The 144,179-nt window shown below is 38.2% G+C and overlaps 1 protein-coding gene across 4 annotated transcripts; it reads left to right on the forward strand.

Moving 5' to 3' along the window:
• Window positions 1-3,751: 3,751 nt before the first annotated feature.
• Window positions 3,752-106,464, forward strand: LOC131028637 (chloride channel protein CLC-e). 4 transcript variants are annotated; one of them, XM_057958957.2, is made up of 8 exons: window positions 4,486-4,622; window positions 41,706-41,823; window positions 41,915-42,096; window positions 52,528-52,728; window positions 52,878-53,344; window positions 100,612-101,220; window positions 102,077-102,300; window positions 106,026-106,463. In XM_057958957.2, exons 2-8 carry the CDS (start codon window positions 41,759-41,761, stop codon window positions 106,087-106,089), a joined length of 1,812 nt encoding a protein of 603 aa, XP_057814940.2. In that variant the 5' UTR covers window positions 4,486-4,622; window positions 41,706-41,758; the 3' UTR covers window positions 106,090-106,463. The 4 variants fall into 4 exon arrangements, 3 of the variants coding, with proteins under 3 accessions (XP_057814939.2, XP_057814938.2, XP_057814940.2); XR_009102633.2 differs by lacking the exon at window positions 106,026-106,463 and adding an exon at window positions 101,827-101,946 and having other exon boundaries at window positions 3,752-4,622; window positions 41,706-42,096; window positions 102,077-102,213; XM_057958956.2 differs by having other exon boundaries at window positions 3,753-4,622; window positions 41,706-42,096; window positions 52,968-53,344; window positions 106,026-106,464.
• Window positions 106,465-144,179: the final 37,715 nt, after the last annotated feature.

The following is a 144,179-nucleotide window of genomic DNA, read 5'->3' on the forward strand; positions in this document are numbered from 1 at the left end:
GGACGCATTGCTGTTAATACATGGTGGATGATGCTTTTGGAGGCTAGGTTTTTCCCTCATGAGGTTTTCCCAGGGTATATCTTGTGTCACATTTTGTGAGTATGTTGTCTATTCTTTGCATGTGGATCTTATGTGTTGATTTGGTTAAAATCTGGATTTGGGTTATGTGGAAATTGTCATAAAGTTGGCTGCGAATTTCCTTTCACCCTGATCCACTAGGCAGTCCCTGCTGCCGTCCAAACTACCTCATCACTCTCACCGACACCTGTCTCTCTACATGGTACGAGGTCCTCCTAATGAGGAATCGGGTCATGAATACATAGGGTAGTGCCTTCGCATCATCATCTCAGGGCTCACACTCCAGGTACGGTCTCCATATAACTGCATCCAAATCATCTAATGCACACCGCCACCACTCTAACTTCCCCAGGTGGGGCTGATTCATCATACTGCTATACATAAACATATACGACTGATCCACTGCGTGGAACCTAAGACTCACTAGTCGAGTCACTAGTAGGTGCTTCCATGCCCAAATATGTAGCAACGTCACTCCCACTGCTAAGGAACCCCTCCCACTGTAAACTACCTCATGCAACTCCTGATAAAGGTGCACCAGCACGCATGACTCCCAAGCAAATTGAGTCCCCTCGGTAATCATCATCTCGATCACCTGCCCCCAACCAACGGCCAGCCCATGTGATCGCCTATCAGGACACAGTAGTCCTCCCACAATACCGGCCACGACTGCTGGTAACGGCTCATATAAAGCAGCTATCTCCTCCCAAGCAATGGAGCCATCATCAATAAACACATCCTCATCGAAGAACCTCTGAACCGCTAGCGTCCCCCATGATCTGTCATATGTGACCAGCTCCCCCTGAATCAGAATATGTAGGATGCACCACACATCCTCTAGGGTCACTGTCATCTCCCCCTGTGCCAGATGAAAGGTGCACGTCTCACTGTGCCATTGCTCTGCTAATGCCGTAATCAATCCGTGATTCATCCGAATCACGAGCATGTGCATCACATCATATAATCCAGTCGCGACAATATAATCGATCTCCACTTCTGTCAACCGATCCCGCAACCCCTGTATCGCCAGATGTCTCTCGCGTAACTGCAACACGTGTAGATCCTCCTGCACATGGGCATCCATCAATCATTATTAATTGTTTTGTTTCAAACTTTCTTAAAGTTTAAACCTAGATTATCAACAGATACTTTAATCAAGTATCTTCGGGTCTCAACAGGTAAGCAATCATGACACCCTAGACTTCAACAAGCATTTATCTTAAAAATGACCTAAGTCTCATTAGGCTGCTATGGTTCAAAACAACTCCCACTTCGCCTCCCTATCCATCCATCTTTGGCATCAGGAGATTATCACACAAACTGGGGCATCTCTTATCTTGCAAACAAATGCGCTATTTTGTACACAAAAGCGCTACTTACCTACAATAGCGTTGAACTCCTAACAAAAACGCTCAATCAACTATCCAATAGCGCTTAAACTACAAAAGCGCTAGAACAACATCACAATAGTGCTGATCAATGGCAAAAGTGCTCAATTAAACACTCAATAATGCTCATCCATCAACAGCGCCTAAACTAGCCTACAATAGCGCTACAACTTGCAAAAGCGCTCAAATAACACCTCAATAGCGCCATTGCGGCACAATAGCGCTAGTTAATTGGATAATAGCGCCAAAACGTAGTTTTCAGCGCTATTGTTCCGACTCAACTTGGACTTAGCAAAAAGCGTATAAAAAATGCATAGAATTTCAAATTTCAAATTTGCGTACCGCTGGTCTGTAGTCATCTAGTCGTTGGAACCGACGAACTCGCTCGAGACGGTGCTTTGCTACTGGTACTGACATCTTGACTACTGCTCGCTCTTCTAAAAAGTCACTGTCAGAGCTATAGTTTCACATTGGTCGCGGTAACAAATGATCCTGTTTTCACCCCTTTCTTCCCATTTAAATCCTTCGCAATCATCGTAATTTTCCCTCACTCACCGTCGTGGTCCCCGTGCACTTCCTGAGCCCCCCATTTCTCCATTTTTCCCCCGATTTCTTTTATTTTTCACTAGCGTTGCTAACTTCTTCTCTTCTACTACCCTGCCAATTTTCATTCTTTTTTGAGAGATCGCCCTATTTTAAAATTTTTTTTGACCCATCTCTCGAGGGGGCATACCGCCCATTAAATTTACATTTTATGGGGCATTTCTTCACCTGTTTTTCTTTCTTTGAAACGACGCGATAAACCACACCGTCTCAAAGAGGGGCAAATATAGTCACACAAATCTGTCCAACTTAATTAAATAAATATTTAATTAATTCATCTTCAAACATTCTCCTATTAATTAAATAAATTATTTAATTTATTTTAATTAATTAATTAAACCAAATTCAAATCAATTAAATGAATAAAATCTATTTATTTAATTAAATCCTCATTTTTCCTCTTTTAAATAAATCAAATAAAACATTTATTTAAATCATTAAACCCCCCCCCACTTGCATTCTCCTAAAAATGCAACTTGCACACATTTATAAAAATAAATTAATTTTATTTTAATAAAAATCTTATTTTCCCTTACCCACCAAATCTAATTTCCTTCTAGATTCTTCTAACCCCTTCCTAATTAGCCTAATCCATTCCCTAATTATTGTCACATTTCTAAGCAACATGGAGTCACTTCTCAAAGACTTCAAAGTCTTTGAAAAGTATTTAATGCTTTGCGTGTTCAACAATTTAACCTCCAAAGTTTTCCAAAACCACTAATGGCTCTTACATGACCATTAATGACTCTTACATAACCATTTATGGTTAATTCAACTTGTCTCCTCAAGCATTTATTGTTTTGACCATGTTTATCTCTTTTGACTTTGCACAAAAGTTTATCTATTGGATAAAAGCTTTATTCTTTGAATAAAGAGTTTATTCATTCAACTAACCTTGACCTTAACTCATAAGGTCATGTCAAGCATTTAATGCTTATTCCCTCTCCTCTCAACCTATCTCACATTGACACATGTCATCCTGGGATTGGGTTGAAAGCCCTCACATGGATTTGAAATCATTCAATCCTGACCCTTGTTGAGATTGCTCAATCTCAACCATCCATTGCTCCATTTTTCCTATAAATAGAGCTCATTTCTTCATAATCCAGATCCTGAAAACTTGTATACATTTAGGCTATAGGCATTTTAAGAGAGCATTTTAACATAATCAATTCATATATTGTCATTTTGGTTAAAATAAATCATTTTAGCATCAATAGCATTTAGTATTAGCTTTTTAATTTACATTTAGAGCAAAATACTTCAATCTCAATCCTCCATAAGCATCCATAGTGCAAAAAGCTGCTGAGAGCTACACTATTTTAGAACTTGGAGAGGAAAAGAACAAAGGAGAAGAAATCAAGAGCATGTTAGGAGACATTTGGATCATCATATTTATCTTCTTAGTTAGATATTTGTCATGCTTTTGATATCTCTTTTGATATACCTGTTTAGATTAGTTTTTGATTGATTAACATTAACAGTTTCTTGTGTGTGGTGCGTTATTTATCATTGACTAATCTTTTCCTTTTTGCAAAGCATCATATATACATTCCATTAAATTTGTTTAATTTTTTTAATTTAAATATTGAAAGATACCTATTAAACTGAAGTTATTACTCAGTCATCAATGCTGCCGAATTCAATTGGCTCAAACCAGATCATACAAATGTTGGAACTCTTTCAGTAAACCAAATCATATAAACATGCGACTAACTCTTCATAAACTAAACAATTTCACTAATAAACCAATCCAGAATCCTTATGGCCTCAAGGAATGGTTATGACTCTCCCTACCTGCAACGTGGATTTTAGCACCTCTTCGGTATTTCGAAAGGCCTAAAGAACACTACGTATCACCCTTTTAATTTTCGTTTCTCCAGCCGACATAGCTAATATGATGTCTATCTCAGGATAAACTGCTCTCTTTTACAAGCTTGAATTTGCGTTTGATATTGTCGAAGGTTAACGGAGAAAAAGAATGTTTGAATGACCTTAAATTCCTGGATTGCCTTGAATTACTAAGTTCCTAGAGGCGAGCATTCATCCCATAATGTAAATCACCACATATGGAATATGGCTCCCGTCTCAGCCTCACATCACATCTTTCCAATACATTTTCTATACGTTTCCCACCATTTTTCTGGTATTTCTGCACTTACACATTCCGTTAAATTCAAATTGAGAAGACCCAAAAAATATCCATTGCATAATTGCCATCTACACTTAAATTATTCTGATGATTACAGTTACATTTCTCACTTTGCTCACAGAAAAAAATTGGAGGTATACCCATTTCATTTCTTTCCTTCGAAGGGGAATTTTAGGCTAAATTGTAGTTTAAAACCAGCTGACTCAGTGGCAGAAAATGTGGAAATTCAGAACGGCAATGATCAACATTCGGAAGAAGGGAATCCCAAAAAGGAGTCTCAGTCCATTGAAAATATTGCATTGGCAATTGAAGAGTTTTTGCCTCCAGAAGGTTTTATAGTGGCTGTTGCATGCATTGTGGGTCTCCTGACAGGCATTGCTGTTGTCCTCTTCAATCTTGCGGTATGTTTTAATTCCTAATCAATACATTTTTAGTGAATATTGGGCATTATTTGAGTTGCAACCTCTTCATAATATTTACACAAGCAATTAAGCACAACCACATTTCAGATTTCGATAGCAGTAAAGATGGATTTACTTCCATGAAAAAAATGACATTAGTTAATGGGGGAAATGCAAAATATAATGAACAAAAGAACTTTACTGTGTACAAGAATGACAACGCATAGTAGGCACCAATGTTTCTATTTCTTGTTTATATAAGTGGATGAAAAAATCCTTCCATTCTGGGAATGTGAAAAGTGCGGCCAATATAGACAAAGTATACGATAGGAAGAAATGTAACGGTTGCTAATATAATTGCTGCTTAAAATGGTTGGATGTGCAGCTATGTATTTCAATTATTTTTGCTATTTTGCCAAAATTCGACACCATTATTGTCTTTTGAGGATACAAGCATGGGGTTCCACCATGAAAGTCCTGGTTTCATAGTTCATGGTCATGAACGGACCAATTCTCAGTGCCAGTAAAATCTTAACATTTTATGTGCTGAGTATCTGCTGGTTGCAATTTGAATCACTTTTCAACTCCTTAAGGCATTGTCAAGTCCAACTCTTGTGATTTTAATCGTGTATGAACGATTAGCAGTGTGCGTGATAGACGGAAAATTCCACTACACAGAGCCTGTCATTCGGATAAATTGTGCATAAAATTCTGAGCGGATGCCTTTAAACTTTCAGGTCCCCTTCTCTAGCGTCAAACTTTATCCAGAAAATATGATCGGTACGGTTTTGTGGGGGGAGGATTGCAAGATGTCCTATTTTTTGTTTTTAAATGTCTTATGTGGCCACGGGCCCATTAGTGTTGGACCTGTCTCTCTCCATGGGACCATGTCATTGCCTTGTATGGGGAATTTGCAAACCAGAGTTGAAAATGTTGTTAAATACCTCGATACATATTAATAAAAACCCTTTTAACAGATAACTCTTGCCTCCCCTACGATTAATAACATAAGTGATCGAGCAACCAACTCCAAGTTTGGCTCTTCCAGTGGTCCCGGCCTTTATTCACCATGTCCTTTCAAATTGCCACAGAGTCTCTGCCTCTAAAAGAATAACAGTTGTCTTATGTCTTTGGCATAATAGTCAAAGATAAGCAAGTTGTTAGGTCTCTAAGCATATGCAGTTAAAAAGAAGCATGGGATCATCATTCAGCCATGTTCTGCATAATTGCTAAGCCATAGGCTAAAACCTGCATTATTTTTCTGTTGCTGTACTGAAAGAACTGGTGTCAGCTTTACATCAATAAAAATGGTTGTCTTTCTTCAAATCAGTACCCCTTAAATGGCCTCCATCATACATAAGAGCTCAAAATGACATTTATTACATGCCATCCTGTCTTAGTAATCAAGGACATTGCTTCATTCAACAAATTGTATGCAACCAGGACTTCGTGATTATTTAGAGGAAAGATCTTGTAGATCAGGTGTTTTATATCCTCTTAAAAGAATTCATAGTTGAGTGATATCAGAAGCCTAACTCCAGCAAAGACCATGCAAAATAGAACTGTGTCTGGCATTGTAATAAGTTGTCAGAGATGATGGACAGAATATATAACCATATATGTTGTTCCTATTGTACCAACTTGGACAGTTGACTCCTGATTTACAACATTATGAGCAATTTTATCTCATTTCTTTGCAGTGTCCTGCACACTGTTCAGAGACTGACTTCATTGGTAGACCTAGTGGTTGGCATAGGGTGATAGCTGCATCTGTCTGTGCCCAATCCAGGTCTCATGATCATGCTTGTATCGCCCTCCTTTGAATCTCTTCCTGGACTGTTGGCCTTCAATGTGAAGAGATGTAAAGTACTCTGATGCCAAAGAGGATAACTCTTCTGGCCTGCCTTAGCTAGATTAATGACTATAGAACATATTCATTCTGAGTACTGGTGATACATGTGTTGATGTGTTTTTTATGACACCATGCGACACAGAATAAAATACTAAGTATTCTATCCTCTCTTGAACAGAGACCTCTTGGATGCTAAACTGTGTGATCAAACGAGACGTAAAGGCTTCCTGCAAAAACATGGAAGTAAAAGTCTTCCTCCAAAAACGTGGAAGTAAAATCTTCCTCAAAAAACAAGGAACTTTTAATTGCCTAATAAATTCTTCCTCCAAAAACGTGGAACTTTTAAATGTCTTAACTGATCTTCCTCTAAAATGTATGTCCCCAAAATTGGACATTATATCGCTAGCATTCCTCAATTTTGTGAAGTCTCTAAAAAGAGACAAAATTGTAAAATATATCGAAAGATAAAAGAAGCAAGGGAGGCTATGTAAGGAAATAGAGTAGTAATAAAGGAATAGAAAGAATATGATATGTGGAATAATCCATGATGGGTATTCCAAGCATGAAGGGACATTACAGAAGACATTAAGATGTTGCCCACGTATACAAACATATGCTTGCTGATAATAATCCAAAGAGGAGACTAACTTTAGGAGGACTTCAGACCCAGCAGATACATAAAGGTCTGACTCTACTTCACCACAAACATTAAGGTGCAGATCTGAAGCAATCAGACATGCATATGAGGCACAGGATCTGAAGCAATCAAACACACATATGCCAGTGAAGAAAGTATAAGAAATGGTGTAGAAGTGTTAGATGACAAAACAGTCCATATCCAGTTTGATGCATAAGGGATACCAACTCTCAAAAGAAATCCAGTGATAAGTCACAGAAGCCATCCTCTTACCACCGCGTTAAGGAAGAATACTGATCAAGAAACATTAAGCAAACTAATAACTAATTTAATCTAAATGAAGAGGTACGTGTAGTCTCAAGCGCAGGAAGTTGCGATGAAGAAACACCTCTCATCCATTATCAAGCATCGATACTTAAGTGGATCGATACCATATCTGCATCATCAGATTTGGAAAATGACTAGTCGCTGAGATATTATACAGAAGAGGCAGTAACTGAAAAGAACAAGGTGGTGCAATCTTTTTATATGGAATCGACCAGTTTGGATGATAGAAGTGACTCATAATGAAATGATAGAAGTTTCGTATTATTAGAAGTGACTTCCTTAATGAGCTGCGATTTATTTAGAAGAAAACAGCGATGCATCAAAGTATCAGCCTCTTGATAGAAGCGGTGGTTATGAAGAAATTAAAATAAAGACTGGCAAGTCTCCTTTATACAGAACAGCGACTTTATAATAGCAAGGTAGCGCTATTGTTTATTTAAAAACAAGCATCGACTATTATTAAGGAAAGACAAAGCGGCTAGATTGAAAGTCAACCATTAATGTGCAGCGATTAAAAGAAGTTATTTAATTATGGAGAGGTTAAGATAAAAAAATAACCATCCATAAACAATATGCGATTTACAATCTAGGTTGGATAATAAGCAATCAAACAAAGAGCGATTTATTAATGATAACAAGCAGCCGACTTCACAAATTATGAAGGATAGTAATTATAATTCAGAGATACAAATGATAATGATAAAAGAGATATCGATGTGAAAAATTAATAAACAGAAGTATTTCACACGTCAGTATTTATAACGCAGCAATCTACAGTGATTCTGCATTGCAGAGACTTAACTACTCAATAATCTAATAGAATGGACAGCCACTTCAATTAATTTGTTAATGGACAAACAATTCATTATTGAAGAGATGCCATTAAAATTCTTCAAGAGATTCATTAATCAAGGAGTGCGACTAGTCTTAAGACAAAAGGTGTGACTTGATAATGAAATGATGTGGGTTCCAATAAAATCAACTCACTTGGAAAAATCAGTGATTATGTATAAAACGACAATATTAATTAAGTTCTGATAGTGGAGATTGTTTTAGACACCTCCAAAGAATCACCCTCCTTCATGATAAGGTATGAGAAAGATATAAAGAGTTGATGGTGTGTGGGGGTGTGAAATACCAAGTCATATCTGCAGGCAGATTTGCAAAATAAGAATAAATGCTAGATGAATTAGATGAATGAGAAGTCATGAATAAGTGAAGTATGCAGATTTGAAAAGAGGATTAAGAAGGGAAGATTGGGAAACTTATCAAGATAAGTTCTTTCTTCCAAAATCTATTCTTAGCATTATGAGTTAAATATTATAGTAAAATGTCTTCAGAATTAATGAAATTATATTTATAAATGTATTACAATTCTCACTTTAAGTTACAAATGTTGTTTCAGGTCTAAATCAAGGGGAATCCCAATTGGGGACATTACAAAAAACAAGTAGAAATTAAGTGGAAATCAAAGGCTAGAAAATGTGAAAGATTTTAGTTCATCTCCTTCAACAATAATTTAAATGCCAAATCACATAGAGAAAGGAGAATGCCAACTTGATAAGGAGGATGGTGAATTTTATTTGCACGATAAAAATGTTTTTTTTTAAAGCAAAGTAGGCCTTATCGTTTGCAAATGTAGGGCACAATTCCTTGTTGCTCTTGCAAATGCGCTCAGCACACATATCGGTGAAAAGGTTCTCATTTCATATATATCTGATTTATTGTTTGTTTGTTCTGCAGATTTGACACAGGGAAGAAGGTGAAATCAAACCTAGAAAGATGAAATCTTGCAGAGAGATGTGTGAATGAGACTTAAAATGGTCATTTCCAGATTGCGGATAAAGTTTTAGGAGGGTTTCTAAGGCCTGCTACAACAAATAGTTGCAAGAAGGTGAGTTTGTGAAGAAGAAGAGCAGAATTATATCAGACTTGAGAAAGATAAAGAAGACCTGAAGCAGATCAGACTTGTAGCGAATTTTAATCAGACCTTTGAACCAATTTAGAAGCAGACTTACAGTAAAATTAGAATCAGAACAAGATCTGATACAACGAATAATTTCAAGGAAGCAAAGTGATGGGTGCAATTCCTCCTATCCCTTCCAATTCCACCCCTCAAGATCATGCTATCCCTCCTTCAAGTCATGTAATCTCAACATTGCAAATTGCCAAAGTCAAATGAAAAGGGTGGAATTCCTTGTATCCTTTGCAAACCCACTCATGAATATGACAAAGTGCAAGGGATAGGTTTGGTAAGGAAGGGCACAACTGCACATGAAGCTTGCAATTCTGCCCGAGAGCTAAAATTGATAAGTCAAGAGAAGAGGGCACAATTACACATCCTACTTGCAATTCTGCCCCGTTGTGACCAAATCACACATCGTCCCATCACAAATGGGGACCCCTCTTTGCTTTTGTAGTTTTGGAATAAAGTGCTGAGCGTCATCCTGTGGATGGGTCAGCAAGAAGTTATTTTGTGATTGCAATGGTTGAGTTAGAGCAATTCACCTTCGAAATTCAAAATTTGGCTAAGGCAGAGAGATCAGGCCGTCTTAGGCTAGAACAGTTTCATCCTTAAGCCACCCTTCCTAGGTTAGAACAGTTTCATCCTTTGACTTAAGCAACCTGTTCTAGGCTGCAACCATCTTGTCCTTTGACCAAAGCAACCTTTTCTAGGCTAGAACCATTTCGTCCTTTGACTTAACCAACTTGTTCTAGGCTAGAATGCCTTTTCTTTTGACTAAGTGGCTCGAAGATTGGAACAATCTCTCCTGGCAAGGCAAAGTTCGTCTTAGGGTGAAGAGAAATAATGTTGCCTTGGAGAAAGTGATTCATTTAATGGATGCAATGAACAAAGATGATGACAACCTTAGTACGTTCAAGGCATAGCATTTGATTTGGATGGCGCCATCTCAAGACTAAAACTGCCACGATGCAATTTGTAAGAGCACATTCAATGTGAGTTTCAAAACTCAAAGATGATCTCAAATAATGAATGCGATGTGTTAAATGAAAGTTGACATATGAAAGGAGAGCATTTAAAACTGGCAACCGTGACTTAATTCGATCAATATAAATCATTTAATTTGATATAGCCAAGCCGTTCATAATTAAAGATTCAAGTTTTGAAGTTCTAGACACGGCTATAAATGATGATTTTCTCGCATTCAATATATACTATTTGCATTTACAAATGGTTGCAAGGCAATTGCATTTAACGCTTAGAAGTGCAAAATTCAAAGTCTTTTGGTGATAACAACAGTGACGCATTTAATACACGATGTTTTGCCTTTGTGAATTGATTACAAGGACATTTAATATAAAGGAGCGATTCACATCGAGTTCATTTCCCCAAGGTGCCACAATTTGAAAACAGGCAAGCTTTCATTTAAAATTTTGAAATAGACATTGAATAAATGCAACCTAGGTGCCTCTCTGTAAATACCCAGCATTAAATGAAGTTGGTCGAGCCGCCTGTGATGGAGTATCAATTTTTCTTAAAAGATGACCAAACCAGTGTGTTGGTCATTTCATTTGATCAACACACAAAATCGATATCCTCCTTATGAAGGCCAGCGATCTCATTTCAAATCAGCAAATTCATCTTCACATGCAGCAACTTGCTTTAGAGGCAGTGAATTTGTAGACTGAGGACATCATCGTATCCATTGGCAGTGATTCCTTAAGTTGGAGAGTGATTATATTATACACCAGCAAATTTTGCATTGACAACGAATTCATTTGTTATTGCCCACGATTTTGATCAAGAGCAAGCATCGATTTGATTTAGGCAGGTTGAAAACATTGAAGGCAATCATCTTATGGCAAATCGATTTGGAGACAATGGCATTGTGTCTACTTCACATCAGTGAATTCAGTCCCAGCGATTTCCATTTTTGGTCAAGCTAGTCCACCATAACAACGATCTCCAATTTGAAAGATAAGGGGCAATTGTGTTGATCGATATTCACAGTGACTAAGGTCTTTCATATACAAATATGACCCACCCATGAATTCTGGAGCTGGCGACTTGATTTGGATCAGTCATTCATTCACCAGTCACAGCAAATTCAGCTCTAACAGCAGCACTTTGACCTTGATCAGAATATAGTCATGTTTGCCATTGCTGGTCACAGCAAATTACTTCACCAGTAAGGCGATTTTAATGTGAGAATACAGCGAATTTGAAAGCAAAATTATTGTTTTTACATCAGCATAGGCCTTGAGAAAGGACAATTTTGTCTAAATAGTGATTACCAGCCAGTCTTGAATTGGTTTGCAGGTCTGAGATAGATTCATTTTGTCATATCAGACCTCATTTTAGTGCTGGTATACCCTGTCATTCATCAATTTTCATCTTAGAAGAGTTTATTTGGTATATTTTGATCATCTTTTGAGCATTGACAAGGATTCGTTATTAGTAAAGGTGATCATTTCCATGTTAAGGGTTTGGTATCCTCCTTAGGGTTACGAGTCCTCATCTAGGCAATTAAGTTTTGTTTGCAGATAGAATATCATTCTACAAAACTAACTTAGACAACTCTCACAAGTGAAAGATGGCTAGAGAACGACAGGCCCTCATCAAAGAAGAAACACAAGTCAAATCAAGCACCTCACCCTTCCACTAGTACCTCATCTGTACATCAAGTAGAAATGAATCAAGTAGTTGGAAAAAGTATTGATCATGGAATGAATGATGAGGGAAAACAATAGGTGGTCCAAGACAAGGTAGCCTCACCTAGGCCAACCAATGACAAAGTAGGCAATGACACATATGTGAACAATGAAGATGAAGAACAAGAAGTCACATCTACTCCACGAGAAGAACAACAAGTAAATGAGATGCAGGTTGGAGAGGAGAGATTGGCTATACCTGCATGGTTAAGAGAGAGGTTATCAAAGAACGTGGTTATAGAAGAAGAACAAGATCATTTTGATCTAGGTAGCTACTTGGATAGAAATCAAGAACATGAAAGAAGACAACAAATAGGATGTCAAAGATGACAAGGGATGAAGAAGGATCCATGATAGTATAGATTGCCATTCCTCATTTGTGGTGAGAGGACCTAGATTGATTGTCTCTAAATCATATTCTTCAGCTGCAATCTCATCTTTGGGTTTTGATTTAGGTAGCTACTTGGATAGAAATCAAGAACATGAAAGAAGACAACAACTAGGATGTCAAAGATGACAAGGGATGAAGAAGGATCCAGGATAGTATAGATTGCCATTCCAAGGGTAGATAAACCCAAAGATGAGATTGCAGCTGAAGAATATGATTTAGAGACAATCAATCTAGGTCCTCTCACCACAAATGAGGAATTGGAAGATATGAATGACACAGTGAAGACAAATTATGACATGCTCAAGCTGGAAGTAGAAAAGAATAACAAGTTAGAGAAGGAGAATAGTATATTGAGAGTTTACCTCCAGCAACTCAAATTTCCACTAACGCAACATGATTTGTCAACCTCGCTATCGTCGTTACCTCCTCTAGATACAGTTGATGATTTTGAAAAGATAAAGGCATCAGCACACCTGATGGATGCTTGGATCACTAAAACATATAGACGAGCAAATGCATTCATAAGGGAGTTAGTAAAGATATTTGATAGTATTATGATGATTCTTGAGAGGACTCAGACACTCAAGGTAGCATATGACACCTTTGTCTACACTAGGGACTTCACCATACCTACTTTGCAAGTAATGAAGGCTACTTTGAGGCAGACATTGATGCATGAAGGAATAAAGGATGGACAGTCACATGATTTTCAGCAGTGGAGTAACTTACTTCGCATGAGGAGGCTCATATTCGAAGACATCAGCGACGGATGCGCCCAGGTGGATCAAGCAATCAATTCAATACATGATAAGATCTTAGAAGTGGCTGAGATTATTCTTGAGGAAGGAAAGAATGAAGGATTGACATTGTTGTTGAAGAATTGATGGAGAAAGTGAAGATTATCTTCTTTGAACCAAATGGAACACCTTCCAAGAAACAACTAGATGCTATCCATTCATTCACCGTACTGGCCAGTAAGACAATAGAGTTTGGACCAGATTGGGAGACAACTTTCACTTCGAGCTTGGATGAAATCAGCTACCTTGAAGAACAATTGAAGAAACTGCTTGCAGTGGCAATAATCAAGATAGAATCAATGACATCCAATTCGTTGAATTTGCAAAAAGAGAAAACGATAAGGGCAACAAGATTTTAGAAGAAAGTTTGTTATGATCCTATGTGACATAAATTTTCCTATTGGAGGATTTTCCTCGTATTTTGTGCCAAATGGATGTCATATTCCCATTGGCTGTCATTTAATGTTTTGCAAAAAGTTAGGTATTTTGTTGTAACAAACCCTAATTAGGGTTTAGGTGGCAAAATCTGAGCCCTTGATGATGATTTAATCTTGGCCATCCATTGTAATTGAGAGCTTTATATAAGCTCAGCTCATTTCATTTGTATCTCTTAGAATGAGAGAATGGAGTTGTGAGTAGAAGTTGAAAATCAGAAATAGACGATTAATCAGAAGACTTTGAAGAATTGTTGCTTGATGTTTCATAAATTAATAAAATCATTGAGGTGTTGGTGACTTGTTGTGTTTTGAAGCATTTGCTTGTTTCTTCATTCCTTTTGTGAGAGCTTATAATTGAAAAAAAATAAAAAATTAGAATAGAATTTACTTTGAGTGTTTTAGATGAGTGAAAGATGCATGTGCATGATTGATAGTGAAGCTCCATTATCCATACCTCTAGCAGTTTGTTGATTGCATACTCGCCTTGTGTGGTCAATTGGAATCATTCAACCTAAGCTTAACTTCAATTACTATTCATCATTGATATGCTTCATTTTGAAGGTGTCTATGTTTGAATTAGTGATTTGAAAATCACCAAGCTATCCTTAGAAGGTTGCACTAGTGTTGTGGAGATGTTCATAAGATGTCAAAGCAAAGCTTAGTTGAGCTCACTTGATATTGTTCATTATCTTGCATTCCTAGTTTAGAATAGCATTCCCAAACCCTATCCTCTTTTCACTATTTTTTTTATCAACAATCAGTAGAAGTGGAAAGAGGGATATTGCAACATCATTTGAAGAACATCATACCATTGAGATTGAGTCAAGATACTACATAAGTCCCCTCGTAGGTACTGTTGACGTGTTTTTTATGACAGCTTCGAACACAGAATAAAGTTGCCTAACGGTCACTTCACTCTCTCTTGATCAAAGTATGATTGCATGCTAAGATTGCAAGAAGTTCAAACAATCGACTCCAAGGTTCCTTTATGCTACGGACGTGACTCAGTTGGCTGATGTGATTGCTGGTAATCCAAGGGGCTTTACGTGTGCATAATTCTTTCACTTCTTTGTTGTGGCTAGAACTCCATCATTGGATATAGCGAATATGTGATGCTTCTTCTTCGAACAGGATAAAATGAACTGAAAGTAAAAGGGAAAGGGTTTAGAAGGATCTAAATCTACTCCTAAGAGCAGTGATAACAATGAATAGTGCTCTGGTGGACAAATTCCAAATAAACCAAGCTCTGCTTCACCAAGATCAACTACGACTTTGCAAGAACCGGTGCAATCTTCTGGGGATGCTAGAGGATTTTCAAATCGAGAAAGTACATTTGAATACCCAAAACGGCGCAATCGAAACAACCATCTACAATCGAACTTAGCACAAATTTAAGGGGTTCGGGCTAACTTTACACTGCAACTTACAATCAGCAAGATGCAAAAAGTATGAACCATGGAAATTCATCAAACACCATTACATTTTCCATTGAAATCAAAGCACTATACTACTTCTACTCTAAGTGAGGAAGATGAAACCATGCAAGTTTTGAAAAAATAACTTAAGTGGACACCATCAGAGAACAATGTTTCACTATTATTTTCTCAAAAACTTATCACAACAATTTCATACAAAGCTCCCCCCTCTAGAAATGAGGGGGGTCACCCCTTTAAATAGGCCTCAGGCCATGATTACATGCAAACCCTAATTAGGGTTTTCCCTAAAAGATTCTCCACTCAAGATGCAACAAGGTGGGAATCTCCAATTAATAACCCATCATGTCCATATACAATTAATTACATCCAGAAGTGCCCACTGTATCTTCATGCAAAAATCGCCCATGATGCCATAAATGCACCATCATCTTCTGAATGTGATGGCTGCATGCAGAAGGAATCTGTCATAATGCCATAAATGTGACGATTGCATGCAGAGAGATGCTTCATTAATTCAACGTCTGTTGACTCGGTTGCCACTTGGCGAGAAAACCTTGGAGAGAGAAAACTTCAGGAGAGAAGAATTTGATCCATGAAGATTTTTTTTTGAAGTTTATCGAACTCTCCTTGCTTTGGAGGAGATTTTCAACAATTCTCCACCATCTCCTATTTTTTAGGAATTTCCACAATTTTAGGGTTTTGGTCCAGGAGAGAGAATTCTCTCACGTATCTATATCTTCAAAAATTTATAAATTTGGAGGTCATTTGACCCTTGAAAATGGATTTTTCAAATTTTTCCGTGGGGGAAATTTCTTGTTCAGTTCACCCTTGATTCCTTCCTTGCCTTAGAAATTTTATCTTCAATTCATCCTTGGGTGTGATTTATTGTTGTGGAGGAATTCTCCTTTGGAAAGGAATTTGTTCCTTACCCCTTCTTGGAATTCTGTCCTGAAGGAAGGAATTTCCGACACTTAGCCAATTTTTTCACTTTTTCTGGAATTTCTTCTTCTTGGGTGCAATTCTTCCCCGATGAAGGAATTCATCTCTTTGTGCACTGTCCATGAGAAGATCATTTTAGTGCACTCCTGTGTTCCTAGGCGACATTTTACACTTGGTGGGGAATTCTTTCAATTCCATGGATTCCTTGCATCCCTCTATCTGGCGCTCCTTCTCTCACTTGGGCGCTAAAATGCTTTGATCAAGGACTCTTGCAATTTGTTTGTTTCTCCATGCACTCTTCATTCTGGTGCCCTCCACAAGGCTGGGGCGGAAATTCCTCCTGAGGAAGGAATTCATTGTTTTGTGAATTGTCCATGTCTTCTTTTCAACATCCCTTTTTTTTAGGGATCCTCCTAAAATTTAGGAGCCAGGTTCATTGGATGGAGAATTCTGCCATGATTCCGAATCTATAACAATTTCCTCATTCCGACGAGATTCGGTGTCTAAAAATAGCAAATTCAAAAATTTGCCCAAGGGGAATTTTATTTTTTATTCCTCCTTGACCCCTTGGATTCCATGCCTTAGGCAAAATTTCAACTTTTAGCTTGGGCGGAATTTTCGCCATGCCAAGGATTCATGGATTTTCCCTCTCTCCTTGGGAATCTCATTTCAGTGCCTGACTCCAGACTTGGGCACATTTTCTCTCTGTCCATGGACTCGCGGATTTTTCCACCTCTCCTTGGCTATCTCATTTTGGCGCTGTTGACGTGTATTTTGTACACAATCATACACAGAATAAAATACCCAAGGGTACCTTATCCTCTCTTGAATAAAATCTCTAACTGCTGAAGATATCGCAAGAAGGATCAGTTAGGGTGACTTCAATGTTCTTTTAGGTAGGGTCTCTACGTGTGGACAAGCACCAGTGGTCGTTGTGATTGCTGTTTCATCAAGGGGTCTTATGCCAAATCCGAACTGCAGGAACAAGGTTTCCTAATACTAACAAGCTCTCAAAAAGATCAAAAGAGTAGGGCTTGCAAGAGATAAAGTCTAATCTAATCCTAAGAATGACTCAATGTGGACGAGACTTGGCAAGATTCTACCAACTTCAATATTGCCATAAAGTAACAACTCAATTGAAATTGATGCGATCTTCTAAGGTAACAAATGATTTTTCAATTCATCAAGGATCATAAACACTACCACGAAGGCACATGTCCAAGATACAACAATGATTGAAAGTTTAAGTGATTCAAGTTGATCCAGTTGACCACGCAAGGCGTCCTCCAATTAGCAAGAAGCTAGTGGTTTGGAAAGCGAATCCTACCAAAGATCAAGTCCAACACTTTGTCCTTCGAATTAACACACTACTTTGATTGAGAATGATTCAAGAAAATGAACAACCATGAAAATAACCACGAGAATTGCAATAAAACACCATAACTTCAATATTTTATTGATCTCAAAGCCATCATGAACAACAATTGTTTGAAATTCCTTCTTCAAAGCTCAATCTTGCTACAAAAAAAAAACTACTTGCTTCTAATCACTCTAATTTCTTCTTAATCTCTATTTTTTTCTGGTTCTAGTTACAAAATGAAAAAGAAATGAGGGTATATATAGCATCCTCAATTACAATGAACGGTCCAGATCAAAATAAGATCAATGGCCAAGATTATGACACCTAAACCCTAATTAGGGTTTATTACAAATAGCCCCCTTTTTACTGAACAATATTAAATGCATAGCCAAATATTAAATTTGGCACAAAAATCTAGGAGACATAGACCAATGACAATTAAGGTGCCACATCATCTATAACAACCTCTCATCTAGAATCTTATTTCCTTTCCAATGCTCTTTTTTAGCATATGCAATGAATCTAGACACGATTCCTTCGATCTCAGCAATTGGAATCTCGGGAAGATTCTTCATTCGTTCTTCTAAGTGGATGACCTGATCGAAAGCCCTGAGAAGAGCAGCGTCCCATTCAGGTTCAAGTTCTTTGGTCTTCTCAATCAGGAGCATGGTAGCAAACATCTGGTCCCGTTGCTCATCTGTAATAATATTCTCATCTTTGCAAAAGATGACCTTGACTCTATCCTCCAATTCTTGCAAATCCACATCTGTCTCAACTTCGATCCTCCTGCCAAGAATAGTACGTAGAACCTCAAACACTCTGTCCTGGATCGGGTGGATAACCTCCTCAACATGATTGCATCTAGTACTGATGTCCTCGAAGAGAACTTCCTTCATCTGGAGTAAAGTCGACCACTGAAGTAAACCATGAGGTCCTCCATCCATTATCTTTTCTTGCACTAGGACCTTCCTTGATGTTTGTCTGATTGCTTGCAGGACAGGAATGATAACATCTTTAGTATGAGCAAAGGCAGCTACCGTTATCATCAAGTTGTAGATGACCTCAAGAACCTGAATAGCTCGGTGAATGGTCTACATCATCCTCGTTGCAAATTCCATGGCAACTGTATGGGATTTGTCAATCCATGAGCTCATAAGCTGAACCAAACTCCTGACTCTCTCTGCCTCGCCAACTGATTCGAGGGGAAGTGCCTGCGCAGGAGATACTGCTGGATCCTGACGCCTCAAAGGCTGATTGAGATGGCTAAAGTAGCCTCTCCAAGCACTGACCTCTCGCTCAAGCTTCCTATTCTTTTCCATTTCTTCTCTAAGCTTGTCCTTAAGTGCCTCAAATGAATCAGTGGCATCATCCAACGTCTGCTCGGCTGTGAGTGGACCAAGCTCAAATGTCTCTACATCAAATTCTTCTGCGAGGATCTCACCTTCATACTTGTCCACTGCTGGTGTAGCTATCTGTAATTTCCTGGATCTTGTCTCATCTCTGATCATCTTGGACATCTTAGTGGCTTTCCTCTTTTCTGTCACTCCCTGAGAATTTCCAACAAGGCTCTCTAAATCAATCACATTATCTTCATCCTCGATCACAATCACCCTTGTTAGTCTCTCTTTTAACCAATCTGGAATGGCAGATCTTGTTTTCTCTAACCTGTATCTCATTAGGCAATGTTTCTTCTTTTCTGAGAGGAGATGTCACTTCGTTATCTTCCCTATCTTCATGCAACTCATTATCTTGGAGAGATCCACCTGGTGACCTTCGAGGTGCCTGCCCTTCTTTATCGTTCTGTACCATCGATTCCATGGATTCCTCCATCTCAAGTGTCCTCTTCTCCTATCGAGAAGATGTGCCGGATGAACGATCTCGGTTGGCCTCTTGCTTCTTCTTGGAGGATTCCCTTTTCTCAGGTCTCTCTTTCCTCTTCAAGCCTCTAGGATGGAGATTGCCTTCACTTGCGCTTCGAAGGTTGCCTTCACTTGTATTTCTGGGATTAGGATTACCTTCGCTTACACTTGCCCCACCTTCAACTGGTCTCTCCTCCAAGGTGAAAGTCATAGATATGCCTTGCTCTCTCAACTTCTGATGCTGTACATCAACCCATCTGCGAGTACAAGACAAGACTGGAGCCATCAAAGCATCTAGATCCACAACCTCGGGTTCATTCCAATCCAGCCTCACTGATTTGCTTTCTCGATCATAAGATGATTGGAGATGTCTACCACTGTCCTGAGCTTGGTCGGCCACTCTGTAAATCTTGCATTTCCTGATGAAATCCAAAGGCAATCTAGAATGCATCTTTCTTTTTACTTCAAGGTCATCCAAGAGATTCATCACAAAGTCCTCTATCTGAAACTCATGCTTATATTTTCTGCCGACTGTCTCCTCTATATGCCCATATGGATCAAAGCTCTCTCTCAAGGCAAAGAATGAAAATGAATATAAAGCTAACTCTTTCTCTGCATCATCCATGGCTAGAGCATTAGGACATACCTCAACTGAATTCCCTAATATGATAGGCACAGGAACTCCATTTCCATGTCTGTGCCTGAATGCTTTCACATAAGCGACCAACTGTCTTGTTACCTCAAGTAACACTATTCTGTCTGTCGGATACCTCGGCAACATGTAGGAAGGTGAAGGACATCCATGAACTCTAATATAATTAAATTTCAGGAATTGGATGAACCAAGCACCGTACCTCTTTACTAGCTCTTGTGCATCCTGTGATAGCCTATTGTGAATCCCGCCTTGCAAAGTCCTGGTGATGTTCATCGTGAATGTATCATTGACCAACTTGTAGTTACTTCCTGGCGGATGATGTAAGTGAACATAGGAATCACAAACTCTGACTTCCCCGGGCCCTCTTCCAATCACTCCCTTGTGAGGTAGTCCTGCATACTCAAAGCTTCTGATCAAGGCATATATGATGTATGAACTCATGTGGAAAGACTTGGTAGCCTTCAATCTCCTTAACTGTACATCCAAGCAATGGCTAATCATTCTAGCCCAATGGATTGTTCCTTTTCCCTGAACTATCACTTGGATGAAGTAAAACATCCACTTCTCAAAATAGAAGGCTTGAGGAGCCCCTGTAACTCGGTTGAGTAATGTTATCAAATCTTTGTACTCCTCCTGGAAGTCAATCCTATGTGGTGTGTTCGGAATCTTGCTCAGGCGAGGACGACTCTTGAGTAACCAGTTCTTATTGATGATGCTTAGGCAAGTGTTTGGATCATCTTCGTACATGGACCTGGCTCCTTCTATGCTTTTATAAATCATATCTTTATGCTTTGGCAAGTGAAGAGCTTCACTGATAGCTTCCTCTGAAAGATAAGCAAAAGTGTCTCCTTCCTTGGACACGATCGTTCTGGACTGAGGATCATAATGGCGAGCACACTCGATCATCAACTCATGGCACTGGACTACTGGAGGGAAGCCGGCCACCTTAATGATGCCACTTCAATTATCCTCCTGGTGACAGGTGACTGCTTGCCAATGTAAGGGACCTCTCGAAACTTCTTCGTACTGAAGTTCCCCAAGTTGGTATCTCCAATGTTGCTCCACTTCGACACGATCTTGGTCTCCAATTCTTCGTTCTTCTGATCTTCCTTCATGAGAGCTGGACGACTGGTGGATGCTCCCGCCTTCGGGGTCGCCATCGTAACACCTACACAACGTTTCATAATAAGTAATAGATTTTGCAATATATAACCATACATTAGAGATTAAATCTAGGAAACTTCATGATAAGTCATTGAGTTATCATTTCCTAAAAACGATTAAGCTAATGGAATTTCAAATTTTCAAAATTCAAAATTTAAACTATGACGATCAAAATTCAAAACTCAAGACAAGGGAAGACTTCGCCATACCTCACTTGAGAGCTAACTCTAAAAAAGCAAAATAAGGAAATTCGCCTAGGCAAAAATCGAGATTTGAAGATTTCAACGTGATCTTCCTCAAGCGAACACCTTCCTTAGTAACTTCGCCAATCTTAGGGGGTCTTCAACGTGATGATGGCAAATTCGCTTCACTTCAAACCAAATGCGCACTCTCCTTGGATGGAATTTCGCACTTCTCCTTGTCTTCCAAATCGCATATGAAAGGATGATAAAATGATGATTTAAAAAATGAGATATCACATCTCCTTTATATAGGCGCTCACCCTCTAATTGCACATAGGCCGACTTGGAAATAAGTCAAATAATAACAAAATTTTAAATAAAAAGAGGAGGCCGACTTTGCAAAACATTTAAAATAAACCCAAGCGCTCTTTCTTTATTTAAATTAATAATTAATTAATTAAATACCTTGTAATTAATTATTTCGATTTTTAAAAGGCAAAATTAATTAATTAAATGCCTTGTGCGCACCCATTAAATGCAAATTTTAATTAAAAAATACCAAGGTTTAGCGAAATTTAGCATTTAATGCGATTTAAAAATTATTGGCGCCAAAAACATGGGAGAATAGTGGATATTAACCTTATCGCTCTGGTCCCTGGGAGAGGGACAGGAGCGATCTAGCATTTTGCTCTTGAATTTCTCCCTTTTTACATTCAAAACCACTGCCTCCACGTTGAAATTGGCATCTTAATTGGGGACCTTGAGCTTGATCGATTCAATGTTTTGATGAATGCCTCTTAAGATCATTATCGCCCTGGTCCCTTGGTGAGGGACAGGAGCGATCTTGTATTTACTCCTTGGTCTTCACCTCCTTAATCACTAATTTGCATTACAAGGCAAGTAACAATTTTATCCTTTCATTCCACGCGTACCTTACTTGTCTTTTACAAGGCAAATTTGATATTTGAGTGTATATCGCCCTGGTCCCTTGGTGAGGGACAGGAGCGAACTTTATTTTAGCTCCAAATCGTCAACTTTTAACATTAACTCCTTGTTCATCACCTTTCTAAGGACATTTCGGACCTTGCATGACTTCGCCTTGCTATCGTTTTTTGAAGGAAATGACTAGTTTAATGAATATCACCCTGGTCCTTGACTGAAGGACAGGAGCGATTTTGCATCTTTGCTCAAGTTGGTCACTTTTTGACGTTTGGTCCTTTGCATATCATCTTCTCAAAGACATTTTCGACCCTGTGTGACCTTGTGCGACCTTGCCTTGACGTGGTTTTTGAAAGAAATGGCCAATTTAGTGAATATCGCCCTGGTCCTTGACTGAAGGACAGGAGCGAACTTTGGTCTATAGTGCAAATCCTCCATCGTATTGATATCAATTTGTCTTCAAGGCGTAAAATGATGTCCTTTATTCCCTCTTGAACACTTGAAACGAACGTGGCCTTCAAAATTTAAGCATACTTAGAGATTTCGCTCTGGTCCCTGGGAGAGGGACAGGAGCGAACTTAGGCATTTCATCATATTTGGCGATCTTTGCAACTTTGTTTCTCTTGAAGCACCTTCAAAACATCATTGCCTCCTCGTACCTTGGTCTGGAGTGATTTTAAACTTGTAAGGAAGGCAACTTAACTAATATTTCGCCCTGGTCCCTGACTGAGGGACAGGAGCGATTTTGCATTTGTAAGCTCAATCCCACTTTGCCAATGTTTAAAAATATCTTCAACGGACTCGTCATGCTCCCTTTCATTCATCTTTAGGATGGAATTCATTTCAATTTGGTGAGAAATCCTCCTTAGTAAGAAATCGCTCTGGTCCCTGGCTGGGGGACAGGAGCGCCTAGGACAACATAGGCCTCACTTGGCGTTTTACAATCTTCAAATTATCTTCAATGGGTTCGTTAGGCTTCCTTTGCTTGCCTCCAAGTTAAAACTTACTTGATCTTTGCCCAAATCTTGCCTTATAAGGAAATTCGCTCTGGTCCCTGAGAGAGGGACGGGAGCTACCACTAAAATTCGCCCTGGTCCCTGGGAGAGGGACAGGAGCGATTTTGCTTCTATGGTCCATTTTCCTCATGATGACATTTTCAAGTTATATTCAACTGATAAGATGTATCTCTTCTGTTCTCCCCAAATCGCGAAATCGTTCAAATCTTGCGAGGACAAGGCAATGTTGGATTTTAAGCTTCGGTCCTTTAGTGAGGGACAAGAGCGATTTTTGCTCCTGGCACATTTCCACGTTTGCAAATTTCCTCAAATTATATTCACTGGAAAGAACATGCCTCCCCTTATCTCTTCCACTCCAAAATTCATCTTGATCCTGCAAGGACAGTAAAATTTTGAGAAACAAGCTCCGGTCCTTCAGTGAGGGACAGGAGCGATTTTTGTCCTTGAGGGCAAAAGTTCAACTTTTGTTGCAAATGACTAAGTCCTGGATTTCCATCATGTTTATTCCATCTTTCATTATGCCCTTAATGCTTTAGTTTGATCAAAAGGAGGTCAAAATGGCCCAGGCAAGACATTTCGCCTTGGTCCCCGACTGAGGGACAGGAGCGATTTGACCTCACACTCCAAAAATTTGCCATTTTCAAATCTCAAAATCTTCAAAGGTTTCAATTCGCATTCAAACGCATCTCCTGGCGACCCTGCACAAGACAAATGAAACAAATTAATAACCAGGATGCATAAAATATCACTTTCGCCCTGGTCCCTGACTGAAGGACAGGAGCGATTTTGCTTCCACAGGCCAAAATATCAAGATTTTAGAGTTTTAATCACTTGACAAGGCAACAATAAGACTTTTCCAATGTCCGGAATCAATTATCAAAATTTTCAAAATTTGGTCAAAATCATTCAATCAGACAAGATTCCATAATTCCATCATCAACACTTAGGCAAAATTTGGACTTATATTCAAAATCTGACTGAACCTAGACCAACCTACTCAACCTCTGACGAATTCACCTTATTTCAAAATTGCACCTTACGAGAGGAAGCTTAACAATCTTCAAAATTGGACTGGATTCTGGCTTAAAATCATCAAAACGGAAACCCTAAGGCTTGACCCTAATCCAGACGACTGACTCACTAACCCAAAACCCTAAAAGCAGAGAGAGAAACAGGCAAAACCGAGCAAAAAGAGGGGGTCCCCATTTTAATGGGGTGATGTGTGAAATGGTCACAACAGGCGCCCCAGTCCAGACTTGGGCGCATTTTCACTCTGTCCATGGACTTGCGGATTTTTCCACCTCTCCTTGGCTATCTCATTTTGGCGCCTGTTGTGACGTTTTCACACATCGCCCCATTGCAAATGGGGACCCATGTTGTTTTTTGCTTTTTAGGGTTTGTTTTCTAGGTTTTTTAGGGTTTTGTTAGCTAGCCTTTGCATTTTGAACGTCGCCCAGGGGATCACATGGATAAGCAAGTCCGGCTTGAGTGAGGTCCTGATCCTGAAATTTGGCTAAGTCTGGAATGTCCTGATCCTAAATTTGACTAAGTCTGGAAACTGAAAAAACCTCCAAAAACTAGATTTTGCAATATAACTCCTGGAGGTCTGAAACCACTCTCAAACATCCTGAAAGTATATATGGAATATAACTTAAAGTATAAGAAAGGAAATGTCACTTATACTTAAATGTTATATTCCATAAAAATTATCCTGATAGAGAGTTCAAAAAGTCAAATTTCGCTCGTGTCCTTCTCCAAGGGTCCAGAGCGAAAAGCGCTCCTGTCCCTCTCCAAGGGACCAAGGCGAATCGCTCGTGTCCCTCACCAAGGGACCAGAGCGAAAATGCTTAGTTGAGCCATTCCTGACCTTGTTTGGACGAATCGAGACATCAAAGGCATGGTGAAGGACGAAATGAGCATGATAGAGCATCCAGACTTGATCAAAAACAACGAAATGATGAAGTTTTTGCCTAGAGGGTCAAATTCGCTCTTGTCCCTCACTGAAGGACCAGAGCGAAATTCTTCATAAGGTACAATTTGGGCAAAGATCAAGTCAAGTTTATGTTTGAAGGCAAGGAAGGAGGTGAAATGAACTCATTGAAGATAAATTGAAGATTACCAAATGCCATCAAAGGACCAAAATGCTTAAGTTCGCTCCTGTCCCTCAGGAAGGGACCAGAGCGATTTTTGTTATAGATGATTTTCTCGCCAAGTTACGACCGATCTCAAGGCATGAATGAATGAAATGAAGTATGGCGAGACCATTGAAGATAAATTTTGGAGGTGATAAAGTAAAATGAAGCCCACAAGAGCAGGATCGCTCCTGTCCCTCTCCAAGGGACCAGGGCGATATAATGGTTATATTGTTGTTCCTCCAAATTCAAGGCACTCCAAGACGAAGAACAAGGTGGTGAAGACATTTTAAGACATCTCCATCAAGCGCAAAGCATCAAAAATTGCCAAAGGTGAAGGATTTGCACCAAGACATCTAATTCGCTCCTGTCCCTCAGGAAGGGACCAGAGCGATATTTCCATAATGGCTTAGATTTCGAAAATTTGTCAAGTGTCAAGCGACCAAGGGGATCAAGGGGACTTCATTTTACGCGTTGATAGCAATTACAAGTTGAAGAAGGCAAAGACAAGCTCAAAACGTTGAAGTTCGCTTCTGTCCCTCAGGAAGGGACCAGAGCGATATACACCATATTTGCCAATTCATGCATAAATCACGTTAAGTCAAGGTTTTGCAAAGTGGTAAAAGGTCTAAGGTGTCTTTTGAAGACGATATACAAGAGTTTTGAACGTCAAAATGCTATCAATTGAGCTAAGGAACTTATATCGCTCCTGTCCTTTGGACAAGGACCAAAGCGATTTCTATTAAAACACTCATGCTCCTTCAAAATCAAGACAATGCCAGGGTGGGCAAGATCGAGGATGCCATTTGAAAGATAATGAACGAGGAACAAAGGTTGAAAGGTGGCAAATTCTAGCTAGAACACATGGATCGCTCCTGTCCCTCTCCAAGGGACCAGGGCGATATCACATCTTAAAGACATTCCTTCGCACAAACAAGTCAATCAAACTTGAAGGACCCAGCTAAAATGCCGATTTGAACGTAAGGATCAAGATTTTGAACGTCAAAAATGCAAGGATCAAGACCAAATTGATGGATCGCTCCTGTCCCTCAGTCAGGGACCAGGGCGATGAGGTATGTATTATTTCATTTTCAAAAATTTGGCGCTCAAACACATTTCTTTAAATTTATTTTAAATGCTAAAATCGATGGATTGCAAATTTAATTAAGAATGGCATTTAAAATTTGCGCTTGATATCTATTAATTATTTTTGCCTTTATAAAAATCGAAATTTATTAATTTAAATAATAAAGGCATTTAATAATTAATTATTAATTAATAAAAAATCAAATGGGGCGCTTGATTTAAAATTTGTTTCATTTTACAAGGGTCGGCCTTTTAAGTTTATTTTAAATTTGTCTTATTTACCAAAGTCGGCCTAAGATCAATATGAAGGTAAGCGCCTATAAAGGGAAGGTGGTTTATTCATTTCAAATCATCATTTAACATCCTTCATTAGCATGTGATTTGGAGAATACAAAGGAGGTGCAAAATTGTCATTCAAGAGGAGGGCGCAGACATCATCAAAGGAGTGCGAGCTTAGTCTCAAGTTGGGCGAACTTGCCAAAGACCACGTCAAAGATATCGTCAAGGGTGATGAATTGATAAAGGGATCGTTCATTTAAAGGAGATCACGTTGAAGCCATCTAATTTTGATTTTGCCTAGGCAAATTCCTTGTTTTGCATTTTAGAGTTAAGCTCTCAAGTAAGGTATGGCAAGATCTCTTGTTTTAATTTCGAATTTTGATCGTCATTGCCTTAAGCTTGAATTTTGAATTTTGAATCCTTAGCTCAATCTTTTTTAGGAAATGATTAATAAAGGACTTATCATTAAGTTTCCTAAAATTTGCTCTCTATTTTATGTTATGTATTGCTAAATCATGGTACTAATTTTGAAATGTTGTGTAGGCATCAAATGGAGATCTCATCAAGGAAAATCAAGCCGGATCAAGGACGGTCTTCGCCAGGACGGTCTTCGCCAGGACATGGGCGACCTCTTTCAATCCAGCGTTCCAAGTACATCATCATCTTGCACATCAAGGACAAAAGGAGTTAAAACAAGAGTTAATTAAAGATAGCCTCTCAACGACATCAAATTGAATATCTAGCAACCTACGAGTGTCAGATGAGGTGGCATCCCAGTCATCACTCCTCCAGTCAGTGTGGTCCACCTCAGCATGTCCAGATTCAATGTACCTAACTCATGGAAGGTGGCACAAACTCCGATGTACCTACCCCGGCTATCCATTGGTCGATTTTTCTAGAAGGGACATGTGTCCAAGCAATACAATTTTGTCATTGGTCAAGCATTAAATGTTATGTAATGGTTGTAACAAACCCTAATTAGGGTTTTCATTGTAAAATCTTGGCCATTGATCTTGAATTGATCTAAGCCATCAAATTGTATTGTGGGCACTATATAAGCCCAGGCATTTCATTTGTAAAGGCTAATTAGCAATAAGTTAGAGATAGCATGTAAATAGTTGGAAGAGTTAGAATATAGTTGATAGAATAGTAATTAGAGTAGAATAGGAGGACAAGGCAAGAAATTGTTGCCATTGATTGTAAACAAACTCCATTTTCATTGAAGTAATGGTGAAATATGTCGTTTTCTTGCAATTTGCATGGTTTCTTGTTGAGTCTTCAATCTTAGATGGTAGATGATTAGATGAATGGAGGAAATGTGATTGATTGATGGTGGAATTCGTATATCCATACTACTAGCAGTTTGTTGATTGCAGACTTGCCTTGTGTAGTCAACTGGAATCGTTCAGCTTAAGCTCAATTTCAATTTGTTGCCTCTTCATTGATATGCATCAACTTGGATGGTATCTATGCCTGCGGTGATGATTTGAACATCATAAAGCTTCCCTTAGAAGATCGCACTAGTCTTGTGTAGATGTTCCATTGATGTCAAAACAAGATCTAGTTAGAGTTTCATCAAAAATCAAGTCATTGCTCCTACATTCTTAGTATTAGGATTAGATCCTCTCTTCGCCCTTATCCTTTTTTCATTTTTTCAAATCCAAGTTAGTAAGAGCCTGTGTCCAGCAAAGCAGATCGGAAGTTCAATCATCACATGTAAGTCCCCTTGTGATCCCAGCAAATCACATCATACCACTGGAGCTTGTCCACACGTAGAGACCCTACTAAAAGAACCTTGGAGTCTACCTAACTGATCCTTTACGCGAATCTTCAGCAGTTAGAGACTATTTTCTCAAGAGAGGATAAGATGCCTATTGGTATTTTATTCTGTGTATGATTGTGTATAAAATACACGTCAACAACGCCCCAGTCCAGACTTGGGCGCATTTTCACTCTGTCCATGGACTCGCGGATTTTTCCACCTCTCCTTGGCTTCTCCATTTCAGCGCTTGTCTCCAGACTTGGGCGCAATTCTCCTCTGGCCATGGATTCATGGATTTTTTCTTCTCTCCATGGCAATCCCATTTTGGCGCCCAACTGCATACTTGGGCGGAATTTTCACTATGCCAAGGATTCATGGATTTTGTCATTTGTTGGGCACAATTTTGCTTATGCCATGGATTCATGGAATTTTTTCACAAGTTTCAGGCTCTTCGTCAGGATATATATATGAAATATAACATTTAAGTATAAGTGGCATCTTCAATATGTCTTTTTCCTTTCTTATACTTTAAGTTATATTTCATTTATACTGTCAAGATGTTTGAGAGTGGTTTCAAGTCCATAGGAATCATAATGCAAATTCTGGATTTTGGAAGATCTTCCAAATTTCCAGACTTAGTCAAATTTCAGGCCATTTTTGGATCAGGTTGACATTGGTGGATTGATGTGAATTTCTGCACTTGGATGATTTTGCATGCTTTCCTCTTCTGGAATAGGAGTTCCAAACTTAACCATTTTTGACCCAACTTGTGTGCCTTTTGACTTTTCTGGATTTAGAAATGGTCTTCAGGAACGTTTAGTCTTCAACGTCTTCAGAGATATTCAGCTTTCAGTGTTTTCCTGTGAAGATCCTGCCAAAAATAGATTTTCCCAAATAGTAAGTGTTTCAAAATGTCAAGGTTTGGGCAAAATAGGTCAGAAAAGCACTTACTAAAAATAGTAAGTCTGATTTTTGGCAAAATTAGACCAATCCGGGACTCAGTAAAATCCCTAAAAAATAGGAACTTTCTAAAAATAGAAAGTTGCTCGGTTTTGGCTCAAATTTTACTGGGAGATTCCTTGAAAGGTCCCGATTCCAGTCGTATGTTCAGTTTCTTAAAAACCCTAACAAAAACCCCTGAAATCTAGGACAAAAGGCATAAACCCCAAAAAAGACAAAACAGGTCCTAGACTTCACCAAACTTGCTCAAACGAAAAGCAGATTTAATCAATATGACCCCCAAACACTTGCAAAGCGGAGAAACTGACGAGACTGCTGCAAAAAGACCCCAAAAACAAAGCCAAAAGATCGGAAGGGCCTAAAAAGTAGGGGGTCTCCAAAAGACCAGATGTGTGAAAACGTCACAAAAGGTACGACAAATCACATCATACTATTGAAGCTATCCGACACGTTAAGACCTAACATCGAGAACCTTGGAGTCATCTCAAATGATCCTTTTACAAAACTTCAGCATTTGAGAAGTTTTTATTCAAGAGAGGATAGAGTGCCTTTGGTATTTTATTTTGCATTGCATAGTGCATGAAAACACCATCAACACGCCCCTTTTTAGGAAGGTGGTTAAGTTCAAAAGTTCAAACAAGCGTGCAAGTTAAACATCAAGGCTTTAAAGGCAAGGACGAGGTTGGTGTCCACATGCAATGATGGCAAATGGGAAGGAAATTTATCATCAATGAAGGAAATGTTCTAACAATCTTGAATAATTTTCTTTGGAAATCCAAGAATCATAGTCAGTGCTAAATGGAGGGTAATCTCGATGAACAACATTCAACTTGAAAGGATTTAGGATCAAGGATGGAAATGCATTACAAAGAAGAAAAAAAGAAATTCCTAAATTAGAAGATGAAATGCAAACTTGATCAAGCAGATAGTTTCAGAAGAGTTAAGCAAAATTAGAAGGTTTGCTTGATCATCCAAAGATGATTTAATTGGGGATATGCCCCCATTGTCATCACATATGTCAAGGAGCACTTGGATAATGTTGAGCATCAAGAGATATGCTTCAATCACCTACACTTTGTGATGATCTACATGTCTGGACGAGGTGGCATCCTACTCATCATCAACTACTCAAGTTGTACCACATAAGGACATCTAGATGCATTGAACCTGATCCATCAAACAATGGAGCAACTGACACATGGCAGGGTTTCGAAGTTTGTTCCATGTACCTAACCTCAACACCTATTGGTGCACACTCAAAAGAGGACATGTGTCCTAAATGATGTAATTATTCCATTGGTCAAGAGGATGTTTGTTGTAACAAGCCCTAATTAGGGTTTCATAGTTTAATCTTGGCCTTTGATTTGAGAATCAATCCCGGCCCTTGAATTTTAATTGGATATCTATCAAAGGCCTAGCCTTTTCATTTGTAAAGGTTAATAGATAATAGTGGATCAATAGTTAGTAGCATAAGCAATTAGCAATTAAGGTAGAGTAGGAGGAAAAGAGATTGTTGCCAAGACTTTGTTGCAAGAAACATACTATTTTCATTGAAGATATGGTGAATTTCATCTATTGGTTCAGCATTTTGCATGGTCTCTACTTCTCATTTGTTTTAATGTTGATTAGATGAATGGAAGACTTATTGTTGATGAATGGTGAACCTATGTTCATACCACTTGGAGTTTGTTGATTGCAAATTGCAGCACGTAGTCAAACTGAACTTGATTAAAAGCTTAACTTCAATCATTGTATGCTCATTGTTCATAATGTTGGTGTGCATGGGTGATATGAAAATCATTCGCTTATCCTTAGAAGATTGCACCATCTTTGTGTAGTTGTTCCTGCATGGTGAAGTAAAGCTTGGTCTGGTTGCACCTAATAAACAATCATTTCTTACATTCTTAGGATTGGTATAAGATCTCTAAACCCTTGTCTCGTTTATCTTTTTTTCCCAATTCAATTAGATCTTAAGTTCTTGCAAAGTTCAAGTAAAAATGTAAGTCCCCTTGTGATTCCAGCAAAATCACATCAACACACTTAGTCTATCCACATATAAAGTCACGACCTAACTATCAGAACCTTGGATTCGTCTCGTTTGATCACACAGTTTAGCATCCGAGAGGTCTTTGTTCAAGAGAGGATAGAATACTTAGTATTTTATTCTATGTTGCATGGTTTCATAAAAAACAAATTAACAACATGGTTGTTGATAACTCTACAGATACCTTTTAGTGCCAATGAAGACTAGGACATCTTTTGCTTTAGTTTGTGTCTGGTTGCTTGCCTTCTCCAAGATCCCGTTTCATCTCACAAGGATTGCACTCTTATGCGCATATAGCTATTGCTTTGCATTCTTGTAATTATTAAGGGATTTTGCATTCTTCTTGGTAAGATTTCTGTTTAAATTTTATTAATTTTGTTTTCTTCTATAGTGAAAAGTGCCTTAGGTGCTCCCATATTCTGCCACCATTGTTGGCTGTACCTCTAAGGACCATTGACCTATTTTTTTCATTATGGACATAAAAATTATTTTTTTATTTCTTTGGTTCTCTTCAAAGTATATCTAAGAGCAGTTATTTTCATTCTTCTCTTGTTGTCTACAATGCGTAATGTACTTGTGCCAATTACATCTTTTTATAAACTATGACATTGTTTCACATCAAGCTATGTGAGTTGTTTTATTATTTTCATTGTGAATGTACTTATCACTTCTAGAATATACATCAAGTTTATTGAGATGAAAGTTGAAAAGATTAATTGTTTTCTATTTTAATTCCTTTGACAATCAATACCATGAGCCATGATATTTAACTTTCAAGTTTAAATACATAGAGACATATAATAGATTAAATGGTGTCATGTAATGTCCCCTTCTCATTAGTTCGCAGACATTCGAGGAGTTTGGCCTATTACTTGACCCTCGTAGGCCAAGAGATTGATGAGAGGGTCGCTTGGGCAGTTGCTTGTGGCTTCACATTTTATTTTTATATGATTTTTGGTGAGATAACATATTCTCACGTATGATGTCACGTGTGAAGTCAATTGCACTTTATATTATAATGATATTTTCATATTATCTAAAGTGCAATTAAATATTTTTTAAATAAAAGGAATCTTCTAGAAGGGGATCGATCCATTGGAGAAAAAGAATAAAAAGAGGGAGCTGGTCCATTGTTACTTGTTAGACATGGAAACTTTGACATCTTCTTGTGTTAACGAGCTTTGTGGAGCCTAGGGTTTCTGCAGGTGGTCTATTTGATCTTTGGGAACGAAAACTCCCATAGATTAGCATAACTGAGGTGGTGAGAGACCCACTGAAGGGTTGCAGATTGGCAAGGATATCTCAGTCCTTTCATTGGAGCTTAACTTCTAGCCAAGGGCCAATTCTGCTAGAGTTCGATTTGGAGATCAGTTGGAGACATTTTGACATTAGAAGTCTTCATCAATTTGGCTATATAAGTGTTGATGTGTTTTTTGTACACGATCAAACACAGAATAAAATACCTAAAGGTACCTTATCCTCTCTTGAATAAAGCTCCCGAATGCTGAAGATATCGCAGAAGGGTCAATCGGAGAAACTTCAAGGTTCTGTCATGTAGGATCTCTATTCGTGGATAAGCTCTTCGTGGTATGATGTGATTTTGCTGGAATCACAATGGGACTTACGTTTGACTGCCTGAACGTCTGATTTGCTTTGGATATTGCTGGAACGTGGAATTTCATTGGTCCTAGATTTTGAAAAAAAAGGAAAAAGGAGAAGGGTTGAAACGGGATCTATTTCTAATACTAAGAATGTAAGAGCAATGAATGACCTTTGATGAAATTCTAACTAAGTCTTGCTTTGACATCCCAGGACCGTCTCCACAAGGTTAGTGCGAACTTCTGAGGAAAGCTTTATGATGTTCAGATCACCGCTACAAGCATGGACACCATCCGGCTGATGCATATCAATGAAGAAGTGACAATTGAAGTTAAGCTTAAGCTGAATGATTCCAGTTGACTACACAAGGCAAGTCTGCAACAACAAACTGCTAGTAGTATGGATATACAAATTTCACCATCGAACATACACATTTCTTCCACTCGTCTAATAACATGAAATCAAATTTGAGAAGTATAAAGACCATGCAAATTGTTGAATAGACCCATAGAATTCACCATTTCTTCAATGAAGTTTACAAGTCTTTTGCAACAATATCTTGGCAACAATCTTTGCCTTCTCTTTCTACTCTACTCTAACTACTCTCTGGCTATTCACTATTAACTAACTATTAACTATTAACCCACTATTAACTATTGACTAACTATTAGCCTTTACAAATGAGGAGCCAGGGCTTATATAGTGCCCACAATACAATTCAATGGCTAAGATCAATTTGAGATGAATGGCCGAGATTTTACAATAAAAACCCTAATTAGGGTTTGTTACAACAAATTCAATTCTAACCAATGAAATAATTGCATTATTTGGACACATGTCTTCTTTGGAATATTCGACCAATGGATAACCGGGGTAGGTACATCGAAGTTTGTGCCATCCCCAATGAGTCAGGTACATTGAATCTGGACATGCTGAGGTGGACCAATCCGACTGGAGGAGTGATGACTGGGATGCCACCTTGTCTAACACTTGTAACTTGGTAGATGCTCAATTTGATGACGCTGAGAAGATAATTCTAATTAACTCTTCTTGAAACTATCTGCTTCTCCAACGGACCCTTGCTTTAACCTCCTTTGTCTTTGGTGTGCAGGATGGATGTGTTGGGAAAAATGGTGTCTCAACCTTGCATTTATGCGAGGTTACTATTTATAGTAAGTTTTCATTTGAGCACGAAATGGTGCGAAACTCTCCCTAAAGCTTCTGGTTGGTTAGATAAGCATTCCGGTAAAGTTGCGTCGCAAGGTCACGGCTAGTTTTGAAGATATTAATGTTTTCGTCTTGGAGGGGTGCAATAAAATATTTAAACTTAATTTTGGGGACTTTAGAGGCTCCGAAACGCCCTGAAAAGTGGCCGTAACCGGCGAAGCGGGTTACGAGGTGATAGAGCACTTCGCGAGCTTTCCGGCGCTTCAAACGGTTCGTCAATCGGACACCCGGTTCTCAAGTTATGGCCTCCGGAAGTTTGTACTCCTGAAATAGGAAAAATAATTTGTATCGGATACATAAATGAGCTGTAAAAGGGAGCGACACATGTTGATGTGTGCTTTAACATGTCATAGGGCATCTAGAAGGGAGATAAGGTCGGCTACACCTTATTGGGTGGTTTTAGCCCATGGTTTTGTAATACCGTTTGACGGTTTTTTGTATTGTATCTCCTATTTATGAGGTGTGAGAGATAGAGGTTGTGTGTAAGAGTCTTATGGCTATTGAGTTGCCTCTGAATCTCTGATTAGTGGTACTCCTGCGAAGAGCTTGCTCTGCAAGTATGTTGTAATCTATTTTTGATTGCTGAATAAAATATTGAGCTGCTTTTGGAGGGTGGGGTTTTTCTCCCGAAAGGGTTTTCCCCACGTAAATCACTGTGTTGTGGTATGAATGCTATTATATCTATTTCTATTTTTCTGTAACTGTTGTAACGATCTGAAAAAGTTTTGCATTACCCTCCTCTCAAGGTTAGTGTAGGAAGTTGTTTCCGCTACTTTACTTCCTTACAGGATGGTGTACCTTTCCTTCAAATGCTCGACTGGAAGAGGTCGTCCTTGATGATGTTGGGCAGGAAGTGGTCGTCCTCGATGATGCTGGGCAGGAAGTGGTCGTCCTCGATGATGCTGGACTGGAAGTGGTCGTCCTTGTCCTGGCCTGGTCTTGAGGAGGTCGTCCTTGATCTGGCCTGGTCTTCTTTCATCTGCAAGACAAACCATAGGATGATTAAGGACACATAATATATTTATTCTAACATAGCATTTTATGCCTTAAATCATCAACAAGAAGACATCAAAATGAAGTTTGTTCAAGATTCTTTTCAGGGACAGGCCCTATAAGAATTTCGCCCTAGACCCTCTGGAAGGGTCAGGAGCGAAATTTGCTATTTTGCCTAATTTAGACTTCTCTTCAACATTATCTCACAATTAGCTCTTCGCCTGGCCCAGACAAGGTAAAAATAGGAGTTTCAAAAGATTTCGCCCTGGACCCTCTGGAAGGGTCGGGAGCGAATTTTCTTGGTTAGGCCTCAATTACCCCATTTTTTCACTCCAAAATCCTCCGGAAGGTGAGCATATGCTTGTTTTGGCTTAACAAAGCCTAGGAATTCAACCTTTTAGCTTCTCTTATGGGCAAATTAGGTGATAAGGGGAATTTCGCTTTGGACCCTTTGGAAGGGTCAGGAGCGAAATTCCTTCTTTAGGCTTTATTTTACACTTCCTTTACCTCAATTCACCCCACAAGGCAAGAATATCTCACTCCAGCCTCAACCATGCCATAGGTATCAACGTTTTAGCTTCGCTCAAGGGGAAAATGGTTGATTTGGAGAATTTCGCCCTGAACCCTTTGGAAGGGTTAGGAGCGAATTTCTCTCTTTGCTTGTTTTCCTTCACTTCGACTCATCTTGCAAGGCTTAAATAACCTCCCTCCAGTCTTTTCATGCCTTAGGAATCAAAATCTTGTCCTGACACAGAGGAAATAGTGATTTTGATGAATTTCGCTCTAGACCCTTTGGAAGGGTCAGGAGCGAATTTCTTCCTCTAACCCAAAATCATCATTTTTGGAGACAAAAATCCATTCAAGGGCGATCTCAAGGGCTTCTATCATCTTTGTCTAGGCCCGGCTTGGCACAAATGTGAAAGGAATAGGTGGATTTTAGGATTTCGCTCTGGACCCTTTGGAAGGGTTAGGAGCAAAATTCTTGATTTGGCTCAATTCCTTCAATTTCAATGATTCCTAGCAACTTGAAGTTACTCCTAAGGACCTCTTCCATCCCAATTCACTTTAGTTTGCAATTGTCTTGACACAAAATTGGAAAAAAGGTGGTTTTGGTGAAATTTCCCCCCGGACCCTTTGGAAGGGTCAGGAGCGAATTTCACATTCTAGGCTTGGTATTTCATCTTTTATTACTTTCCATCATTCCTCAAGGCAAGAATATGTCTATCCTTCCTCCAACATGCCTTGGACACTAAGAACTTGGCCTAACAAGGAAGACAATGAGGTCCATGAAGATTTTCGCTCTGGACCCTTTGGAAGGGTCAGGAGCGAAAATCATGATTTGAGCTTGATTTTTTCATTTCTCCAACTCCAAACCACCTCAAGAGGCAAAGATATGCTATCCCACTTCCATCCATGCCACAAAAAACCAAGGACTTGACCTCCTCCAATGGAAAAATAGGTGTTTTTAGGAATTTTGCTCTGGACCCTTTGGAAGGGTTAGGAGCGAAATTCACTATTTGGCTCAAAATCCTTCACTTTTCAATGCTTTCAAACATTTCCAATGGCAAAAGATGTCCATCCTTCCTTTCAAGATGCCTTGCAAATCAAAATTTGGTCAAACTAGGGAGGAAATGAGTCTTAGGAGGGTTTTCGCTCTGGACCCTTTGGAAGGGTTAGGAGCGAAAATCTTAGTTTAGGTTTGATCACTCACTTTTCAAACTTCAAACCACCTCAAGAAGTGAACTTAGATCATTTTCCACCTAAGGAACAAGGATTGATGCCCAAATCAAGTAGCAAATGAGGTTTATAGTGAATTTCGCTCTAGACCCTTTGGAAGGGTTAGGAGCAAAATTCCTTCTTTAGGCTAAAATCTTGATCTTCCAAAGCATCCCACTCCCTCTCAGGGCAAGAACATGCTAATTCCTTCTCCATCATGCCAAAGCTCAGCCAAAATAAGGAAGAAAATAAGAGCTACAAAGATTTTCACTCTGGACCCTTTGGAAGGGTCAGGAGCGAAAATCATGTTTTTGGGTTTGATCCTTGACTTTTCCAACTCTCATCCTCTTTGGGAGGCAAACATAGATCCCTCTCCTTTCATTTCCATCTTGGTCCTGACTCTGGCTAGAGGAGAAATGAGTGTTTTCAAGAATTTCGCTCTAGACCCTTTGGAAGGGTCAGGAGCGAAATTCATCTTATTGGCTAAAATCCTTCATCTCCTCCACCTCAAGTCACTCTCTAAGGCTTAGAACAAGTCAAAATACTTCCATACATGCCTTAGGACTCAAAACTTGGCCTTGATAAGTGAGAAATTGAGGTTTAAGGGGATTTTCGCTCTGGACCCTTTGGAAGGGTCAGGAGCGAAATTCCTAATCTTGGCCAAGATCCTTCACATTTTCACATCCCATCACCTCAAAACTAGAACATTGGTCTAAACAAGGGAGAAAATGAGGTGTTTTCAAGAATTTTGCTTTGGACCCTTTGGAAGGGTTAGGAGCGAAATTCCTACTTTAGGCTAATTTCCATCATTTTGTCACCTCAAATCTCCTCTCAAATACAAATGTGCATCAAAACCTTCCCATCACGCCCCAGAAGTCAACAAACTTGGTCAATTCAAAGAGCAAAGTGGAGAAAAATGAATTTCGCTCTGGACCCTTTGGAAGGGTCAAGAGCGAAAATCATCCTTGGGCTCAAATCCTGACTTCATTTTCACATTTCCTCATTCAAACAAGCGTTTTTACCTTCATTCAAGCCTGGGAATGCGTTAGTTCTAGGTTTTGGTCAAAGTAGAATGTCTTATGGAGAATTTCGCTCTGGACCCTTTGGAAGGGTCAGGAGCGAAATTTGACATTTTGGTCTCTGCGTCAGGATCATTTTATGGAATATAACATTTAAGTATGTCACTTATACTTTAAGTTATATTTCATATATACTGTCAAGATGTTTGAGAGTGGTTTCGGACCTCTAGGAGTTATATTGCAAATTTAGTTTTTGGAGGATTCTTCAGTTTTCTAGACTTCATCCAGACTTAGCCATTCCAGGATCAGGAAGACATTCCAGACTTAGCCAAATTTCAGGGCTTTTGAAGATCAGGATGACATTCCAGACTTCATCACTCACCAATTCGACCTAACTCAGACCTTCAAGGATGATACTCACTCACCAAGCAAGACACAATTAGCAACAAGAGCAAAACCAGGTCCTAAGGAAGACTCTCAAAGAAATCCTAATTTTGGGGCCCCAAAGACTCACCTTGGCTCAAGCAGAGCCTGCCATCCTAGTGATCCCCCTGGCGACACTCGAAAAGCAAAGGCTAATAGACAAAACTCTAAAATCTAGAAAGCAAAACCCCACAAAGCGAAAAGTAGGGGTCCCCATTTATAATGGGGCGATGTGTGAATATGTCACAACAATAAGGAGCTGATTGCATCTTCCATTTTCTGAGTTTTTATCTCAGTCATTCTCAGTCTTCCAATCAGCTATAGGGATACCACGATTTCACTCATGGAGGTCTATTAATGCCACATTTTTTCTACCTATCTGGAGCGCTCCATCAGTGAGAGCATGTCAATGGTTTTTGGTGTTGGAGAGAGCACTTGGAAGCTGCAAATAATTTGATATTACCTATTCACATCAGGAACAGGGGCGGCTGGGTTAAGGCTTCAATTTGAGCTGAAGAGGGGCTCTTTTCAGTGAATATTGATTGCTTCTTCAACTACAACGTTGGCCACCACAATAATCAGGTTCTTATTACGATTTGTATTTACTTACATTACCCACCTAGTCTCTTAATATTGCTGCTGTAGGTGGTCATAAACGGATATACATACATACATACAAAGGGGTTCAGATTTGGTATCATATATTTGATGTAATATGCCTTTATTTCCAGCTTATGAGATGCATGTCAATTGTTTGTCAAAATGCATCCAGGTGTAGATGTTGATTTGCACTTGCATTAGCTATATATTTTCTTAGTCAATCTCCTTTCAAAGTTTTTTGCAACTATATGCTCCACATTCATTAAGCAATCAAACTGAAAGCCCCCTTTGGTGACAAACAAACACAAACAAAGCAATCAGATTGTAACAGCAGCAGGTTTTGGGGTTGAAGGATAACTGTTTGACAATATTCCTTGAGTCAAACTTAAACACTTTCAGTCATATATCAGCAATGGATATTATATGTGAACAATCAAGACTCTTGACTCAATAGTTTACACCACATATCAAAATGCTGATCTGCATGCAGAAAACAAAAATCAGAAATCCAAAATATCAAATTATGTTATTCAATGGATGAAGTTCCACTCGTGCATCAAATATGTTGTCAATTTCCATGTCCTCAGCTATGAGGCTTTCCAAATAGTGATCACTCTCAAGCTCAAGTTCCTTTGTAGGCAATTGAATTGGGTACCGGTAAATCATTGAGGCCATCTGGATCAACCACTTCATCTCCAAGGGTGTAGCTGCTCCATCAAGTGGAATTTGGTCCCATTTTTTGAAGGATCCTCCTTGTACCCAAGGTGTACATGAGAGAGAAGGCAAATTAAGCTGTGAATGTAGACTAGATTCTCTTCTTTTTTCAACTCTAATTAGTTCCTCTTCAGTGAATAAATGAAACCATAAGTCTCCAATTCCTCTCACAAGATGAAGAGTTGGCTACTTGTAGGAGCAATTTTATTGCTATTCAAGTGTTCCACTTCCATGGTTCCACCACCACTGTATAGGATATTTCTTCACATGCTAGTCATCCATAGGAGAAAAATCACCTTACCTACGTGAAAACTTATTCGATTGTCTTAATAATTGAAGCATTTTTAACCCAGCCATAAATATTTCTATTTGCAGCCCAAAATTCCTTTATTACCTCTATTCTCATATGGAAACCTCTTCTTGGTAAATTTTATATCATATCACTTAGGATTAAAGGCATAAGCAACACAATGAAGGGGTGTGTTAAGGGTACCCTCTTTAGGTATAGAAACTACACATTGGGAGGGTGGGGAGGCTACATGGTCTCTTTTCTTCTTTCTCATGGGGCGGACTTTTTCTCACACATGGGGTTTATCCTTCTCATACTTCAAAGAGCGTCTTTTGAATATTGGTGAAGTTGTCTTTGAGTGATCATTTCAGTCCTTTTCACTATTCATTTTCTTTCTTTCAGGGATGAGTTTTTTCTTCTTTTCTTTTTTTGTGAGAGATTCTTTTGTACATGGGTACTTCACTAGACCTTGTTGGAATCCATCTTTGCATGTTAGTGTGAATGGAGTTTACCACCTATCTGGTTTCTTTTTTGAGTTCTTTTCACACTTGGTAGTTAAGTTTACTTAAGGCATTTACTTTTTGTGTATCAAGTCATAAGATTAAAACAAATTTCATAAGTGTGAATGGAGTTTACCACCTATCTGGTTTCCTTTTTGAGTTCTGTTCACACTTGTTAGTTTTACTTAAGGCTTTTTACTTTTTGTGTCTCAAGTCATAAGATTAAAACACATTTAATAAGTGTGAATGGATTTTACCACCTATCTAGTTTCCTTTTTGAGTTCTTTTCACACTTGTTAGTCAAGTTTACTGAAGGCATTTACTTTTTGTGTCTCAAGTCATAAGATTAAAACACATTTCATAACTGCATGTTGGCTTATGTCTCACCCTTGCCTATATATACAAGGTTTTCTCATTGTCAAGTGATGAAATCTATCTTGTATGCATTGTAGCTTTTTTGGAAAATATAGCATGATAGTTGCTTCTCGTGTATGGAAGGTAATTGGTGTTATAGGTGATTATTGGCTCATGAACCCTTTTGGTTTCTCTTAAAAAAACATATTAATCAACATGCCTATTCATGTATTCGCTATGAAACAAACTAGCATCATCATCATTTATAGTTACAAAAGATGCTAGAAAACATGTAGATTGTATCTTTATCATAAGCCAAAGTAGTGTTCCCGTATGCAATATACATTGATAGGGAATAATTGCAGGGGAAATACCATAAATTTCTCAATTCTTTTTTCTAATTTCATTTCATTCTTGGGATATGATGAATTTCATATCAGAAAGCAATTGCAAATTGACTTTTAAAAGTGAGCATTCTTGGTGAATTGGCTCTGATATAGTCCTGCTGAAAACACATGACTTTTTCTTTCATGAACTCAGCTATCAGTGTGAACTGAGAAGGAAGTTTTATCAAATTTCTGAGCTCCTTTTGCATTTGAATCTGCAGACTGAAGAGGTTTCATTATTGATTGTAAATAATGCAGCACTGTCTTCTTAAGCTAATATTTGTCAAATTGACAGAGGTCAAATTCTGAAGTCATTTTATGTTTCATTTTTTCAGGTCCATGAAATACGTGACTTATTTTGGGATGGAATTCCTTCTTCAGGTGCCTCATGGTTGCGAGATCAAACCCTCGAACAAAAGTGGAAAATTATTCTATTTACACCAGCTTGTGGAGGTGTAGTAGTTGCTATTTTGAATACACTAAGAAATAGCCTTGAAACTTCTTCGGCAGCGATTCACATGTCTGATATTAAGGCATCTTTCAGGTCATTTCTAAAGACTGCAGCTGCTACTGTCACCCTTGGTACAGGCAACTCACTAGGTCCAGAGGGACCAAGTGTTGAAATAGGTGCATCAATAGCAAATGGGGTGGGAAAGGTATTGCGAGGTAGTCAGGGAACCAAGTTATCTCTGGTGGCTGCAGGATCTGCTGCTGGAATTTCCTCAGGTACATATGACAGTTTCTTACTAACCTTTATTGAAATGCCATTTGTCCATGCAAAGGAAAGGATTTTGGCAAGGAATCGGGACTTATGAAGATCACTCCTACATTTCTCAATCACTTAACTTCTTTGATATTCCTATAAGGAAAATAAGCGTGCTACAAATTCTCAAGCTGATCATTTAACAGCTTCAAATTCAATTGCCATGGGAAAATTAGAAGTTGCACATGGGTAGATGGTGGATAATTTATAGCAAGTGCATGTCTTGCAATTACATAAATTTGAGAAATAGGGTATTACTGTGTGTGTTAATTAAATGATAATGAATTAGTGTTTTATGTTGCAGGAAGTGGCGACTTAACTTGGCTAGCGTTATTCCTCAAGAATAATAGCTAGTGACAAGAAACATGCTACACTCTTATTGGACAAGTTCAATAGCTGGTCAGACCTAGGAGTTTGCTAACCTTGTGATAGTTAATGAAAACTGTCCCTGGTTATTTGTATTGGCCTTGCCATCAACCTCTCCTTGGCCATGCAATTGAAAACAACTTTCATTTATTCAGCTGGCTTATACCCTTCAATTCTCTCTTTGATATCTCTTGATAGCAACTAGATTGGATGACTGATATTTGAAGGAAATTTCATGCGGATAAAGAGGAGTTTAGTATTTATGTGGTGGCCTGTCCTCTGAACTAGCTACTCGTGTTTATCCAACACTTTTTTAACACAAAGATGATTACGTAATAGATATATGGTTAATTGAGCCATTATCAATTAAGTTCACTCCAATTTTATAGATCATTTAAGCTTTAAGTTGTTCATACAATTCACAAAGTATAATAACAATTAAACATATAGTACAGTTTAAATGCAATTACAATTCCATGAACATGAATCATAAATGAGTACAAACTCCATATCACCAAATTTTATTACAATAATTGAAACAACCGTTGTCATTAGATTGTCAAAGATATACATTTTCTATATACAAGTTGAGTATCTTTCCAATGTAATATCCCTTGGCTAATCTGACCCTGTTTTTGCTTATTTGAACACCAAGGAATATTGTCAAACATTTGGCATACAATGTTTGAAGCCGCTGTAGTGAATTCTTTCTTTGTCTTCTTTGGGTTTGTAGGCTGCAAATGAAGTTATGGAAAGCTTCTAACAATGCAAAGTTGTTATAGAAATGATATACTAGCTGTTTTAGACCTTTCCACACATATGTAATGACTGAAATTAACTAGTACAGCTAGTTGACATTAAGACAAACACTTGTCATGCATCCCAAAGTACACCTACAGCTATTAGGCATTTAAGCAAACAATTGGCATGAAAGCTAAATGGCTGATCAATGTTGAATGTGGAATATGCAAATTATATCTCCATTAAACATATGCAACCTCCAAATATTTCATGATATAATCATAATAGAAAATGATGCAATGAAGTAATAATACAATGACCATAGATAGAAAACCTGGTATTTCAATGGCTGCCTTGATATATTGGTTTGATTCTCCTCATATGCAAATCCCTTGTCACATATATATAGCTGTTCAACCTCTCTAAATCCCCTTCTATAGAACTCCAACTACTGTAACGCACTGTTCATGTGCACTGTTCATGGCACTATAGCGCACTATTCACGGCACTGTTCATGCGCACTGTTCATGGCACTGTAGCGCACTGTTCACGGCACTGTTCATGCGCACTGTTCACGCGCACTGTAGCAGCAAGAACAAACTTGCAATCTGCTCTTAAAACCTTGAATAATTTGTTGATAATCTCTCCCAACAAGAATGATATAACTCCATGTGCCAAAGAAGGATGATTCACAACCAACTATAAATGTTCTTCAACAATAAACTTCAAACCCTTGTAGAAAACTTCACCAATTTGCACAAATGAAAGAACTGAAGTATTCTTTCCCACAACTGCAATAATTCAGGTGTTATTTCACACCTTCAAAATTGCTATCAATAGGAAGTTTTCGTTTCCTATGATTAAAGAAGAAAATTGCGAAAGCCCTAGGCTCCACAATAAAAATCAATCAAAATACTATTCATCAACTGGATGCCGAGAATGAACTCTTGCCTTTCCTTAAGAGAGCTCAAACACCTTCCTGCCCAATGTGGGATAAAAGATTTATTCCCACATTAAATTATTCACTTAATGCACTTTATTATATTAAAGTGACTTTATTATTATAAAGCTACTTTAGAACTTTATAATAATATTAAAATATTAAATAAATCACTTAAGTCACTTAAACTTTAATATCTCTTGATGTACTTGTCTGATTGCTAAGCCGTCTGAGCCAGGAGTCGACTCTCCCTATTCTCCATGTGATTGGATGCCTGTCTAAAAATAGAAACCCTGAATAGTGACTTACTATAAATAGTAAGTATGTGGAACTGAGTCTAGAAATAGCTGCAAAGGCCCAATCAAGGTTGACACTGCCAATAAACTCTGCTCAGGTGTCTTTCTATTAATAGGAACCCTGACTCTCCCAAAATAGTAACTTACTATAAATAGTAAGTGTGCCAATCTGAGTCAAAAAACCTGTGCAAAGGCCAAAACCTAAATCCAGTTGAAGAGTAATGTCTCAAATCACCAAGTAACTGCCACACAAGGCCCTCTATCAATAATTATTAGCCTACAAGGGTCAAATGATAGGCTAATTCTTACAAACTCTGATGCTCGCAAAATGGGGACATTACAGTCCGCCCTCCCTGAAATTGCTTGTCCCCAAGCAATCTCCACTGCAAAGAAACTCCAATCCTCGGGAGGCCCAAAAGAAGAATTGTGAAATGTCCCACACATCCTTAATCGACTCCTGTAGCACCAACATAAACATAGTTGCGCACAATATCCCTGGATCCCAAACCCGGAATGGAAGTCTGCCAAGCCTAATATCCTCTGACTTCCTCTGCGCTACTCTGATCTCAACTTCACCATGCCAGAAGTGGTGAAGCAAACCAATGGGACCCATCCAATACACTGTGCCAAACCTGTCGCCTCCTGGATCCCAAAACAACTGAACCCCACATCCATTCGCCATATAGAGATAAAAATATCTGGAAGCGTCTATAACACAATATCTCTCTACAGCTCTCGGTAAACTCCCATGGATGTGATAACCAACCAAACCATCATGCCCACTGACACCATAGTCATCCTGTAACCATGTACCCATAAGAAAACTTTGTGACATAGAAGTAGCAAACCCTGTTGGATACATATCAGCATGATGTATAACTGACAGCTGTCCCTGCAAGTAATCCCCCATAAACTGCTGAGTCGAGCGCTCGCAACTGCTAATCCCATCTTCTGAAGATGATGAATACCCATCCCACAAAGGATGGCATCTCGGAGCCAATCCACACGGATGCATCATCAAGTCCTCTGTGTGTGGATCAAAAGAAAAATGATGAGCACTCCTCACTGTGTAGTCGCGGTAAAATGCTCCAACCTTTGTCAATGGCTCATCACTAACAACACTTGAATCGAGCAGCTGATCCCTTTGATTCTGAAAAACAACAAGCTGGCATCCAAAATCAGCTGCATGGGATGAAGTGACAGATTTGCTTCCAGGAGATGGAAACAAATCAACATGGGAGCCATACTCCCAACTAGATGACACTCTGCAAATGCTCTGTGAGGACGGAGTAGCATTGTGTACTACCACACAACTCTCAAGAGAATCCACCATTGTGACACAAGAGCTACCAGTAAACTGTCCTGCATCAACTGTCACAGTACTGACCTCAGGAGAACTTGATGCAACTAGTGGTTCTCTACTGCTCTCAACCAAGGTACTCATCCCAGCTGAAACTTTCGTACCTATATCTGTGATAGATGTAACCACATCGTCACTACAACTAGTGGATATAAAATCGTCATCAACTGCCTCTGTATATAACTGTACTATATTTGAAGTTGGTGGAAACTGTGCCAAACTCAACTCCTCGGTAAGCTTCTCAATCTGTAACTGTGACTCTTGAAGAGCCAACTCGGCACTCTGCAATGAGTCCATAGTCACCTCAAGCTCATGAGTGAGCTCATCGACCTGCTCCTCCTTTCCCTTCAATGCATCATAACAAATGCAATCCCACTCGAGAAGAAAATCCCTATCCGCAAGTAGTTTTAGGTAATTTTGTTTCATCATTCCAATTGCTTCTCGAAGTGCATGTATCTCTGCAAGGGAAAAACCACTATCACCATGCTCATTTGTCAAAGGAGTACTCCAACCATAGGTAGCCAACATCTGACGAGCAACATTAAAATGCTCAATGGTTGTGGCAATCATATTGTCATTCACTTTTAGTTGCCCAACCAAATGATGAGGATTCTGTAGCTTATGACCCCCATACAAGTTTTCCGGTTCACAATATGCACTATGATATGAGGCTGATTCGTCATCACTCACTACATGATAAGCAGCATCATGTGTGCTTTCATCCATGCACACCTCAACATCTAAGGTACTGCTGCTTTGTACCTCAAAGGATGGCTCAACTGATAAGGTAGAAGTTGCTGGTATGACAGTATCTTCACACACCTCCACTCTCAAAGTAACTGCATGCCCATCCAAAGCACGATCTTGGGATTCCATATCAACATATGAATCTTCTACCTTGTTTTCAAAGGTCTGATCTGGAAAATCAGACTCACCACGACATGAATTCTCCACATACAATGCATCATTAGTACCCAATTTCTGAGTACTTTCATGTGACAATTCAATAGGATCATTTTGAACATGTGAAAACACTGCTGTCTCATGCTCATGCAAAGTTTCATCATCGCTGTCATGAAAATCAGAAGTAGCCTCTATATTAGAAACTTCTTGAGTCACCTCTTGCAAGGATGATGTAGATAAATCATTACCCAAAGCTGTGCTAGTGTCTTCTTGAATCAAATCAGCATGTCTATCAAATTCATCATATAAATTTCTACATACTTCATAGGAATTTGAAGATACCAAATCATTTTGATGAAGAGTTGTATCATCCTTATGTGTAGATTCTCTATCCATTTCATGTGTAAACAATTCATGAGCTATAGTGTGATATTTCTTCCTTGCAAACTCTGTCTTATGGCAAAGACTCGGGTGCAAATCCATGTAACTCATGAAAGGAAGTTCCTTCTTATTTTTTTGAGGAAGAGTGCTATACTCCTTAAACATGCTAATCACTTCTTCTTCTTTGTTTTGTGGTGTTCGACCTTTGCTGGTAGGAAGTGAATTGAATCTTTTCGGCAACCCAAACTTTGAAAGCGTTTGCTCTAAACGCAACAACTCTCGGCTGAGCTTGTATTGTGATTGTTCAAGTTCTTTCAGTGCCTGTTTATCGCTGAACAATGTTGTCATGTAGCCCATTTTCACTACCCAACTGAAAATCAAATCAAAACTGATTTGTACATGGATGATTTTCCCACCAATTGAATGCAACCATCACCCAATAGGTTGGCAGGAAACCGCTCTGATACCACTGTAATATCCCTTGGCTAATCTGACCCTGTTTTTGCTTATTTGAACACCAAGGAATATTGTCAAACATTTGGCATACAATGTTTGAAGCCGCTGTAGTGAATTCTTTCTTTGTCTTCTTTGGGTTTGTAGGCTGCAAATGAAGTTATGGAAAGCTTCTAACAATGCAAAGTTGTTATAGAAATGATATACTAGCTGTTTTAGACCTTTCCACACATATGTAATGACTGAAATTAACTAGTACAGCTAGTTGACATTAAGACAAACACTTGTCATGCATCCCAAAGTACACCTACAGCTATTAGGCATTTAAGCAAACAATTGGCATGAAAGCTAAATGGCTGATCAATGTTGAATGTGGAATATGCAAATTATATCTCCATTAAACATATGCAACCTCCAAATATTTCATGATATAATCATAATAGAAAATGATGCAATGAAGTAATAATACAATGACCATAGATAGAAAACCTGGTATTTCAATGGCTGCCTTGATATATTGGTTTGATTCTCCTCATATGCAAATCCCTTGTCACATATATATAGCTGTTCAACCTCTCTAAATCCCCTTCTATAGAACTCCAACTACTGTAGCGCACTGTTCATGTGCACTGTTCATGGCACTGTAGCGCACTATTCACGGCACTGTTCATGCGCACTGTTCATGGCACTGTAGCACACTGTTCACGGCACTGTTCACGCGCACTGTTCATGCGCACTGTAGCAGCAAGAACAAACTTGCAATCTGCTCTTAAAACCTTGAATAATTTGTTGATAATCTCTCCCAACAAGAATGATATAACTCCATGTGCCAAAGAAGGATGATTCACAACCAACTATAAATGTTCTTCAACAATAAACTTCAAACCCTTGTAGAAAACTTCACCAATTTGCACAAATGAAAGAACTGAAGTATTCTTTCCCACAACTGCAATAATTCAGGTGTTATTTCACACCTTCAAAATTGCTATCAATAGGAAGTTTTCGTTTCCTATGATCAAAGAAGAAAATTGCGAAAGCCCTAGGCTCCACAATAAAAATCAATCAAAATACTATTCATCAACTGGATGCCGAGAATGAACTCTTGCCTTTCCTTAAGAGAGCTCAAACACCTTCCTGCCCAATGTGGGATAAAAGATTTATTCCCACATTAAATTATTCACTTAATGCACTTTATTATATTAAAGTGACTTTATTATTATAAAGCTACTTTAGAACTTTATAATAATATTAAAATATTAAATAAATCACTTAAGTCACTTAAACTTTAATATCTCTTGATGTACTTGTCTGATTGCTAAGCCGTCTGAGCCAGGAGTCGACTCTCCCTATTCTCCATGTGATTGGATGCCTGTCTAAAAATAGAAACCCTGAATAGTGACTTACTATAAATAGTAAGTATGTGGAACTGAGTCTAGAAATAGCTGCAAAGGCCCAATCAAGGTTGACACTGCCAATAAGCTCTGCTCAGGTGTCTTTCTATTAATAGGAACCCTGACTCTCCCAAAATAGTAACTTACTATAAATAGTAAGTGTGCCAATCTGAGTCAAAAAACCTGTGCAAAGGCCAAAACCTGAATCCAGTTGAAGAGTAATGTCTCAAATCACCAAGTAACTGCCACACGAGGCCCTCTATCAATAATTATTAGCCTACAAGGGTCAAATGATAGGCTAATTCTTACAAACTCTGATGCTCGCAAAATGGGGACATTACATCCAATTTGTTAGTGTTTATGGTACAGTCACAAACGACATTACTTGCTAGATTTGAAATCACCATGCACAATGTACAAACAAGTATTCATGTATACATTAGAGAGTCAAGAGTACTTCTTGATGATAAATGCATATCTATTGTTATGTTGATACATGAACACTTCCTTTACATTGAACAATCCTTTCATAAGTTTCAGTAGTATCAACATGACATGCATCTGTCAACTTAGAGTCTAGAAAGCACATATTCCAGACACGTTTATCTCAATTTTACATAGTACATAAGAGTTAGCCAATTTTCAACATGCCAGAGACTCATCCGATGTACTCCAAACAATAAAATAACATCATTAACTAAGTGCATCCTTTTTTGACTTAGTACAAAATTTTGATATAATTACTATATGATTATAAGCACATTTTAAACTACTACCTCTAGGAATTTGTACACCAACATGGATTGTATGACCTGAAAGGGTGTTTATTGCATAGTACCTACCACTTTATCTCTTTTGGCATATTGCAAATCATGCTACAAGTCACGTGTCACTCTTCACAGGCAAGTTGCTAGTAGTCATCAAAAACCACTTGGATTGCAAGTAGTCACGACTCACAACTAACACACCCTAGCCAGAAACCAAAGGACAGAGTACAAGGAGTGGTTAAACCTAGGTTTATAACAAGGATGATGATTCTAACTCTAGACAAGTTAGACCTATATACATAATTGATCATGTTAAAATTGCGTAGTCTCCACCAAGTGGTTACTGACAACTCAGTTTAATCCAAAAAGGAAATAACTTACTCTAAAATTGACAATCTTACAACAACACAAATCAAGTTGACAAGAACTATACGAACATCAAATGAAAAAACCTAATCAAGCAAAGCAGGCATCTACCATTCATTAAATGAGAACACACTAAACACAAAGTGGTGTGTGCATTTATCATCCCTGCAACAAATCAATTTGTTCTGCTCTGTTCACTGAACACCTCATCTTATATGATAACCTCTTTCCATCCTTGGACACACACAATCATATTGAACAATTAATCAATGACACAAACATTCCACAAAGCCATTACATAATCAAATTTACTACATTAGTTGTAATCATCATGATCAAACTAAATCAGTTCATCATCTCCTCAATGCTAACTAATTCAAAAATAATTAACCATCAAAATAATTTTCTGAATTGCCCGCATTATACTTTAGGTTGAACACAGGTTGTCAATTTTTCAAGCTGTAAGAAATCTTCGTGAGTCCTTTTTGTTTGGTTATGCTGATAATTCATTTTTCCACAGTTAGTTTTAGATTGATTTTGATTCCATTTGTTATAAGATCAGATGTTTGCTTTGTTCTAATCTTGAATAGTATCTTTTTTTGGTGTTTATTCCTCTGCTTGAAGGCATCCTATGCCCATATTTGGACTTTCATGAAGTGATTTCTACTTGCTTGCAGACTGGCCACATCAATTTGTTTATGTTGCTGGGCCTTACAGCTGTAGATTTCCCCATATCCAATATAGATATGGGTTATAAACATCTAGGATGCAGCCTAGGGTATGCATTTCTATCTAGATACAGCCTCAGTATAGTTGGGGAATGTAGTAGATAGGCACTAACATAATTTGCAAATGATTACCACCACGAAATAATATTCTAAAGCACACATCCACATCTTGATAAATGTAGTCAAGAGTAGGCGGATACTCCTCTGTTCCTCCCTGGGGCATAACGGATACATATTCGATAGGGCCCAGATACTTGTCAGATATTGTACCCATGCATGCCCAAAAAACCTTGATTTTCCAACCATGTTGGATACTATGTGATTTGATTGTTTTTTTTTAATTTAATATAAATCTGTTAGTTTTAGGATCAGAAATGAAATAAGCAGAAATACACAACACGATAGACAATTAACACAGCAGTTTACCCTGCGAAAACCCTCCTTCTCGAGGGAGAAAAACCCAGCCAATAATATATCACATATATTATATTGAATAAGGCAGAAAATTTGCTTTACAACTTGGCCAATCACAAGGCCGATTGATGCAAAGATGATATCACCTCTCTAGATGCAAATCTGTAAATGATATTATTTCTCCTTGATTATAATAAATCTGAACAAGATGACAATGTGCTGAAGATAATTGTTCTCCTCCTTGAATGGTTAGATCTGCTGCTATCAAATGAAGATCTGCTGCTAATGTACGAACTTGCTGCTGAAGAATTCGAATTGGATACCAAATGAAGGAGATTGGCATGAGTATATATACATAACTTGGTGTCTCTTAATGAATAGTCCGCCTCATCAAGGAGACAACTTTACAAAAGGAAATGAGGCGACTTTCCCATGAGTCGGCCTTAATATAAATAAATATAATTATTATTGATCTTGATTGATTCAAAAACTCACACACAATCTAATCAGGAAACAATCAAGATCAATATCTCATGGATTGTGGAAACTTGTTGTCTGTTATAATTATTATTATTTTAAATTAGGCGTTACTCCTCTTGAGTCGACCTTGATAAATTATTATATCTTTAAATAGCAACGCCTCCGTGAGTCAGCTTTATATCTTTCATTTGATATTTATTATTAATTTCAATTTAAAGGAGAAAGAAATCTCCCGCAGCTGTTACATCAACAAAATCTTCCTAAATTTAATTTAAGAAAAACTCCAGTCATGCATTTTTAAAAAAAAATTGGTATAAACAAAACTACACCAAATGAGAAAGACAAATGAAATGTTTTTCTATTTCAGCGAGTGATTTTTTTTTGGTTATCTTCCAATGCAACTCTACCATTTTTGCATATTGTAAATTGTTAAATCAACTTATGATTGTTTATGTAGCAATTATGTGTCTATATTGCTTTCGAAGTAATGTAAATCTCATTTAATAACTTAGAAAATTGTATTAAATATGTGTATGTGTGTTTTATGAATGTCATATCCAAGTTCCAACCATATGCATATTGGGGGTCTTAAAAAATGGCCATATTTGTATCTGATACCATGTCCATATTTGTATCTGTATCAATGTCCATGCAACTTTGATGTAGTCACATGTGTTGTATTCCTATTATTAAGATTGAACATTAGAAGCAATACCTATTGGAAACTGCATATGATGCAGTGACTAGTCTGTGTACAAATAAAAATATGGTGGATTTTGAAATGTTCATTTTTTCTGTTTATCTGTAGGTTTTAATGCACCTGTGGCTGGATGCTTTTTTGCTGTGGAGTCAGTTTTATGGCCATCATCAGCAGATTTGTCTATTTCACTCACAAATACAACCTCAATGGTAATACTTAGTGCTGTGATTGCATCTGTAATTTCACAAGCCGGCCTTGGTTCAGATCCAGCTTTTACAATTCCCACATTTGAGTTCCGTTCTCCAGCAGGTAACTCTCATATTAGATGCCAACAATCTTTGAAAAAATGGCCCTGATAAGAAATTTTTCCTCATTTTGAAAGGAAGGGTTGAATTCTAAGGTCATGGGAAAATATCAATTGTATAGTTTTCCTTCTTATCCACTAAACATGTGTGCAGAGCTTCCATTGTATGTACTACTGGGGATGCTATCAGGATTGGTTTCAGTAGCATTAACTAAGAGCACAACATATGCCATGATGGCTGCAGATGCGCTGTTGAAAATGACAGGAGTTCCAGCTGCATTTTTGCCACCTTTAGGAGGCATTTCTGTGGGTTTGATAGCACTAGCATATCCTGAAGTTCTTTACTGGGGATTTGAAAATGTTGACATCCTGCTGGAATCACAACCATTCATAAAGCGCCCTCCTGTTGATCTATTGCTCCAGTTGGTTGGGGCAAAAATACTAGCAACATCTCTAAGCCGTGCATCAGGACTTGTGGGAGGGTACTATGCCCCTTCCCTTTTTATTGGTGCAGCTATAGGCTCTGCGTATGGGAAACTTGCCAGCTATGCTGTGAGCCATGCAGACCCAATGCTTCACCTGGATGCATTAGAAGTAGCATCGCCTCAAGCATATGCATTGGTATGTCATTGTGGGATGTATTTTGTTTTTATAACATTTTGTGATGACTTGTAGAGGTCTAATGAAAAACTCCATGAAAATTGAAGAGCATGATGCATACTTTTTCAAGTCAAGAGAGTTTGGGGCAAATATGTGTTTATCTTTTATGTAGTGAAGTAAAATGCTTTAATCAAGAATATATGTTTCGGCAGCCTCTGTTATTTTCATTAATTTCATCACAATTAGATTAGTTAGTTTAGATCTTTGAAAATAAAGTAGTAAACCCGCTTTTTGGAGGAATTTTTGGAAAATAATCTAAGATCGAAGATATCTTGTGGCTTGCTTTTCAGAGTTATTAGTTACTTTGTAAAGGGTTTGAGATGAATATTAATAAGCACCTATGTTCCACAGCAATTCTTGGATTGGGACAGCAGGGGACAGAACATAAGTAGATATATATGTCTGAATGTATGTGTATGTATATATATGCACATGTGTGTGTGTGCGTGTTGATGGGGTAGGGCGCCACAAATTCAAATATGTACAAGCTTAACTTGACATGGCATCCATGTGGCAGTCAATGGACAGGGGTTGCTAGGTGATGTCCCTTTGCCATCCTCATGTCTTGGGGATTCCATAGGAGATGGGGACATAGGGTCTAGGATGAATCCGTACTTAACCCTGATAAGGACTATTTGCCTTATCAACATACTGTTAAGTCTGAAGACATGCATGAAAGTTCTTGCAATAGGAAAACCACCAATACTAGTTGCCTATAATATCGTGACCACAACTCAGTTTGCTTCATAGAAGAAAATATTTCTATATTGAAGGAGAACCCAAATTTTCTGTATTGAAATTAGACATCACAAAAATTCAATATGGACTATAATTTGCCAAGATGAGACAATTTTTTAGTTTATGGATAAACTAGGATAGAAAGAATCCTCAGCCAGTGAGACACGATTGAGGGTCCATTCCCTTGTGACCAGGCCTTAAATATGGGCATTTTCATTGCATTGATACCTATACAAAAGACAATATTATTACTAAGCCAAAAATCTAAATAATCCACTTGAATATGTACAAGGCCATCCTTTAATTTTAGCTTGAATAGGATAGAGTTGGAATTGGGAGCAACAAACAGTTTAACTTCCAAAATAGTAAGTTTCCCCAAGTTATTCTTTGTGAACTCAACTAGGAAGTAATCCATTAAAATATTGACCAAGTCCAGGATCAGTCTCAGAAGGACTGCTTAAGTTCATCTAGAGATCCACTGAGGCCTATATTCATGGAATTATGCAAATTTTAAATATTTATTGATATAATAATAAAATAATAGCTTAAGAAATAAAAAATAAACTTACGTCTAATGTGCATGAATCCTAGAAAAAACTTGTACCCCAACATTCTCATTTTTTCAGCCATACAAGTAAAGCCCTCACAATTTTTGGACTGGATTAGCGATGCACTGCATTCTCTCTATCATTATTTGACTCCAATAATCAACTTATAATACACTGATTTGGAAATTTTATATAAAAGAACATATCTATACACTATATGCCTTGGGATATTTATTTGAAAAACAAAATGACATTTTTATCCCTGCTTTTGCTCAAATGATAATGAAAACTTCAAAATGTGAGAACATACAGAAATAATTAAACCTTTAGTTCAATCTTTCGTTCCTTTTAGAAAAGATTACAAGGCAATCTCCACAACTGATACAACTCACAGCTGCATGGAAATCAATAACATGAACTATGTTGTTACATATGTTTTTCCAGTCCTTAGGAAAACTTGGTCTTTCATTTCAAAAAATCTATATATCAAACTTCTATCTTACCCTTATCTTTATATTAATTCAGCTAAAAATCTAATCTTCCAGAAAAAGCATCCTTATCACTTATAAGAATGAGATGAAAGATAAGTCTAAATCAGTAGTGCATATCTACACTTTATTAAACTTATTTAGCTAAATAAAGGACACTCACTTTAGTCCTTCAAAGTGAAATTCAAAATAAACTAACTCGAACCACTTGAACCTTTCCACATGTTCACATTGAACTTTTGTGGGAGTTCCTATCCAGCTAAAAATTCAACAATAATAATTAAATAATTAATTAACCATATTAAATAAATGATTACATCTAATTTTATATGAACTATTATTTAATTATGCAAAGTTTTATTGATTGATTACTAATAAAACTAATTAATGTATGCAAAACTTTTGATTGACTAACTCAAATGAAACTATTAACTAATCGTTAACTAAAGATAATTAGAGAGATTAGATTTCCACAATCCATGGTAATTCGTATCTTTTGCTTCTGGATTCAACTGTAACAAGCTACAGCTACTGAGCTTAAAAAAATTGCAGTTGAACCATAATAACAAAATGAAAAGACAAACAAGAAGCCTAGATATATAACATTTTTTTTTAAAGAAAACAGGTGCAATAAACTATTTAACCTTTCTACAAGATAGCAGTAATAATAATATGAATCAAGTAGGAGTAAAGAGAATATATCATAAAAGATCTGTTCTATCTTTATAAACATAACATAAAAGTACAATTGGATTTTAGACTTTACAGCACTTGGTAGTCCATCCATTTATCCTTAATCTTATGAACTGTTTGACAAGAGGGAAAGTATCATTAGGGCGATTTACCACCCAACCATAGACCCGGCGATTATTGAAAGCAGCCCTGCCCTTTGCAAGGGTGTTAGCAAGTTAATTGGTCTAATGCTATCTGAGACTAGTGTTTTGACCCTACACAACTTTAGTCAGTCACACACCATAGGAACCTTCTAACTAGCATGACCTTTGACTAGGTGGTGTATCTAGACCATGTGAACTAATGGACACTCGCTTAGCACAGCGTCACCTTGGCCAAAGTTTTTCATTTGCAAACACTTGTAATCGTGTAGTCTATGTTCACCACCCTACTCAATTAGAACCAACATAAGTGTTTAGTCTTACTGACCAATAAGGATGTCACTTATGCTAATTGCATACTGACATGACCTAGAGACTCACTGGCACTAAATTTAATTAGCATTCTAGGTGCATACTTGTAGTAACAAGATTTATGGTGTTCTGCCTCTAAATTAAGGTCACAATAATTAACTTGATTTTCTGTTGTTTATGCATTACTGGCTCCATACTTGTGGTCATGAGCAGCATACTACTTGCCTCATGATTATGAGTATGAGTCTCCAATCAATGACACACTGCCAGTATCTTTGCTTTGAGATATTGTACCATGTCTTACAGAATGTGAGGAAGAGTCGAATACATGTTTACATCTGTTATGATGCTCTGTATTTATTCTCTCTTTGGTATTTCAGATTCCCTTCTTGAATTTTTGTTATATTTAATCAATATTTCTTTCCTAATGAACTGAATCAGGTAGATATATGTTTGGTTCTAACAATTTTTACATTTTTAGGTGAGTCTTTGTTTAAGTTTTGTTGGTTGAAAATTTTGTACACCTCAACAACTGTACAAAATTGTGGATTTCAGCCACAACATGTGAGTAAACACTCTCCTAATTCTAAGGGAAGGCTCCCCCTATCTAAACTAATTAAATATGGATGGGACAACAGTTTTCCTTCTTCTTTCAAGAAAAACTATATTCTTCTCTCTTCACAGAAAAGAATAGCAACTAGAAACAAATATCAGCAATAACTTGTACAGTAAAAATGAGAGAGAGGAAATGAAGTTTCCTGAAAGCCCAAAGACTTCCATCACTTCCTTCAGGATGGGAAAACAATATCAAGTACAAAGTCTTGAATATCTGCAATCCTATCTACCCTTTTATGATGATTACTTCCAGAAACAAATGCAGTGTATAGCAGCACAAAGTCTACAAATATAATGCACTTTAAAACTACTCTATATGGGAATTATCGCAAACACAAAGTCTTGAAACAATTCTCAACCCAAACTATAACTTTCTAAACTAATTTCACCTCTAATAGCTGCAACACGGAGTCGGCAAATATAACTTTCTAAACTAATTTCACCTCTAATAGCTGCAACACGGAGTCGGCAAATATGTGAAGTGAAGTTCTTTTCAGCAGCTTTCCACAATCTCAATTAATCACAAAGATATATCCCAAAATGACATAAGAACACAAAGGGACAAAGAAAGATTTCAACACAAAGTCTGAAACTCCTCACTTCTTTTATATTACTCCAAGATGGCAAATTTACAACTCTAAAGCTCAAAGTCTTTATGAGTAGAAAATCCTACAAAGTTTTCTTGCTTTCCAAAAAGATAAAAGATACAATAGACCCCCTCAAATATTTATAGGAGAGGAGTCTTGAGAAAAAAAAGGGAGGATTCCAACTAACTTGGACCTTTTCAACAACTAACTAAGACTTATTCAAAATTACAAGTCCTATTCTAAATTGACTTGTAATTGGTTTACTTGTAATTACAAAAATGCAAGTGAAGAGTTAATTTGCAATTACAAAAGTGTTCTTACAAGTAAACGTATCAAAAAGAAAATTACAATTCTGAAATTAAAACAAAGTGTCAAAGACACTCATGCAGCAGTACGCTTGTTGGCCATGTATTCTTCAAATTTCTGGATGATTCCTTGTAGCTCATCAGGATTTGGCTCATGGGTATTCTTAGCAACAATGACTGTTTTGATAACAATATCGCAGTAACTAAGAATTGTGGTTTTATGTTTTATCAAAACAGTTTGAACTTCTTCCAGGAAGATTCGATATTTCACCAATGCTTGAATTGATGCAATTGAAAACTGTTGTGCTTCCATTTCTTGATGAATCCTTTTGCTCAAATCAGAAAGAACTTCCTCTTCTGACAACGACTCCTCATCCTAACTTATGATCTTACAAAAGATTTTCTCAAAACGAGTAACAATATCCTGTACCATTTCTATGCGCAATTTCAAAGCATCATCAATCTCTTAAATGAGCTCTTTCAAAACAAGGGATTTATTCTCCAGAAGTTCTGCAAATTCTATATACCTGGCCCTTGTAGGGATAATGTTATTCTCTTGTAGAACATTCAATTTTTTTTTTGGCAACCTACGCCAAACGTTTAGATTACATTCAATACTTTCCAGTTTTTGTTTGAAAACTTCAAAAGTCTGGTTCAATTTCACCTTGGTCATTTCCAGCTTGACCATTACTTGGAAAACTTCCTTCAAGACCTGAACACAGAGATCAAAAATCTGATCTACCCAAGAATCTAGTGCTTGCACTTTATGAGCAGCTCTTTCAATTTCTCAGACTAATTCTCTGGCATTGAAAGAAGTTGAAGGATTGATTCCTTCTTCAGAAGACTTGGTGATTCTCTGAATGACTGAGACAAGCTACAAACTTTCCTCTTCCAACTTGTCTTTCTTCGTCATGGATTCATCATACCGTTGCATCAACGAAGTCACTGAATGTTGAGCATCATGCATGATACCCGCATGTGTTTGTTTACCTAGCTCCACCCTTGTGATTCTGTAGTCAGAAGCGTGCATCTCTTCATGCGGCTTATCTACAATTGGTTCAACAATTTATGCAACTTTCATCTTGTTGCTGTCAACTGTCACTCTCGAAACTGTCTTAGCTCTTTAGTAGCCTTGGGTTTAGATTGTTTAAGCTGCTGAAAATCAAAGATATCAGGAGAAATTTCCTGCTTGTTTCTTTTAGAAGTGAAAGAGCTTAGCCATGGAGGTAAAGCCATTGAATTCGTCTCAGAAACAGCTAGAGGTGAGGAAGAAGCAAGTTTTGTTTGAACTATAGTGGTCACCCTGGGAGAAGTTTTTGTTTGAACAACAATCATGGCCCATTCAGTAACCAAAGGATGTGATGCTTGCAACATGAATTTGTCAAAACTGGAAGTAGAAGTATCAATCTATGACAATGACAAGCCAAGCAAGGAGACGTGTAGGATTATCCTCAAAGATATTCAACAAATCCTCCTGTGGGTGATCAAGAGATGGCTCTGATGCTGAAATTGGAATGACACTTTGTGCAAACACACTCAATGGAACAGGATCAATTGGAATGGTGGAAAAAGAATCCACATTAGTGTCGAATGGAGATATAGGCACATCTAAAGAGATCTAAGAAGGAACTTCACGAGGTGATTCTGAAGTTGTAGACTTAGAAGCATCGTCTCACTGTGGTTCTTCTTCTGGATCTTCAAGATCAATGATGTGAATATGAAGTTGTGGTTTCTCTTTCCCTTTCACAGTCACTTCTTCAGGAGGAAGTACCATTGCTCTACTGACTCTCAACTTGATTCGTGTACTAGAAGAAGATGCATCCTCCTTGTTATCAATTTTGACTTTAGACTTGCGTCTGACGGGCCCTGTAGAATCATCTTCTTTACCAATCTTGATCTTGATGAGTCTAACACCATTACTTTTAAGCCAAGTATTAGTGTCAGCCAAGACAGGCTGAAATCTATCAAGAATAGAAGTACATTCCTTATGTGACCATTGAATTGATGGAAATGGCACTTCATCAATTCTCTTTTCCACATACTTAGAATCAAGTGTATTCCCATCATCAATCATTCCTTCAGGAAAGTTCACCAAGTTCAAATCAACAATTCGCTCAAGTGTGAGCCTGCAATAGTCCATCCTACGAATCTCTTCTTCTGTGCGAAGATCAACCCAGATGTCTTCTATGCGAAGCACATGTGTGAAAGACCTTTTGATTCTTTCTTTCATACATTGGTAGTCAAAATCTGCCCTTGCCTTGAACCTTTTGAGTTTGATTTCTTGCATCTCAGTCTCCATAGACTTAGCCTTTGCGGATGTCATGAGGGAATATCGACCAATCTGCAATAGGTTATTTGAAGATATCCCCATTCTAGCCTTATGTCGAACGGATTGATGTGCATGAACTGCCATGATTTGTCTTCCCAACTCCATAAGAATGATCCTATCAATTGTGTATCTTGGAAGCTTTTGTGGCTTCCTGCTGTAGCATCCAACTCTCAAGTAAGTAAATGTTGGGAATTGAAGGAAAAGACAACCATATTCATTTACTTTCTCCCATGCAGCATCTGATACCCTTCTGTTCTTCAATGTCTTATCAAATACACATGTAGTGACCATAGAAAGCGTCTTGAACTCTCCTATAATGTAACGTGCTAGGTCTCAAAGGTAGTTGATCATAGTAATCCCACACAGGCACAAGCGAGCAATCACCCTTGGTAGAAAGACCAGGGAAGTGTCTGAGTGATATTGCTATATATACCAAGTATGAATTCATGTAGAAAGTCAAAGTGGTGGGAACTTTGGCAAGCTGCTCACACAAAGCATCACTAATGATTTCACCCCAAAAATGTGTTGAGAATGTCTAATAAGTATGATGAACTGGTACATCCATGGTTCAAAGATGTTAGATTGCTCTAAACCCATGATTCTGCTCAAAAGAGTAATTGCATCACCAATCTCTTCTTTGAAATCGCAGTGAAATAACTTAGGCCATCGGGTAAGACAGGTTCTTGGTTCCTGAATCCACTTGTTGATATGACGCTTGCATTCCTTCTCCCTCTTCATATAGTATTCTGCTGCACTTTCCTTTGAGATCTCTACATAAATTGGAGTTGTAGGTATTTTGAAAATCTTTTCTATGGTTTCAGCATCAAGGCGGATAATCACCTCACCATCATCGTCTCTAATGGGTCTGGTCCCCTGATCAAAATGAGCGGCACAAGCAAGAACGAATTCCGTCTCTAGGGCAGCCACTAGGAAGGAGGAGGCAAAATGAATATGACTATCCAACAAGCGCCGCATGTTGTGATCCACAAGGATTTTTAATCCTCTTGAGGAAATCTGACATATCCACATGTCCGATTTATGTATCCTTATTCTCATCCAATGAAGAAGAGACTTGAGAAGGAGAGATTTCATTTTGATATTTGTCGTATTTGTACTTCATCTTCTTTTGGGAAGATGATGATGGCAAGTCGGTCATTGAACAAGAATTTGTTACGCTGAGATGAAAATCAAGAAGTGTCAATGCAACATCACGATTTGTTGAAAAAGCCATATGATCTTCTTCAAATGGGAAAAATTCAAACCCTAGCACCAAAGCTCTTGGAAAAGGAATGATGAACAAACAAGAGGTTTTAAAGACTAGGCTCTTGACCAATTTCGGATCTTGGAAGACATATTGCAAGTATGAAAAAGGGAAAAACTTTTGGAAAGACATAATTGCAATCGGGTTTTTAAATCCCGATTGCAAGTAGACTTGTAATGGGAAAAATGAGTGAATGTGTAACAAATGGTAAAAATAGGGTTTTGACATGAGGGGAAATGATGGAAATGAAGCCTATGACCAAATTTAGTAACCGTGGATGACCATGAATGGAATTTTGAAGAATATTTTCATCTTGACCACATGTAAAATGGGAAAAGCTTTTACTTGTAATTGGGTTTATAAAACCCGATTTTGAGTGGGTAAGCTTCAAAACTACTTTTAATATTGCAATTTTGGCAAAAGAATGTTAACTCTTTTCAACCAAAGGGGAAGACCAACATATTACTTATACTTGTAATTGGATTTTAAAAACCCGATTGCAAGTAAAGAGGAAAAATTGAAAGGTGGGAAAAACAATGCAATCTATAAGTTGCATTCAAGAAATTGGGAATTTGAGAAGATCTCATACAAATCCAAATTCAAGCAAGAGCAAGATATATACAATACATAAGCAAACTAGGAAAGCAAAATAAAACTGAAAATGACATACCTTGCTTGAAGAATGCCCTAGATTAAAGCAAATGAACTTGGGAGAAACCGAAATGCTCTTATAAATAGGTAAAGAAGCCACCATGTTGGGATTACAAGCAACAAACAAATCAGTTTTGCATTCAACCCATTCCACAAAAAACGGCTTGGAAAGAGAGATACATTTGATGTCAAATACTCTTCAATGGATGAAGGATGCAAAACGTGTTGCAAACGTGGCAACAGTGGCGAAATATATACTCCCAAAATGTGGAACAAACTCAGCAGAAAATGGAGCCAAAACACTTCATTAATATGCAAAACGTGTTTCAAAAACCATTGAATCCCAAAAAAGTGGCAACAACCATCAATCTTCCAAAATCGTAGCCAAGATGAGAAACGGATTCAACCACAAAAGCCTCTTCTTGTGTTGGATTGGACCAAAAAAAATCGCTGCTAAAACGTGGTCGGGTTTTGCACAATGAAGAACATGTGAAGGGCACCAAAAATGGGACAAGGAGATGCAATCGGATTTAAAAAACCCCTTTACAAGTTTTAAATTAAAACTTACTTTCCTTCATCCCAAGCAAAATCAGGTTTCTAGGAGAAAAAAGCACAAAAAGAAAGAACAAAACAACTTGTAATAGGGAAATAAAATCCCTATTACAACTAAAACAATAAAACATAAAAACTTGTAACATGGAAATAAAATCCCTATTACAACAAAAAAACATAAAACTTCATAAAGACTTGTCATAGGGAAATAAAATCCCTATTACAACTTAAAAGCACAAAGTAGAAACTTTTATGAGAACTTGTAATTTGTCCAAAAAGTTCCTACAAACAACTTAAAAGACAAAAAGGGGAAATGGGAAATAAAAAGCAAGTTACAAGTTACAAGTCTTTTATAAAGTTCACTTGTAATTGCTTGAAAAAACTCCAACAACACAAAAACAAAATTGCAGTTAGGAAGAAAAAACCTGAATTTGAAGGAAAGACATAGCAAACGAACTCAAAACACGATGAAATTTGAAACATGGATCAAAGATGAACCGAAGATTGGTCCAGTTCAACAAGAAGCAAAATTTTTGCCTTGGGAAGCGTGTCTTAGAATAAATTTTTTATTTCTGGACAAAAATTTCAAAGGAGTTGTCCAATTTTGTGAATGCAAAAAATACGGACAACAGCTAGCTCTGACTAGGGAGTTCTTTTCACTTATCGTGAAAGAATAGAAACCAGATCTCTAAGTGCCTTCCTCCTTATCCATTGGGCGATAGTCAATCAAAGCAAAAAAAAAGACGAAAAAAAAAAGAAAAGGACTTGGGCATTATTTACAAGGATTTGATTCGAACCTTTTAGTCGAAGTAATGCTTCAGGTGCTAGCCACTATAGGGCAACACAAATGGTGTACCATCTCGATAAGCCAAAATAAGTTATTCTCTCCAGCAATACGATGAACGATGAAAGGTCCACGCCAAAGAGAATCAAATTTTTCATGCATGCCTTTAGGTTCTCTGCGCTTATCCCAAAGCAACACACAATCACCAACTTGGAATCCTCTCTGCTTAGGTTTTTTGTCAAAAAGAATTTTGACTTGTTTTTGATGTTGAGCAATTCGATCCACCGCTCATGTTCTTTGTTCTTCCAACTGAGAGAGATACATGATTCTCTTGTCTAAAGCACTTTCAAAAGTTTCATCTTCAATTGCTTTAGCCAATTTTAAAGCGGGAAGTTCCAAATTTATGGGTATTTCTGCGTTCATCACATAAAGAAGCTGAAATGGTGACATGCCAATAGCTCTTTTGGGTGTAATTTTGTCTACCCATAAAGTGTCATAAAGAGCCTTATGCCAAGACCTTTGATTTTCTTCGACAAGCTTGCGTATGATGGTAATCAAGTTCTTACTACTTGATTCCGCTTGACCATTACCTTGAGGATAATAGTCAAATGAATGAGCTAATGAGATACCATACTCAAAACAAAATTGAGTTACCTCAAAAGAAAAAAATGCAGCTGCATTATAAGTCACAATCTTTTGTGGAAGACCAAATTTAGAAATGACGTTCTCTTTGAGAAACCTACATACTACCTCGGAGGTAGCATGCTTTACTGGTATTGCCTCCACCCACTTGGTGAAGTAATCAGTTGCTGTGAGGACATACGTATGACCAGCACTTGAAGAAGGGTTGATAACACCAATGAAATCAATTCCCCACTGCTGGAAAGGTTCTTCAATTAGCACAGACTTTAAAGGCAATGCTGCAAGCTTTTGTTTGCCCACAAACTGTTGACAATGAACACACTTTCGCACCCATCTAAAAACATCACAAAACAGTGTTGGCCAATAATACTTAGCTCTCAAAATCTTGTGAGCAGTTACTAGTGCAGAGAAATGCCCGCCACATGCTTGATTATGAAAGGATTCTAACAATCTAACTTGTTGACCTTATCAACACAACAAAGGAAAGTACCATCAATTGCTCGCTTGTATAAACCGCTGTCCCAAAGAACAAAGTTTGCAGATTTGAGCTTTATATTCCTCTTTTCTTTGAATGATAAATGTGCTGGACATTCACCATAAGTCAAATAATAGGCCAAATCTGAATACCATTTGTCAGTTGTACTGACAAACAATACTCTAGGAAGATCTTCTTGTTTATCTTGTTCCTGATCCTCAAAACCATTTTCAGCTATGAGCTGACAAAGACCTTTTCTGTGAACAAGTTCGGTAGGCTTAATCTCTAAATCATACTCCTGGATCTTTGCCATCCAATTGCCTCTCTTCGTACCAAACTCTTGTTGAGTTAAGATGGACTTAATTGCAATATTGGGAACTAGGACTAAAGTGCGAGAATTCAAAATATAGAACTTAAAATACTTAACTGCTTTCACCACAGCGTAAGCATTCTTCTCAACCGGGGAATATTTGAGCTCATGAGCCTTCAAAGGACAACTCATGAAAGCAATGGGAGATTCAAATCCCTCTGAATTTTTCTGCATTAGAATGGCGGACATAGTATGCTTAGAAGCATAATTGTACATGATAAAATCTTTGGTGTAATCTAGGCAAACCAACACAGGTGCATGAGCAATGGCCTCCTTAATCTTATTGAATGTGGCCTTTCCTTCCGAATTCCAACGGAAAATAGTTTTTCCTTTCATCATATCAATGATATGACGTCTTTTCTGCAAAGTCAGGGATAAACCGACGCAGAAAATTAACTTTTCTGAAGAAAGAAAGGTGGAAAGGGTTACTTTCAGCAGTATTTGGATTTCATTTTCTAACCCTAACGGGTGTTTGTGTTGATTGTAAATTGAAATAATTGAAAAAAAAATTAAGGGGGATATTACAACCAATTTCGGATCTTGGAAGACATAATGCAAGTATGAAAAAGAGAAAAACTTTTGGAAAGCCATAACTGCAATCGGGTTTTTAAATCCCGATTGCAAGTACACTTATAATGGGAAAAAATGAGTGAATGTGTAAGTAATGGGAAAAAATGAGTGAATGTGTAACAAATGGTAAAAATAGGGTTTTGACATGAGGGGAAATGATGGAAATGAAGCCTATGACCAAGGATAGTAGTTGCGGATGAACATGAATGGAATTTTGAAGAGTATTTTCATCTTGACCACATGTAAAATGGGAAAAGCTTTTACTTGTAATCGGGTTTATAAAACCCGATTTTGAGTGGGTAAACTTCAAAACAACTTTTAATATTGCAATTTTGCCAAAAGAATGTTAACTCTTTTCAACCAAAGGGGAAGACCAACATATTACTTGTACTTGTAATCGGATTTTAAAAACCCGATTGCAAGAGGAAAAAGTGAAAGGTGGGAAAAACAATGCAATCTATAAGTTGCATTCAAGAAATTGGGAATTTGAGAAGACCTCATACAAATCCAAATTCAAGCAAGAGCAAGATATATACAATACATAAGCAAACTAGGAAAGCAAAATAAAACTGAAAATGACATACCTCGCTTGAAGAATGCCCTAGATCAAAGCAAATGAACTTGGGAGAAACCGAAATGCTCTTATAAATAGGTAAAGAAGCCATCACGTTGGGATTACAAGCGGCAAACAAATCGGTTTTGCATTCAACCCATTCCACAAAAAACGGCTTGGAAAGAGAGATACATTTGATGTCAAACACTCTTCAATGGATGAAGGATCCAAAATATGTTGCAAACATGGCAACAATGGCGAAATATATACTCTCAAAACGTGGAACAAACGCAGCAGAAAACGGAGCCAAAACACTTGATTAATATGCAAAACGTGTTGCAAAAACTGTTGAATCCCAAAAACGTGGCAACAACCCTCCATAATTTTTGCATTCACAAAATTGGACAACTCCTTTGAAATTTTTTTCAAAGATGAAATTTCAAAGGAGTTGTCCAATTTTGTGAATGCAAAAAATATGGAGGGTATCCATATAATTATTGCAATAAACTTTCCTCTTAAGAGGAATTTCAGAATACATACATACTCAATGCAATATTTGCAATATTTGGATTTACTTATCTATGTTGTCATTGATGTCAAATCTGGTGATCCGAATTGGTTCGGGTTGATAAGCGAGATGGTATATGCGTGAGATGTAGGATATACTGAGTTGTTGCACAGTGGAAGATAGGTTTGTATGTTATAGATTGCAGATCCTTGTTGTTGCTCTCGCAATTTTTGATATGATTATTGCTCCAGAATCATGAGGACATGAATATATGGATGCAAGAATTTTTGGTGTTGGTTGTGACATTTGGTCTTGTGCTTCGAAAGCTATTCTCCGGATGTCATGTTTCAGTTGTATGTTTGGATATGCTATGGTGAGCAGATTCTTGTGCTTCAGTTGCCTCCGGTTACTTTGATTGTTGGTATCATGCTTTTGGTGGTTTGGGGTTTTCACGTCTTGAATTGTGCAATGCTGACTTGGATCGTGATTATTGCACCTCAAAATTTTTGGCCTTAGCTATGATTCGGTTGTTCCATTTTGTGCTCCGGTAATTGCGGCATTCTAGTAGCGTGTTGTCTTGGTGCTTCGAGGATGTATTCTTTTCTGGTCTGGCCGACTTTGTAAAACTATATTTTGCTTCGGTGATTGTAGCGTGTCATTAAAATGTTCTTTTGTTAAATATCTCAGAGGCTGACTTGATGAATATCTCCAATTGATACATATATATACATATAAGATTTCTTTAGGAGATGAGCATGTGAGAGAGAGTGTATGTATGTGGAAGTATGAAAGTGGATGAGCATGAGTGAAGAGTAGAAGTGGTATGCGACACAGGTAAAGGGTTGGTTTGGTATGAGCGGATTGGTGCAGTGAGTTGGTGAAGTGATTTGCAAAGGTTCTTAACCGGATCTACTGCAAATAGAGCATCGCAGTATGTTGGTGAAGTGATTTGCAAAGGTTCTTAACCGGATCTACTGCAAATAGAGCATCACAGTATATTGGTGAAGTGATTTGCAAAGGCTCTTAACCGGATCTGCTGCAAATGGTTAAGAGCATTGTAGTATGTTGGTGAAGTGATTTGTAGAGGTTCTTAAATAGTTTAGGTGTTGTCAGAGCTTTAGCCGGAACTGTTTTCATACTTGTGTAAATGAAACTTTCTCAGTTCACTCCTTTTGGCAATAAGTCAATTGTATCGAAGCAATAAGCTCTCCGAGCAGTGAGCCCTCCAGCAGTGAGCCTATTTTGTAACCTCATATAACTAGTTATATTATCTTGAGAGTTAACCCTCTTTGTGGTTTTTCCCTTATTGGATTTTTCACGTATAAAAATCTCTGGTGTCTCTTTTATGGTTGTGTTTTGCAATTCATTTCTATGTTTTTCAAGGATAATTAAGATTAAGTTAAGATCAACATATTAACTATTTCAATTTTAGAATTTGAGTAGAATACTGATTCCCCCCCTCTTAGTATTCCACTCTATTCAACAATATGTTTTGCTACTATGACCTTATAAAATAATAGCATACTATGATTTTCACAACTAATCTTTAACATTCATAGCAATAGATGATTATCGTGCTTCTTGAAGCTATTGCCTATCATTATGATAACACTTTAATTTAACCATTAATTCCAAACTATATACTTTCGAATTTCAAAAACAAAAGGATGAATCACAATGTGTGATCTAGAGTGGGTTTGTTCCCAGACCAAGGTTGAGTTGTTTGCTTTCCAAACTATATACTTTCCAATTTCAAAAACAAAAGGATGAACCACAATGCGTAACCTAGAGTGAGCTTGTTTGCAGACCGAGGTTGAGTTGTTTGCTTTCCAAACCTTCCTCTCAACTTGTCACTGAATTCCTTGCAGAGTATTTCCTTAGGTTAGCTCTTTTTAGTAATGTAGAGCCAATTTGTATTTTTCTTTCCGTGTCAGAATGTTTTAAACGAGGCTTGCTTTGTCCATATATCGTATGGACTTGAAACTTTTATCTTTTATTACTTAAGCAGTTATATAATTTATGCTTCCTTTGGAGGAATTTCATTTCATCTTCATGAATTTACATATCATATGCCAAAGATTTCATTCACTCATGAGTTTCAACCAATTCCATGTTGATAGCTTAGTGGCAGCAACCTTGGTTACTATATACGATGAGATTAAACTCTTAACATATATTCACTTTGTTTATGAACAAATTTTAAAAGTATAGGTGTCACCTTATCATGCCTGCAAATTAACTACAGAACATATTACTTTCGCTGCCTTGGATTTTGTAATCCATGTGGCATGGCTTGTAATTACTATTTAATATAGAATGTGGCTGATCACGTTAGACTATCACCACTTGAAAATATTATGGTTAGTATTGAGTTTACTCCTTATAAGATATATGACCAATATGATGAAGTTGCTCGCACAAGTGAGCATGGCCTTCAGCCATTATGTTCATGTATTAATTCATTCATAAGTTCTCAAGTATCAATAAAAATACTATATGACCATGATACATGGGGTGCATATTATACATAAGTATATGTATATGTATACTCGTGCCACATTAATGTGTTGCATACGTATACACATATATATACATGTGTGTGTATATATGCTCCTTATAGTATGCACTCATGGGCATTTATATATATCAAACACATTTTAATTAAAATAAAGTTAAAATCCAAAATGATTATCAATATCATTATTAGATGAAATTAGTTATCTGATGGCTAAGGTCAACACTAAGAGTTCAAGATAAGAAGAAACTCTATCCACTAGACTTACTAACTAGAGTTAACAAATCAGAGACCTGTTGTGACGTTTTCACACATCGCCCCATTGCAAATGGGGACCCCCTACTTTTAGGCCCTCTCGGTCTTTTGGCTGTTTTTTGGGGTCTCTTCACGGAACTCTCATCAGTCTCCTCATTTTGCAAGTGTTTGGGGGTCAGTTTGATCACGTCTACAACTCATTTGAGCAAATTTGGCAAGTCTGGGGCATGTTTTGTCCGTTTTAGGGTTTCATCCTTTGGACTTGGATTTGAGGCCTTTAGGGTTTTGGAAAAACTGAGCGTTGCATTGGAATCAAGACCCTTTAAGGTACCTACCCGTGAAATTTGAGCGAATTTTGAGCAACTTTATAATTTTTAGAAAGTTCCTATTTTTTAGGGATTTCATTACCTCGCAGATTGGTCTAATTTCACCAAAAATCAAACTTACTATTTTTATTAATTTCTATTTTTAGTAAGTGTCTCTGCGTCCTGTTTTGCCCTAACTCTGACATCTTGAAACACTTTCTATTTTTGGCAGGTTCCTCGCAGGCAGACACTAAAGACTGAGCATTCTTGATCACTCCTAATCTGAAAAAGCAAAAGCAGGCAATTTGGATAAAAAATTGGCTAAGTATGGAGTGCCCATTCCAAAAGTGGAAAGCATTAAAAAACTCCTAAGTCTGGCAAAACACTTCGAATCCCAAATATGGCATCTTGAATCTGGCTATTGAGGGAAAATCGACTAAGTTTGGATGAAGAGTCAAGCATGAATCCCTGCCAAGGCGGAAGCGTGCAAGTATAGATGAAATTCCTTGGCACGAGGTGATTTTGGTGCTCTAGTGCAAAGATGGGCGCTAAAATGGGGTGGTGGAGGATTTTTCCTCCACCCCCAAAATTCCTTCACCCTAGTGATTTGGTGCCCAAGTGCAAAGGAGGGCGCTAGAATGGGGTGGTGGAGGAATTCTCCTCCACCCTCAAAATTCCTGCATCATGGTGTTTTGGTGCCCAAAGCCAGTTGAGAGCGCATTAATTCTTCCATGAGAGTGAATTAGTGCCCAAGGTCAAGGAAAAGCAAAGAATGGCAAAAGTCCTCCATGACATGAATTCCACACTCAAGGATCAATTGAAGCTAGAAATTCCAAGGCAAGGAAGGGATCAAGGATGAATTGGAAAAGAAAGTTCCCTTTGAGAATTTTTTTGAAAAATCCCATTTCAGGATTCAAATTCGTCTGAATTGCAAAAAAAATTCAGATTTGGCTCAGTGAGAATTTTCTCTCCTGGACCCTGGAACTGAAAATTGAAAAAATTCGTAAAAAATAGGAATTGTGGAAAATTGATGAAAAAGCTTCCATGGAACAAGGTGAACTCAAAAAGCACAAAAAAAATTCCTTCCTCAAGGAACAAATTTCCAAAATTTCTTCTCCAGTTCTGAAATGTGCTCGAGGTTGGTAGCAGGACGTGAAAATCAAGGTTGAGAAAGAAAAGTTCAATAATTCAAAGAATTCCTTCCTCAGGGAGAAATGCACCCAAGACGAAGAAACTCTTAAAAAAAAGTAAAAAATTGACTGTGTTGGAAATTCCTTCCTTCAAGACAAAATTCTAGAAAAGTGAAAAAATTGACTAAGTGTTGGAAATTCCTTCCTTGAGAACAGAATTCCAGGGAAGTGAAAAATTGACTAAGTGTTGGAAATTCCTTCCTTCAGGACAGAATTCTAGAAAAGTGAAAAAATTGACTAAGTGTTGGAAATTCCTTCCTTGAGAACAAAATTCCAGGGAAGTGAAAAATTGACTGACTATTGGAAATTCTTTCCTTTAGGACAAAATTTTAGGAAAATGAAAAATTGACAAAGTGTTGGAAATTCCTTCCTTCAGGACATAATTCTTGGAAAAAGTGAAAAATTGGCTAAGTGCTGGAAATTCCTTCCTTCAAGACAGAATTCTTGGAAAAAGTGAAAAATTGGCGTAGTGTTGGAAATTCCTTCCTTCGTTACAAAATTCTTGGAAAATGTGAAATTTGGCTAAGGCATGAAGGAATTCCTTCCTCAAGGGTAAAGTAGAATTAAGGTCAAAATTGTGCACCAAAATGAGGTTGAGGAATTTTTCCTCCACATCAAAATTCCTTCACCATGGAGACAATGTGCTCCAGGAAAGGAATGGATGCCAAAATGACATTAAGAAAGGAAATTCTAATTTTCCAAAATTCCTCTAGGGCAAGTCGAAAATGCAGAAACATGATCTAGGAGAAAATTTCAAAATTCCAAAGAAAATTCCTCCATAGGGTCATTCCAACACCCAAGTTTGAAGATCAATTTCCAAGGCATGGAAATTTGAAATCAAGGATGAACTAAACAAGAAAATTTTGAAAAATCTATTTTCGAACATCAAAAATCATCCAAATTTCAAAACAATGATAGATTTGGATTCGTGCAAGAATTTTCTCTGTCCTAGAACCCAGAACTCAAAATTGGAAAAATCCCTAAAAAATAGATGTTGAAAATTGATGAAAAATCTTCTCCAAGGCAAGGAAAATTCAAAACTTCAAGAAAATGTTTCCCGGATAAATTTTTCTCTATCCAGGGATTTTCTCTTTCCAAGGCTTTCTCGCCAAGTGGCAGCTGAGTCAACACATGATGAATTAATGGAGCATCTTTTGCATGCGGCTGTCACATTTAAGGCATTATGGCAAATTCCTTTTGCATGCAACCGTCGCATGTGGAGATGATGGTGCATTTATGGCATCATGGGCGATTTTGCATGGAAGCATATTTATTGCATTTATGATTTATTGGGCAAGCTTGATGGGTGATGATGCATTTAATGCATAAGTGGACGCCATTTTTTGGCAGGAATGTAATTAATTGTTTATGGGCATAATGGGCATTTATTGTTGATTCCCACCTTGTTGCATCATGTGTGGGGAATCTTTCAGGAAAACCCTAATTAGGGTTTGCATGTCCTCAAGGCTTGAAGTGTATATAAGGGGGTGAGCCTTTCATTTGTAAAACAGGAGGGAGACTTTTATGAAATTGTTGCGATAAGTTTTGAGATAATAACAATGAAACATTATTCTTTGATGGTGTCCACGTAAGTTATTTTTCAAAGTTTGCATGGTTTCGCCTTCCTTACTTAGAGTAGAAGTAGAGTAGTTCTTTGATTTCAATGGAGAGTGTAATGTTGTTTGATGAATTTCCATGGTTCATACTTTTTGCATCTTGTTGATTATAAGTTGCAGTGTAAAGTTAGCCTGAACCCCCAAATTTGTGCTAAGTTCGATTGTGAATAGTCGTTTGGATTGCGTCGTGTTGGGTATTCAAATGCACTTTCTCAATGTGAAAATCCTTCACCATCCTTAGAAGATTGCACCGGTTCTTGCGGAGTTGTAGTTGATCTTGGCGAAGCAGAGCTTGGTTTATTTGGAATTTTTCCACTAGAACACTATCTATTGATATCATTGCCCTTAGGAGTAGATTTAGATCCTTCCAACCCTTTCCCCTTTAATTTCAGTCCATTCCAATTCAGTTTATTTGAAGCAAAAGCATCGCAGAATTGCCATACCGATGATGAAGTTCCAGCCACAACCAAGAAGTGAAAGAATGATTCAAACGTAAGTCCCCTTTGATTACCAGCATATCACATCAACCAACTGAGTCACGTCCATTGCATATAGGAACCTTGGAGTCGATTGTCTGAACTTCCTACTATCTTAGCACACAATCGTACTTTGATCAAGAGAGAGTGAAGTGACCGTTAGGCAACTTTATGTTATGTTAGGCACTGTCATAAAAAACACATCAGCAGGACCTAGTACACAACTCTTCATGTCTCTAGGCTCTATCAACAAACATGACATGACCAACACTTACAGGTTTGGAAACTTAGCTGGCAACTTGACCGATCAACTGCTTACCTCCCATTCTCGATGATACTTCCCCTCCCTTCTCGGAGGATGATGAATTCCTTGCATCTACTAGGTCAAAACAATGTAGTTAGTCTTAAATCTCATCGTTAGCTCTAACATGTATAAACATGATTAAATAGCTCATTAAAACTTAATTATTTTTCAAACGAAATCATTCACATATGCATTCTAAACCACTGTTCAATTATATTAAACAACATCACATATGAGTGCACCAAACCATAACAAAATATTTAAGAACAAGAGGGATGTAACACAAGTGCGTAGAACTTTTTTGCATCAACGTTTCAAATCACACTCTATGATTCATCATCACGATGAGAGAGTTGTATCAATTAGATGACTCTAATTGATTTAATATAATTAATTAGCTAATCAAATTCAATTATGGAATTTAGAAGGAAAGGAAGCTTTTAGGAAAATAAAAGTAACAAATAACTTTTTGTTTTCTTCTTCAAAATATATTTTTTTTGGCAAAAAGCTACTGCGTGGATGCAAATACATGGATTCAATGATGTAAAGAGCTTGCAAAGAATGTGCAAGGGACTGAAATTGGAAGCTTGGATGCTTGCTGGTTGGTTTCAAATTCACACGAGGCTAGAGTTGTTCAATAAACAAATCTTGACCACCCCTCTAATGATTGAAAAATAGGAATGTTAGATAGGAAAGAAAGATTAGGTTTAGATATTGAGATGGAGACAAGAAGATTCTAAAAATAATTGATTTAGGATAACTTGAGTTGAAACAGTAGGGAATTGAAAAAAGCCAACACATGCAAACAGTCAAACATTGGCGGTGAAAATATTTTTTCACCCTTTTGGCAGCTATTCATTTATGAGGGTGGAGCAAAAATTTAGGGGCAAACACATATTTTAAGGTAGGAAAAAAATGTTATTAATTAGAAAGAGACTGCAATGCCTTGTAGTTGAGTTTGGTTGACTAGTGGGTGGTGCAGGGTGGATTTTGAGGAGGTGATGAGACATTTTCACCATTATGATGAAGTTGAAGTTTGGGTTTTATTAATTTCATGCGGAGCTAGGTTATTGGATCATCATCAAACTATCATGTCTGCTTGTTCAGTTTTAGATACTTACATATTGCCCCTTTGGGAAGGGCATACCACAATACTTGATGGGTGTTGCTTCTTGAAATATTGCATAGAGACCTCATAACTTGTACTTTGACTGATAAAGACATTACTTGATCGCACCCTTTGACTTATAATTACCAATCAGTGTATACTTTAATCAACAGCCCGATACTAATCGGTGCATACTTAACTTATTACCCAATACAAATCGGGGTCTACGTAATTTATTATCCGATGCCAATCGGTGTCTACGTAACTTGTTAACCGATACCAATTGGTGATCGCATAATTAATAGTTCAATACCAAGCGGTGTATGCTTTGCCACCCGATAACAATCGGTTAATCCCGATAACCATCATTTGTTTACTGTTAATAAATCAACCGATATAAATCGGGATACATGGTTAGCCTGATAATAATCGGTGATCACAATTATAATGCAAACCGATATTAATCGGTATACTATGCTATGATATGATTATCGATAGTTTGAGCATTGATCGAACTAAGTAGATTGAACATATACAAGTGAAGAATGATCATCAAATGAAAGAACAATAGCTTGAAGTTTTTCCTAATAGTTTATCGATAGGATAAATGATTGAATGAGAGACTTCATATATCTCTCATTCAATCATTTATCTTACCGAAGCTATCATGCATTAACAGTATTGAGATACATGCTAATGTGTTTTTTATGCACTATGCAACATAGAATAAAATACTAAGTATTCTATCCTCTCTTTAACAAAATCCTCCCAAGTGCTAAACTGTGTGATCAAATGGGATGACTCCAAGGTTTTGAATGTTAGGTCTTGACGTGCTCATGGATAGACTCAGTGTGATGTGATATTGCTCGAATCACAAGGGGCGACTTACATTGAATCATGAATTCTTGAATATCGCTGGAACGTGGGATTTTACTTGACTTCAAAAAAAAAGAGATAGGGTTGAGAAAGCTAATATAATCCTAGGAATATAAGAAATGATGAATGACTTAATGAAATTCAACTAGACTTTGCTTTGCCATGTGTTGATGTGTCTTTTGTACACGACCAAATACAGAATAAAATACCTAAAGGTACCTTATCCTCTCTTGAACAAAGTTTCCCGACTGCTGAAGATCTCGCCGAAGGATTAGTCGGAGTAACTCCAAGGTTCTGATATGTAGGTTCTCTACGTGTGGATAAGCTCTTGTGGTATGATGTGATTTTGCTAGAATCACAAGGGGACTTACTTTTGATGACCTGAACGCCTGATTTGCTGGAATCACAAGTCCTATTTACTAACTGGAAGATAAAGAAATGGCAAAAGATACAAGGTTCAGGAAGTCTACTCTGAGACCTAGAATGCGAGAAGATGGATGAATGACTAGGTGGAATCCTACTGGGCTGGGTCTCACCATCAGGTTGAACAATTCAACACCAACTCAGTGCGATCTTCTATGGGATGTTTCAAATATGTCCAAATCGTGCACCATCAGATACTAATCACCATTCAAGATAATGCGTGAACAACAGAGGTGTTATGACTTGGGATTAAGCTCGTTCTATGCCAGTTGACCACGCAAGGCACTCTTACAGTTAGCAAAAGGCTAGTGGTTTGGACTAGGTGGATCCCATGCGAGTGAATTCAATAACTTCTTTCATTCAATTTAATTATCCATCATCTAAAATGAAGATTCAACAAGAGACCATGCATATTGCAAAGAAACAACACACTTCACCATAACTTCAATGAAAATGGAGTTTATTTACAATCAATGGCAACAATTTCTTGCCTTGTCCTCCTAATCTACTCTAATTGCTATTCTATCAACTGACTATTCACTATTTCTAACTGTTCACCCCCTATTCCCCTTTACAAATGAGGAGCCAAGGCTTTAAATAGAGAGGCCTTTACAAATTGACGGCTCTGATTGACTTAGAACCAATGGCTAGGATTGCAAGATAGAAACCCTAATTAGGGTTTGTTACAACAAACTTCCTTAGCCAATTAGAAAATTACATTCCAAGGGCGAGGACCAATAAGAAGCAGGGTTAGGTACATCGAAGTTTGTGTCGCCTCCAATGAGTCAAGTACATTGAATCTGGACATGCTGAGGTGGACCAATCTGACTGGAGGAATGATGACTGGGATGCCACCTTGTCTAGTGCTTGCTCGTTCCTCTTTTAATATTTAATTTGATGATGCTGAAAAGTTAACTTTGATTAACTCTTCTGAAACTATCTGCTTCTTCAACGTACCCTTGCATTGACCTTGGGTGATCCTCCTTTGTCTTTAATGTGCTTGATGAACGGTGTGCCTTTCTTTGACTCCCATGTGTCTAATGAGGTTTCCTGACTGTCAAGTCGTCCTTCTCCGGAAGTACACCTCACCTTGAAGTGCTCGCAAAGCCTTTCTTTGTTATCTTGTGGTAGAATGAGGTCTTGAGGCTAACTTGAACTCCTTGAACACTCATAGTCATCCAATGCCTCAAAGCATCTTGAGTCTTCCCCGTTTGCCTGTGAAACGTCCTTGATGATGATGGACTGGAAGTGGTCGTCCATGCCCTGGCCTGGTCTTCTTCCATCTGCAAAATAAACCAAGGATGATTAAGGACACGCAATAAATTCATTCAACATAGCATTTTCTACCTTAAAACAGCAACAAGAGTTATCAAAATGAAGTTTGCTTAAGATCCTTCCCAAGGACAGGACCTATAAGGGATTTCGCCCTGGACCCTTTGGAAAGGTCAAGAGTGAAATTTGCATTCCAGGACAATTCTATCACTCCTTTACTCCAAAATTCCTCCCAAGGCAAGCATATGCTTAGTTTTCTCTTCTCCAAAGCCTAGGGATCCATGTCCTGACCTTGGTTATGGGCAAGTTAGGTGAAATTGAGAATTTTCCTCTAGACCCTTTGGAAGGGTCAGGAGCGAAATTCAAGCTTTAGACTTATTTCTTGACTTCCTTCGCTTCAATTCACCTAACAAGGCAAGAATACCTCACTCCACTTTCAACCATGCCATAGGAATCAATGTTTTGGCTTCACTCAAGGAGAAAATGGTTGATTTGGAGAATTTCACTCTGGACCCTTTGGAAGGGTCAGGAGCGAATTTCTCTCTTTGCTTGTTTTCCCTCACTCAACTCCATTCCTCTCACTTTGTTCTTACTTGATTCTCACCTTTGGATCTATCTCTCAACATAACAACACTTGCTTGACCCCAATATGGCTAAAAAGGAGAATTTCGCTAAAAACCATGGCCAGGGACGGGACCTATAAGGGATTTCGCCCTGGACCCTTTGGAAGGGTCAGGAGCAAAATCCTTGTCCAAGCTTAAAATCTTCATTTCTGGAGGCGATAATCCATTCAAGGGCAATCCTAGGGGCATCTCCCAACTTCTCCCACCTTGGTCTAGGCTTAGCTTGGCATAAAAATGAAAGGAAAAGGTAGTTTTAAGGAATTTTGCTTTGGACCCTTTGGAAGGGTCAGCAGCGAAATTCATATTTTGAGCTTATTCTTTCATTCCTCTCACTTCCATCCACCTTCAAAGGCAAGGTCACGCCACTTCACACCCATCCAAGCCATAAAAACCAAGGATTTGACTTGCTTTGAAAGGAAAATAGGTGATTTTAGGAATTTCGCTTTGGACCCTTTGGAAGGGTTAGGAGCGAATTTCATGATTTGGCTCAATTCCTTCAAATTTGATAATCACTAGAAATTCAAAGTCACACCTAAGGACATTTCCAATCCTAATTCACCTTGAACCACCCTAGACTTGGCATAAAATTGAGGGAAAAGAGTGGTTTTGTGAAATTTCGCTCTGGACCCTTTGGAAGGGTCAGGAGCGAATTTTTCATTCTAGACTTGACTCTTCATCTTTTCAATCCCAATCTTATTTGCAAGGTAAAATTCCATCACTCTTCACCCAAGGAACAAGGTTTGAAGCCGAAGCATGGAAGCAAATGAGGTTAATAAAGAATTTCGCTCTGGACCCTTTGGAAGGGTCAGGAACAAAATTAATGTTTTAGGCAAAATCTTCATCTTTCAAAGCATCCAACTGTAAATGATGTTCAATTTACATTCAATATGCAAGTTATATTCTAGTTGATATTATCTTGTTCTATGTATTACTGATTTAAAATATAAATCTTACTATCTTCTTTTGTATGGCAAGTGAGAGGAGCATTTATTAATTTCGATGTCCTTTCTCACAAATGCCATTTGATATATATAGCAAGCTGGGTACGATCAAGCAATGCCTTGACCGGTCATGTCTTTTAGACATGACCGATCAAGACATTACTTGATTGTGCCCCTTTGCTAATCGCAGTAATAATAAACGGTGTTTATTTAACAACCGATACCAATCGGTGTATGCTTACATTAACACCCGATAACAATCGGTGGATGCTTATCTTAACACCCGATAACAATCGGTGTATGCTTGTCTTAACACCCGACAACAATCGGTGTATGTTTACCTTGCCACCTGATATTAATCGGTGCGAACATATATTAACATCCGATACTAATCCGATAATCATTATATTAAATATGTTAACCGATATAAATCGGATTGTATTGGTTAACCCGATTTAATAATCGGTGAACACAAATAATGTAACTGATATTAAATCGGGATTCTATGCTATAGGATGATAATTGATAGTTAAGCATTTGATCGAACTAAGTAGATTGATCATATACAAATTAAGAATGGTTTATCAAATGAAGGATTAATAGCTTGAAGTTTTTTATCATAATTATCGATAGGATAAATGATTGAATGAGAGACTTCATTTATCTCTCATTCAATCATTTATCTTACCGAAGCTATCATGCATTAACACTCCCTCTTAGCTAGGTAAGATAAATGCAAATAATATATCAAGCATCATAATTCAAATGATAGTCAGCATTCTTTACACAATCTAACTCTCTAGAAAATCATATCACCTAATCACATGATATGAAGTATCACCTAAACATGTGATACAAATGTCCATCATGTCAATCTTGTGATGACAGGATATCATCCTAAGCATGTGATATCAGTATTGCCTAAACACGCAATACTTAAGGATAATCATATGAGAAAGATTAAATTCTCATCTTATCCCAGTTGTGATATGTGCACTAACACCTTATACAAGTGTTTTACCACAACACAATCATGGCACATCCATGACACACCAGAGATCCAACATGATAAATGGTTTGGACATCATAAGATCGTCACCTTATAATGTCTATGTACAAGTGTTCATTATCTTGAGAGATCGTCACCTCTTAGATATGAACCCAGGGGATAAAATCCAAAATGTCCTATCATGACAAAGAAGTTTACACATTAAACATCTTATTGATATGCAAATACAGATTTACAAAGTAAATTACTTTTCTATCATACCTAAACCTTTTCTGAAGTGATCAACCTTCACTCTGGAAAGAGGTTTGGTCAGAATATCTGCAGTTTGATCTCCTGTACAAACATATTCTAATTGGATCACATTCCTGTCTACCATATCTCGCACATAGTGGTATGGAATCTCAATATGCTTGGATCTGTCATGGAACACTGGATTTATTGAAAGTTTTATGCAGCTCTAATTGTCACAATGTATAACAGTGGGTTTCATAGGCTCTCCAAACAACCCCACAAGCAGCTTCCTAAGCCATATTGCTTCTCGGGCAGCCATAGAAGCTGCAATGTATTCGACCTCGGTGGAACTTTGAGCTACAGAAGACTACTTTCTGTTGATCCAAGATATCATAGCTGAACCTAGACTGAAGCAACACCCTGAAGTGCTTTTTTTGTCAGTCACACTTCTAGCCCAATCTGAATCGGTAAATCCATGTAGGTCTATATTAACTTTCTCATATTTGAGACCAAGGTTTAGGGTACCTTGTAGGTATCTCATAATGTGTTTTACTGCAACCAGGTGTATCTCCTTAGGTTCACACATAAATTGACTTAGAGCATTAACTGCATAACAGATATTTGGCCTTGTATTTACCAGGTACATTAGGGATCCAATCATCTGTCTGTATTGAGTAGGGTTAGTGGGTTGTGACTCTGCTGCTGCTTCTTTAAGTTTATGTAAATTGGTTTCCATAGGAGAGGTCATAGGCCTACAATTTAGCATTCTGAATCTCTTCAGAATGTCCAAGGTATACTTTCCTTGGTTGAGTATAATGTTGTCAGAATTCTGCCATGCTTCCAATCCTAGGAAGTAATGAAGGAGTCCCAAGTCCTTCATATCAAATTCTTTGGATAGATCTTTCTTGCATTGATATATAAGGTGATCATTTCTTGTGATTAATAAATCATCAACATATAAAATCAATATTAGCATATCACCTTTATTTCTTTTGTAGTAGAGATTAGGATTTGCATCATTCTTAGAGAAGCTTAGTCCTGAGAGATAGGTGTCAATTCTTTCATACCAGACCCTGGGAGCCTGTTTAAGCTCATAGAGAGCTTTCTTGAGTCTACACACATGAGACCCAGCATCATAAATTTCAAACCCTTCACGGTGCTCTAGGTAGACTTCTTCTGAGATCTCACCATTTAAAAATGTTGTCTTAACATCCATCTGGTGTACCATCCACCCCTTTGCTGCTGCAATGGCTAATACAGCTCTTACTGATGTATACCTGGCAACAGGGGCAAAAGTTTCTTCATAATCTATTCCTTCCCTTTTTGAGAACCCTCTAGCTACAAATCTGGCCTTGTGTTTTTCAATGCTGCCGTCTGCAGCATGTTTGATCTTAAAAAGCCATTTAGATGAGACAACAGATTTCTTTGTTGGCCTAGGAACAATCTCCCAAACATCATTTTTCATAATGGACTGATACTCTTCAGACGTGGCATCCTTCCATACTTGATGTTCAAGTGCATCTGATACATTGTTTGGTTCGGCTTTAGAGAAATCATTCATAAGTGCAACATAGCTAGTGAATTTATTAGGCCTTTTTCTTTCCCTGAAGGTCCCTGAAGGAGCAACAAACTTCTGAGCTTCTGCTACAGTCTTGGTGGCCCATAGTGGTCTTTTCTTGCAGTTTTCTCTAGGTGAACTTTGAGTTTCACTTATAGTTTCCTCAGGATTCTCCCTCTGAAGCTCAGGAGTAGGATCTTTATCTATGCTAGGGGTAGGGATATAGACTTCAGGGTCTACAGAGCTTTGGGCTCTTTTGAAGGCTAAGTCTTCTTCAAAGATCACATCCCTACTTAGTTCAATATTCTTTTGACCAGGTATATAGATCCTATAGGCTTTGGAGGTTTCACTATATCCTACAAGAATTTCCCTTTTTCCAGAGGGCTCTAATTTAAACCTTTTCTCCCTAGGTACATGAATATAGACGGGACATCCAAATATCCTAAGGTGGCTAATATCAGGTTTTGATTTAGTAAAGACTTCCTCAGGGGTATTATCTCCGAGATGGGAGTGGGGACATCTGTTTTGGATATATACAGCAGTGCTAGTTGCTTCTGCCCAAAGATTGACATTTAGATTCTGATCAAGAATCATAGCTTTGGCAGCTTCAACGATTGTCCTATTTTTCCTCTCAGCTACCCCATTTTGTTGAGGGTTATAAGGTATTGTTAACTCCCTCTTAATCCCTAAATTTTTACAAAACTCTTTAAATAATTCTGATGTGTATTCCCCCCCATTATCAATTCTTAGGGTTTTAATTTTATTTCCTGAATAGTTCTCTATTAGTGATTTGAATTCTTTAAACCTATTAAGGATCTCTTTTGATTCTTTACATTTCAGAAAGTAGATCCAAGTTTTCCTAGAGTAGTCATCAACAAATATTACATAATACAAAAATCCCCCAAATGAAGGTACAAACATGGGTCCACATACATCAGAATGAACTAACTCTAAAATTTTACTTGTTTTCCTAGTACTATTCTGAAAAGCACCCTTAGTATTTTTACCTAGGGCACATCCTTTGCATGCCCCTGAATTATATTGCTTTAACTTAGGTAGACTTGTGACAAGGTCTCCCATTGATGATAAAGCTCTAAAATTTAGGTGGCCTAGTCTTCTATGCCAGACTTCATTAGTATCTGTAGTTTCATGGATTAGGACTAAGCTGGGCTCTGTGCATAGCTCATACAAGTAGCCTTGTCTTTGACCAATCGTTTTAGCTTTCTTGATGGATGAATTCTTTGGCCAAGCCAATACTCTGTTGTCCATGAAGGTCACTCTATATCCATTGTCCTCCAGCGCTGATATTGAGACTAGATTTCTCTTAATGCCTGGAACATATAGTACTCCTTTGAGTTGTAATGATACACCTGACTTTAGTTTGATGGTGCAGGTTCCAACTCCTTTGACTGGATGTGTAGAGTCATCTTCGATAGTTACTTCCTCATCATTCTCCTCTTTCATGGAGTCTAGCACTTCTCTGAATCCTGTAATGTGTCTCGATGAGCCACTGTCGATCACCCAGGAGTTAACTTTGTTTGATGCTTGGTTTGTGAGTGCTTAATAGAGTACATACTTCTCGGGGTCCTCTTCCCTTTTAGATTTTCCTGTTTTGGCAAATGTGGCTTGCTTAGCTCTTTCTAGACATTTGGCAACATAGTGCCCAAATTTGTCACATCTGTAACATTGAATCTAAGAGAGGTCCTTTTTGAAGGTGTTCTTGCCGTGACGGCCTTTTCTCTTCCTGGATTATTTCTGCTTGCTTTTCTTGTTTGAGTTTGTATTTAGAACTTGGAGATCTTCATCTATATTCTTTTGCTTGATCCCTTTCTTATTTTGCCTTGATTCCTCTTGGAGACAGTCAACTTTTAGCCTATCGAATTCTGGAAATTCATCCCTTGCACTGATACCTTGGACGAATGTTTCCCATATGCTAGGCAACCCATCTAGAGCAGTGAGTGTTAATTCTTTGCTTTGGATCTCATATCCAAGGTTGCCAATTCATCCCTTAGGGCTGATATTCGCATGAAGTAAGCATTTACTGATTCTCCTTTGATCATGGCTATGTGATTTATTTCTCTTTTTAAAGCCAAGGTTCTACTGGCATTAGATATCTCAAATGCATCTTCAAGTGCTTTGAACATGTTGTACGCTGTTTCATGTTTCCTTATGATGGGCATGATATTATTTCTCACCCCATCAACTATGATTTTGATGGTCTTGTCATTTCCTTCTCTCCAAGCTGTTTTGTTAGGTTCAGTCTCAGGTTTTGCAGTTTTTGTTTTTACAAATGATTCGACTTTATTTTCTTTTAGAATCATCTGAATTCTGAACTTCCATGCTGAGAAGTTATCACCTCCTCCAAGTCTAACTTCAAATCTAATAGTGCTAGCCATTAGAAGAATTGTGATGTTGAATATATGCTTGCTTTGAATCTTTCACAAAATTGAACAGCCTCAGGTTCGATTTAACTATTGCTCTGATACCATGTAAATGATGTTCAATTTACATTCAATATGCAAGTTATATTCTAGTTGATATTATCTTGTTCTATGTATTACTGATTTAAAATATAAATCTGACTATCTTATTTTGTATGGCAGGTGAGAGGAGCATTTATTAATTTCGATGTCTTTTCTCACAAATGCCATTTGATATATATAGCAAGCTGGGTATGATCAAGCAATGCCTTGACCGGTCAACCAATCTTCCTTTCAAGCATTCCATTCTCCTTTGATGATTCTCCATATTCTAACTCAGCACTTCATCTCTGATTTTGCAAGCCAATGATGATGATCAAATGGAATGAGCATCACAAATCGTTAATTGCTGAAGTTTTGAGAGCTAACTGACTCGGCCATACCCTAGAGAGAGAGAGAGAACCTAATCACTTCCTAGCCACCTAAGAAACTGCACTTCCTCAAGCAAAAGGCTAATAGCAAAAGACTAAACCTACCAACGACTAAGCTAAGACAATTAACCTAGAAAGTGAAAAAGTTGGGGTCTTGTTGACGTGTTTTTTATGACGACGTCTAACACAGAATAAAGTTGCCTAAACGGTCACTTCACTCTCTCTTGATCAAAGTACGATTGTGTGCTAAGATTGCAATAAGTTCAAACAATCGACTCCAAGGTTCCTATATGCAACGGATGTGACTCAGTTGGCTTATGTGTTTACTGGTAATCCAAGGGGCCTTACGCATTCACTCGAAGAGGATTGAACAATTTGTGCAAGTTCGAGGATTCAATGCGAATGATGTAGCTTTGAATAACAATGTTTTTTGGGACTTTTCAAGATTTGAAACAATGCTGAAAGTAAATAAGGGAAGGGTTTAGAGAGCTATGCTAAGTCTAATCTAATTCTAAAAACAAAGAGACGAGATTACTTGTGCAAAATCAAACCACGCTTCGCTTTTCCAGCATAGCACAACTACACGAAGGCGGTGCAATCTTCAGGGGTTGTGAAATAATTTTTTAGATTACCAATGAATGCCATCAATTTGAACAACATCCACCTGATAATCGAAGTTAAAATAAGCTCAGACTAACCTTACAAAGTAGGCAACAATCAGTTGCAAACAAAAGGTATGAGCTCGGATTTTACAACAAGCAATCGTATCAAATCCTGTTCATCTAATAACTTAAAAGAAAATCTATTCTAAATGAAGAGAGTGAGACCATGCAAGCCTTAAGGCAACACAAGAATACACCAACAATTGAACAATGTATTAAGTGATTTGCATCAAAACTTATAGCAACAGTCTCTGAAAACAATCTCTCCTTTTACAAATGAGGGGGATCACCTCCTTATAAAGGCCTTGAGCCATGAGGACATGCAAACCCTAATTAGGGTTTCACCCTAAAAGATTACAAGGTGGGAATCAACAATTAATGCCTATGAAACCCATATACAATTAATTCAAACATGCCCAAAATGGCATCCACTTGTGCATTAAATGCACCATTTACATCAAGTTCGCCCAACACACCATGAATATTCCCCATGTAAAATGTTCATGCAGACATAAATGCCCATCAATCCTCCATGCGACGACGACATGCGAAAGGAATCTGTCATAAAATCATAAATATGGCGGTTGCATGCAAAAGTTCTTCATGCATTCAACATGCATTGGCTAGGCCGTCGCTTAGTCAAAATATTCCATCAATAAGTGTGCCGCTACTACTTGGTCAAAAGATTCTCATCCTGAAATGGACGATCGTTGTCTCACTCATTAATTGCATAAGTGATGAATTTGGTGATGACGACTTCCAGTTCTCCTATGGAGACACTTGGCACACTTTCAATTTCGAACTCCAAGGTTATTTCCTTTTCGCTCTGGGAGAAGTTCTCCCATTCCACTATCATTTCTCACGTCTTCTTCATTGTGCTGGAAAATGAGTAAATATTCTCAAAATGTCCTTTGAAAATGAACCTACGAAGAAGAACTCGTGCAGTTGAGCTCTCAGGAAGTTGATTGTTACTCCATCTTCATTCAGCCTCTTTATGAACAATGCTTCAATCACGCTGATAATTTATTCTTGCACCCTTCTAATTGAGTCTTTTAAAGTCAAAGACTCCATGTTAAACCTTTCAAAAATATTCTTTCCGGAGCAAACAACACAGAACCATCAGGAAAAATCATAAATCTCGTTCTCCTGAATTACTTTCCCATCAATTAGCGTTTGCTTTGGAAATTTTTATTAGAGCTTTGAGTTGTGGAATGGTTAAGTCCCAATAGATGTGAACATCTTCCCATAGACCTTCCGCTACCTCCAATCTGTTCAAAAGGGCAACAAATCTGGAATGAAGACGAGCCAAGTCTTCAATGAACTTTCCAGTCGTAGCAAGACCTCTTCTACCCATTCCCTAGAACACTGGGCCATTGCCCTAATTGTCTCTGTGTCATCAACGACTTCCTTAGGGAGAGAGGAAGGAGGAACAAAGGATGGACCTGCTTCCCTAAGCAGTTGCTTGAGCCTCCTGATGTATTTGCACAAGGCCGTGTTTTCTTCTTTCAACCCTTTACACTTTGCCTTTGTTTACTACATCTTTTCTTTCATAGCCAGGGAAGATCCTTCAAAGTCTTCTATCACCTACCTTGTGGAAGCACAGCGTAGATCAACTTGTCTAATTATGTAGTCTTCCAGCATGATCTCATTCATGTCTTTGTCTACTACAAGCTCATCTATATGCAAGGTTTGAGATCCGGATTCATCTCTTATCACCTTGGAGAATTTTCGAGGAGCCTTATTCTCTTCCAGTTGATCCATTCTTTTCAAAAGCTCTACTAATTCTCTAGCTAGATCAATTTCCTTTTCTGGTTCCTTCCTCAATCTATCCTTCAGCCAATCAAGAGCAGGAATGGATTGATTTTGAATTTCCATCTACTCGTGCTTCTGTGAAACTTCTTCCATCTCCCCAAGGATGGCCTCTACGAAACTATCTTGGTGTGGCTCTTCTGGACGAAGAGGAAGTTGTTGACTTTCAACTCTTGGCTGATTAGGCCTATGTGATGCATTGACACTGAGAACATCCTGCATTGGGGCATTGTCAGGAACATTACACTGAGGTGGATTTGGTTGGAATTCCTTGTGCAAACATTTCAACCTCTCGCAGAGCTAGCTGGCGATTGCATTCTTTCCACCCTTGCCCTTTTCTGCGGTGGTTCCTCCTGTTGAACTTCCTGCTGGACCCCATGTTGGGCCTCCTGTTGAATCTCCAATTGGGCTTCCTTCTTCCTTGTCATCCTTGGCCTCTTTGGACCACTCTTTCCTTTATCAAGCTGAACTCCTTTCTGTCGAACTTCTCCTTCTTTAGCCTAAGCCTTTGAAGATCTTTTTGTAGCTTCACTATGGAAATCCAAATTTCCCATCAACTGGTAGCTCAGGTAGACATTTCCGTCCTTTAATTTCCTAACATGTCGATCAACCCAATGCCTAGTAAATTTCTAAACAGGTCTAGCCAAAATGCCCAGATCGTCAATTTCAAGTTCTGACCAATTGGAAGCTAAATGGTTTGATCTTTCACCTTTTCAAATTCTGGCTGCATTAATTTTGAATCTTCCTTCACTTGATCCGACACCTATTTCGATTATTTCACCTATTCTGATGGTGTCAAGGGGCAGCCTGGAGAACATTTTCTTCCTGACTTCAAGGTCATCCTTGGCGCTTGCCCAATAATCCTCTAAGTGAAACTTGTGCACAAATTTTAATTCGGCAACCTTCCCGATTTTACGATAGGGATCGTAATGAGCTCCGAATGAGTAAAATGTCAGGCGATAGAATGCCAACTCCTATGCTGCTTTCTCAATTGCAGCCAGATTCGGGTACACCTCCACATAGTCACCCAACACAACGGGAAATTCAATAGACAACTTTTTCTTCTTCTGGATTTGGTCATATGTTGTCAGTTGTCTCATCAGTTCTAGTAGCACCAGCTTGTCAAATGGATACCTTGGTAGTTTATACAACTGGTACATGAACCCCCTGCATTCTGATATATTTGAATTTTGGAAACTGCAGGTACATGGCCCCAAATTTCTGCACTAGAGCCCTGGCCTGGTGACACTCTTGTGTGGAGCTCATTTTGCATAAGCCTAGTCAAGTACATGGTGAAGGTGTCAGTTGCCAGCTTGAAGGAATTAGTATTGTAGAGGTGCAGCTAAGGATAACATTCATGAACTTTCAGTTGTGTCGGTCGGCAATACGTGACTCCTTTTCCTGGCAGACTGTCAAAACACTCATCCTTGCAAGCATATAAATTACATAGGAACTCATGTAATTTCAGAAACTGTAGGTACATGGCCCCAAATTTCTGCACTAGAGCCCTGGCCTGTGGTGACACTCTTGTGTGGAGCTCATTTTGCATAAGCATGGTTAGGTACATGGTGAAGGTGTCATTTGCCAGCTTGAAGGAATTAGTATCGTAGAGGTGCAGATGGGGATAACATTCATGAACTTTCAGTTGTGCCAGTCCGCAACCCATGACTTCTTTTCTCGGCAGACTGTCAAAGTAGCCCATCCTTGCAAGCATATAAATTACATAGGAACTCATGTAGAAGGACTGGGACTTCTTTTCCTTCAAGTCTTTCATCTACTCATGCACGTAGTGGTTGATTAATCTGGCCCAATCCACCAACCCATTGACATTCATGATTTCGCCAATGTAGAAAAACATCCATGGCTCAAAATTCATAGTATGTGAACACCCCATTATCCTGCTTAACATCATTATCAGGTCTACATACTCCTACTTGAACTCGAAAATGGTGAGCGTCTTGGAAATTTTAGAGATGTGCAATCTAGGCTTCTGCAACCAATTCTTATTAATGATATCTGCACATTTGTCAGGACCTGCCTCGTATACTGCCTTAGCTCCATTCATGGTCCTATAGGTCATGGAATGATGTGAAGGAATTCTGAAGGCTTCCCCAATAGTTTTTGGAGTCAAGGTGACCAAAAGCTTGCCACCTGATGTTGAAATTGTTCTTCTCTACGGATTGTAGTGTTTTGCACATTCTAGGATCAGATCTGGACATTGAATAGAAGGGGGAAACCCGACTGCTGCAACAATTCCACTTCTGACTATCCTGGCAGCGGTAGGAGATGGACTATGCTCCGTTGTTCCAAACATCCTGATTTTGAAGGCAGCCATGTTGAATGTTCCTAAATTTGTATTGTTGATATCTTTCCACTTGGACACCATCTTGGATTCCAAAAGGAATCCTTTCATCTCAGCCTTTATATGTGCCTGGTGATAGTTGCCATCTTGCTTGATTCCACCATTTCAGGAATAAATCAGCACTTCCTATGAACAAAGCCTCCTGAAAAGGACAAAATATCTTCTAAGTCCGACTTCTTTCTCTTTCTCTCCAACTCTTCTTTCTCCAAATTCACACATGAAGAATGATTTGTATGTGCATTTATATAGAACTCTTCCAACATGCTGCTAAGTTGGCGAAGGTTAATTTAGGCAGTTGTCTTAATTTTGCATCATACATTCCTTTCCAACACGCAATGCAAATGGGACCCACTCTTGCAGTTGAGTTCAAAAATGGAGTTTTCTTTTAATGCCTTGAGTTGCGTGCCATGATTTGGAATATTCTCTTGCCAACTCGCCAACCTTCCATTTTTTTAATTTTGGAGGGATTTTGGAAGATTCACTGGAGATTCACCTTATCCATCCACTTGGCACAAAACTTTAGGAGAGAATCTTTGACTCTGAGAGACTCTTCTTGAAGTTTTCCAACTTTTCACACCTTGGAAGAGATTTCCAACGTTTTTTTACCATCTCCTATTTTTTAGGAACTTTACTAAAATTTAGGTCCCGGGTCTAGGAGAGAGAGAATTCTCTCACAAATCCAAATTTGCAAAAATTTGAAATTCTGATGAGATTTGGTGTCTAAAAATGGATTTTTCTAAAAATTTCCCGAGGGGATTTTATGCTTTTTCATTCCATTCCTGACCTTCAATTTTCCCTTTGCCTTGGAAAATTTTCACCTTCCTTGACTCGGGTGTGGAATCCAACTCATGAAGGAAATTTCATCTTGAAGCATTTATCCTTGCCTTGGTGATTTTGGAGATCTACTCCATATCCTTGGGCGCTATTTTCACATGGTGGAGGAATTTTGTGATTTTCAACTTTTCCTTGAAGACCTCTATTTGGCACCCAACTTCATGTTTAGGCACTATTTCCCTCTTGGCAAGGAATTTTACAATTTTTTTATTTTTCCATGACTTGCTTGATTTGGTGCCCTAGCTCATTCATGGGTGCTATTTTACCCGAGGGAGGGAATTTCACACTTTTTTCATTTTCCATGGAGGCCTCATTTTAGCACCCACCTGATTGTCTAGGGCGGATTTTCCACTTCGTCAAGGATTCTTCAAATTTCTTGATTTTCCACGCGCACCTTGATTTGGCGCCCTATTCCATCCTTGGTCCATATTTCATGCTAATGAAAAAATTCAACATTTTCCATATTTTCCATGGAGACTTCATTTTAGTGCCCTACCTGACTCCTAGGCACCAATTTCACTTCATGAAGGATTTCGCTCATTTTTCATCTTTCCATGACCACATGGATCTGGCGCCTTTAACCCTTCCTTGGGCGCTAAAAGCACTACATGGTGGAACTTTTCCATTTGAGAATCGTCCTTGGAGACACCATTTTAGCGCCCTTCACTCCCCATGAGCGCATTTTTCATACTGTGAAGGAATTTCGTGCATTTTTTAATTTTCCATGGGCATCTCACTTTGGCACCCTATTACTCCACTAGGGCGCTATTTGCCTATGGTGGAGGAATTCCACCATTTTTTATTTTCCTTGACCTCTCTCATCTAGCGCCCTGCTACTCCATTTGGGCGCTGAACTGACTTGGTGATGGAATTTGACCTTTCGTTCATTTCCAGACATAGAGAATTTTGATGTTTCCAAATTCAGGATGCCATTTAGGAATGGAGGTGGATTCCAAACTTGAAGATTTTCTTCAACATTTCCTGGAATGAATGCTCACACTTAGCTGCTTTTGATCCATTTTGCTTGCTTTTTGACTTTCCGGATTTAGACGAATCTTTAGGAATGTTCAGTCTTTAATGTCTGTCTGCGAGGATCCTACCATGAATAGACTTTCCAAAAATAGAAAATGCTTGAAATGTCAAAGTTAGAGCCAAAACAAGATGTAGAGACACTATAATAGAAACTTACTAAAAATGGATATTACTAAAAATAGTAAGTTTGATTTTCGGTGAAATGAGGACATTTCGGGAGGTAGTGAAATCCCTAAAAAATAGGAATTCGCTCAAATTTCACGTGTCGGATCCTTAGAGGGTCTTGACTCCATTGCAACTTTTAGTTTTTGAAAACCCTAAAAGGAAACCCCTAAAATCTAGGACTGAAGATAAAACCCTAAAACTGACAAAATGAGCACTAGACTTAGCCAAATTTGCTCAAACGAAAAGAAGACTTGATCAAATCAACCCCACTCACTTACAAACTCAGAGAGACTGATGAGACTATCCCAAAAGACCCCAAAAACAAAAACAAAAAGACCGAGAAAGCCTAAAAAGTAGGGGTTCCCCATTTGGAATGGGGTGATGTGTGATTAGGTCACAACAGGTCCCCAATTGCAATGGGGCGATGTGTGAAAACGCCACAACAATACCACCTTAGTGTACACTCATCCCCATGTCTTCTCAAGATCTACAAAACAAACACAATTGCACAACTCAAATGCATTCTTTGTACATAATTGGCCTAAATGTTTATCATAATCAAAAGATAAGAGAGTGTACCTTTTATGTGGGGGTTCAAAGTATACCTATGTCACCTTGTGTGGATCACCTAAATGTGAAATGGTGTCTTGTAAAAGAGCTAAGCCAACATATATATAGAAATTTAAGGTTTTGGAAGGTTCATTTGCAATTATATGGCTGAGTGAATTTGGAATATTTTTGAGCTTTGATCAACAACAGACATGGAAACATTTTATAGAAAGCTAGCAAGACAGTGATCACAAATGCAAAAAGAGCACCAACATAGGGGGGATTGTAGGTGCACAATTTTTGAAAAACTTCTCTTTGCACTAGGTTTTGTTTTCTTTAGATTTGCATGTTTTGGTTAAAGAAATAGGGACAGGTATAGTCAAAATATTTGTTGTGGGGTTCGAAATGTAGAGGTGTTTTGATTTTGTCACTTTAAGCACTTTTCAAGGTTTTGAGATAGACCTTTGTTAATTGGGTCTTTGACTTTGTAGGCATAATTTTGATTGCGTGCAACATGAGAGGTCACATGCACACTTAGACATGTTGATCTATCACTTTTTTTTATGTCTCCTATTACGGAGATCCTCATTGTATTGAGACTCTTTTTAGTTCAATTCATATGTTTGTTATTGATAGACTTGGTGTGCACTATTTTCCATTTGTGCACATGGATAGATTGTAATTAGCTCTTTTTGTGTATTCATTTTATTTTTTTGATGTTTGCATATGTAGACTTATATGGATGTGTGTGTGGAAAACAAGATTCACATGTTTAACACTTTTATAGGCACAATATTTATCTTGTGGTTGTAGTTTGTGTAAAATGACTTTGTCATGTTGCATTAACCTTTTGCACCCAACTATGTATTATTTCCTAGTCAAATGGAAGTTGAAGCAAAAGCTGAAGTGTTAGCCAAAGTTGTACTAAAAACTGAATACATGAAATGATGAAAGCATCCAACCAATGTAATGTCCACCCCTGATTTTTTTTGTTTTGTTGATAGAAATGGACGGAAATGCAGAGGTGTTTTGTTTTCAAGTTTCATTCAACAATATGATTGCAAATATGGATAATAACATAGCATTGCAAGAGGATAACTGTGTCTTACATCAAAGCATATAACAACCTGTTGTGACGTATTCACACATCACCCCATTGCAAATGGGGACCCCTACTTTTGCTTTCTAGGGTTGTTTTTCTACATCTTTTAGGGTTTTGTCTATTAGCCTTTGCATGTTGAGTGTTGCCAGAGGGATCACTAAGATAGCAGGCTCTGTTTTAGCTAAAGGTGAGTCAGTGGATGCTTCGGGTTAGGGTCATCTTTGAAAGTCTTCCTTAGGACAAAGTTTTGCTCTTGTTGCTAATTGTGTCTTGTTTGAGTTGGAGGAGGTCAATGAAGCTTGGTGAGTAAATATCCTCTTTGAAGGTCTGAGTTAGGTCAAGTTGGTGAGTGATGAAGTCTGGAATGTCATCCTGATCTTCAAATGTCCTGAAATTTGGCTGTCTGGAATGTCATCCTGATCCTGAAATTTGACTGTCTGGAAAATTGAAGAATCCTCCAAAAACTAGATTTTGCATTATAACTCTAAGAGGTCCGAAACCACTCTCAAACATCCTGACAGTATACTTAAATGTTATATTCCATATATGAATCTTGACGGAGAGACCAAAATGTCAAATTTCGCTCCTGACCCTTCCAAAGGGTCTAGAGTGAATTCCTCTATAGGACATTCTACTTTGATCCAAACTTAGAACTAACTCATTCCCAAGCATTATTGAGGGAAAAACACTTATTTGGAGTGAAGAAATATGAAAATGAAGTCAGGATTTGAGCATAAGGAGGAATTTCGCTCCTGACCCTTCCAAAGGGTCCAGAGCGAAATTCATATGAGAACTTTTTTTTCTTCACAAAACCTTGAAGTGAATGCTAACTTGGGCTGGAGGATGATCAGGAGAGGCCTAATAAGTTATATCCAAGCCAAAGAAGGGAGGAAAAAGGTGAAAATGAGCCTTAATGAGAATTTCGCTCCTGACCCTTCCATAGGGTCCAGAGCGAAATTCACTTTTCCTCTATTTTGCTCTTTGATATGGCCAAGTTTTGGATTTTTGAGGCATGGTTGAGGAGGCTTTGATGCATATTTGCCTTTGAGAAGAGGTTTGAGGCGATGAAGTGGTAGAAATCAACCCAAAAGGAGAATTTCGCTCCTGACCCTTCCAAAGGGTCTAGAGTGAAATTCCCTATAGGTCCTGTCCTTGGCCTAGGTCTAGAGTGAAATCCTCAGTTTGACCCCCTATTTTAGTTTTGGATTTTTGAGGCATGGTTGAGGAGGCTTTGATGCATATTTGCCTTTGAGAAGAGGTTTGAGGCGATGAAGTGGTAGAAATCAACCCAAAAGGAGAATTTCGCTCCTGACCCTTCCAAGGGTCTAGAGCGAAATTCCCTATAGGTCCTGTCCTTGGCCTAGGTCTAGAGTGAAATCCTCAGTTTGACCCCCTATCTTGCCTAAAATGATGAAAACAACCTTGTCTTGAGCTAGTTTGATGATGGATTCACTTAAATGTGGAGAAAGGAGCTTGAATTTGATAAAGTTTGAAGGAGAATTGGATGAAGGAAGTGGAAAACCAAGCAAGAATGTGGATTTCGCTCTTGACCCTTCCAAAGGGTCCAGAGTGAAAATCCCCATAAACCTCATTTTCTTCCTTGTTTTGGCAAAGTTCTTAGTTTCTAAGGCATGTTGGAAGGTGGATTGACATGTTTTTGCCCTAGGGAGTGACTCAAAGTGAAAATGTGAAGGATTTTAGCCTAAAATAGAAATTTCGCTCCTGATCCTTTCAAAGGGTCTAGAGAGAAATTCTTGGAAACTCCTATTTTCTTCTTGGATGAGGTCAAGACAGTGGTTCCTATGGCAAGGTGCAATTAGAGTGGTGTATTTTTGCCTTGCAAGGAAGATCGGAGTTGAAAAGATGAAGAGTGAAGCCTAGAATGAAGATTTCGCTCCTGACCCTTGCAAAGGGTCCAGAGCGAAAATCCTAAAACCTATTCTATCTTCCAAAATTTGTGTCAAAACAAGTCTTGACCAAGGTGAGAGAAGTTGGGAGATGCCCCTAGGATTGCCCTTGGATGGATTTTGGCCACCAAAAACGAAGATTTTGAGCTAGGACAAGGATTTCACTCCTGACCCTTTCAAAGGGTCCAGGGCAAAATCCTAAATAGGTCTTGTCCCTGGCCATGATTTTTTGCAAATTTCTCCTAGCATGTCATTTTGAGGGTCAAGCAAGTTTTGTCATGTTGAGAGAGGGATTCAAAAATGGAAGTCCAGGTATGAAAAGTGAAAAGAAGAATGGAGCTAAGTAAGAGAAAACAAGCAAGGAATGAATTTTGCTCTTGACCCTTCCAAAGGGTCCAGAGCGAAATTCTTCAAACCACCTATTTTCTCCTTGAGTGAAGCCAAAACTTTGATCCCTATGGCATGGTTGAAGGTGGAGCGAGGTATTCTTTCCTTGTAAGGTGAATTGAAGTGAAGGAAGTAAAGAAATAAGTCTAAAACTTGAATTTCTCTCCTGACCCTTCCAAAGGGTCTAGAGCGAAATTCTCAATTTCACCTAATTTGCTCATGATGAAGGTCAAGAGATGGATTCCCGGGCCTTGGTGGAGAGAAGACTAGTGTATGCTTTCCTTGGAAGACATTTTGGAGTGGAGAAGTGATAGAACTTGAGCCTAAACAAGAATTTCGCTCCTGACCCTTCCAGAGGGTCCAGAGCGAAATCCTTAAAGACTCCATTTTGCTCCAATTTTACCTCAAACTTGGTATTGGTTGAGATTAAAGGGATCCTTAGGCATGCATCTAAGCAAGCATGGTCACAAAGTGAGAAGAATTTAGGCCAGGAATGCAAATTTCACTCCTGACCCTTCCAAAGGGTCCAGAGCGAAATTCTTATAGGGCCTATCCCTGGGGAGAATCTTGAGCAAACTTCATTTTAATGTCTTCTTGTTGATGATTTAAGGTAGGAAATGCTATGTTAGAATGAATTCATTATGTGTCCTTAATCACCTTTTGGTTGGTTTTGCAGATGGAAGAAGACCAGGCCAGGGCAAGGACGACCTCTTCCAGTCCATCATCATCAAGGACGTTCCACATGCAAAAAGGGAGGACTCAAGGTGCTTTGAAGCGTTGGAAGACTAGGGGTGTTCAAGGAGTTCAAGTTAGCCTCAAGACCTCATTCTACCACAAGATGACAGGGAAAGGCTTTGCCAGTACTTCAAGGCAAGGTATGCTACCAAAGAAGGAAGATTTGACAATAAGGAAGCCTGGTCAAGTGAAGGAAGTACATCATTCATCATATCAAAGACAGAGGAGGATCAACCAAGTCACAAGCATTAGGCAAGGTGGCATCCCAGTCATCATTCCTCCGGTCAGATTGGTCCACCTCAGCAAGACCAGATTCAATGTATCTAATCTATTGGAGGTGGCACAAACTTCGGTGTACCTACCCATGTTTCCTATTGGTCCTCACTCTTGGAATGTTATTTTCTCATTGGCGAGAGGAAGTTTGTTGTAACAAACCCTAATTAGGGTTTCTATCTTGTAATCCTAGCCATTGGTTCTAAGTCAATCAAAGCCGTCTGTTTGTAAAGGGTTCTCTATATAAAGCCTTGGCTCCTCATTTGTAAAGGTTAATAGTCGGTGAATAGTTAGAAATAGTGAATAGTCAGCTGATAGAATAGCAATTAGAGTAGATTAGGAGGACAAGGCAAGAAATTGTTGCCATTGATTGTAAATAAACTCCATTTTCATTGAAGTTATGGTGAAGTGTGTTGTTTCTTTGCAATATGCATGGTCTCTTGTTGAATCTTCATTTTAGATGATAGATAATTAAATTGAATGAAAGAAGTTATTGAATGCACTCGTGTGGAATCCACCTAGTCCAAACCACTAGCCTTTTGTTGACTGTAAGTGTGCCTTGCGTGGTCAATTGGCATAGAACGAGCTTAATCCCGAGTCGTAACACCTCTGTTGTTCATGCATTATCTTGAATGGTGATCAGTATCTGATGGTGTACGATTTGAACATATTTGAAACATCCCTTAGAAGATCACACTAAGTTGGTGTTGAATTGTTCAACCTGATGGTGAGACCCAGCCCAGTAGCACTCCACCTAGTCATTCATCCATCTTCTCGCATTCTAGGTCTTAGAGTAGACTTCCTGAAACCTGTATCTTTTGTCATTTCTTTATCTTCCAGATAGTAAATAAGACTTGTGATTCCAGCAAATCAGACATTCAGGTCATCGAATGTAAGTCCCCTTGTGATTCCAGCAAAATCACATCGTACTACAAAGAGCTTATCCACACGTAGAGAACCTACATATCAGAACCTTGGAGTTACTCCGACTGATCCTTCGGCGAGATCTTCAGCAGTCGGGAAACTTTGTTCAAGAGAGAATAAGGTACCTTTAGGTATTTTATTCTGTGTTCGCATGTGCATGAAAAACACATCAACACAACCCAGTTACAAAATCAAAGAGATTTGAAATACTAACTGAAATCAGATTAAAGAAATGAATATCAGACCTGTTCATTGGCTAAACAACACATTTTCAGGTCTTCAAATGAACAGAAAACACATTCCAGCTCCCTAGAAAAGTATATATGCAAGTGCCAACCAACTCCAATCTGTTTCTTTTCATTAATCAACCACTTTACTAAACCAACTCCAATCTGTTTCCTTTCATTAACCAACCACTTTACTATGCAAAGGATGCCTTAAAATGCAGATTACAGACCTCTGAGAATGCAGATATAATTTCAATCTGAGAATACAGTCAAGAGGAATGGTACGGTCTCCTTGTAGGGGCGATTTAGCCACTAAAATATCAGTTTTCCAGCAAATACCACAAATGAATGGTCCAAAGAAGTCGGCCAGCTGTAGTAAATCCAAAGGATCAATACCCAGAATGATAACTATCCGTCTCATAGAGATGAGCAATTTTATGTTTCCCAGCTACTCAGAAAAAGCATTTCTAGATATCAGAAAATCAAGATCAGCACTCAGAATCAGAATCCAATCATCTCTAAACTCACACTACACTATTGAAAACCACACACATCAAAATACTATATATATCATCGTTATTTTAACTCCAAAATCAACCTTTCAAGCCAAAATCACTGTAAGAATTGATAAGTTCTTTCACCACAGAAACCAGCTAACTAGTAGAGGATTTTCATCCTCCAACCAGCAGAAGTGAATTCTGGAAGAAATTCAGCAGCATATCAGTTAGTTATGAATGCAAGCATATAGAAATGAGAGCTCAAAACATGTATAAATAGGCCATCCTTCAATTCGAAACCTTTTCCCTCTAAAACCAAAACTTGAAATCCCCAAAGAAGTTCGAACTTTTTGAGTGCTCAAATAAAACATTTTAATTTACTTTTTTGTTTCCTTTTAACCCCTAGACATCCCCTTTGGCATGTAATATAAGCCCATAAAAATTAAACACATTTCCTTCTTTTTGGTGTCCCTTTAGGATGACAAGATGGACCTTCTTTAAAAACAATGTTGTGCTAGTAGGACAAGGGGGAGATATTTTAAAAAGCACTTTATAAGACAGTGTGAATGAAATAAAATACAACTCCTGTGAAAACAATAAAAATTCACCAAGTCCAACTGAAACCCATTGCACTAAACTGAGGAAGGAATTGAGACTATGGCTAAGTGCTAAAAATAGCAGTATGCCAAAAATAGTAAACTTGTTGGAGACACTGAAATTCACTGAAAGGGTTCACCTCAAGTCACTAAGCCCCCTAACCACATCCACTTAGCTTATGGGAACCTTGGAATAGGCTAATTAAAAAACTCACTCTGAGCTAGGTGCAAAAAGGGGACATGACAAACAACTATAAATGTTTTGACAATATATTGGGGAAGAGTGGGTTGGGGTTGCTAGGCAACTCCCCCTCCCTAAAGAACCATGTGCTAATCTTAAAAGTCAAATTCATTTGGAGAACATAATTGAATCTCTCGAGACAAAAATAGAGTTTGAGGACTTCTTGGAAAAGAAAGAACATGAAGTGTATGCGAGGAATCTCCAAGGCATCAAAGAATTGTTGGTCAAAGATGAATTCAATCCTAAGACACTTGAATTGAGGGTTGGAATGGGAAGAAGAGAACTTGAAGGTGGAACTAATGATGTTTGGATTACCAAGGTCTCTAGAAGGGTTGAGGTCTTGTACATGTGTGGAAGTTCCCAAGGAGCAATGTCTTGATCATAACTTCTTGAGATGGTTTCAAACACTATAAACACATCAAGCAATGGTGATCGCTCCAACAAGTTCAAATGTCAAGAGGCAAAAATTGCTAAAGTTCAATGAAGATGGCTCTGAAGACCATGTAGGGCACTATAGAATTATCATATGGATAGAAAATAGGTAGTTAGATCAAAGTAATAAGTTTGGATGTTTCCTAGCCACACTATGAGGAGTGGCAATAGATTGGTATACATACATTTTTGATACTTAGAAAGCAATGTGGGAGAGACTAAAGAAGGCATTTCAACAAAAGTTCAAATTGTAGAGGGATGATAGTAATATCATGGCAGAAATGTCCAATAACCGATAGGATATTGTAAATGAATGGATGAGCCTATAACATGAGGCTCAAGGATTTATTGAGTAAACTTGAAAAGAAACCAAAGGATGGGCTAAAGAAGTAATGGTTTATTGAAGTGTTGATACCCTCACTCTCGAAGATGGAGGTAGTTCCTCCCTCATCATGAGGATGTGTACAAGCGAGCCATATATAGAGAGAGTAAAAAGAAGGCATCTTATTGTTTGAAGAAAATAAAAGATGACTTCAATTCAAGTGATAATGAATTAGGATCAATCCAATTTCTTTGTAGAGGTATGATGATCATGAGAATGATGAAAGAGTTACATGACACAAAAGAAGGTGGTAAAGAACACTGGTGTACTCTTTGTAAAATAGGTCACACCAAAACTAATTATCCTAAACAACTATTTTGCGGCATGCAAAGTCATAAATCATTTAATTGAATATTGCCCCTATAATTTGAAAATTAGAAGTACACAAGGAGAGCAATACACTCAACCAACTACCAAGCACTACGTTAAAGCTGCAAAATAACAACACATCTCAAAAAGACTATCAATATAAAAGAAGTATTAATAGTAGTGGAGGTGGTAGAAATTGAATCTAATATGACTCCAAAAATATGCCTATCAAAGAATGTCAAGAGTGTAATGAATGGGACAACGTTGTAAAGGATTGTCCAAGAATACTTTGTAAATTAAAACTTAAAATGCCCAAACGAATGCTATACTTGAGAGGGGTGAGATGATGCATGCTACTGCACCTTTAGAATCTAGAAATAAGGAAAACCCAATAATCACCTATTGCTAGATAGTTATTCTCTATTTCAGTAGTTGCTTTATAAAGATGAAAAGCACGGTATTTCTATCTTGCAGGACATATCATTATAAACTATTGTATATTGAATTGCTTGTTTGTGGAAGGGCTGCCAAAATTTATAATATTGTTATTGCTTAGAGCATAAAAAACATATAATTTAAACAAGGATACTGTAAGGATAAACAATATCTTGCATCTGTCTTTGTTATGATTCACAGCTGAATGTGAAAATATTGAAAACCATGCCAATAACAATAAGACTAAAAATACTTTTGAGTTACCCTATACTGCAATTGGTTCTGTTACTGAACAGGGTTACAAATTGTAAGTTTTTAAGCCTTATAAGAAATCAGAATCTCAGATAGATTTTTTGTTTTTCCTAGAATGTTTTTTTACGTAGATTAATAATTTATAAATGTTGTTGCTTCCATTCTTCTTGTGATATCTATCAATGATATTGTTTCATTGTCAATTGCTGGAACTTACATGAGTGAAGCATGTTTGCTGTTACTTGCTAGAAGATTGACTTTACTACCTATTTGAAAAGGATATTGCATAACTTTTCTTAGGGAATAAGCCATGCTTCTAGATAGTTTAAATTTAAAAAAATAATTTAAAGATGCTATGTCCATATATATCATCTTGAATTGTAGCCCACTTGATTGACACAGAACATGGCTTTCCTAACATTATCTTCTTCTTTTTTGTCAGGTAGGAATGGCTGCCATGCTTGCTGGTGTTTGCCAAGTCCCTTTAACTTCAGTTTTGCTGCTATTTGAGCTGACGCGTGACTATCTAATAATAATTCCTTTGATGGCAGCTGTAGGTTTTTCTTCTTGGATTTCATCATCATTTATGAAAGAAAAGACCAAGAAACTGAATGTCAAGAAACCAGCATCTTTCAAATTCCATAAAAAAGATAAGGAAGAATTTCAGAACAAAAAGCTATTAAATGTCTCTCAAAAACCTATTAGCATTCAATCTAATTTACTCAATGTGGTTCAGTCCTATCCAATTTCAAAGGACAAATTTCTGTCTACAAGCAACCTATGCGAACTTGAAAGTTCCCTATGTGTAGCAAATCAAGATTTCAAAGTGGAACAGTTGGAAGAACTGATTCCTGTTGTGGCAGCAATGCGAACCCACTATGTAACTGTCTCTCAGCAAACTTCTTTACAAGAAGCAGTGTTGCTTATTCTTGCTGAGAAAGAATGGTGTGCATTGGTTGTAGATGGTAATGGTTACTTGAAAGGAATTTTGACACTCGGAGATATCCAAAAATATGGTGAAATGGCAAGGGCAAATGACAAGCCTGTTGAGGTAATTAGACTTTCTCATCTGTGAATGTTGGGAGTTGGATTTTCAAAGACATTAGTTGTTTGGCTATTAATCTACTCATCTGTTTGGGTGGTATCCTTTGGTGATGCCTATGTTCAATATGGCTGAATAAAATTAGTACGGATCAAGGTGTTATTTTTTCTGTGGATGGCTCATGTATTTCAGTTTTCTTGTACAGGCATATTAAATAAATGGAATGTGATTTATGTTGCAAAAGAATGTTTTGTCCTTTTAATATTGTTATGTATGACATTTAGTTTCTTGTTTATACTTTTGTGATGCCTTAAAGTTAATGTGTTTGCTGATGGAACCAGTTCTTTCACTCATTGTAGTGGTGACTGAATCAATTCTATAATCATTTGATTGCTGCATATAGTAGGAAGACAATGCATTTTGGTTTCTCTGTCTTCATTATCTATCATTTAATTTGCAAGTTGCAAGTGATAGTATAAGTAGTAATGCTGATAATGACAATGCCAGTAAATCATGTAATGTTATTGTAAAGCTGATTCACCTGTGAGCTGAATTCTTAATTCATGTTGTTGTGCAGATTTTAAGGTATATCTCTCACATCTGTTTTATTTCCAGATAGAATCTACAGCGGAGAGGAAGCTTCCTACATTGTTGTTTGAAACTTAGATTCTGCATTATGCAAAGTGCCATGGCATTGCTCATTTACCTCCAAGGACCAAAGATTAATTTCTTCTAGTATGATAAGTGGGAAAAAGCTATTTAGTCATGTATTAGTTTTGAGTGCTGCATGCCTGTTTGTGTGCAATTTAGAAAACACGAGCTGCATTATTTTCTGAAATTACAATCTGATAATGTGTCTGGGCAGATGGGAGCAATATCAGTTTCTGAAGTATGTTCTTGGGATGGTGGAGGTATAGGCAGGGAATTGCTTACTGTATTCCCTCATACAACACTTAAAGCAGCCCAGCAGCTCATGTCTATTCGTGGTTTACGCCAATTACCTGTTGTGACAGAAGCTGCTTCTGAAATGAATGAAATGGGACCTTTGGTTGGACTTTTGGACAGGGAGTGCATCAATCTGGCTTGCAGGTTGGTTTTCTTGCTAGCTTTTCAGATTGAGATGTCGTTATAGTAGTACATTCATTTTTTCCATTTTCTTTTTGATTATCTACACTACTTTCCAAATTTAATGTAGGTGCTTATAGTTAAAAATAAAAATCATTTTGAAAGCAGCTTTCTTGCTTTGCAAAATGGTAGCGTATTTCATGCATGAAATGAAAGCCTTCGCACAAGCTTAAGGAAAAGTGAGAGTGATATATAAACTCCACACATCGTTGATTTGAACTGTTCTTTTTAAGGAATATGCATTCTATCAAGATTTGAAAATTTTCTCTTTTTACTATATATGTTGCCTCAGTTAAATCTTTCGACATAGGCATAGGAGTGTTTTAGCATAGGGATTAAAAGCTTAAAGCATATTAGATGTAATTGGATTTCAAATGTAAAAGTCATGGCTGCCAAAACTCTACAGGCTTCATATCTGAACCCTAATCATGTACCTTCTCTGGCTTTGCTGGTGGCATTTGGTATGTGTTGGATTTTGACCTAAAGCCTTCATTTTCGGTATCTGTTTTGGATCTTTTGCCTTCTAATAAGTTGGGAATTGACAATTGTTCTTTAGCTGTTCCTCTTCTCACCTCTGTTGGTGATGGTGGCTGGTGGAGGCTCCCCGTTGATCCTTACTCAATGGCTCCCTTCCCAGCATCTTCAGTCAAGCTGCACTTCTAAAGTCTCTCGAATACTACAACTATTCAATTTGGGTGCCTCTACTCTATTTCAGTGCATCTAACATATTTACCTCTTCAATTTTGGTGCAACTCTAATCTGAGAGCAATAGGTAACTCAAGGAAATTTTTGAATTCGTCTCATGAAACTTCTCGGTTTTCCCACACTACCTTTGCTTGAATCTATGTTAAAATAGATTCAAGCAAAGGGCTGCCTTAACTATTACCTTAAAAAAGGATGGTAGATCTTGGTCTCAAATTTTGGATTATGATAACATTCCTTTCAGGTGTCATCATTGTGTTGGTTATCTTCTTCTTATGAAACTTGGTGGCAAGGGACAAAGTATCATCATAGTTGGATCTTCCCATTGAAGGGAGAGGAGCTTTCGTCAGTTCCTATCTAACAAAACAAATTAAAATCAGATTGTTCTCTTAAGGAGTCCCCTACAGTTTCTAAGATGGATGTGATAGGTGACCAGCATCCACATTCACTTGAGGAGATTATGGTGTTCGATGGCACTCCCACCAAGACTTTGTTGGGAGTTAATCACCTTTACTTTGCCACCAAGGTAGAGGAATTCCTCTCTCAAGGGGTCACTCGGTAGGTTTTAGGTCAGCTAATGGAGGATAACTTGGCTGAGGATCCAGACATATGTGAAAACATACAGACAATACTGAGAGGGGGAGGGGTGAATCAGTATTGTAAAACTCAACAAATTAAAACAAAATATTCAATAGACAGTCATAGCACAAGAACACGGAATTTCCCGTGGAAAACCCTTTCGGGTAAAAAACCACATCATACAAGAATTATTATTATCGAAGTGGGCACTGACCCAATTACAAACAGGAGCTCCAACTCCTTAATGAGCACCAACTCTATAAAGACATCTCAGACAAAACGAGCACCAACTCAACCAGAGTACAAGAACAAGAAATTAGAAGAGTCTGTAAGCTCTATGTTTTACTCAGACATAAGTAAAACTCAAGCGACTGAAAATACTGTCATGCTGTTCGAACTTGTCTTTTTGCACACTTTGAACAAAGACCATTTAACTGTATACACAGACAGAGTATTACATTTCACAGAAGTTCTGCATTTGTCCACCGTATAGTCAGATTCACAACTTGAACCAGAACATCCCATCATTTTAAGAGAATACAATCAAAATTTTATCTGATACCAATACTTTAGCACAAAGCACACCCAGTTTTTCTTCTTCATCACTGCACAAGCGGATACAGGGAGAATAAGTTTTATCAATATAATGACAGCTAACTGCACTGTGCGAATTCCCCTTCCATAATCTTCAGCATGAGCTACGATATTTTCAAAAATCCCAACCAATATCTCCACATCGAAAGCTATATCATTAACTTATCAAAAGACCTCCTTTTTAAAACTTCAAAACCCGATGTCCTTAAAAAAAACGATTTTCTTCATCAATTCAAGAATACGAAAGCAGCTCACCAGAAAACAGCTTCTCTTCTTTTTGGAAAACACTAACCAAAACTACTACATCCACCACGTATCAACACCGCAGAAAACAAAATCGACTTTCTTTTTGATGCATAATTAATAATGTGAAACCACGAATTGAACAGCACAATCATTAAAAAACGGCTGTAGCTTTTAAATGGCACAAAAATGATAAAGAATTCGACCTCCTCAAAAATCGAATTCGCATGTCATCATTACTCCACGTAGATGGCAGAAAAAGAGAAATCGCTCAACCAAAAATTTAACGCCTCTGATCAAATCCCTCACGTAGCAGCCAAACACAGCACACAAGAAGAAAAACGCACACTTTGTGATTATAGTCGCATAGAAAATCCAACTTCACGAACAGATATAAGCTATTATCCAAAACGCTGACAATTGGTGTACAGCAAAGAGAAAACACATAACTCAGTAATTTTTTCTTTTTCAAAACACTGACGGCATACACCAAATCTTGGACACACGGCAAAAAGAATACGCCCAACTCCAACTCAACACAGGCCACGCTATACTTCAGCCAGAGAAAAAGAAAACTAGCAGAAACAACTTCTAGAAAAAGCCGAGATCACATAAGTCATACTGCTAATCGTAGAAAAAGAATAACGCTGCAAATGTTCATTGAACACATATTGATCTTTTCTCCGTCAGTAACCTTTTCTGAAGTCTGGCAAACCTTTGCTGTGGGACTACTTACCTTTACTTGTACTGGATTATTCAAGTATTCAAGTATTCATGTAATGAAACTCAATCATGCACATTCAGCACACTAGATTAAGCTTAGATAGGTTAGCATCCTTGTCCTATGTATTACAGTCTAGTTGACTGTGATCAAACTTAATGATCAATTTGGTATTAAAATACACATTCAGTGCAGGGTAGCTACTCAAAACAGTAGTGAGTCCTTGTTCATTGTTCATTTCTACACAACCATCATCATAAGTTAAAGCCGAGCTTAAGTCAAACACGGCAGTTGAAGACATCAATGACAAAAATAATTCAACAATATGGACACTGTTTCAGAAGAAAAATTTCTTCTCTAAAAATGCTGAAGACCATTGCAGGATGACTCTTCAGTCCTAAGATAAGAAGGGATAGTTGTTTCAATGAGATGTTGGTGGTTTTAGATTGTTTTAGGAGGTTTTTTAGTTTTTGGAGTTTTATCGAGAATTGTTTTTTCATTGTTTGGCAAGTTGAGGTTATGAATTGATGTATTTCTATGTTGATTATTAATACAACAGGTGAGGAACCAGCTTCACTCGGTTTATGCATAAAAAAGAAAACTGAACATATTCCAAATGTTGATTTAAATCAGTTTAAGTGTCTCATATACCCCCTTTAGCAACATGCATGGCAAGAATTGAAAAACATCCTCATGATTGACATCATTCCTTAAATTCCTCACAATTTTCCTATAGTTTGATTTCTTGTTAGTTTTCATGCATCAAATGTGCCATTATCAGTTGTGTTTCTTCTCCTTACTGCTCATGCTAATATTTTGTAGGTTTTTGTTTGAACTTCTGTTTTTGTAGAGCCGAAATTACAAAGAGGCTTCTGGGTCTATCAAGCTTCATCGAGGATTCTGAGACCAAATAATTTTCCTCCAAGAATTCTGAGAACAGATATCTGATTGTACATACATGGCACAATGAGATGTGGAGAATCTACATTGTTGATGACCAAAAGTTGTCATCATATAACTATTTAATATATATTTAAGTTGTGGAAAAAATTGTTTAATATTCCTTTAAATTTTTCTTTTATGTTTTGCTAAATTGTATGTTTTAACCATATATAACTTGTTAAGCTGGAATTTAACCCCCCTCTTACCATACAAAAAAAACTCATGTAGTATCCACTTCCAATTGCACACAATGCCCTTTCAACAAGCTTATTTCAATACTTTTCTATGGCAATGGTGCCTTCGCAAAATAAATATTGCACAAACACTGAAGCAAATTCAAGTGGAGATTTCTGACTCGTGTAAAGCTTGTAGATATTCATTAGTATATGTTGATTATTGGGCCTTATAAAGGTTATGGATTTTCAAATTGACTGGAAAATGTGAGGATTTTGTTAAACATAAAAGTTGCAATTATACATGTACCCATACACAGTTTTTAAGATTTATTGCAGAGGCACATACTTGGAAAAGCATTAGTGACTATCAGAACAGGTTACAATCATTGAAGCTATTACATGGTATTGGAATTCATTGGTATTTTACATAAAAGTTGGATTATGTGAGCTAAATTGTTCCTAGCAAGCACAAGAACAAGCTCATATAAAAGGCACAAGCATTCCAAATGTTAGCTGTTTGTTTTTTAGGGTTTTGCTTTGGTGTCGCAACTGCTAATCACCAATCTTTTTGCAAATGAGGAGTAAGAGTTTTTGAGAAGTCATCCCGAACCAAGTAGAGAAATCATGCTCTAAATATGTTTGAACATTGTCAAAGTGCTCAAAAGGTCTGAAGGACGAGGATCGCAATTGCTTTGGGTCATTTCTGACAACTTTCTATTTTTAGAATTTTTTGTTTTTTCTGCTTTTTTCTGTTTTTTTGAAAGTGGAATTTGGGTTTTGTTCCTTAGGTCATTTGAATTTGAAAATATTGTCTGTAGGTATAAAAAAGCAGGGCTTCGGAATTTTTGTTTTTTTCTGAGATTAGGGTTTTGTTCTTTAGATCATATCAGTCCTACCCATGTCTTCAGACTCAAGAAATTTTGCTTCTTGGTATAAAAAGCAAGGGTTTGTTTTTTTTGCTTTTTTCCAAGATTAAGGTTTTGATCTTCATGCCAAATTATTACTACCCATGTTCTCAGATTTGAAAAATTTGATCTCTAAGTGAAAAAAGTAGGGTAAAAATCAAGAACCTAGGGTTTTGTTCCAGAAGATCAAATATGCACATGGCAGGTCTAGATGACAACATGGCTGATCAAATTTGAAGATAACACTGGAAGTAGATCAAAAGGGTGGCACATGGTTGTCCAAATGAAAAATTCGCCCAAGGAAAGGAATGGCAGACAAAGGTTGTCTAGAAGTTTGGAAGATTGCACATCAACTAGCATGGCCAAGCCATCCTCAAGTATGCCCATGGCAAGGAAACATTCAGGTCCACCTAAGTATGTTGGAAGGATGGCTAAGACTCTTCAAACTCCACCTATGTGCAAACAAAGTTGGCATATGCTCATGGCAAACTCCTACCTGCAGTTAACTAACTCATGGCAAGGATCAAGCAAACTCTTGCATATAGTTAAGCATGAGGAGGCTTGTCCAAGCTTCTTCCAAGTCTACCCTTGGCATAGACTCTCCAAAGTCCGCCTCCTGCATAAGAAAAGTTGTCCAAGCACTAGCAAACTCCTACCTTCAGTCAAGTAATCCATGGCAGAGGTTTATCAAACTCCTACCTTTGGTTAAGGAAAAAATTCAAAAAAGTTGGCCAAGTGTTGATGCCTTGGGGAGGAAAAAATTCAAAAAAATTGGCTAAGTGTTGATAACTTGGAGAATTAAATTTCAAAATTTGGTTAAGTGTCAAGGAAAATTCCCTAAGCAAGAAGCAAATCCACCCCAAGAAACATGTCCAAGGAGAGACAAAGTCCGCCCCACCCAAGGATGGCACATAGTCTTCCAAGTCCGCCCCAAGAAGAGGTCCTCACTTGAGCAAAGTCCGCCTAGGCAAGTGTGGAAAGGGATTGTCAAAGCCCGCCCTTGGCTAATGCACTCCAAAATCCGGAACAAGGTGAAAATTGTCCAAGGCAATGCAAAGACCGCCCCCTAGGAGAAAGACTAAAGAAAAACATAAATTGGTTGATGCACTCCAAGTTCGCCTAGGTAGGAGGATAAAAAAAAAACTGTCTGGACATCCTCAAACGCCACCTAAGCATGATCAAAGCAAAGTTGGCAAAGCTTCTTCCAAGTCCGCCAAAGGAAGAGCAAAGCAAGTTTGGAAAGAGATTGTCCAAGTTCGCCTAGACACATGAGGAAGAATGTCCAAGCATACTTGAACTCTGCCCTACCAAGTGTGTGGCACAAGCAACATGAAGTTCGCCTAGATGGATGTCCAAACATCATTCAAGTTTGCCAAGGAAGAAGTGGATAAGATGGCATAAAGACCTTCAAGTTCGTCAAGGGGAAAGGATGTCCAAAGACATTCCAACTCCACCAAAGCATAGGAAGCATATCAAAGACCAAGCAAAGTCCGACTTAAGCAAGGAATTTTGGCAAAAGTCTGCCAAGAAATAAAGAAAAAAGTTTTGGCATAAAGCATGACAAGTTTGACATTGGCAAGAAACCTCCAAAGTCCGCATAGCTTGGAAAAGATTAAAGCTAAGACTAGGATGGCAAGATGCCTTCCAAGTCCACCAAGACATGGTAAGTATCATGCCAACTCCGCCATGTCCAAGAGGCTTCCAAGTCCACCATAAGGAGAGGAATAAAAGCAAAACATGAAAATCTAAATAAAGTTGGCAAGCATGTTAACTTTCAAGTCCGACTAGGCAAAGTTTATATGACTTCCTCCAAATCCGTCATGAAGACAAGGTTGAAAGAGAAAAGAAAAGGGCTTAGACATGTTAAGAAGAAAATAAAATTGCACAAACACAAGTTGATTTTGGCTAAGGCATAAATGGAATATGTGAAGATGCCTAAGCAAGATAAAAAAATTTGCCTACGGCTCAAGTGTAAGACATGAAGACAATCGACTTGCCATGCCAAAGAGAGAAAATGGCTAGAGGAAAAAAAAAATTAACAAAGTAGCACAGGAAATCAAGGGTCAAACAAACGAATGGGTTGGAAAATAAAGCTTGACACTTATAATATTTTCTAAAATAAATTCAACACCTAAATTTTCTCATATTCCACAGAGATAATTCCAAATTTCCTCCATTGTGGGAAAGGCACGAGGGAATTCTTCTCCAAAATTCAAGCACTTGAAAGAGTTTCCAGGCATCAAGAAAAGTCCTCAGGCTTGGCAAAAATTCCAGACTTCTTGAAGGATTTCATCTCCTGAAGAGTCAAAGACAAGCTCCCAATCAAATGGTGGCAAGAAGATTATTCCAAACAAACTTACATACTTAGGCAATTTTTCAACACAAATTGGAGAATTCAAGGAGGATATTCAATTGTTCCAAGTCAACATGTCCAAGTTCATTGAACATTTTGCCTCTCAACAAGAGAAGGGGTTACAATCCTAAAAGATAGCATCTTGTGCCACTTGTCTCTCATCCGATGGGTATTTGACTTATTTTGGAAAACTTTGATTAGGGTTAAGTTGTTTTAATCTCAGTCGTTGATTAAAAATCAATCCTGGCCATTGAATTGTAATAGGGGAGCCTATAAATTGAGCTCACCCCTCATTTGTAAATCATGAGAGCATGTTGCAAAACATGTTGAGATAAGTAAATTGTTGCATATGATTGCCAAAGTAATAAGTAATGCATTGATTGATGGTGATTACCTCTTTTATTTTGGAGATGGCATGGTTCTTATCCCTCATCATAGATTAGATTTTATTTCATGTATGTTAGAAGAATGCAAGATTTGATAAGTATTGATTTATGGTGAATTTTTGCTCATATTTTTTATGAACAGATGATTTTTGTTCATTGTGTAAAGTTAGTCCGAGCTTATTTTGTGAAGATTTAACTTCTACTTTGAGCAATATTGTTCAATTGTTGGTATTATTCATAAGTATGAAAATCATAAGCACATCCCTTGAAGATCGCACTCACTTTGTGTAGTTGTCCTAAGCGTGGCGAAGCAAAGTGTTGTTATTGAAGTCACATAGTCAATATCGTCTCTTGAATTCTTAGGAATAGATTAGAATTTCTAAACCTTATATCTTTTTTAGTTTTCTTGAAGTCCATGATCCAAATCCAAACGATAGATCTTCATTGTGAACTGAACGAGCCAAGCGTAAGTCCCTTTGTGTATTACAACATATCACAACGCCCATTGAGCTTATCCACACATCAAGACCTGACAAAAGAAACCTTGGAATCGCCATATAGTCTTCTCGCAATTTTGGTGTAAGCGGTGATTTTTCGACAGAGGATAGAGTGTCATTGGATATTTTATTCTAATGTTCGGTATATGATAAACCATACACCAACATGTCCTACGGATCGATTTGGCATAGAGAAAGTTAATAGTTCTATCTCATCTCATATACAAACATGCAACTAAATTTCACCCTCGATAGACACCCTAGATATTTGAAACTATAAAAAGACAGGTCGTGTAAGGTAAGCATAACATTCCTTTTGTAATTATTGAAATCTAAATCTCTGTGTGATACAAGGAAACTATTATTGCAATAATGGTATAGGGAATTCTTCCATTCTATCATAAGAGTGTAATGACAAACAAATGATAAAGGTTTGTATCACAATAACTCATTATCCTGAAAATGCATAAGGCTAAAAATATATTGGATAAATAGATTTACAAGAGAATAAATAAATCAATTCAATATGGTGTTACGTTTAGAAAAGTAAAGAATAAAATTTGTTTATATTTACAGCTAAATAGTGATAAGACAAACCATAGCAGCAAAAATCTTTTCAAGAAAAAGTGGACAAACTAAAATTTTAAGATTTTTTTGAACAAATCAGTATTTAAATAAAAAATAATCGGTTTAAAAATAAAATAAAAAAAGAGACAAACTACTTGTTTTTTAAATTTAAAGACATTTACATAGCATAGAGATATGGAGAGGAATAAAATAGAATTTAGCTCATAAATTGTTCAAATGAAAAGACTGTTAGTAGAATGCAGTGTAACATATAAGTCTTGTTAGTAAATGATTATTAGGTGAGTTTTGTATGAAGTTGATAAAGTTATTGTTAATCATAAAAATATATCATCCAAATAAAAATTCAATCAATCGATAAATGAGAAACTATACTCATAATAGGTAGTCATATGGGCATTAATTATGCATTTTCAAAGATTCAAAATACAAGACCTAGTTGCATTCAAAAGCCTTTTGATTAACCAAACCTTCAAATTTAGTCAAAGCATTGACTCGGAAAAAATAGAAGTAAAAGATAGACACAAAACATATTTTAGGATAGATATGCATAATATCGAATTAAGATACAAAATCACAATGACCAAGATTTTTATGTCACAAAGATTGGATATCTTGATGCACTATTGAATTACATATAAACATTAGGTTGATGTTTTTATGCAGCCAAGGGTTTTTCTACTAAGACTTGAGAAAAGATAGAATATTATAAAGATAAAGATGACCTACACATAACATTACCTCTTCACTTCTAATACTAAGACTAGGTAAAAAATGAAACTATAGCATTGTCATATTCATCAAGCAAAACAATGATATGACAAAGAGCCTAAATTAGCATAAAATCGAAGCCATTTAGTCAAGAAAATAGATTATTTCTTATCAAAGAACTAACTTAAAAGGTTACTATTGTCAAAAAAGATAGACTATCAAAAGTTGCTTGGACCAAATAACCAAACAATCTTCACAATAACAATTGAGTTGTGCAAAAAATCAAGATAAATATTAGACACAATTGAACCATAATAAAGTAGACATCAAATATGAAGTAGACACAACTAGCTAAAACATCGCCTCATAATATAGACCATTCACATATCATAATAGTATGATGTTATATTTGGATAGAAGCCCCAACAAAATAAAATAGATTTAATGTTTTCTATCTTGTTAATTTAAATTGGAAGATCCTTGTAATGTGTATATTGAAAATTTTATTTAACATTGGATGTAAATAAGTAGACGCAAAATTAAACCATGTGTGACTTTTGTCGATGTTGACAAAAATCATAGCATCAAAAAATATAGATAAAATTAAACCATGATAAAGTAGACACAAAATATGAAATATGAACGAGCTAAAATATAACCTTTCGAGGCCACATGTCATTATAGTAACTACTATCTCTTTGGACAAAAGCCCCACCAAATTAAAAACAGATTTTAACAATTTTAATCCTGTTGATTTAAATTGAAAGATCCTTGTGATTTGCATATTGAAAACATTATTTAACAAATTATTCATCTATTTGTATGTGCTGGTTGAATTTGTGTAAATACTATTTATATGGTGTGAAGTTCTAAAATGTATTTAAAAGAATGTTATAACAAAAAATTTGCCTACCTTTGAGTCAAATGCACCACCTCACAACTTTTTGTAAGTTTTCAACTATTTGTGCCTTATATGCACGTGAACTCTCATTTGTTGTGCCCTAAAAACATCACATGAATACGTTATTCATAAAATATTTTGCCATTTTACAAATTTTGAGGATTTCACATATTGGCGAGAGATTGATTAAGGTTTCAAACATGATTTAAACGCAAAAAAAATCATTGCAATTGCAATCAACAATTTTTTATAAAGACCAAAAAAATTGGGAGAAAAAAACATCCTTAGGACCAATTTGCAAAAAATCAAATATTATCAAAAAATTTTGGAGATTTTTTCTTTTATGAAATACACAATACAAATAAATTCAATATAAATTATACATTATAATAAATTAAAATTCTAAAAACTCTACAAATCATTTGTGACAATAAAGATTTTAGATCCAAGTTCAAGTGGAACAACATTCCAAAGGATATTAACAAAATATATCAAACACCTCAGACCACACAAGGTCATTGTTTAAGAGCTCATGAGTAACTAAAACAACACTAATAGGCCATGCAAGGCAATACCATAGCATACTACCGAAAGGTCATGCAAGGTCAACAAAATTTGTAGAGTATATGATAGAGCAGAGCTGCAGAAGTGAAAGACACAGCAAAACCTATAGATACTCCAACCATACAAAAAAAAGACTGAAATGAGCAGCAAACCTGTAGATACACATCTACTCAAGAGCTACAACTTTCACTGTAAACATCTAAATTATTCCACCCAATGGGTGGATCAACAATAACTTTCAACAATGAGTAAAAGTTGGTTGGAGCAACATACCAAAGATTTAATGACCTCTACAATGAACAGGCAATCAACGATTCCCCAATGGGCTTGGCACTCTTACTCTTCAACGCATGGTCGTCATAAACTTTCTTAGCATTTGTGCTTGCCCCAAGCTCGCTTTTCCCCAACATTTGGTTATCCTCATAGGTGGAGTAATTCTGCGAAGGTTTTTGGTAAGTCCAGGAATAGGTTTGGCGCTCAAATCCATTTCCATCATCAAGGTCCTCAAGATTTGTGTCACAAAAAACCTTTCAAGAATAGTTATGCTCATTTTAGTCTCCAACCGATGGAATGGGCTCGCCATGCCTCTATGCAACCTAAAGATGCCCTTGAAGGACCTAATTCGCCCAAATCCCTTGCTCAAATTGGGCTCAAGGTGGCAACAGGCTCAAATCGCATATCTCTTAGGAACATCAACCAATCCAAGCCAGTCCAAAAAAACAGATCTTTCTTGCCAAATGCTACAACTATTCCAACAGCCAAGGTAAGGGTCAAAAAGGGCTTCTTGAACTCGTTTCTGACAAGCACGAAAGGGCTCGAAAAGGGTTTTTTTAACTTGAAAGGGTGAGAATTCCTGCAGCTAAGGCCTTGGCGAGAGGAAAAGGAATGGACTTTCTCCACTCTTGGTTTGCAGAACCAGCAAGAATCTACTGTGTCTAAGAGGGTCTTCAACTAGAAAAGAGAGTCGGAAACCAAAGCCTACCCTCCCACACTAGAGGCATTCCGACAATAGACCTCACCTCTACTATGGAAAAGGAAGGGTCTGGGCAGTAAGCTCTTTGTCATGCCTTCAGAGGCCATCAACCCCTCCATTGGTCTTCTCAAAGAAAGAGCCCTCTTTGCTAAATTGTGTGGTATTGGCAACAACGGTTAGGATATCATCGCATGGTGGTAGCAATCATTCCCTGGTATGGTCATTGTGCGCTCACTTCAAAATGACTTTCTTTTAATTCAATGCATAGATTCTAGCTTGAAAAATAACATTCTCCATGGAAGCCCCATTTTTTTAATCTTGGGTCTACTTTTCATTTTCTAGACTGGAAACCTGCTTTCGACCTCTTTGCCTATAGAATCAGGAGATCCCCTATTTGGCTTAGCTTGGTTGGCCTTCCCTCTGAGTTTTGGTGTGCAGAAGCCCTCTTGAAAATACGAGATGCTTTGGGTTCCCTCTTAGGCATAGAAGAGGACTTTCTCAATGGATGTCAAGGGGATGTTGCTAATATCTATGTAGACATAGATCTGGATCTAGGCTTTTATGGGGAACTAGAAATAGTGTCAGAGGTCGGAAGATGGAAACCAAAAGTTCGAAGATTGACAGACAAGTATCCTGGGAAATGCATATTGAGGAACTAGATAATCTCTAGCACTTCAATGAAAGGTACCTCAAGCTCTCTCTTTAAAGAGCCTTGTATATCTATACCGATAGTACCTCAAGTGGAGGTGGCAACTTTGCAGCCGGACAATGGGAAAGATGCCTCACTGGAAAAAGTAGATCATGTCCATCCCATGGAGGTCTCTAATGAACCTTCTCAAGACCTTCATCCCAAATTGTCTGAAGGACTTGATCCATCATTAGGAGGCCATAAAAATCCCAATAGAATAAAGAGGAATCTTCCTAAAAAGGGATTTAGTAAAGTCTTTCTTGCTAAATCTAAAAAATTGACCAGGAAAAGGAAAAGAGTCGGGAAAACTGAAGTTGGAATTCCAAAAGTTCAGAATCAACCCTCCATTCAAGCTCTTTCAGATCTTCTTTCTGAAACAAAAAATTTAAAGGAGGATATTCTTCAAGAATTGAAGGGATCTAAGGTGGTCAAAGATCCTATGGAGGAGGCCCATTTTATCCAAACAGAGAACTTGCACTTGCTAGGGGTGGTGCAAAACCTAAAAAGCACATCTCCACCTGCCCCTCTCCCCAATTATCCTATCATTTCTTCTCCTGGTTGTGCTTCTCCCATCCCTACGCACCTTAATTTATCACTTGAGCCTCCTATTATCTTGGAAGAATCCCCCAATCTTCCCTTTGTTTCTCCAAATCATGGAATAGCTTCAAACTTTCAATCCATGCTTAACAACTATTTGGAAGATGGAAAAGACTTTGTGAAGGTTATGGAAACTCCTCTTGGTGCTTTGTTCTCCCAGATTAAGGAAAAAGGAAAACTGGGTATCAAGTAGCTTTATGACTGCAATCCAAAACTTGACTTTGGTATTGCATCTCCCAAGAGAGGTAGAAAATCACTCAATGAACACAGATCTTTGGAGGGAGAAGTTGATGGTCAAATTAAAATCACAAATATCTTGAAAGTAAGGAAGGGAAACACCCTTCCTGAACAAAAATGAAAATATTATCTTGGAACGTTAGGGGCCTCAACGCCTCTAACAAGAAACGCTTAATCAAAAGGTGACTTCTTTTGATTAATGTAGATATCATTATGTTACAAGAAACCAAGCTTGATTCTCAACAAGCAGTCACCTTCGCCAATCATTTCAAAATCTACAACTTGGAATCAGTTCATACAGAAGGTGCATCTGGTGGCCTCCTCATACTATGGAAGCAAATAGTGTTGAAAATTGAAAGGCTTGCCTTGGACAAACAATGGCTATCAGTAATAGCTAAAATCCTTGCTCCCAACTTTTCCTTCCTTCTGATCAACATCTATGGTCCAATGTCTTCTAATCTAAAACGGCCTTTATGGCTGGACTTGGATGGCATCATTGCTCAATTTCAAAAAGAAAATTTATTTATTGAGGGGACTTCAATGCCATCAGAAGTCTAACAGACAAGAGAGGAGGTATTCTTAGACTCAGAAGATCTCAACAAGATTTCAATGATTGGATTGATCGGAATGGGCTGCTTGAGGTGGAATCTGGAGAAAGTAACTTTACTTGGAACAATAGAAGACTAGGGTTTAGTAATATTGCAGAGAAGATTGACAGATTTTTCTTGTTGGGTGATTTCTCCACTTTTCCTTTCTCTTGAGTGTAAAGTCCTCTCGTGCTCAGGTTCAAACCATTACCCATTGCAATTAAATTTTCAAGATTCTTCCTCCTTGGCTAAACCTCCTTTCATATTTGAGAATATGTGGATGAAGGATCCTAACTTTTTATCTCTCATTGAGTTTTTTGAGGGGTCCAAATTATATTGTTTTGTATCCAAGCTGAAATATATTAAGAGGAAGCTCCAATGGAATGCTGAACATTTCAAAGACATTAAAGGGCTCAAAGAATCCCAAATGGAGGAGCTGGATGAAAAAATCATCCAAGATGGTATGACCCAATCAGAATTTTTGAGAGAGATAGAGTTGTTAGCTGACTCTGAAGATATATTATCCAAAGAGGAGCTCTTTTGGAAACAAAAGTCAAGGGAAAACTGGTTGCAAGATGAGGATAAGAATACACAATTCTTTCATAATGTCACCAAGCATAGAAGGTCCATCAACAAAATTGTCAGGATTCAAATTTTAGGAAACCAGATTATAGAGGACCCCAAGATCATTCGATCAGAAATTTCTCAGTTTTACTCCAATTTGCTTAATAATGAGGAAGGCTCCAACCTTAAGGATCAAAACAGATTTCTTTCTACCATCCCTAAAGTCATCACAAGTGATCAAAATCAAAGGCTCAATGAAAGTTTTAGTCTGGAAAAAGTTTCATTACCTTTAAGTCAACTTCCATTTGACAAAGCCCCAGGCCCGAATGGTTTTCCTACTAGTTTTTTTAAGAAATGTTGGCATATATTGGGGGCCAAACTAGTAGAGGCTCTTGAATCAGCTAGGAGATCAGGTCATATCCTAAAGGAAATCAATAATACTTTCATTTCTCTCATACCTAAAAAAGAGAAAGCAGTTAGGTTGGGAGACTTTAAACCAATTTCCCTTTGCAATGCAATCTCTAAAATTCTTTCCAAAGTGCTTACTAATAGGCTCAAACCCCTTATGGATAGCAAAATCTCTGAAGATAAGACAAGATTCGTGTTAGACAAATCAATCCTAGATGGGGACCTCCTTGTTGCTCAAGAGGCAATCCATACACTTCAAAATACCAACAAACCAGGGATGATCATTAAGTTGGATATTACTAAGGCATATGATAATGTGGACTGGAGATTTATCTGCAAGATTATGCAGGGTTTTGGCTTTAATAAGCGGTGGATAAACTGGATTTTTGAATGCATTTCTACATCGACGTTCTCTATCCTCATAAATAGAAATCCAGCATGATACTTTTCATCCTCCAAAGGAATCAATCAAGGGGACCCCCTATCCCCATTTATGTTCATAATTATGGCAGAAGCCTTGGGCGGGACTATCAAAGATATGTATAGGAAAGGTTTAATTAAAGGCATCGAAATTGCTAGAAATTTCTTAGCAACGCACCAGCAGTTTGTTGATGACAATCTTTTGTTGGGGGAAGTGAATTCAAGAGAAACCACTCATTTCCAAAGAATTTTATATCTTACATAAAATTCTTACATATCTTGGGATATCCATGATGGCTCCTTTTGCTTATTTTGGGAGGATTCTTGGGGCGGTTATCCAAGCATTGATAGTCAGATTGATTTTCAAATTTCAAGAGACTGACTCAAACTTAATTGGGGAGTATTTATCAAGGATTATATTGTTTTCTCTAAGGAAGATCCTATGGGATGGCATTGGAAAAGTTTTGAGGGGCTTCCTCTTCCTTTAAATGAAGTTGATAAACTTTCACACATTGTCAAGAACATGCAAGTGATTTTCAGAAATGGCCAAGATTCTCTAATATGGACGTCGTCCAAATCAAGCCAATATACAGCCAAGGATGTTTATAACCTTTTAGCTAACCAACTAGAGTATAATGACCTTCAAATCAATCATAGACTCTTTTGGAGCAACAGACTTATCCCAAAAGCAGGGGTCTTTTCTTGGTTAGCCACGAGGAAGAAAATTGTCACTAGAAAAAAAATCAAGAAAATGGGCTTTGAAGGTCCCTCAAGGTGTGTTCTTTGCAAGGATCGTGAAGAATCAGTGGATCATCTCCTCGTTAACTGTCCTTTTTCAGCTAGATGTTGGAGGTGGCTTTGTGCTAAACTAGGATGGATCACTACCCTTCCCAATGACTTTGTTTCCACTTTTCAAGGATGGTTAATTAGACCCAAGGATGGTATTCTTAGTCCACTTTGGGAAGTTAGCCCCTCTAGCCTTATTTGGGAGATATGGAAAGAGCGCAATAGGAGAATCTTTGACAATAAGGCTAAAAAGGTAGAATCAGTCATTAATTCTATTGAAAGTTTCATTGTAGAGATCGTCAAGTGCAAATTGACTCTTCATCCCAACCTTAACAGGGACTTCATAGATTGGGATGGCAGGACTAGACTCAGATGGAATGGTATTAAAATTCCCCCATTTATGGGTAAAAAAAGATGAAGATAGAAGCAATGCAATTTGGTCTCCGCCAAGATCGGGCTGATATAAACTTAATTTTGATGGTGCCTCTAAAGGTAATCTAGGTTCCTCTGGAATAGGTTGTGTTATTAGGGACCATGCGGGTTCTTTCCTAACTAAATTAGCCTTTCCAATCCCTCCGGATACAAACAATGTGGCAAAACTCAAAGCTCTTTTTATGGGCCTTACTAAGTATTCTAAGAGAGGTGTTAGGAACATTGAAATTGAAGGGGACTTGACATTAATGATCAATGCAATCAGATCTGAGAAAATTCCCATCTGGCACCTACAAGCTCTACTGGATAAGATACTACTTCTTTTGGCTTCTTTCAATAATTACTCATGTAGGCACATATATAGAGAAGCAAATTCAGAGGTCGATCTGCTCTCTAGGTCTGTGGCAGAAGGGTGTTCGTTTAGTTGGTGGGCGAATGACTATAGCATCAAACAGTTTGATTAATTTTCTCTTCATCTTTGCTTTTTTTATGTCAAATGCAATTTGAATGGTAAACCAACATAATAAGAATAAACCTCATTATTTGGATACAGTCAGCCTTGAGATCCAGTTTGTTGATGACCTAGCACAATCTGAGTTGGTCGCGCGCATGGTTATTGATATCTTGGCTATCACTCAATTTTGAAATTGTTTTTATTATGTAAGCTTTGTGGTTGGTGGTTGCCTTGAGCTTTGAAGTCACTCACATTAAACTAATATTTCGAATGTTCAAAAAGTACTCCCATAAAATGATCGAAATGCTCCAGCTGGCAGATGATGTGGCTCTTGTTTTTCTCAGAACTTAGTTGTATCCAATAACAATTTTTGGCAAATCTGAAGGCCACATTTATGTCTTCTCCAGAAATTATATCTAATCAAGTAACAAATCCAATTTTCAAGATCTGTGTCGTCCTTTGAGCAATTTGTCTTAGCAATTTTTTTAAAATAGAGCCACAGCCATATTAGTTGGTGATTATAATTTTATCCACTCAAGGACATGGCAACTTCTACATTTGGCAAGATTCATACAGGTTTTCTTTCCACCAAATTAGTAAGAGGCTTTTCTTCTGCATTGTATGGTGATTAACATCTGTCATCGAGAATTTCTCATATTTGGCAGGCCAACCTCGATCATATTCTTCCAACAGCTCCAGCATTTAAGGCTCCATTACTTCCCGCTTGCTTGTAAGGTGAACGTGGCGGAGCATAATCTATATCTCTCCATATGGTAGATCAAATAGGCTTTGCAAATTATTCCTTTGTCAGGTTGGCAAATACGAAAAGAGATTGTCTAAGCGACCAAAGGCCTTAGGCAATTAATTGACCCGACCACAGAATTGGAGTGTCTTTTCAATTGAACTCCCCATTAATATGATAGATTTGTTCGAGCGAAATAATAAGCCTTTTTGAAGGTTTCCTTTTCATTTACCTTATTTTATTTTATCTAATATTCTCTTCCAAGTTATCTGGTTTTTGACAAATAGCACAACCTTCCTTCTTGTTCTCTTGGCAATGGCAGAACCGTCGATGATTGTCATCAAGCTATACCTGGATCCGATTTCCTACTATGGGGTGGATACTCCCATCTCTTTATCAAGTCCTATTCGCCAGTGCAGTTTCAAAGAAATTTCAGACTTAAGGATCAAAAGACTGCTCCGCTCGATCAATCCCTTGATCATTTTGGCTACAAAAATGATTCTGGAATAGGGCCACCTTGACAGGAGTGAATACTACAAGGATAACACGCAGATTTATTCAAGGTTCATTGCCTCTATTCTTGATGCATGCTTCTCAAAAGCCATCACTTCTACTCTTGCCGAGAAACTGTTTGAACCTGAACTATTGGGAGGGATGGACAAGATTCTATACTATGCATTGCCTAGCTCTAGCATTCCAAGGCCATCTAATGTTGTTGCTGCCCATGATTCTGGAGATATGGTCAACTATTACCCTCTACTTTTGGACCTCCAGGGCCCAGCTCTGATAAAGCATAGACAAAATGCAAGAGAAGCAGTAGAGTTTTTGAAGTGGAGAGTCCTCAAGTACAAGCCAGAAGACACTTCCAAGGAGAAAGAATTCAAGGACTATGTTGTTATCAATAATTTTCTTTCACCTTCAGAGCCAAACGAACCCATCCATCCGACTGGACAACCTCAACCAGAAATGTCGAATAATCCTAAGGGTGGAGGAAGTGGTGGTCCGTGTTCGAGGGCGATGTGGTCGGAGTGGTGGTTGTAACCGTTGTCGATGTCATGGAAGGGGTCGTGGCAGTGGCAGAACATATGACCCTACAAGTTCTCCTTCCACATCTTCTGTGTAGCTCTTTGATAAAATCAAGATATGGTCGTGTTTAATTTTTGAATTTTTAGTTACATTTCCTGATTTTTGAGCGCAACATGCACTTTAGACTCTATTCCTTTTGAATGCTCGTCTGTTTAGCCTCGTAAAGGCTTAAATTTCAAACAAGACTCTTTAATATTATCGTAGAATTAGGCATATTTATAATCTTAATCTCCTGTAATTACTATTATGAAGTAATATAATCTTTTGGCTTTGTCGTTTGCTGACCAAAAAAAATTCTAAAAACTTCACAATTTCCTCATTTCATAGAGGTATGTGTGTGTCCAACTAAAATCATAAATCATAAACCATAGTTCAAATACTAAATATTAAAAATAAAAAGTTATATTCTAGGGGAAGCGTACCAATAGCCATTATAGCTAACTTCGCGCACTTACATATCTTAAACGGTACATCAGATTTCAACAAAAAAAATTGTTGTCTCCATATGCAACTTAACTGTTTATAGCTATTGAGCTTCTAGGTAGTAATACCATTTGTTGTGGGATCCATTATGCATGCAAGTGTCAAAAAGTGGTCATTTCAAAGTGTCACCTAATACCTACTCAAAGTTGCTCCAAAACCCATGCGCACTACAACCACCTCAAAAATGGTCAATACTTAGGCACAAATGCTCCAATAGTTATGCACTATGGGGACCAGTAAAGTTGCACAACTCCAATTAGAGTCCAAAAATGTCCAAAATAGTAAAGTTGCACAACTCCAATTAGAGTCCAAAACTGTCCAAAATTATAACTACTGGGAGTGAAGTGAGCGGCTATTGGTACATGTGAAATTTATTACCAGACTTTTAGTTATCATTCTTTTTATTTCTTTAAAATTAGTAATTGAGGGTTGGATGAGTAAGGAGTGAAAGATAATTGGAACATGGGCGGTGACTAGTGCTCTTCCCCTAGCAACTAAATGTTAAATATACAAAAGCAGAACTCTCACATAACAGATATGCATTGAGTATTGAGTTCTCTCTTGCCTACATTGAATGATTACTTTGTTCCTTCTTTCACAGTGTTGTATTGTGGGATCTCAGCTTAAAAAATATTGGCCCTTAATTGCCATAAATATACTATCGAATGTCTATTCGTCCAAGCTGAGCATGTGGACTTCAGAACAAGTCGTGTATGCCATGTGATCAATGAAATAGACTGCATATCGACAATCTACTCACCAATTTATCATTCAACCTACTCACCAATTTATCATTCAACAACTGACCTTTCACTTTCTTCGCCCTCATGTAGCTTTGAATTTCCTTTACCTAGATCACTCCCTAACTCGAGCATAATTAGTTAAAAAAAAGGAAGTACAGCAACTCCAAAAGACCAACTTTCATGGTCATAAAACTCTCATTATTGCTCAAGTTTTTTAATATGTTCATTGTTTTTGCACACAAAAAGTACTAAGATGGTGCAAAAATCCCTGTTATCAAACACTTTATTAGGAGAAGCATGCTATGGAAGATAAAGGCATTTTTCATGGGAAAGAAATCAGCAAAAAGTTTCATTCCTACAAAACCCTTCCCCCACTTGCTTAGCTCCCCCTGCCCCGCCCGGAGCTGGTTGGGGTAGCATTCATATGAATGGTTCTATATTGCACAACGAAATTAATAGAAATATCAGTCAAAACAATTACACACAGTGCCAATAAAATGGCCAAGAGAAGGCAGGTAGAGATTAATGCAACATGAGACCAAACGTGTCACTATAAATTGTCTGTCAGCCACGAATCATAAATGTTGGAAATTTTAGTCTATCAATCAATGAATCTTTCTATAAATACTATCATTGAATGAGTTGCTACAAATAGACCACAAGTAATATAAATATATACAAAAACAAAGCATAGAATTTTTCATTTAACAACCTTGAACTAGAGATCCATATTGACCAAAATATCACATACAATGATCACATTTATTTTTCCTAACGCATGTTCTGTAACAAAATTCCTTTCAAGATGCATTGATTCTCTCATCAATATCTGACACTTGTGGTGATGATTTTATTCAACCTTTGACGACCAATGTTTCGTGCTTGGTCATTAAAATCAAATCCTTTCAATTTGGATATCTTCCCATTTATATCACTGTCAGTATTTTGTAAACCAAGAAAAAAAAACTTTTGTCTTTGGTCACATGACATGTTGCTTCAGTGTCCTACATTCAAGTATCTTCTACTAATTCAATTCATCACTTTGCAGGCAAGGTTATTCAAACTTCATGGATAGACAATGTTATGTGATAATTTAAATGTAATTCGGTCAATCAACCCAGGAGCGTCCTTGTCTAAAACAACCATCCACATTTAGATTCAATAAAAGAAAGACTATTGATGCACACAAAATTACTCTATTGCCAATAATCAACTTCCCCTCATTAACTAATATGCATATCCAATGTCAATTTATACAAGAATAAGATAGAGTCGGAAATCAAGAGTGACAAGTAATGAACAATTCATCTTCCAAAATATTTTTCTTAACTTAGGTAGTTTTAATTTGACTTAAAAGTGGCAAGTAATGAACAATTCATCTCCTGAGATAAAAAGATTCACATAGGTAGATTAATGAATTTGACTACCTAGATAAGTCAGCTACAAAAAATAGTTGAGTTGAATATTCAATAAATTATACACATTTACAATATTTCATTTGCATAAGTTTGAAATGTCCTAGGGAAGAAGCAATTGACAACTAATGTTCATACATGCATAAACACCAACATCTTCCCCTAAGATTAAGGTGCCGAATCAAGGGGAGGAGGAGGTACTGTGAACTATCACTCAATAGCAACCTTCTGTAGTCAAAAAAGCGTGAAGGAATGTAATCCAGAATTGAAATAGGCTGATAAAGAAAAAAATGTGAAGCAATTTAAAATCAAAATTTGGTTGGTGTAGGCTGATAAAGATGACCTTGTCCTGAATGCAAAATAAGGTCCATTTACATCAATGAATGTTTCTTCCCTTAAGAAGAGGTAAGTTTAGAAGTTATATTAAGAATTCTTCTCATTCCAAGCTTGTACAAAAGGGAAGAAATTATCTATAAAAAAAAAAATCAGCACTGGTTCAATTTGCTGCGAATATGTGTTGACAGGTGGTGCAGATAGATAGGTGAGATCCTGCACGTGTTGAAATTATTGCTGCCAAAGAAGAAGAAACAAAAAATGGAGATGGTCCATTTATAAGAGGAACGTCCATCAGAATAGAATGGTGTAAAACATTTTCACTTGCTACATTTAACAAAGAATAAGGATCCACAAGAGGAGGATAATTATCAATTAAACAAATCAATAAAGTCACAAGAACATCTACATGGAACTCTCCTAAAACACGTATACAGTATCCTCCGAGAATTAATACAACCATTAAACACGAAATTGCTCTGCACAAGAAAACCAATATCCTCAAAATAGGCATCCTAAATAGGTGACTCTTCAATAAGGAGAGCAAGGTCCTGCAAAAGGAATCAACATTAGCTAAATCACAAGCTAGAAGAGTTGTTTTTGAGTGGAGATTCATTTGCAAAAGGAATTTTAAGCAATCAGATGTTAATTTAAGCAATTAGATTATAATTAGACTGTGAATAAACAGTAACAACAATGAAGCACAAGACAAAAGACACCAATACCTTGGGAAAACCTCCCTCTTGGAGATGAAAAAACCCAGCCTCAAATGCAATATGTATTATCTCAAATGTAGGCAATTACAAGGCATTAACTTATCTCAGATTGTCGTTCAATATATCAGTGAAGATTGCAGCCCTTCATCAACAGCAGATGGTTAGGAGGAGCAGCAAATGTCTAGATCAGATTCGCACAAGTAGAGACCTTATTGAATTCACATGATGATCCTTGACAACTTCGCCACACACAATCAACCTTGAAGAGTTCACACAATAGCCTTATACAAGTTTGCATGAGGAAGGATCGCTGCTAGGAGAGCAGATAGCATTTCGTGATATGATGATTATCTAATCGCTTCATTTGCTATTATATTTATATCCATCTTTGGCGCCAACCCTCAAGTCGGCTTGTGTTTGGTTTATTGATTTATTTTATTTATTGCCTTTAACGTTACAAGCTTGGGTCCAGCCCAAAGCTACAATTTAGAGTCTCCATGTTACAAGTTACAATTAATTTCCTCCACGTTACATGTTTGGGTCCAGCCCAAAATTCGATTTACATAAGAAATAATACATGTGTATTTTAATTGTCATTGACAACATTAAAATACAATAGATAGGTATCTGAGCTAGCTACTATTTCAACACTCCCTCTTAGCTAGGGAGGATATCTGCCACTTGTCATGATCCATTCATGACTTCATCTTGCATTGCCCGCAATGATGAATGTATAAGCTTCATAGAGTATACCTACAATAAAACACATAAATATCATGAACTCATTTCATGATGTCCATCTTACATTGCCCGCAGAGGATGGATCCACCTTGCATTGCCCGCAGAGGGTGGAAGAGGTCTTACACCTAAGCCTTCTCCCAGAGAAGGATACAATGTCACCTTGCATTGCCCGCAAAGAGTGACTCCACCTTGCATTGCCCACAGAGGGTGGGAGATGCAAACTGAATTGCATCACTAAGATTGAGACTCCCTCTCAATCAATGTTGTGTTCTCCACAATTCCAAGCTTCTCTCTAAAGTACTCAAACTTCACCCGAGTTAGAGGCTTGGTGAGAACATCAGAAACCTGTTCATCAGTGCTAATATATTTAAGTTGGATGGCACCTCTTTGTGCCATATCACGAATATAGTGATAATGAGTTTCCACATGTTTTGACCTATCATGAAACATAGGATTATTAGACATTTTAATACAACTCTAATTATCACAATAAATAACAATGGATTCCCAAAGTTGTCCAAACAACCTAGCAAGTAGCTTGTGAAGCCAAACTGCTTCTTTAGTTGCCACACTTGAAGCAATGTATTCAGCTTCTGCAGTACTTAATGCAACTGAGGATTGTTTCCTACTGTCCCAAGAGATCATAGAGGAACCCAAGCTGAAACAGATTCCTGAAGTTCTTTTCCTGTCAGTAACACTTCCGGCCAAATCAGAATCATAGTCTTCCAAATTGATTACTGTGTTGATTTGATACTTTAGTCCATAGCCAATTGTTCCATGCAAGTATCTCAGGATGTGCTTGGCTGCCACCAAGTGAACATGCTTTGGTTGTTTCATGAATTGGCTAAGTGCACTCACTGCATAGCAAATATCTGGTCTAGTGTTGACTAGATACATCAGGGATCCAATCAACTATCTGTACTCTGAAGGATCTACAAAATCAGAGTTGATGCAGAGATACTTAACTTCTTCAAGTTAGTTTCCATAGGAGTAGACATAGGTTTACACTCCATCATACCAAATCTTTCCAATATATCAATAGTATATTTACCTTGACTTAGAATAATTTCATTAGGTCTTTGTCACACTTCTAACCCTAGAAAGTAATGCATTAGACCCAGATCCTTCATTTCAAATTCAGTAGCTAATTCTTTCTTACACCTAATGATGAGACTATCTTCACCAGTTAGAAATAAATCATCCACATATAAAACCAGAATTAGCATTTCACCACTAAATACTTTAAAGTAAATGTTAGGATAGGTGTCATTTTTATAGAACCCTAAACTAACTAAGTACTTATCAATTCTTTCATACCAAGCTCTAGGAGCTTGCTTGAGGCCGTAGAGAGCTTTCTTCAATCTACACACATGAGTTTCTCTATTATGAATGTCATAACCTTCAGGTTGTTCAATATAGACCTCTTCCTCAATAACACCATTAAGGAAGGCAGTCTTTACATCCATCTGATGTAACTTCCAACCTTTTGATGCAGCAATAGCTATAATAGTTCTAATGGAAGTATTTCTAGCAACCCGAACAAATGTTTCTTAGTCCTCTTTTCCTTTGGCACATGAACATAGACAAGACTTCCAAAGATCCTTAGGTGGCTGATATCTAGTTTGACTCTAGTAAAATCTTCCTCGGGAGTTATGTTCTTCAGGACACGGTGAGGGCATCTATTCTGAATGTACACTGCAGTCTTGGATGCTTCGGCCCATAAGAAGGTCTGCAAGTCTTGATCGTGAATCATAGTTTTGGCAGCTTCAACAATGGCTCTATTCTTTCGTTCAGCTACACCATTTTGTTGAGGATTGTAGGGAATACAGAACTCCCTCTTAATTCTTGTTTCTACACAAAAGTCATTGAAGCCACTTGAGGTGTATTCACCTCCATTGTCAGATCTTAACACTTTAATCTTTTTACCAAACATATTTTCAACTAGAGCTTTAAATTCTTTAAACCTACTTAACACTTCATCAGATTCTTTAGATTTTAGAAAGTAAATCCAAGTCTTTCTAGAAAAGTCATCTATAAATGTAACATAGTATAGAAATCCACTAGGTGAAGGAATAGACATGAGTCCACATAGATCAGAATGAACAAGTGCTAATTTTTACTTAGCTCTACTTTCACTTTTATGAAATGGACTTTTAGTGTTCTTACCTAATTCACAACCTCTGCAAGCATCATCATGAAATTGATTAAGTTTAGGCATACCTGTAACCATCTTTTCAAGTGGAGGAAGTGCCTGATAGTGAAGATGACCGAGCCTTCTTTGCCATAGCTCGCTAGATTCAGGGGCTTCATGAATGAGTGCTCGAATGGGGTTTGCTGAAAGCTTATACAAACTATCATATCTATTTCCAATAGCACGAGTAGATTTAATACTAGATTTCTTAGGCCATGCAAATACTTTTCCCCTCAGAAAATGCTATTTCATAACTTTTATCTTCTAGGGCAGAAATAGAAATTAAATTCCTCTTAATTCCAAGGACAAATAAAATATCACTAATAATGCAAGGACATGCCAGATTCTAAATTTAAAGAAGTGCTACCAAAACCTTTTACCGAATAATGAGAATCATCACCAATTACCACATGAAGATTGGACTCTTTCTCCATCAAGTCTGAGAGATGCTCTAGATATCCCGTGATGTGTCTAGATGTACCAATGTCTATCAACCAAGTGTTACTATCGATTGGCACATTGCTGGACAATGCAGAAATGAAGAGATAGTCTTCATTATCCTCTGAGTTTGCAACTTCATTCAGGTTGGTCTCTCCTTGCATGGCAGATTCTGACATTCTTTGGCATAATATCCAAACTTGTCGCATCTGAAGCAACAGACACGTGAAAGATTCCTTGGCTTCTTCCTTGAATCGTAAGCAGGAGGTCTGAAGTCTCTATCTCTTTTGAAGTTGTTCTTCTTCCAATGGCCTCCCTTTCTTCTAACATGTTGAGATGCAAGCACATGTTGATCTCCTCCATGAAAGTCTTTATGCATTTCTCTGGCAGCAAAGAGTGACTCCTCTTGAATGCAATCTGACCAGAGGCAATCGAAGGAAGGGAATTCAGCTCTTCCACTTATGCTTTGAATGAAGGGATCCCAAGAGTTAGGAAGACCATTCAAAGGAATCATGACAATGTCCTTGTCCACAACCTCGCTTCCAATGGCCCTAAGTTGGTCCTTCAATTCTGAAATCTTCATGAAGAAGGACATGACTGAATATCCTTTGCACATTTTGACTTGAAGAAGTTGTTGCCTCAATGTAATTGTCTGGCTAATGTTGTTGATCTGTTATATCCCTTCTAGATGTTTAAACATCTCTCGGGTTGTCTTCAATTTGGAGATGACTGGAACAAGATGATCCTTAACAGAATCAGTAAGGAACTTCTTTGCTTTGAGAGCATTCTTCTTGAATTGCTTTAGCTCTTCCGGATCCGAAGGTTCAGTCAAATCCATGTCTTCCACAAACTGTAACAACTATAATTCTTCAAGAGCAAGGAGAAAACAAACCTTCCATGATGTAAAATTTAGGGCACCTTCAAGTCTATCCTCTACTGTCACCTGTAACCATCTTGCAAAACTAAAACAACAAACTGAAAGTGAAGGACAACTAATAATCTTATTATTTTGAATGAACCTAAAGCTCTAATACCATGTTAATTTTAAGCAATAAGATGTTAATTTAAGCAATTAGATTATAATTAGGCTGTGAATAGACAATAACAACAATAAAGCACAAGAGAAAAGACACCAATACCCTGAGAAAACCTCCCTCTTAGAGGTGAAAAACCCATCCTTAAATATAATATGTATTATCTCAGATGTAGGCAATTACAATATAGGAAACTTATCTCAGATTGTTGTCCAAACAACAAGTTAGCAAAGCAATGAAGGATGCATCTCTAATCAACAGTAGATGACTAAAGGAGATCAACAGTAGATGACTAAAGGAGATCAACAACAGATGTCTAAGGTAGGCTGGAGCAGAATCACACAAGGAGAGCCTTCAAGTTCGCTTGAAGATCTTGACAACTTCGCCTAACAATAGCCTTAAATAAATTTGCACAAGTGAAGGAGAGTTCGCTAATGTAGGAGAGCATATTGTATCTGTGGTAGATTGATGATCAAATGACTTCATTTTGTTGTTGGTTTTATATGAAGCTTTTGGCGCCAAATACCACCAAGTTGGCTTGCATGTAAATTATATTACATTGTCATTATACATTCCTCACGTTACATTTGGGTCCAGCCCAATAATTATATTTAATTGCCTTCCATGCTTCCTCACGTTACACATTTGGGTCCAGCCCAATAATTACATCTACATGAGAGGTAATACATATTTAATTGTCCTTAAAATTTAATAATCGGGTATCCGAGCTAGCTATTATTTTCAACACTCCCTCTTATCTAGGGAGGATATCTGCCACTTGTCATGATCCATTCATGACTTTCATCTTGCATTACCCATAAGAATGAATATATAAGCTCTATAGAGTATAACACATAAATATCATGAACTCATTTCATGATGTCCATCTTGCATTGCCCGCAGAGGATGGATTCACCTTGCATTCCCGCAGAGGGTGGAAGACGTCTTACACCTCAACCTTCTCCCGGAGAAGGATACAATGTCACCTTGCATTGCCCGCAGAGGGTGACTCCACCTTACATTGCCCGTAGAGGGTGGAGGATGCAAACTAAATTGCATCACTAAGATTGAGACTCCCTCTCAATCAATGTTGTGTTCTCCACAATTCCAAGCTTCTCTTTGAAGTACTCAAACTTCACTCGAGCTAGAGGCTTGGTGAGAACATCTAAAACATGTTCATCAGTGTTGATATATTTCAGCTAGATGGCACCTCTTTGTGCCATATCACGAATATAGTGATAATGATTTTCCACGTGTTTTGACTTGTTATGAAACACAAGATTATTAGACATTTTAATACAACTCTTATTATCACAATAAATAACAGTGGATTCCCAAGGTTGTCCAAACAACCCAGCAAGTAGCTTGCAAAGCCCAACTGCTTCTCTAGTTGTCACACTTGAAGCAATGTATTCAGCTTCTGCAGTACTTAATGCAACTGAGGATTGTTTCCTGCTGGCCCAAGAGATGATAGCGGAACCCAACCTGAAACAGATTCCTAAAGTGATTTTCTTGTCAGTAACACTTCCGGCCCAATCAAAATCAGAGTAGCCTTCCAAATTGATTACTATGTTGATTGGATACTTCAGTCCATATCCAACTGTTCCATGCAAGTATCTCAGGATGTGTTTGGTTGCCACCAAGTGAACATGCTTTGGTTGGTTCATGAATTGGCTAAGTGCACTCACTACATAGCAAATATCTGGTCTAGTGTTGACTAGATACATCAAGAATCCAATCAATTGCCTATACTCTAAAGGATCTGCAAAATCAGAGTTAGCTGCAGAAATACTCAACTTCTTCAAGTTAGTTTTCATAAGAGTATACATAGGTTTACAATCCATCATACCAAATCTTTTCAATATATCAATAGTATATTTACCTTGACTTAGAATAATTTCATTAGGTATTTGCCACACTTCTAACCTTAGAAAGTAATGCATTAGACCTAGATCCTTCATTTTTCAAATTCAGTAGCTAATTCTTTCTTACACCTAATGATGAGACTATCTTCACCAATTAGAAATAAATCATCCACATATAGAACCATAATTAGCATTTCACCATTAAATACTTTAAAGTAAATGTTAGGATCAGCATCATTCTTATAAAATCTTAAACTAACTAAGTACTTATCAATTATTTCATACCAAGCTCTCGGAGCTTGCTTGAGACCATACAGAGCTTTCTTCAATCTGCACACATGAGTTTCTCTATTATGAATCTCATAGCCTTCAAGTTGTTCAATATAGACTTCTTCCTCAATAGCACCATTAAGGAAGGCGATCTTTATATCCATCTGATGTAATTTCCAACCTTTGGCTGCAGCAATAGCTATAATAGTTCTAATGGAAGTATATCTAGCAATATGAGCAAATGTTTCTTCATAATCTATGCCTTCCTTTTGAGAAAAACCACAAGCTACAAATCTAGTTTTATATTTCTCTATACTACCATCAGCAACATGTTTAATTTTAAACAACCATTTGCAAGAAACAATAGACTTACCTTTAGATCTAGGCACAACATCCCAAACATCATTCTTGATGATGGATTGATACTCTTCGTCCATAGCTAACTTACATGCTTGTTGGTTCATAGCTTCTTCTATGTTGGGTGGTTCAGCCTCAATGATGTTGCACATCATTGCAACATAGTTGAAGAGCTTCTGAAGTCTCTTGCTTTCTCTGAAAGTGCCACTAGGAGCTGCAAACTTTTCTCCATCTTGAATTGTGCTTCTAACCTAAAGTGGTCTTCTCTTGCTAACTGCAATATCTCTAGGTCCATCAATTGGAACGAGAGGCTCAAGAGGATCATCATGCTCAATATGTTCGGGAGGCTCAATAGACTCCCTCTAAATCTCAGGGTTAGTATCAATATCCATATCTTGATAATCATTAACTTCTTTATCATTACCAATAAGAGAACCTTTAGATTTCTTGAAAGCAATATTTTCTTCGTGACATCCCTACTTACCTCAATATATGTTTGACCAGGAATGTAAATGCGAAATGCGTTGGAAGATTCACTATATCCAACAAGGATACCCTTCTTCCCAGAAGGCTCTAACTTAGTCTTCTTTTGCTTTGGCACATGAACATAGACATGACTTCCAAAGATCCTTAGGTGGCTGATATTTGGTTTGACTCCAGTGAAAACTTCCTCGGGAGTTATAATCTCCAGGACACGGTGAGGGCATCTATTCTGAATGTACACTGCAGTCTTGGATGCTTCAGCCCATAAGAAGGTCTGCAGGTCCTGATCGTGAATCATAGCTTTGACAGCTTCAACAATGGCTCTATTCTTTCGTTCAGCTACACCATTTTGCTGAGGATTGTAGGGAATGCAGAACTCCCTCTTAATTCGTGTTTCTACACAAAATTCATTGAAGCAACTTGAAGTGTATTCACCTCCATTGTCAAATCTTAACACTTTAATCCTTTTACCAAACATATTTTCAACTAGGGCTTTAAATTCTTAAAACCTACTTAACACTTCATCATATTCTTTAGATTTTAGAAAGTAAATACAAGTCTTTCTAGAAAAATCATTTATAAATGTAACATAGTATAGAAATCCACTAGGTGAAGGAACAGACATGGGTCCACATAGATCAGAATAAACAAGTGTTAATTTTTCCTTAGTTCTACTTTCACTTTTATGAAATGGACTTTTAGTGTTCTTACCTAAAGCACAACCTTTGCAAGCATCATCATGAAATTGCTTAAGTTTAGGCATACCTTTAACCATCTTTTCAAGTGAAGGAAGTTCCTGATAGTGAAGATGGTTGAGCTTTCTATGTCATAGTTCACAAGATTCGAGAGCTTCATGAATGAGTGCTCGAATGGGGTTAGCTGAAAGCTTATACAAACTATCATATCTATTTCCAATAACATAAGCAAATTTAATACTAGATTTCTTAGGCCATGCAAATACTTTACCCTCAGAAAATGTTATTTGATAACCTTTATCTTCTAGGGCAGAAATAGAAATAAAATTCCTCCTAATTCCAAGAACAAATAAAATATCACTAAGATGCAAGGACATGCCAGATTCTAAATTTAAAGAAGTGCTACCAAAACCTTTTACCGAATACTGAGCATCATCACCAATTACCACATGAAGGTTGGACTCTTTCTCTATCAAGTCTGAGAGATGCTCTCGATATCCCATGATGTGTCTAGATGCACCACTGTCTATCAACCAAGTGTTACTATCGGTTGGCACATTGCTGGACAATGCAGAAATGAAGAGATAGTCTTCATTATCCTCTGAGTTTGCAACTTCATTTAGGTTGGTCTCTCCTTGCATGGCAGATTCTGACATTCTTTGGCATAATGTCCAAACTTGTCGCATTTGAAGCAACGGACACGTGAAAGATTCCTTGGCTTCTTCCTTGAATCGTAAGCAGGAGGTCTGAAGTCTCTATCTCTTTTGAAGTTGTTCTTCTTCCAATGGCCTCCCTTTCTTTTAACATGTTGAGATGCAATCACATGTTGATTTCCTCCATGAGAGCCTTCATGCATTTCTCTGGCAGCAAGGCATGACTCCTTTTGAATGCAATCTAACCGGAGGCGATCGAAGGAAGGGAATTCAGCTCTTCCACTTATGCTTTGAATGAAAGGATCCCAAGAGGTGAGAAGACCATTCAAAGCAATCATGACAATATCCTTGTCCACAACCTCGCTTCCAATGGCGCTGAGTTGGTCCTTCAATTCTGATATTTTCATGAAGAATGACATGACTGAATCTCCTTTGCACATTTTGACTTGAAGAAGTTGTTGCCTCAATGTAAGTATCCGGCTGATGTTGTTGATCTGATATATCCCTTCTAGATGTTTAAACATCTCTCGGGTTGTTTTCAATTTGGAGATGACTGGAGAAAGATGATCCTTCACGGAACCAATAAGAAACTTCTTTGCTTTGAGAGCATTCTTCTTGAATTGTTTTAGCTCTTCCGGATCTGAAGGTTCAGTCAAAGCCATGTCATCCACGAACTGTAATAGCTCTAATTCTTCAAGAGCAAGGAGGACACAAACCTTCCATGATGTAAAATTGAGGGCACCTTCAAGTCTATCCTCTACTTTCAGACCTGTAACCATCTTGCAAAACTAAAACAACAAATTGAAAGTGAAGGACAACTAATAATCTGATTAATTTGAATGAACCTAAAGCTTTGATACCATGTTAATTTTAAGCAATCAGATGTTAATTTAAGCAATTAGATTATAATCAGACTATGAATAGACAGTAATCAGACTGTGAATAGACAGTAACAGCAATGAAACACAAGACAAAAGACACCAATACCCTGGGAAAACCTCCCTCTTGGAGGTGAAAAACCTGGCCTTAAATATAATATGTATTATCTCAGATGTAGGCAATTACAATATAGCAAACTTATCTCAGATTGTTATCCAAACAGCAAGTTAGTAGAGCAATGAAGGATGCAGCTCTAATCAACAGCAGATGAGTAAAGGAGATCAGCAGCAGGTGACTAAAGGAGATCAGCAGCAGATGTCTAAGGCAGGCTGGAGCAGAATTGCACAAGGAGAGCCTTCAAGTTCACTTGAAGATCTTGACAACTTCGCCTAACAATAGCCTTAAATCAATTCGCACAAGTGAAGGAGAGTTCGCTAATGTAGGAGAGAAAGTTGTATCCGTGGTAGATTGATGATCAAATGACTTCATTTTGTTGTTGGTTTTATATCAACCTTTTGGCGCCAAATACCACCAAGTCGTCTTGCATGTAAATTATATTACATTGTCATTATACATTCCTCACGTTTCATTTGGGTCCAGCCCTATAATTACATTTACATGAGAGATAATATATATTTAATGGTCATTAAAATTTAATAATCAGGTATCCGAGCTAGCTATTATTTTCAACACTTTTGACTAGAGCTACGAACCGCAGATGGGTTTTGAAAGGACCTCAAAACCTTATATAACAAAATCAGTGAGGAAATGGAACAAGGCCCAGATCCAAAGACAAAACAGCCAAAAAGGTAAACCAAACTTGTCTCACAAAAAGAGACAAACCCACAAAAACAAAGGGAACAACAAGGGCTAGCAAAAGCTATTGACCCGAGGAAAGAACTAGAGGCTGGTTTTGAAAAGAATCCAAAACCAACCACAAGCGTACAACCCAATCAAGACGTTTTGTAACTAAAATTCACCAAAGACCTCTGAAGAGGGGGGGGGATGGGGATGGAGTGTCCTTCCATTTTTTGAAGGGTAAATCTCAGCCGAAGAACTCTCAAACACAACTTCATGTATTTTTTTTTTCTTTGCAAGAGATCCTTTGCCCACATCAATGTGATCATTTTCCATTGTTTCCACCATCTTCCTATCCACCAAAGGTGGATGACAACCAAGGGTTGTCCTAACAAACTTTGAAGAAAAATTATTCTCAATAGAGGGGCTTGCAAACATAGCTTGTTCCTTGCACGAAGAATCTAAAACCTTGTCAATATGGTCTCCCAGTATTTTCCAACACCATCCCTTGATAATGACGCCGAGGACATGCCTCATCAGACTACTTGACCTCAATGGAGGGCACATTTTCATGAATATCTTGGCACAAGAAGGAGAAATCCCAGCGTTGTGGAAGTGGTATAGCTGAGAGGTCTCGTAATGAAGTTCCTGGACCCAAAAACCAAGCTTGGAGCACAACTTAACACTATTGAGCAACTCTAATCCAAATTCAACACAAAGACAAAACCTAGCAAAAAGAAACCATGTTCAAGATTTTGTGACATCATTAATGTTAATAAACTAACCAATAGCATCAACAATACCATGAATGATAGTTTCATCTCAATACTCCAGAGGGATCTCTAAGAGACGAACCCATATAGGAACCATATTAATCTTAGTAGCACCAAAACCAATAGACTATCTCTTTAAATGAAGAAATGCCTTACCAAGAAACCAAGGGCCTTCCTCCTTGATGGAATGGAAGCAAAATAAAAGGAAAACATTCAACAAAGTCCTCACATGAACCAAACCTAAAGCAAACCAACATTTGGATGCCAAGTTGCGAATAAGATCAATTTTTGGCCTATGACCAAGGAACCTCCCAATAAGAGTAGAATGCAAACCAATTAAAGCTATGTACACACACACATCAAGATTAAGAAGACGGGGCTTGAAGAATCGAGATGGGGAGAGGCTCCACAGAAGGGATACAAGGGACATCAATGTCAACATCCTAAGCAACAGAGAAAGGAATGGGGGCCAATGTAATGTCCCCTTCTAGGATACCCCTGATTCTGCAAACAATATTAACTCTTGAAATAGACATTAGAATTATTAATTATTAACAGATCATGACAACATTCAAAACATAGTACTTTACATTCAATTCATACATTATAACTACATTAACAATGAGATCATCGTAGCATGGACAATATTTGGTTCAAATAACACCATCTCACACATAGTGAACCTCTAGGTTAGATTGTAGGTAACAACATTCAGGTTGATCCTCCCCAATATTGCCCTAGAGTCAAGAAGGGTGCCTAACCCCACCTTGCTACTCTCAAAGTGCATCATGAAGGCTTTGTTAGGAGTTGGGAAGGGGGCCTAACCCACCTTTTCTGCTCGTAAGGGCCATTCTGGGCCAGGAAGGAGGCCTAACCCCACCTTGCTGCCCATGAATTTGAGCCCCTCATGAGGACCTAACTACATCATTCCCATGACCTCACAATGCAATTGTCAAGGAGTGATAAGATGATAAACATATAGTTCTTTGATATCAACAAGTAATGGATAATCCTTATTAGGATTGAATCTCTAGAATCATTGTTTGTATTCACCTTAAATGAATTCTATATCTCAGTTTTGCTCTTATTGGGAGACTTATCCCAATAGATAAATTGTTCCTTTGCCGATATATATATATATATATATATGATATTATTCCTTGATTGATTGCTGGATCTGATTGCTAGCTTTATGACTGAATTTCTCTTTGATGATGATAGATGCCGATCACTTGACTTCTAGAGTGGAATTCTTTTCCTTTGTTGCAGATATAATTCTCCTTGATTGCTGCTTGATGCCATCCTCCATCGTGGTCTTCCATCTTTTATATCTTCATGTTTCTTTGAAGAGAGACAGTCTTTGGAAGATTGTTGACCCTTAGGTGTGGGCATATCCTTTCACAATGATGCCTCTTCAAGTCTGATTTCTAAATGTTATTTCTTTAAAACCTACTGCTGCCTTATTTATTCTTAACCGTTGCTTCAGGTACCTTAATCGTTGTTTTAAATAATGAGTTTGTTGCTTAAATAATGAAATCACTCCCTTGGAGATAATCACACCTTTAAATGCACATCTTATGTCCTGATCCAAAAGGGAATCAACCTTGAAGTAGTATATATAAATTTAAAATTTAATTCAAACAGGTCAGCCATAATACAAATTAATTTGATTTTACTCATCTTTGTTTCGAGTCGGCCCTTTTTGGGAATTTCGTTGTTTTGGGTATCATTAATACTTATCATAATTGGTCCTCTATATTATTAATCCCTCAATTTTCTATTAATACTGGTTGCGATCTGGTTTAGGGGCATGACTGTTTACCCCGTGGGGTGTGTTAGTAATATTGCATATCAACAGTCAGATAATAACCATAGGATAGACTAGTAACCAGAAACTCAGAGCAATGCTTCCATTAATGCCAAAATGTCTAGTACAATAATCATTCTCTACATCAATATATCCAACAACAAGTACAAGAGCATATATAAAGACACGGTTGAGGGTTGCGGTTACCACCCGTGGGGAACCGTCATGCAACGGACAACTACCCTCGACGACACTAACATACTTAACCAACGTAGCTTAACAAGTAGTACAAAGCCCATTTTACGACCAACATCATCCCCCCCCTAAGAAAAGTCATCTCCGGATGACAAGGACAAAAATTCGGGACTAACACAACAAAATGGGGATGAAGTACACTGTATACAATAAGAAAATCACTGAGAAGAAGGGGCTAAGGGGGTGTCCCTGAAGAAGGTAGTTGCACCACCGATGAAGAAGATGCAAGAACTGCTGATGCCAGTCGAGCCCAGAACTCATACACCTGTTGCGTCCTCGCCTGAAAACCCTTTTCTGCTACCATCCGATGCTCAAGTGCGGATTTCACCATTATTGCCTCCGCAAGGAGTTCTTTTTTTCCTTGACATCACAGTCCTCCAGTGCCTAAACCAAACTTGTCTGCAAAACATGCTTTTCAGTCTCACCCTCCACTAACTGCTACTCAAATGATACTGTCTCCCTAGCCAATTTGTCCTCGATAGCCACCCGCACTGCCCTCTCGGCATCCAACTCCTGGGTACGCTGAGCTAAGTCTCACGCTACTACTGCCTCCAACCTGGTGGTTAGCTCCTCCTGAGCCCTCTATGCATCCACCAAGGCAACCTCACGTCCAGCCAAGACATACTCCGAGTTCCTCAAAGCGTACATTCATGCATGGAAGTGGCCACAACCCTCTAGCACAAAGGCTAGGAGACGCCTCAAATCCTCCATCACACTCCCCAAAGGCTGATAACTGAACTGAATAACTCCCTGGTGTCGTACGACTTCGCGTTCTTGGAATGCCTTCCCTCAAACTTTGTTTGCTCGCAACCTCTAAATCCATCTCCCTCTACGGATTATGGCTTCCCCGCCAATGCTTAGCTTTAGGCTTCTTTCTCACAGTACAGAACAACCCCAACACTTACCGTGACTTCTCTGATGCCCTTCACCCAACTCAAAAGTGTATTGTAGCTCAAAAATAAACTGGGGGTCTGGGGGCAATGCCCCTCGTGGGGTCCAAGGGCTCGCCATACAGGGCGGGGTCGAGGGGCAATGCCCCCACTGCCAACACCAATTTACAACCTTCAGAACCACACGGAAGTCCATGGCGCACATCATTTTTGTGATATTTTAAGATGCCAAAAACCTTCTTCTCCACTTTAATATTTTTCAGCGTCCTGGCTCTAGACTCCATCGAATGTTTTTTCAATCTGGTCGTCTTTTTTTTTTATACCACTGTAATGTACCCGATGGCACCCTCAGCCATACAACAACCTCCCTGTACGGTCAACAACAAAGAGCACTAAAATTGACCCTTGACACCCCCAATCATACGACAACCTTCCCATACGATCAACACCCTCCTTACCGTATGGACAACACGACCAACCGTCCACCATACGGTCCTCCTTCCGTACACCCAACGCAAGTGACAGAAAGAGATTTTACTTGCCGAAGAAATAACTTGTGGATTCGCACTTGTAAAAAGCAATTATATTGATAATGATGCACAATAGATTACACCAACTTCGACAAAAGGCAGAATAGGGTGAGGAGTTGTCGGCACATTTCTTCTTTTCACGTGCCATGACCACCGTTTATCCCTGCCATGCCATGGTATTTTTCCTTTCACCCTTTTTTAAACCGTCGTCGTCGCCGCCACCGTGCTCCTTCAGCCTACGGTGGTATTCCATTGTCGGTGACCTCCGTCAATGGTGGTTCCACCGTACGGTGCCTCCCCCCCCCTCGATAGTGGTCCCACCGCATGGCGGTTCCACCCTGGCCACTGATTTTTTTTATTTTTATTTTTATTTTTAATTTAATTTCCTAATCTAATTGTCCAGAGAGTCTTCGACGCGGGTCCCGTGCCTTTGGGATCGCCCTTCATCCTTCTTAGTTTGCCTTGCTTGAGAGTCTTCCGCTTTAGTCCCGTACCTCTCGAGTCGCCTGCCCGGCCTCTCGGGTCCCCTTCCATCCTCTTGGGTCCCCCTCCAGACTCTCAGGGGTCCTTCCGGCCTCTTGGGTCCCCTTCCATCCTCTCGGGTGTCCTTCCGGCCTCTCGGGTCCCCTACGTGCTTCTCGTGGTAGGGTTTCAATTTGGACCCGTTGATGGCAAGTCTATTTTTAATGGCCATCCGAAGACCTGGAGCCATAAATTCTACAGGGACCACGGTCTCCGTCCCGTACATAAGAAGAAGAAGAATAAAGATTTTGAAGGCTGCAGCCTTCCACACAGGGTTCCACTCGTTACCGACACAAAGGATCTTGGGATTATCTACGTCACCGAGGTTTGTCTCCTTCAATTTTACCTCTTGATACTTGATGGGTTCTTCCTTCGAGAACTGGTGTGCGGTGGTGTCACTCACACCGGCGTCTCCCTTCCAATATTCTCTATATTCCAGCAGGTACACCTCCTCTGTTACTTGCTTTGGTTCCTCTACTTTGAGCCTATAGCTCTGGAACATTTCGTAATCCTCCATCTGCCAGTGGAAGAGCCCGTTCAATGACCCCGTCTCATCCTCAGAGCACTCTCCTAGTTTGAGAATCCCTTCGTCGTTGGGCTCCATGCAGCCCCGTCCTTCGTCCCTCAGATCGCCTTCTCCTTCACCGTCCGATTTTGAAGATGATGCCATTTCCTCACTAACCAACTGTGTCCCAAGGTCTATGATAAACTTCCTTCCTCCATTCTCCATAGACAAAGTGTTCTTCTTCCAGTTGTGGGTGGCCTTGGCTGCCACCAGCCACCCTCTCCCTAAGATCGCATCATACCCTTTTTTCTTTAGTGGGATTACCACGAAGTCCAGTATGAAGGGTTGCATCCCGATGGTAACTTTTTGGCCCATCAGTGTCCCGATGGGTTTGATTCCATGTTGATCTGCTCCCAGCAGATTGAATGTAGATGGCCACAGCATCGGCTTCCCCAACTTCAACCAAGTTTATTCTGGAAGAACATTCACTCCCGATCCACCATCAACGATGGTATTGGTTAGAATGGTGCCAGGGATACCCATCTCCACAATGGTCGGGTTCCTCCAGTGTTAACTTCCAGCAGCCTGGGGTCTATTGCAGACCCCCTAGGAACATCCGTGCGGTGGTTGGTATTGGTGCGTGGTTGGGAGAGATTATTCAGCAACGCCGTTCGTAATTGAGGCATCGTTTGGAGTAGATCATGTACCTTCACAGGTGCCTCCAGTTTTGAAATTTGATTTAGTATAGCCTCCTCTGCCTCCAGTTTGCTGGAAGTAACCGTCGTACCCTTTGCCTTTGCCCTTTCTCGTATCTCTTTCTCAATTTCTTCCCGTGCTTCCCATACCCTTCACTTCTCTGTCTCCAATTCTGGGCACGTTGCTTGTTTGGCTTGGGCGCGGGTTACGACTAACACTTCCTCTTCTTTGGGTTCCTCGATATTGAGCAAGTTGATGCTGGACTTTGAGCAAGTGGCGTCTTCATGGTCTCTCGGTCTACACCATTTGCAGAAATATTGTGTGGCCTCTCCCTTTGGGCAGTCTCGGGCGAAGTGCCCCCACTGGCTGAACGCTCTGCATTGTATCGTCGGTTGGCCTTTGGAGTCGTATTGGATCCAGCTCCTTGTATTGTTATTGTTGTTTCGTCCTCCCCATCAGTTATCTCGGTAGCCTCCCGATGTTGAATTGTTGTTCGCCTGGGAGCTGTCGGTACCGCCCGATGTAGTTGGTTGTTCCTGCGTAAGCAATACTTGTTGGTTTCATGTTTTCATGTTGTAGGGGCATTCCCTGGTGGGATGCCCCATCAACTGGCATATATCACAATAGGCCTTCTTTGGGCAGGAGCCTTTCATGTGGTCATCTGTCTTACATTCCGTGCACCAAAGCTCCCCTTCGTCGGTCTTGCTCAAACCTCCCTTCATAACCTTCAGCTCTTTCATCATCCTCAGCATGTCCTTCTACAGGGCTTGCACCTTTTTGCCAGACTCACCATTGTTGTTGCTTCCCTCGGAAGAGTCATCATCCTCGGACGAGCTATCCTTCTTCTTTTTCTTCTTGGATGTCTTGGTCTCGCTCTCGAGATCCATCGCTCTATTATATGCATCTTCGTACGAGATTGGTGGAACAATTTTCATCTTCTTCCGGAGGGAGTGTTTAAGTCCCTCCACGAACCATCTCTTTTTCAACCCATCCGCTGATTAACTCTCCATTTTCCCCAACAGTTCCTTGAGCCGCCGACTATAGCTCGGACCGTCTTGTTCTTGTTCTGCTTTGTGCCATAGATTTCGGCTACTATTTCATTGTCGTCTCTGAGGAGGCGGAACTCTATCTCGAACTCCTTCAGGTTGGGCCATGTGCCGACTTTGGCCTTATCCATATCGGAGTACCAGTCAATGGCCACTCCCCTTAAGGTTGCTAGAAATTGTGTTACCCATTTGTCCTAGTCGGTAACACCGTTCGCTGACCATATGGTTTCGCAAGTGCGGCAATGGCGGACGGGATCTTCCTTCCCGTCGTCGTTGAACTTCGGCAGCTTCTGTTTACTGGCCATTGATGGGGGTCGTGTCGCCTGTCGTGCACTTGCACCACTCCCACCCGCGTCAGTGGTGTGCTGTTTGAGTGACTGGGGGTTCGGTGGTTTGTACCCGTGTGCTTGGTGTGATGGGTCCCAAGAGGGGGTCCTGCTTGCCGTGTGCTTGTGCCTCCTCCGCACCTACAGTCGTACGGTTGCCCTCCCCTTCGTTCTCACCCTTGTCGTATGTTCGCTCCCTTCGATGGTCCTCCGTGCGTGGTGTAAGGGATAAATTCCTAAACTGGTCCCAGGTCTCTTCGACCAGATTTCTTCGTAGCCTTGTTTCCTCCAAAAATTCTTCGTAGCTTCTCACCCTACGGTGTTCTGGCGACACGTAGAAATCTCCTTCGGCTTCTACTCCTGCACCCTCCGTGACACCTCCTTGGTTCCCTTCGGCAGGTCATCCTTCGGCAAGTTGCCTCAACCTCCATCTATGTTCTACTTCTTGTTCCAGAATCAGGGCTCTCTGTGCGGCCTCCCACTCCTCACTTTGTGCCTTCTTATTTCTATCCTTATTTAATAAGTTGGGCATTAACTCCCATACATAATGTAGGAGTGTTCTTTATTCTGCCCCTGAGGCTCAAGGTTCAAGTTTCCCGTCGTCGCTTGCCATTACGCTCCTCTTCCCAGCGACGGTTGTTTTCTTCGTACTCCCGGAGGACCTATTGGCATCGCTCCTCACGTTGGGTTTCCTCCCTTTGGTGCAAGTGGGCAAGGGTTGCTTGGGCTAGGAGACGCGGGAGTTGGTGCAACAACCTATTTGTCGTCGGACTGACGTTAAGAGTGTCCCAGACTACACCCTTGGGTACCTCTTCCTGTGTAGCCTCCCCTCGTACGAAAGTCTCTATAGCCACCTGGAACCGGATTACGAAGTTGCCTGTCAATGCGTTCTCCCCTTCATAAAGTTCTCTCAGTCGGCTATCATCCCCCTCGATGCTATTGCCAATGGGCTGGCCCATTATCCTCCGTAGGCCATTCACACTCCGTGGCTACCCAAATTCAGATGGCAACGGCGCCAGATGTTTACCTCGTGGAGTGTGTTAGTAATATTGCATATCAACAGTCAAATAATAACCATAGGATAGACTAGTAACCAAAAACTTAGAGCAATGCTTCCATTAATGCCAAAATTTCTAGTACAATAATCATTCTCTGCATCAGTATATCCAACAACAAGTACAAGAGCATATATAAAGACACGGTCGAGGGTTGCGGTTACCACCCGTGGGGAACCGTCGTGCAACGGACAACTACCCTCGACGACACTAACATACTTAACCAACGTAGCTTAACAAGTAGTACAAAGCCCATTTTACGACCAACAATGACATCGAGATTCTCGATAGGGAGCCCCTTACACAAGCCATCTCTAAAACAAGGCGAGGACCCAAAAACCATCATACTCGCACCAACATCAAGACAAGGAACAAGTTCCTAAACCTCAACTTGGGGAGAAATGGCACCAGTCTCAATGTTGCATTGCTCGCATCACACAAAGGGGGATTCTCACATAGCTTATCCCCAACGAAGTCCACACTGGACATATCCTCCACATGCCCCTGGGCC

The sequence above is a fragment of the Cryptomeria japonica genome, chromosome 4 (assembly GCF_030272615.1).
Source record: "Cryptomeria japonica chromosome 4, Sugi_1.0, whole genome shotgun sequence".
Taxonomy (NCBI): Eukaryota; Viridiplantae; Streptophyta; class Pinopsida; order Cupressales; family Cupressaceae; genus Cryptomeria; species Cryptomeria japonica.

Excerpts from the sequence above, each read along its gene's own strand:
- LOC131028637 (XM_057958955.2), top strand. The coding sequence starts at position 4,146 with ATGGCTCCCGTCTCAGCCTCACATCACATCTTTCCAATACATTTTCTA. Across the intron at positions 4,623-41,705 it reads TTGTCCTCTTCAATCTTGCG|GTCCATGAAATACGTGACTT; the intron begins GTATGTTTTAAT and ends TCATTTTTTCAG. Across the intron at positions 42,097-52,527 it reads TGCTGCTGGAATTTCCTCAG|GTTTTAATGCACCTGTGGCT; the intron begins GTACATATGACA and ends GTTTATCTGTAG.